Genomic DNA, 144179 nt, shown 5'->3' with positions numbered 1-144179 from the left:
AAGTGTAGAAACACATGCTCAAGTATAAGGCCATCAACACAAGCAAATAAGATGCAAGGAGAGGGGATCACTCCCTCCTCTTTTGGCCCTCAAAACCAACTTTCTACCATTGAAATTTCTCTGAGTTTCATTGGCAGAAATGCCAAACAAAGTGTGTTTCAAAAGCTACCAAAGATGGCTCAAAGGCTTTACAAGCCAAAGAGCAGAGGGGGGGGGGGAACCTCCCCCTAACCAAACAAGGCTCAAACCAACATGTCACAACCTTAAAAAATAGAACTTTTTAGAGGTGAAAACAAACTTCAAAGTAGCATACAAAGATGGTTAAGCTATGAACTAGAACAAAGCTTTAAAGAGGCAAATGCTTACCCTTGAAGTACAACTCTAAAACAGCCAAACTTCTGAGCCAAAACCACTCCAAGGAGCTCAAACAAGGCCTCAAAGATCCTTAACACTAAGGTGAAGGTGTTTGACTAAGGGTTGTAGTGCAAAGGTGAAGAGAAAACACACTTTCAAGCACAAAATATAGAGAGATAGTATTCTAAAGAGAGAGAGAGAATTTTAGCTCAGCCAATTTTTGTAACCCTTTGCATGCATATAGATGAGTTCTATATAGAAGATACAAAAACTCCTTGAAGAGATCCAGCCATCCATGTGGGTGAAGATGGGCTCATCTGTGCAAGCAGCTGTCAAAATATCTACAAAAATATCTTCTGAATACACTGGTGGCCGGCTGGCCATTAGTGGTGGCCGGCAGGGCCTTATTTGTGATCGGCAGGGCCTATCAATGGCCAGCAGGGCAAAGCCCATGGCCGGCAGGCCATCAAGGACATCAACCTGCAAAGACCAACACATGGTCCAAATATGAAACAGAATGGAAACAGGGTTTGGAAAGAGTAAACCTAGCGCGTTCTGTAGTGAAATTTGAGTACTCGACAAGAAATCAAACCTATCACTGGATGTATCTGCAAGAACATCCAAGTCTTGAGAACGGTCAAAAATGGGGTGCCTACAGTTGCCCATCTTTGATAGAACTCGAAAGTCATGAAATGACGGGAGTGAGTGTCAAAGCCCAAAGATGACCCATTTTTGACAAGGCTGAAGACTTTGACAGACATTCAAAATAACAATAAAGATGCGCCCGCAGGCTGGGGCAAAATGCAAATGATATGCCTGATGTAAGAACATAACTTATGATTCTGCAAAGAGGGCTGTAATGAAGCATTTATGCAAAATAAATACAACATTTTAAGCAAACCGACAAGTTACAGCAGTCTCACTCATGAGAAGAGGTAAGCAAATAAATATGCAATGCATGAGAATCATAAGTTGAACCGCATTTCACACAGAAATGATGCAAGAAAATTATGCAATCTTCACTGCGCCTCGCGGGAAAGGCTAAAGCGACTATCGGGAATACCCAAAGTCTCAAACGAAACATCTCTTAGCGTATCACACGCAAGAGGGGAAAGGGAAGCACCTTTTAGCGTATCACACGCGAGAGGGGAAAAAGAAGCACCTCTCAGCGTATCACACGCAAGAGAAGAAAATGAAGCACCTCTCAGCGTATCACTCGCGAGAGAGGAAAAGGAAGCACGTCTCAATGTATCACACGCAAGAGAGGAAAAGGAAGCACCTCTCAGCGTATCACAGGCGAGAGGAAGCATCTACAAGATGTCGGTGTAGACTTCGGGCATACCCGAATGTTTCTAACCAACGAGAGTGTAGTGTAAGCACCGGGCATACCCGAATGCTTCTAACCAAAACAAGGTATTCAAAGGACATGAATGATCTTACCTGGAATCCCTCTGAATGAACCATACATACAATATCACCTGGTTGCACCAACTTCAAATGAACCATAGATACCATATCATGCCTGCATAAGAAGGAAACTTTACAGGTACAACGTAATACAACTGCATATCTCTTGCGAGACGAATGATCGTAACGCAATGTTAAAGGCATGCTCAATGCACAACATGAAAGAAACGAAGTAGAAACATATTCTATGTGAAATAATCGATGACGCATACTCAATGCAACATACGTATTCCATGCAAACATGATAATGCATGTTCTATGCAACAACTCAATGCATGCTCCATGCAACGATAAAATCAATGCACATTCTATGCAACGGCAGAAATGAGTGTGCTAAAGACTACTCAAAGGCAACCTTCAATTCACCTCTTGGAAGAATTGCAACATGTTAAAAAAGGATACACCTTGTTCGTGTTGATGAGCGATGACTGCCGCGCATTGCGAACACAATTCTGAGCTTTGACGGAGGCATTTTGAATCAAACTTTGAATATACCTTGCACTTCTCGGAATCCAAGGACACCAAACAAAGGAAAAGAGGCAGATAAAGCTGATGGAAGCATGCCGGCCATGGAGGGAGGTTGCCGGCCCCCTGCCGGCCATCAGTGGCCACTGCCGGCCACCAATGAGGGGGGTGCTGGCCATCGATGGCAGCTTTGGACAAATTGGTCTTTTGACCCACGGGTCTTTAAGTAGAGATAAATCCATTTCATTTCCTCACAACCCCTTGCACAAAATCCCTCTCCCTTGCTCTCTAGATGCTCTTTCTTTCTAGATCCACACATTCTACGTGTTTTCCAACACCCTAAACAAACTTCATTCGCTAAAACCCTCTAGTTCTCTTCACTTTGAACCGATCAGAATTTGATTTCGACGTTTCTTTCGCCATTTCCACCGTTCTAGGTCAATTCCCCTCGAGTTTCTCCCAAGGTTAGTACATTTTTTCGAGTTTTGACTTTCTTTGACTTTTTCTCTCTCCTAGGTTTTGACTTTTGCAAAGATTTCACCATTTCCTTTATTTTTGCTTCTGTTGCATCTATTTCAGATGGTTGATGATGTACCACATGACGCAGCCGTGCCCAAGGTCGAGCCTGAGCCTTTACCACCGAGCATACGCCCCTTTGATCTGGTGCGGTATCATCCAGAGACTCACCTAGTGCCTACGGTGGGAGGCATTAAAGCCTTCACTGATTTTGTTGAGGATGCACCTGATGACGTCTTACTGAGAGAACTAGCATCTCATCTGTCGGCCATTGTCGTGGAGGTACAAACACTGTTTTCTACAGTATCACCTTTCAACCGTTTGCATTTCTTGCACTATTTTGATCTGACTGTATACCATACATCACTACTTCACATTCAACTGTACTCTCAACTGTGCTTTCAGTACTTGATCTGACTGCATTTCATGCATTACCGTAGGATGGATCCCATTCTTTCAAAGGTTACGACACGACGACCGCTCATGACTAGTATGGCGAGCTCCAAGCTAGGGTTCGCGACATTCTTGATGAGACAGGCTTCGGTCTATTATGCTCTAGTCTGACGCCGGGTTATAGCGAGTCGCCCACTCATAGGGGCTTTGGTGGAGAGGTGGTGGGATACCACCAACTCCTTCCATTTCTCTACTACAAGGGAGATGACGATGACTCCCTACGACTTCGCCATGATCACCGGCTTAGGCGTAGAGGGTGATCCGATCCCTCTCGACCCTAACATGGGAGAGTGGGAGGCAGCATGGACCATACTGCTAAGGGCACACCCACTGACATCGCGAGCTGGCATGGTCAGATATAGCTGGTTCGAGGAGCGGTTTAGAGGAGAGGAGCCTGAGACATTCGAGGAGGCAGAACAGTATGCCAGGGGCTTTCTCATGTTCCTCTTCGGTACCACCTTGTTCTCGAACATGTGGAATACCGTAGGCTTATACCTACTGAGCGCATTAGTAGTACTCCAGCGAGTTCAGTTCTATGACTGGGGCGGAGCCGGCCTCACCACTCTGTATGGATACATGAGCTCAACTTCTCACATGAGTGGGACCTTGATAGGCGGCTACTGGCGGGCCTGGGAGGTACACAACTTAGTTTCCCCTTTTCACTTCACATTTTCTGCTTTAGCATTCCTTGCTTCACATTTGTTCAACACATGTACTTTCTGCTTTGCATTCTCTGTATCTGCTCATGTACTGTATGCTTTCTGCTTTTCATTTTTTGTATTTTCTCATACACTTATTGATCATATTTTCCTTGCAGCTGTGGATGTATGCATACTTCCCGGCTCTTGCTCCAGAGCCTGTAAAGGAGACTCCGATGACGGTCCCATTTTCTCGGGTATACGACGGCCAGCTCCGCCGTAGGACCCGGGAGAACTTCATGTTTTTCCGCTAGTACTTCGACATGGTCGCGGCACACGAGGTAACCCAGAACAAAGGCATTTTGCTATTCAAATCAACTTGATGCACACATTAGCTAATTGGCAGTGATTAATCATCTGTTCATTTTCTCATTTTCAAATCACATGGCAACCATGTGACGCGATACTGTTGGGGCTCGTATTAGAGTATGATACAGCTCGAGTTATCGCCCGCTATTATATTCTTCTCGAGGGCCCAATCTGCCGTGCTTGGTTCTTGAGCGACCATTTCACACGCCAGACTCTAGGACTACCTACCCCGTTTGTACCGACGGCACCTCCGGCATCGATGAGAGAAATGCACAGACTTTTTGCAGACCAGGTGATCTAGTTTATGGTAGGGCTGGAGACGGAGTACTTCCGTACAGAGGGCGATTACGCGACCTTCATCCAGACTCGTCTGATGCCGCCTCTGATCGGCGTTCACGGGGGTGAGGGAGCGAGAGCTCCAGCTATGAGAGAGAGAGGTAGAGGGGCCATAGCGACCAAATCCCGTGGCAGGAGAGACTCTGGGGAGAGGAAGAGAGCAGGATGGCCAGAGCTGCCTACTATACTAACATGCTGGGGATGGCCTGGAGAGACTTATCAGATTCACATTGAGCCCACATCTGCTGGTCACGAGCTTGTCGGAGTTCGAGGCCCGACCCCGGTATGTTCTATACTTTACATTTTGCACATTCAATTCGTTTCGATTATGCTTTGTAGATCACTGACCATCTCAACATATTTGTAGGCATCCATTGAGTACAGCGGACAGGCTCTCGAGCTAGCGGCTTCTCTGATGGGGATGGTTCAGACGAGCATGAACCTGTTCAGTCTCTACAGTATTCCAGTAAGTTCCTTCAGTTTGCACTCCATGCAATGAAAACTTCTGTCACTGCATCAGCATTTCAACTTTTCCACACCACACTGATATGATTCATTATGTCAAAACACTGCATAGATACACTGCTCGCATACACTGCACACGGCATACATACACTGCATTCATACATCATCTGATACACAACACAACTAACATATTCTGACAAATTGCCATTTTCAGATCCCTTTCCAGACCCCAGCTCCACCGGATGCCCCAGCAGGAGCTACAGCAGGACCTTCGGTTCCTCCTCCAGCGGCAGAGAGGAGAGGGAGACAGGCTCAGACACACAGCCGAGGTAGAGCTAGAGGCATCCGCAGCGGGAGTGGCCCTTCAAAGCCCATTTTGGGCGATGATGATGATGAGACGAGCGAGCAGGCTGAGGGAGCGAGTCCATAGTCTGAGCCATCAGAGGGGGGAGACAATGACGTTGGCTCGGATTCGGCCGATAGAGAGGCTGGAGAGGCTGAGAAGGGTTCTGGTTCAGGCTCTGATCTAGCTTCAGACAGCGGTGCCCATGGCGATGATGCTCCAGAGTCTGCTCCGTCGAGGAAGATGATGAAAAGGGCCTCTCAGTCCTGAGCTGGGTGGTGACGATTTAGATGCATTTTTTTTTTTTTTTTGCTTTGTTTTCTTTTTTGCTAGTAGTATTAGTACATTGTATAGCCTTAGGTAGTTTCATTTCCTTAAAACTTGTACTCTTTTGTAAAAAGTGACCATGATGGGAATGAAAACTCAGGTTTTGTTTTAAAAGTGTTGCATTTTATATTCTGAGCATCGCATAACATCGCACAACATGAAAATGAGATTGATCTTTTGAAAACTGCACAGTCAAATTGCATCGTCTTAATCAGGTAGTGAACCAACTAACAACTGAAAACAAAACAACTCAATAGACTTACACATGGCCTTGATAGGCTAATCAATGTAACCACAACTCGATAAGCAAATTACAACAACTCGATAAACAAAACGAAGACGATTACAACTCGATAATCAAAACGAAGACTACTACGCCTTAAAAAAAGCACACCCAAGTCCAAAAGGACCAAAACAATACCCCAAAAGGTACAAATAACAAAACTCCACTGCAGCACATAACTAGATCTTCATAAAGAAGGTCAATGAGCATGAGAGAAAGGCAGCCAGCCATGAAAGATGGCCTGCCGGCCATCACCTCCCTCTGCCGGCCATCAATGTGCCTCTGCCGGCCATTGATGAGCCACTGCCGACCATTAGTGAGGCACTGCCAGCCATCGATGGCAGAACCTCCGAAATGTCACTCCTGGCCTCCACTCACTATCTTATCTTCTACAAAGGTTCTAGCTTCGTGGTTTCTCCATTCTGGCTTTGTTTTTGCCCCAAATGGAGCCATTCTTTGCCCAAAAACTCTCCGATTGGATTGTAACTTTGGATGGCTCGAAAAACTTGAATTTCTGGGGTTTCGGGATAAAAGCACTATTCCCGTTAAGCCGCACTCTGCTGTGTTTTCCATTCCTCCATGCCCCGGCTAGGTGTTGGAACCCCCACTCATGTTTTCGGCTTCGGCGGACAAGAGGTATGCCCCACTTTTGAAGAATTTCAGGCTTTGATGGAATCTCAGCGTGAAGAGAAAATCTTGCCCCAGTCTCATTTCGGCAACATCTAAGCTTTAGGAAGGATGTGCGGGCTTACTTTGCATGATGCTCAATCTCTGATTCGCGACGGGGAGCTTGATATTCCGAGCTTGATTCATCATTTTTCTAACGCCGGCGATCGCGGCGATCATCTTTTGCAAAGTTTTTGGCGACATGCCCTTTGCTTGTGCATGCTATCTTATTTCCTACTTGCCCCCAACTTCGGAGGGTCTAGCGTCCGTTTGATTGAAGTTGCCCAAGACTTGAAAGAGGGCAAGAGCTGCATTGGCATGACGTTAGCCAAGACTCTGATGGGTTTGGATGCTTTCCGTCGTTGGGAGACAACCAGGTTTGCAGGAAGTCCACCACTCTTACAGGTAATGTTTCCCACCCTTCTCACATGTTTATTTCTCACATCACTTGGCCCTTTGGTTCTTTTTTTCGCTCAAAACCCTTTCTCGCTTTTTTTTCTCCACGTACACCTCTCTATTCTTTAATCTCTCTTACTTTTTTCATCCCTTCCCAGATATGGCTCATGGATAAATTGAAAGTAGTGGACTCATGCCCCGCATATTCAGCACGTGGCTATTTCTTTTGCCCACGGCTAGTTGATGCCCCAAATGAAGCATAGTGGTGCGAATGGATGTGCACTCGATCTGCTGTTGACATCGCTTGGCATTGCCCCTGGTTCGATCTACCTGAGATGAGCTACAGCATGTCCCGGCAGCCTGGCATTCAGCTGATGGGCCTGACGCACTGCGTCTTCTACTTTTCATTCCGGTTCCGACGTCAGTTCGGACACGACCAGACCTGCCCAGAAGAGGGAGTGGAATACCCGACTTCATATCCGATCAAAGGTTCACATCTAGCTTGATATTCCACTGCATGGAGGACGAGAGAGCTTCTGGCCCCCCCTTCCAATTTCATTTGCGCCCTTTCTGACGAATGCATAGCTTGGCTTGAAGATGAGGTACAAACTGGGCCTACTTTGGCATCCGAAGCTTCCACAAGCTTTGGGAGGCGGCGCAGGAACACCTGACTATGCCTCAAGTTTATTGCTTTAATCTGAACTTTCAAGTTTTCTTTTGAATGTAACAAAAAGAAACTTCAATTTGTATCAAGAGTGGGAGAGCTCTGTAATGAAATCAATGAAATTGAAGGTTGTGGGTACTGAAAATTTTCTGTTTTGGTCAAAAAATGATCTAAGTTGTAAAAAGATTAATTTGAACAAAATCAACTTTTATTAAAATTTTCCAAAACCATTTTCAATATGGATCACAACTGGACACACCCGAGATCTATCACTGAAATGTACAACCCTGGATCCGATAACTGGAAAGTTGCCCCTTGTCTGAATAGCACTGCACTATAGCTTATAACCAAACTCTTGGATACAGAAAAGACAAAGATGACCAAAGCGATCACATGGACACAGTTGATTTGGAAGTATTTATGGCAGGACTTCAGAATGAAGTTGCCTACGTATCTCGAAGATGGGAATCAAGTCTTATGTAGTTCGGTTCAGGTTCACTCAGGTATTAACACTCTCCTTTTGCGCTCTAACTTTTGCCAATGCCACCCTTACTGGGTTTTCAACCTTGCGAGCTCAGTTTTTCTTATTTCAAATTTTTTTATGCTCTAACTTTTACCTAGGTCGCCCTTTAAGGTTTTCGGCCTAGCGAGCCACTCAAGGGTAGTATTTCCTTAACTTGTTCATGTTGATAGGTTGAGAGAACTCAAGGCCATCTAAATCCATTAGAACGACATCTCCACCTGACCAGATAGATTTGATGATGTAAGGACCAGTCCAATTGGGTCTGAACTTGCCCCTAGGGTCATGGATGGGAGCTCGGTTGTCTTTGAGCACCGAATCCCCTTCTTTCAAATTCCTAGACTTAACTTTCTTGTTGAAAGCCCTAGCAATTCTGCATTGATAACCTTGAATATGGTACAGTGCTTTCAGCCTTCTTTCATCGAACAACATAAGTTCCTCAAACCTACTCTGCTGTCAATCTACTTCTGCTATTTGGCACTCGGCCATCACCCGCAGCGATGGAACTTCAACTTCAATCGGCAGAATAGCCTTCATCCCATAAACCAGAGAATACGGAGTTACCCCAGTAGAAGTGTGAATCGATGTTCTGTAATGCCAAAGAGCAAACGGCAGCTTATCTAGCCAGTCCCTGTAGGTTTCCACCATCTTCTGCAGAATGGCTTAATATTCTTGTTGGCGGCCTCCACTGCTCCATTGGTTTGTGGCCTATAGGTGGATGACTTATGAAAAGCCACGTTGTACTTCTCCAACAAGTCTATCACTTCCTTCTTGAAGTGAGAACCATTATCCGAGATAATCTCATTTGGGATCCCATAGCGACAGATAATGTTGTTCCTAATGAACTTGGCTACATATGACGCTTTTAGCACTGCGTAGGACTGGGCCTCAACCCACTTTGTAAAGTAGTCTATCGCCACCAGGATGTACTCATGCCCGTTCGACCCCTTCGGAGAAACTGCTCTAATAACATCAATCCCCCAGACTGAAAATGGCCACGATGAAGTCATGTTGTACAGCTTCGACGGCGGGATGTTCATGCAATTTGCATGGATCTGGCATTTATGGCATCGCTGAACAAAACTGATACAATCCTCCTCCATAGTTGACCAGTAATAACCTTGTCTGAGAATCTTCTGAGCAAGCATCACTCCACTTGTGTGCACTTCGCACTCCCCTCTATGGATGGCCTCCATCAGGCGCTTCGATTCTTCAGCATCAACACATAGTTTATGCATTCCCAGATGGCCCCGTTTGTACAATTTACCCCCGCAGATGATGAACTGAGCAGCCATTCGTCTAATTGCCCTCTTGTCTTTGGCATTTGCCTCCGGTGTATAAGCTTCCTTTTCCAAGAAGTTCCAGATGTCATGATACCAGGGGTTCTGATCCTGTACTTCGTCTATGGCAGCAATCAGCTCGTAGGCCGACACATACCTCTATTCAATGATGATTGGACGTATCCGGACTCCCAACGGGATGTCTGTCATAGAAGATAGAGTTGATAAAGCGTCTGCAAACCTATTGTTCTCTCTTAAAAGATGGGTGAAGGTTAACTTCTCAAACCTGGGAATTAGAACGTCCAGGGTTTGGTGATAGATTTTCATCATTCTTCCTTAACCTTCCAGTCTCCTTTCGCTTGAGATACAACAAGGTTCGAGTCCCTGATAACGTCCAATCGTTTTGCCCCTAGTTCTAGGGTGGCTTCCAAGCCAGCGATACATGCCTCATACTCTACTTCGTTGTTTGATACCTTGAACTGGAGTTTGAAAGCTAAGGGTATGTGGGAATTGTCGGGCGCTATTAGCAACACCCCTATCCCATACCCGTATTGATTAGATGCTCTGTCAAAGTACATAGTGCAAATTTCTTCTTCAACCTGCAGAATGGCCTCATCTGGAAATAGATACTCTACTGCTTCATCTCACTCCACTGGGTGTTCGGCTAGGAACTCCATTACCGCTCTCCCTTTCACAGACTTGCGAGTCATGTACTTCAAATCAAATTCGGAGAGAAAAAGCAACCAACGGGCTAGCCTACCCGTAAGTGCTGGTTTCTCAAAGAGATATTTGATGGGATCTAATCTCGAAACCAGTATTACAGAGTGAGCTAACAAGTAGTGCCTCAACTTCCTGGTAGCCCATACCAAGGCCAAACAAGCCTTCTCGAGTGGAGTATAGCGGGTCTCATATTCCAGCATCTTCTTGCTTAGGTAGTAGATAGCCTTCTCCAGTTTATCCTCAGACTCCTGTGCAAGCATGCAGCCTATTGTCGTGTTGGTTACTAACAAGTACAATATCAACAGTTTCCCCGGCTCTGGCAGTGACAACATGGGTGGGTTCTGTAGATACTGCTTGATCTATTCGAAAGTAACTTGGCATCGATCATTCCATTGGAATTTCTTTCCTTTCTTCAAGAGACCAAATAGTGGTTCACATGTCAAGGTCAATTTTGCAATAAACCGTCTTATGAATTGCACTTTACCCAGAAAGCCTCGCACTTTCTTTTCAGTCCTTGGTGGTGGCATTTCTAAGATGGCCTCGATTTTGGAAGGATCGACCTCGATGCCCCTTTATGTAATCAAGAACCTAGCATTTTCCTTGCTATAACACCAAAAGTACGTTTCTGAGGATTCAGTCGCAACCGATATTCTCTAATCCGTTGGAAAAACTTCTTCAAGGCGGTGTAGTGGCCTTCTCTTTCCTTGGACTTGACAATCATATCGTCCACGTACACCTGAACCACTTTGTGGATCATATCATGCAACATCATGGTCGCAGCCTGTTGACAAGTAGCCCAGCATTCTTCAAACCGAACGGCATCACCCTATAGCAATAGGTCCCCCACGAGGTGGTGATGGCAGTTTTCTCCCTATCCTCAAGTGCCATCTGTAGACGTCCCCGAACGCTCCCGGGAGGAACGAGCTCCCGTTCCGTTCATTTGGGGTCACTACAGCTCAGGACTCTCAAATTTGTCACGGTTCTAAGTCTGAACCAAAGAGTCCAAATCCGGCAAATCGTTTTGAGAAAAACAGATTTTTCAAAGAAGTGCCAAACATGGACTGCTTTGCCAGACACAGAGTCGCCACCTAAATGTTTTTTTTAATGGGAAATTTAGGAAACCTTGACTCGTTTGCCAAAGGCCACGTGTCCGTCATCACCAAAGTTGCCTCGGCTCGGGAACTTGGGTACGATTAGGGAAGGTCACTTCGTGAGCACCCCCGCTCGCCCGATCAAAGATCGGCCTCTACTAACCATGATATCAATTTTTGAAAACATTGTGTGTTCTTATTCCAGTTATTAGCCTAGGTTACTATGTGATGCACACAGCATATAAGTATAGACTGGGTCGCCCGAATTGGAACAAAACATTTCATGCTTGTTTATTTGAAAGATGGTTTGCTACTCGCAAGTAGGCTAAGACGTGGATTTGCCACCCTCGGGTGGGCTTAGAAGAATATGATTTTGCCACTATCTAGTGGGCTTAAAAAAAAAAAACAAACATTTGATGAATTGTCCCAATCCAAGTAACCCAACCTCCACCCACAGGCATTCAAGGCAGTTATATCACATAAGCACAGAGCCTCATGGTAAGCATGCTGTTCATGGCAACACTCACATGCATGCAAGGATGCTAAAGCATAAAACTCACCGAGTACTCCAAGCCAAAACAGAAGCTCATTAGAAATCATGCATGATCCTAAGTATACAGAAATGCCTAATGCAACACACGCAAAAAGGCAAACTATAGCAGGCTCGGCTATTCTAAACATGGCCTATGGAATGCTACAGCTAACAAGTATTCAACTTTAGAATTGAAATACAATGCAGTTAGTATGATGCGCCGAGCCCGGTGCATGCAATACAGATGAATGAATGCAAGCATGCTATCATACTGTATGCTAATTAAAATATGTCCCAATCTACCCATCATAAGCAGGTAAATAAAAGGGAAGAAAGACGTGGGGTTGGAAGACATACATCACACTCACCCACACTTATTACAATTATACCCTCGCACAGAGGGTCCGAATAAATAATACAGTTCCGAATAAAAGAATAGTACAGTCCAAATAATACAGTCCGAATAATATACAAATTCCTAATTAATTAATCAAATTAACTAAGAAAGCTGTAAAAAACTGGCGTGCAATCCAGGGACTGCCTTGCTCCTGATGAATGATGCATGTCTGGGCTGCCTTGCGCGGAAATCCACTGGGATGCCCCAATTAGCCTCTGTTTACACTTGTTCTTGAAATGCGTGCCAAGCTCCAAAAAGTTGCCGATTCTTCATTTTGCTGCAACAGAGAGCAGGAGAGGGGCATGGCAATGTATTTTCACAGATATATGCATGCCTCGATCCTCGCGCCACCAATCACGCATACCGATGCATGATGGCCGAGGAGCTGAATTGCACAATTCAATGTAGAATGAATGTACATGAAAACACAACAAAACCTAACTCCATCATGGATGATCCGCAGTGTCGGTGACTGGGGAATTGAGATACATTCCGTCACTCGGAGTACGAAATGCACCTCATTTCCCGTGCCCGGGCTAACTCCTATACCGAACACGATGCAATATGCATGATATGCATGAATGCAACTAAGATACAGCCTAGTATGCACAATGCTATGAAAATGAGATGTCTCGAAATGCGCGCACACGGGCACGCAAACCGAGAGAATGACATATGCAATGCAAATGACATGAAAATGTGATATGGGCTTACACTAACATGAGAGAGCCTCAGCCACACTCACATAAGAGGCCGATGGATGAAGATGAAGTGCCTCGAAATGCGTGCACACGGGCACGCAAACCAAGGCAATGGCATATGCAATGCAATATGGCATGGAATGGCATATAGAATGCAACATGGACTTATACTAACATGAGAGAGCCTCAGCCGTACTCACATAAGAGGCCGATGGATGAAGATGAAGTGCCTCGAAATGCGTGCACACGGGCACGCAAACCAAGGCAATGGCATATGCAATGCAATATGGCATGGAATGGCATATAGAACGCAACATGGACTTATACTAACATGAGAGAGCCTCAGCCGTACTCACATAAGAGGTCGATGGATGAAGATGAAGTGCCTCGAAATGCGTGCACACGGGCACGCAAACCAAGGCAATGGCATATGCAATGCAATATGGCATGGAATGGCATATAGAATGCAACATGGGCTTATACTAACATGAGAGAGCCTCAGCCGTACTCACATAAGAGGCCGATGGACGAAAATAAGACAACTCGAAATGCGTGCACGCGTGCACGCAAACCGAGGACCGACCCTCAGGCACCGAAATGCCACTCTAATGAGACATGGCAAAGACATGGAAAATGATATGCAAACATGCAATTTTCAGTAGGAAAATGAGGGGTAAAACAGCCCCGAAACGAGGCGAAATGACACCCGATGCATGGAATCTCTCCCGAAATGCGAATTTTGGCACCCAAAATGGCCTATAGCTATACCAAACATGCACGATATGGATATGCAATGAAGAGACAGTAGCAAGGCGACCCAAAAATAAGAATTTTTCCAGTACAAATCATGGCCAAACAGCAAGCAAAGATAGGGCAATAATGGCATGCAAAAATGGCCCTAAACATGAGATTATGAAGCAACTCACAGCTGCTGACTCCAAATGGGTTAGGGCCCTTCAACAACATTGAATAGGGGCCCAAAATAAGCCACTTTACAGAACTGTAAAAACCTTAAAAACAAACATAGATATGGCTAAGCTCTTATGCAAGAAAAAGGGCCAAAAGGTGGCCAAAGAGGCAAGTGGTATATGCAAAGCCCAAACTGAAAAATTCCCTTCTACAACATTGAAGAGGGACCAAAAATAAGCATATTTACAGAACTGTAAAAAACCCCAAAACAGTATACAAACATGCTAGAAACGCAATGCAAAATGGGGCTCAAAAGAGGCTATAACACAAAGTATACAAAATATTCATCAAACAGACAAAGACCCTTAATGAAACATGTTAAGAATGTCAAAATAAGACTATTTATAGGCCTGTAAAAAGACCAAAAACAGAAGCATGATAGGCTGCCAAAGCATGCAAGAAAATGGCATTCAAGGAGGATATTGAAGCAAGTGCAATATGGAGGGCTCAAACAGGGTTGAGCCCTTAATGAAACAAGAAAATGATCTCAAAAAAATGACCTTTTCAGTTTTGGTCGGAGCTCAAATCAATAAGCATATATGGCTAAGAAATGTTGCAAAAATGAGCTAGAAAAGAGGGAGAATGGACTTACCCTTGAAGGCCAATGCTTTTGTTGCTTCTTGGACCAACTTTGATGACTCTATGCTACTGGAATTCCTCCCCTTGCTTCTGGAATGGAGGGGTGGTGGTAGAGCTTGATGATGATGAAGAAATGAGGTGTAGAACTTGGAAGTTTTTGAGAAAATGAGAGAGATAGAGGGAGAGTTGTATGTAAAGCTTCAAAGCAATTTTCTTCCAACCCCTAAAACCAATACTTGCAGCTGGTTATAAGGACCAAAAGGAGGGGGAGCATGGAAGGAAAGGGTGGGGGAAAAGGACCAAGGCTTTTCCCCACAAAATATCCCCCGGATTGAGATATTTTCTGGGGGAAACAGCTATACAGTTGTAAAGTGTGTGTTGAGAGGATCATGGCCGGCCACCTTTTGGGCTTGCAAGTGGCCGGCCGGCCACCCCCCCTAGCCGGCCGGCTAGGGGTCAAAAGGGTCAACTTGATTTAGTGGCCGGCCACCACAAAAAGGTGGCCTCCCAGGTCTCCTCTTCACAGCCCTGTGGTTCGAATTTGGAAACTCTAAAACATGAGAGAGAACAAGCCATTTTTAAGAGGGGTTCAAAAGGGTCAACTGGAATTTCTGGCCGGCCATGAACTTTTAGGGTCCTCCCATGTATGTACAACACAAATATGTGGTTTGGGGTTGAAGAAAGTGGCCCCAAGGTGTTCAACATTGGCTCGGAAGCGAAAAAAACGGGTGTCGGAGGGCGAAAATGGAATATAACTGGTTGCCAAGATAATTGCTAGCCTCCCACCCTCCAGTGACCTTCCTGGTGATGAAACAGAGGCACCTGCCAAAAATGAACGAAAACCGATGCAAAACGAATGCTCGGGGGCCAAAACACGCAGTTCGGGGTCCCGAAAATGGGCTGCTAAGCACCAAAAGTGGCGTTCGGCCACGAAATGGGTTTCTCAGACCCCAGTGTCCCTCAAAAGGGAGAAAATAAGATGTATGCCAAAATTTAGAGCAAACGGAGACGGTTAAGCGGTCCCAAACCGAGGCATACGGCCAGCGGTCTCGAAAACCGGGAACCGGGCTCCGAAATGGGCAAAATGGCCTACGGCCACCAAATGTAGCCCACGGCCACTGAGAGATGGTCTATGGGACCTCTCCCTCCCCTTAGGAAAAGAAGCAGAGAAAATCGAGTCTGGTTCGCAAACCGAGACAAGGCATAGAAGAGGGTTCGGAAATCCGGAGGCAGGGCTCACGGCCGCGACTCTGAGACTTCTGAACGAACACGATATGTAGTATCACCGAGCACTCAAATGGTGACGTCTAAGTCTTAAGGTCGGTCAAAAATGGGGTGTCTACAGTTGCCCCTCTTTGACAGAACTCGAAAGTCACAAGTGACGGGAGTGAATGTCAAAGCCTAGAGACGACCCATTTTTGACAAAGCCGAAGACTTAGACAAACATACAAAATAACAGAGATGTGCCCGCAGGCACGCCCGCAGCCAGGGGCAAAATGCAAGTGATATGCAGAAATATTTTGAAGATTGGACTTATACGCCACGCGAAGCCGGTTTTGAAAGTTGGACTTATACGCTACGCGAAGCCGGTTTTGAAAGTTAGACTTATACGCTACGCGAAGCCAGTTTGAAAATTGAGGATTCATGCAATGCACTATAATGTAGTGGCTTAAATGCAATGTAATGGCTAAGAGGTAAAGGTACCTCACAGGGGTAATTGGCGATGACTTACCTCATGCTGTTGGGGATCTTTCGCTTCTTCTTGGTTGAACTGCAGGTACTACTTTTCTCCCTGACTATGGTCGCAGCTTTCCCTATTCTCCAACGGGGTGACGGACTAGGTTGGTTCAGTATCCAGAATTGAGGTGCATACACGCTATCTCAACCTATGGGGCTTCCATACAGATTTCAAGCCGAGGACACGCCTCTGGGTATTTAAACCAGACTTTAGTCCCGGAAATCCCGAACCTTTACGTTCTAGGCATCAGCCAATCGAACTCTAGTTTCCACCGTCTCAGTTGGTCTCCTAGTAACTCACCGTAAACACAGGCAGGTGGCTATACCAGACCACCGGAAGTCGTTTGGGCACGACAAACACCAAAGGAATTGCACCTTTAGAGGTTTTAAGGTCTCCTAGACCGGAGGATTTAAGGTCTCCTAGACCAGGGGGTGCACAAGACAGTGCGATGCAGAGTGAATGCGCAAAACAGTGCTAAACAGATGCACAAAATAGTGCGATGCTGAAGGTGTACAAAACAGCACGAGCACGGTGAATGCACAAAACAGTGCGATACAGATAAGGTACGCAAGATAGCGCGATACAATGCACTAATAAGTACAGGCGAGATGCGCAAGATAGCGTGATGGAATGCATGCAAAATCCAAGTAAGGTGCACAAAACAGTGCAGTGCGCAAAATAGCACGAATGATAAACTGCACAAAACAGTGCGATTGAGGTGCGCAAAATAGCACGAATGATAAACTGCACACAGTGCGGTGCGCAAAGTAGCGCGAATGATAAACTGCACAAAACAGTGAGATGCGCAAAATAGCGCGAATGATTTTGAAATGTACTAAACAGTGAGATACGCTAAACAGCGCGATTGAAATGCACTAAACAGTGCAATACGCTAAACAGCGCGATTAAAATGCACTAAACAGTGCAATACGCTAAACAGCACGATTGAAATGCACTAGACAGTGCAATACGCTAAACAGCGCGATTGAAATGCACTAGACAGTGCGATACGCTAAACAGCGCGATTGATTTTGAAATGCACTAAACCGTGCAATATGCTAAACAGCGCGATTGAAATGCACTAAACAGTGCGATACGCTAAACAGCGCGATTGAAATGCACTAAACAGTGCGATACGCTAAACAGCGCGATTGAAATGCACTAAACAGTACGATGCGCTAAACAGCGTGATTGATTTTGAAATGCACAAGACAGTGCGATACGCTAAACAGCGCGATTGAAATGCACTAAGCAGTGCGATACGCTAAACAGCGCGATTGAAATGCACTAAACAGTGCGATACGCTAAACAGCGCGAGTGATTTTGAAATGCACTAGACAGTGCGATACGCTAAACAGCGTGATTGATTTGAAACGCACTAAACAGTGCGATACGCTAAACAGCGTGATTGATTTGAAACGCACTAAACAGCGCGATACGCTAAACAGAGCGAGTGATTTTGAAATGCACTAAACAGTGCGATACGCTAAACAGCGTGATTGATTTGAAATGCACAAGCCAGTGCGATACGCTAAACAGCGCGATTGAAATGTATGTTCTATGCAAATGAGGTGCATTTTCTATGCAAGAAACAGGAGCATATTTTATGCAATTATTGAAAGCAAGCATATTCTATGCATGAAACAAGCAAAGCATATTCTATGCATGAATCAAAAGCAAGCATATTCTATGCATGAATCATAACGATGCGCGGCACGCATGCAACAACAGTGTATATGAGAGTTCACATTCTATGTAGTAGAGGAGCATCAAATATGTACTCTGGTGCCTCTGATTTACCTATTAGAGGACTTTGCAATACACTCAGCTCAAAAAGGGCACACCCTGTTCATATTTGGCGAGAGATAACATCTGCTGCTGCTGCTTCAATTGCCGTTCTGACTTGAAGCATGCTTAAGCTTGGAGTAGAGGCATACTCATTCTTCAAGGCACTGGCAAGGCCTGAAGAGGTACATATGGAATGCAATCTCAGAATTTTCTGAAGGTGAAACACACTCAGATGCTCAAAATTTTCCCTATTGTCTTTTGCTTTGCAGTCCGGAACTTATATAGCTTCAGATGGGTCCTGATTTTGCTATTCTGACATGACCTGGGTTGAACCCTGCAGTTTTATGGAAGAATGAATCTTGTTTTGCACAGATGTGGAGAACGGCACGGCACTCTGAGCACAAAACGATTTTATTTTGGAATTGGTAAATGAGCTCTCGACCGGGTATCGAGCCTACGACTGAACACAGCAAAACGACTGAACAAGGAAATAAAAGGCACACAACCTAGACACATCGAGTAACACTCGAAACGACTTAAAACAAGAATCGAGATAAAACAAAAAGACACGACACTCAGACGTGCACAGGGAGCCTGTTTCACCGAGTAGTGTTTCCCACCCTCTTTCATTTGTGGTTCTCACATCACTCGGCCCTCAAGCTCTGTTTTTCTGAAAAAGCCCTCTTCTCACTTTTCCTCTCATCGCACATCTCTCTATTCTTCAATCTCCCATTTTTCATCCCTCCCCTGGGTGCTTGATGGATAAACAGCAAATTGTGGGCTCATGCCCCTAGCATTCTGCTAGATTCTCTTTCTTCCACTCATAGCTAGTGAATTCCTCCCACGGAAGGGTTGCGCTACAACTGGGTGTGTAGCAAATCTGCAACTAATATCAATTGATGATGCTTTGCTAGGGAGTTTGGACGTGATAAGATCTGTCCAGATGATGGAGTGGAATATCTTGCCCCATTCTAGTTCGTGCTTCGTACTATGCTTGATACCTCGTTGCTTGGAGGATGTGAGAGCTTTCTGCCATTTGTTGTTCCCTTTCTGACAAGTAGAGTGCCCTTTCTGGCAAGTATTTTGACAAAGGGGAAAAGACAGAACACCTGACTCAAATGTGCCCCTAGTTCATCATTTTGACCATTTTTTTTGTTTTTGCTTTCTACTAAAACAGTTTTGACCAACATGAGAGTTAGATTAACGCGCTTGTTCCATTTTCTGATTTAAAATCATGCAAGTTAGGCTATGAGCACTGAGAGTTTTCCTTTTTTGGGTCCAAGAAATGGTCCAGTTTTGAAAAATGGAGTACTTTTCGAGAAGATTAGTCAACCTCAGTAAAAATTCTCAAAAACTATTTTTGCAAACGACCACTGCTCAACGAGCACGGAACCTACTCTTGAAATGCACAATTTCGGATTCGAAGGAAGATTGCCCCTTGCTTGAGGGGAACTGCATGGCAACGGAAAGTTGCCCCTTGTTTGAACGGCACCGCGGCGCATTGAATGGCAACGGAAAGTTGCCCCTTGTTTGAATGGCGCCACGGCGCATTGAATGGCAACGGAAAGTTGCCCCTTGTTTGGATGGCATCGCAGCGCATTGTAGGCAGTCCTCAGAGCGACGAGCATAACCAAACTCTCGGATACAGAGAAAGCGAAGATGATCAAAACCATTACATGGGCACAATCGATTTGGAGTATTTTACAGCTGGACTTCAGAATGAAGTTGCCTACGTATCCCAAAGATGGGAATCAAGCCTCACGTAGTTCGGGGTTAAGGTACACTCGGGTATTAACCTCTCTTTTTTATGCTCTAACTTTTGCCAAGGCGCCCGTTGCGGGTTTTCGACCTTGCGAGCTTCGTTCTTCTTTTCTTTTCAATTCTTTTCATTTCTTTTCTTTTTTGTTTTTTTTTTTTTTTTTTTTTTTTGCATCTTTCTTTTTGTTCTCTTTTTTTCTTTTCTTTTGCATTCTTTGCTTCTTTTTTTGTATTTTTCTCTTGCTCTAACTTTTGCCTGGGTCACCCTTCCGGGTTTTCGGCCCAGCGAGCCTCTCAAGGGTAAAAGTGTAGCTTTGTCCATGTCAAATGGTTTTGAGATCCTGAAGTCATCTGAATCCAGGAGAATGGCTGCTGTTCTAGCTTCGCAGGCTTCTTTTGATGACATCTGATCTTCTTGATCTGACTTTCTTGCCTCTTGTTCGAGGGCTGCTTTGAATCCGGCCACGCAGGCCTCACATTGTAGTTGACCATTGAACGTTCTGAATAGGCCCAAGGTTTGAAAGCAAGGGCTCAAGTTTCGAGGCTGAGAGCGACCCTAAGCTGCACAATCTCAAGAGCGATTCCACACAAGTCTTCGCAAGACCGCGCAAAACATTTTGTTTTTGAAAATTTTTTAAGAAAGCGACAGATCGCTTGCGCTGAAGATAGTGTAGAACCAATCTGGATCAAGCCAGGATCCTTCTCAGTACTCACGCTAATAAGCATGATTTCAATCATTAAGGGCTTAGCACGCCTCTCTTTCTCTCAAATGATCAAATTTTGCAAAACCCGAGGAATTCCTTCCTCTTCGTTTTCTCCGCAGTGTTCAAAAAGTTTTGAAAAACTTAGGTCAATGCAATGATTTTGGGGTACAGAAGAGTAGGCGAAAAGTACTGCCGTTTCATTCAAACTTTCTGGCACAATTGGCACACGGCAGAAGCAAATATGAGAGTGTGGAAATCACTGCTGTTTCATTCAAAATCTGTTGGTACAACTGGCTCCCTGGTAGAAACAGACTTAAAACAAAACGAAAAGGACAGACACAAAACAAAATGGTGATGCCCGAGGTAACACCCCCCCTGGAATCACCCGACTCCTATACAACAGGACTGACTCGATACAACAAGATAGACCCAAAACAAAAGAGACTGACTCAAAACAAAAAGACAGACTCAAAACAAAAACATCAAAACTGACCCAATACCCAAGTCAGAAAGCACAAAAGTTAGCATTCGCAAATGCTCAAAACAGTGCATGCCACACGTCACATCTGGAGGAAACTGAGTGCTGCCCGCAGGTGGTTCATCCCTTGATCACATCACATTATCCCCTACAAGTTCACTGATCAAGTGCCGATAGACTTTGCAGGACCTGGTGCGGGGATGACCCCATTGTCAAATAGATCCTGTACTTCATGGCGAAGACGGAAGCAGGCGTTGGTAGTATGGCCAGTTTGTTGATGGTACGCGCAGTACTGGGTAGTATCATGTGTAGCCGGAAGAGGGTTCGGGAGAGGCCGAAGCTCAAGGGGTTTGAGATGGCCTTGTCCAACAAGGATTTGGAGAGCTTTGGACAAAGGCATATAGAGGGCATGGAAGACCCTCCGACCTCGGGGTTGGTACTTCAAGGCTTGTGGATTTTTACTGGGCGCACCAGCAAAGGGATTGGCAGGCGCTGACTGGGTTTGCTGATCTCTTCTGAGTGGATGATCAGAGCTAGTAGGATCGTCTCTGGTATGATGACCTTTCTCCCGATGTTCCCTTTGATTCGGACCGCTCCCAACTTGAGCAGCGAAAGTGTCATCCACAGCTTTTGCAACAACTGCGAGGACTTGCTCTTTGTTCAGTCCCTCAGCTTTCAAGGCCTCAACGGCCAACAGAAGATGTTCATTGGGATCCATGTCCGTCCTTATCTTGTTCCTCCCACTCACCTTCATTCCGCCAAGGGATTGGCTTTCCTCAAATACAGCCCGTCCCAACATCGGGGAGTCTCTTGACATGAAGTTCCCGGTATGCAGTATGGTCGATGATGGAGCCAATGTCCTGGAGGCCAGATTCGTCACGGTTTTTTGAAGATCTTTAATCATTCCCATCAACTCAGAAGTAGTGGGTTCACGGGTTTGAGATGGTTGAGGTTCAGGTGCACCCATCATGCATAAGTCCATGCTTTCTAGGATAAACACCTCAGGCTTGGGTAGATGGGCCGGGGTGATGTATATGCTGGGGTCAAAGGTGGATGGCAGTATGTGGATGTGATTGAGGTAGGCAGGAGATGTTTGATCATTGGGGTCTGAAGGTGGAGCTATCGTCCGGTTGTCAATGAGATTTTGGACCTCATGACGAAGGCGGTAGCAACGGTCGGTGCCATGACCGCGCTGCTGATGGTACATACAGTACTTGGCAGGGTTATGTCTGGCTGGGAGTGGGTCAGGAAGGGGTTGAGGATCGAGGGGTTTGAGATGCCCTTTTTCCATCAAGGCTTTTAGTGTGCTAGTCAGGCTCATATAGAGGGGGGTGAAAGTTCTACCCTGAGCTCGAGCTGGGCCAGTTGTTTGTAGGCTTGGTTTGGCAAAAGGGTCGGCTGTGGCGACTGTATTGATTTCGGTGGGTTTAGGAATAGCGCTACTACCAGTGTTGGTACTCCCTGAAATCACCTTCCTTGTCAGTTCCCTTGTCCTGGGAATAATCCCGTTGTTGAATGCATTCTCGACTTGAACCCCCAGTTCATGCAAACTTTTGAAAGTGAATAGTGGAGCGACTATCAACTTTTGCAACATATCATGCTCGAGGTTTCGGACCATCATCTGCACTTGATCCCTCTCAGAAGGGCGACGATCTGTCATTTGTGCTGCCTTTGCTCTCCACCTTGCAACGAATTCCACAAAAGGCTCTGTTGGGTTCTGACGAGTTGCTTCAAGCTCTTGGATGGTCATTTCAACTTGGGTATTGTAGGAATACTGATCGACAAAGGCCTCAGCCAATTCTTCCCAGTTTTGCTTCACTGTATCCTCCAATTTGGTATACCAAGTGGCTGCTACACCCGACAGGGTTCTTCCATACAGAGAGAGTTTTTGTGGCTTAGTTAGACCCATCGGCTTCAGGACATCTAAGAAAAGTCGGATATGTACCATTGGATCTCCAGACCCGTCGAAACGGTCGATATATGGCATTTTGAATCTATCCGGGAGCCGCACGGCAGACTCGGTGTACCCATCCTCAATGTCGGGAATGGAATCAAGGCCCTGCACCTTTTTGAATTGCTTCTCAAGGTTTGCAATTTTCACTGTAGTTAGATTGAACTCATCAACATGAAAGGGTTGAGTTCTCTCATTAGGCTGCACCAGGGGTCTGAGCACCTGAGCTTGAGCCAACCCTTCTCGAGGATTCAGACACTGCAGGTCTTCGACTAGCGGAATTGGGTCAAAGTTCGGCTGGGGTCCCAAAGCTGGATGTGAGGTAGATGCCCTAGATGGGCGCTGCGTTTCAATACTGGTCTCAGCCTGCATGGCAGTTCCCTGATTTAGCGCTGCTGTCACGGCCGCAGATTCTTCCGAACCTTGTGCCATCACGGTCTGCTGAGTCTGAACAAAGGTGATGTGACTGACGACTGACGGATTAGATGAACAGATGAGCCCTGACCGGCTTTTCTTTACCTTGCCTCAGCGAAAGAACACTGGTTGCCCTTGAATTGAATTTCTGACCTAACAAAGTCTATCGGCACTAGTCCAATGTACCCGGGGGATATCGAAGCCTTCTGAAGCTATGGTTCCAAGACTACCTAGCAAAAGAGAAAACAGATAGCATCTTAGCCTGATTCCATCTGAACAGATACGAGCATAGTTGAATGAGTGTGCCCTCTACTGAATTCTGTCCCAAAATTCTGCCCCAAATCTGAGTCTGATACCCACAGGTAAAGCTGACTCCCAAATACTGATAGTAATGCCCGCAGGCCTGATGCCCAAATTCGCAAACTGGTGCCCGCAGGCCTGACGCCCAAACTCATACACTGATACATGCATTCCTGTAGAGACGCACTCTAAAGCACATAACAGATAAGTGAGAGCCAAAACACCCCTATGTTGGGGTAGAGTTTCCCTGTCCTATTTTGTCAGGAGCTAGGGTTTCACTATGCACACAGCGGTTTCAAACAACCTATAAACGGGTAAGCAACCTGTCCTAGTTTGGAATGGTCACTATGGATCCGAATATGCACTAGGTCGAATGGTCAAAGAGGGTGCCTCGGTAAAACCGGGGTTTGTGTTCCCATACTGGCAGAGCCCACAACCGGTCAGCCTTATGGTCATGCCTTGACAAGACAAGCCTCCGGCAAACCGTTCAGGAATAGCAGATGGCAAACACGGTGTCCTAGGCACACCAATGCAAATGCAATGCAAAGAAACACACAAGTGTAGTCAAAAACAGATATCAAGAGTTCGAATCAAGTTCTCTAAGTCCCCAGCGGAGTCGCCATAAACTGTAGACGTCCCCGAACGCTCCCGGGAGGAACGAGCTCCCGTTCCGTTCATTTTGGGGTCATTACAGCTCAGGACTCTCAAATTTGTCACGGTTCTAAGTCTGAACCAAAGAGTCCAAATCCGGCAAATCGTTTTGAGAAAAACAGATTTTTGAAAGAAGTGCCAAACATGGACTGCTTTGCCAGATACAGAGTCGCCACCTAAATGTTTTTTTTAATAGGAAATTTAGGAAACCCTGACTCGTTTGCCTAAGGCCACCTGTCCGTCATCACCAAAGTTGCCTCGGCTCGGGAACTTGGGTACGATTGGGGAAGGTCACTTCGTGAGCACCCCCGCTCGCCTGATCAAAGATCGGCCTCTACTAACCATGATATCAATTTTTGAAAACATTGTGTGTTCTTATTCCGGTTATTAGCCTAGGTTACTATGCGATGCACACAGCATATAAGTATAGACTGGGTCGCCCGAATTGGAACAAAACATTTCATGCTTGTTTATTTGAAAGATGGTTTGCTACTCGCAAGTAGGCTAAGACGTGGATTTGCCACCCTCGGGTGGGCTTAGAAGAATATGATTTTGCCACTATCTAGTGGGCTTAAAAAAAAAACAAACATTTGATGAATTGTCCCAATCCAAGTAACCCAACCTCCACCCACAGGCATTCAAGGCAGTTATATCACATAAGCACATAGCCTCATGGTAAGCATGCTGTTCATGGCAACACTCACATGCATGCAAGGATGCTAAAGCATAAAACTCACCGAGTACTCCAAGCCAAAACAGAAGCTCATTAGAAATCATGCATGATTCTAAGTATACAGAAATGCCTAATGCAACACACGCAAAAATGCAAACTATAGCAGGCTCGGCTATTCTAACCATGGCATATGGAATGCTACAGCTAACAAGTATTCAACTTTAGAATTGAAATACAATGCAGTTAGTATGATGCGCCGAGCCCGGTGCATGCAATACAGATGAATGAATGCAAACATGCTATCATACTGTATGCTAATTGAAATATGTCCTAATCTACCCATCATAAGCAGGTAAATAAAATGGAAGAAAGACGTGGGGTTGGAAGACATACATCATACTCACCCACACTTTTTACAATTATACCCTCGCACAGAGGGTCCGAATAAATAATACAGTCCCGAATAAAAGAATAGTACAGTCCAAATAATACAGTCCGAATAATATACAAATGCCTAATTAATTAATCAAATTAACTAAGAAAGCTGTAAAAAACTGGCGTGCAAGTCAGGGACTGCCTTGCTCCAGATGAATGATGCATGTCTGGGCTGCCTTGCGCGGAAATCCACTAGGATACCCCAATTAGCCTCTGTTTACACTTGTTCTTGAAATGCGTGCCAAGCTCCAAAAAGTTGCCGATTCTTCATTTTGTTGCAACAGAGAGCAGGAGAGGGGCATGGCAATGTATTTTCACATATATATGCATGCCTCGATCCTCGCGCCACCAATCACGCATACCGATGCATGATGGCCGAGGAGCTGAATTGCACAATTCAATGTAGAATGAATGTACATGAAAACACAACAAAACCTAACTCCATCATGGATGATCCGGAGTGTCGGTGACTGGGGAATTGAGATACATTCCGTCACTCGGAGTACGAAATGCACTTCATTTCCCGTGCCCGGGCTAACTCCTATACCGAACACGATGCAATATGCATGATATGCATAAATGCAACTAAGATACAGCCTAGTATGCACAATGCTATGAAAATGAGATGTCTCGAAATGCGCGCACACGGGCACGCAAACCGAGAGAATGACATATGCAATGCAAATGACATGAAAATGTGATATGGGCTTACACTAACATGAGAGAGCCTCAGCCACACTCACATAAGAGGCCGATGGATGAAGATGAAGTGCCTCAAAATGCGTGCACACGGGCACGCAAACCAAGGCAATGGCATATGCAATGCAATATGGCATGGAATGGCATATAGAATGCAACATGGACTTATACTAACATGAGAGAGCCTCAGCCGTACTCACATAAGAGGCCGATGGATGAAGATGAAGTGCCTCGAAATGCGTGCACACGGGCACGCAAACCAAGGCAATGGCATATGCAATGCAATATGGCATGGAATGGCATATAGAATGCAACATGGGCTTATACTAACATGAGAGAGCCTCAGCCGTACTCACATAAGAGGCCGATGGATGAAAACAAGACAACTCGAAATGCGTGCACGCGTGCACGCAAACCGAGGACCGACCCTCAGGCACCGAAATGCCACTCTAATGAGACATGGCAAAGACATGGAAAATGATATGCAAACATGAAATTTTCAGTAGGAAAATGAGGGGTAAAACAGCCCCGAAACGAGGCGAAATGACACCCGATGCGTGGAATCTCTCCTGAAATGCGAATTTTGGCACCCGAAATGGCCTATAGCTATACCAAACATGCACGATATGGATATGCAATGAAGAGACAGTAGCAAGGTGGCCCAAAAATAAGCATTTTTCCAGTACAAATCATGGCCAAACAGCAAGCAAAGATAGGGCAATAATGGCATGCAAAAATGGCCCTAAACATGAGATTATGAAGCAACTCACAGCTGCCGACTCCAAATGGGTTAGGGCCCTTCAACAACATTGAAGAGGGGCCCAAAATAAGCCACTTTACAGAACTGTAAAAACCTTAAAAACAAACATAGATATGGCTAAGCTCTTATGCAAGAAAAAGGGCCAAAATGTGGCCAAAGAGGCTAGTGGTATATGCAAAGCCCAAACTGAAAAATTACCTTCTACAACATTGAAGAGGGACCAAAAATAAGCATATTTACAGAACTGTAAAAAACCCCAAAACAGTATACAAACATGCTAGAAACGCAATGCAAAATGGGGCTCAAAAGAGGCTATAACACAAAGTATACAAAATATTCATCAAAAAGCCAAAGACCCTTAATGAAACATGTTAAGAAGGTCAAAATAAGACTATTTATAGGCCTGTAAAAAGACCAAAAATAGAAGCATGATAGGCTGCCAAAGCATGCAAGAAAATGGCATTCAAGGAGGATATTGAAGCAAGTGCAATATGGAGGGCTCAAACAGGGTTGAGCCCTTAATGAAACAAGAAAATGAGCTCAAAAAAATGACCTTTTCAGTTTTGGTCGGAGCTCAAATCAATAAGAATATATGGCTAAGAAATGTTGCAAAAATGAGCTAGAAAAGAGGGAGAATGGACTTACCCTTGAAGGCCAATGCTTTTGTTGCTTCTTGGACCAACTTTGATGACTCTAAGCTGCTGGAATTCCTCCCCTTGCTTCTGGAATGGAGGGGTGGTGGTAGAGCTTGATGATGATGAAGAAATGAGGTGTAGAACTTGGAAGTTTTTGAGAAAATGAGAGAGATAGAGGGAGAGTTGTATGTAAAGCTTCAAAGTAATTTTGTTCCAACCCCTAAAACCAATACTTGCAGCTGGTTATAAGGACCAAAAGGAGGGGGAGCATGGAAGGAAAGGGTGGGGGAAAAGGACCAAGGCTTTCCCCGACAAAATATCCCCCGGATTGAGATATTTTCTGGGGGAAACAGCTATACAGTTGTAAAGTGTGTGTTGAGAGGATCATGGCCGGCCACCTTTTGGGCTTACAAGTGGCCGGCCGGCCACCCCCCCTAGCCGGCCGGCTAGGGGTCAAAAGGGTCAACTTGATTTAGTGGCCGGCCACCACAAAAAGGTGGCCTCCCAGGTCTCCTCTTCACAGCCCTGTGGTTCGAATTTGGAAACTCTAAAACATGAGAGAGAACAAGCCGTTTTTAAGAGGGATTCAAAAGGGTCAACTGGAATTTCTGGCCGGCCATGAACTTTTAGGGTCCTCCCATGTATGTACAACACAAATATGTGGTTTGGGGTTGAAGAAAGTGGCCTCAAGGTGTTCAACATTGGCTCAGAAACGAGAAAAACGGGTGTCGGAGGGCGAAAATGGAATATAACTGGTTGCCAAGATAATTGCTGGCCTCCCACCCTCCAGTGACCTTCCTGGTGATGAAACAGAGGCACCTGCCAAAAATGAACGAAAACCGATGCAAAACGAATGCTCGGGGGCCAAAACACGCAGTTCGGGGTCCCGAAAATGGGCTGCTAAGCACCAAAAGTGGCGTTCGGCCACGAAGTGGGTTTCTCAGACCCTAGTGTCCCTCAAAAGGGAGAAAATAAGATGTATGCCAAAATTTAGAGCAAACGGAGACGATTAAGCGGTCCCGAACCGAGGCACACGGCCAGCGGTCCCGAAAACCGGGAACCGGGCTCCGAAATGGGCAAAATGGCCTACGGCCACCAAATGTAGCCCACGGCCACTGAGAGATGGTCTACGGGACCTCTCCCTCCCCTTAGGAAAAGAAGCAGAGAAAATCAAGTCTGGTTCACAAACCGAGACAAGGCATAGAAGAGTGTTCGGAAATCCAGAGGCAGGGCTCACGGCCGCGACTCTGAGACTTCTGAACGAACACGATATGTAGTATCACCGAGCACTCAAATGGTGACGTCTAAGTCTTAAGGTCGGTCAAAAATGGGGTGTCTACACCATCAAGATCTGGTTGTACCCGGAAAATCCATCCATAAATGAGAGCAGTGCATGCCTACCGGTGAAGTCCACCAATTCGTCGGTATGCGGTAAAGGAAAGTCGTCCTTCGGACTAGCTTTGTTCAGATCCCTAAAATCCACTCATACCCGAATTCTTCCATCCTTCTTCGGTACCGGAACTATGTTGGCCAACCAAGTAGGATACTCAGATCCCTGAAATCCACACATACCCGAATTCTACCATCCTACATCAATCTGCTTGGTGACCGCTTCCTTGATTTTCAGGGCCCAGTCCGGGCGAATTCTCCGAAGCTTTTGCTTAACAGGTCGGGCCTCAAGGTCAATAGGGATCTGGTGCTGTACAATCTCAGGATCAATTCCAAGCATGTCTTCGTAGGACCACGCGAAAACATCTTTGAAATCGTTTAATAAAGCGACTAAGCGCTCGCGTTCCTCCGAAGACAACGTGGACCTGATCTGGACCAGCCGCGGATCTTTTTCAGTACCAACATTAATAGAAGTGATTTCATTAACCAAAGGTTTTACAAACCTCTCCTACTCTTGATCAATCAAATTTTTCAAAACCGAAGGAATTTCTTCTTCGTTGTTTTCATCAAAGTTTTGAAAGTCCTGATTAATGCAATAAACGAACGGCACAAAAAAATACTCAGAAACCACAGCATCATTCTTATTAACATCCAGTTCATCTAATTCTTCGGTTACAACAGACTCAAAGGAAAATGAAAAAGACGACCTTGACAACAGAACGGCATCCGGGTTATCGCTCCCAGGAATACCAGACTCTGACTCAGAAGAACTGGAATCTGATTCTGACTCCACAGACTCTGTGGAATTAGATTCTGGTTCACTACCTAACCCAGAACTGCTAGATAAAATGCCTTCCTCGTTTTGCCAGACGAGGGAGGGTGCAATGGATGCATCTAGAATGCCGAAAGATGGGCCCACAACCGAGTTATCCCCAATCATGGAAACTGAGAAATCATCCCCTGAGCACTCTGGTAAGATCTGAGGATCCGAGAGGAGACAGGCAAGCACTGGTCCCATTTCAAAATCTGTGCCTTCAGACTCATCCTCTTTGCACTGCTCAGCCACAGCCGATGGGTTAGTCTGCTCTTCGACAACTTCATCCCCTGGCAATTGTAAGTCAAAAAAGATCTCAAAACCCAGCAAGCGCCGCTTCTCTGAATTCAGCCATGGCTCCAGAAAGCCGCAAAACTGGAAATCTTCCCCCTCTCGGACGAAGCGTTCGTTCAAGGTCCCTTGGATAGGTCTATGCATTAACTCATAGTGCTTCCCAGCTTGTTTTGCCTTGGCTCTTCCAGCCGTCTCTTTTCTCTTTCTCACCCAATCCTCTTTGGTAGGCGTGTAGCCCAGACCAAAGGTATGGGGATTGTGTGGCACTTCGGCCAATTCAGCGACGCCCTTTCGGCCACTCCTTCCTAGTCCCATCCCGGGCACATGTTGAAGCTTGTTCATAAGGTAAACAGATTGTGCACTGACATATAGCCCCTCATCAACAGCTAGAAGGTCTTGCACTTCCTGAACCTCAGCCAAGGTAAACCCAGACAGGAAGACATCCTCCTCGCCATGTACAATCTCCAAGATTGGCGTAGTAACCTCTGGTAGCGGATGTATTGAAGAGTTCCCGAAAACAATTGCCACCCCTTTCCCGTGGGGGTATTTCAACATCTGGTGTAAGGTAGAAGAGACAGCTCTTACTTGGTGCAGCCACGGCCATCCAAGGAGTAAGTTGAAGGTGACTGGAATATCCAGAACATGAAATTCGATGTCCTATTGGCCCGGGCCAACCTGAGTTTTGACCCGAACTGTCCCCATCACCTCCCGGCTGGTGTTGTCTTAAGTCCGTATCACCTGGGCTGTTGGTGCGAAATCTGCGGGCTTTAACCAGATAGCATATGCCATTCACGACGGACACACATTTATGGCAGATCTCGTATCAACTAGGACAATCGGTATCTACTTTTCCTTACACTCCACAGATATGTAGAGTGGCTTGTTATGCTCAGCGCCCTCAGGCGGTAATTCTTTGTCTGTGAATGTTAAAGTTGGTGAAGCTCCACCTGGGAAAACCAACCCTACCAATTGTTCTGGGGTCGTATCAATTAAAAGCTTAGCCTTGTCCATGGCTGAAAGGACAGCTTGCCTATGCACCCTCGAGGCCATGAGTAGTCCCTAGATGAAGATGTCTGCTTGAATCTTTTTAAGCTGCTTCAATACAGCCTCCACCTCTAACAGTCTTTCCTTCTGCTTCTCAGTTTCCTTGTCTTTCCCGGATGCCTTCGGTTGGTCCAGGTGTGGAGGCTTAAAGTACTGCCCACTCCATGTCATATGGTCGACTTCCTCGGTGGACCACGTATCATCTAGGAGATTCTGTCCCTAGTCCTCATCAATATGGGCCAGACACAAATCATCGTCTTCCCACCTGTAAGGCCCCGGTGTCCGACATCGGGAATGAAGGGGGAGTTCCTGGGCTATAAAAGTAAAAACCTGGACCCTTATATAGCATCGAGGCCTTTTCCCAAGTGGTGAAATCCCTATTAGAACTCCCCAGTTAAGCGTGCTTAGGCTGGAGTAGTTCTAGGATGGGTGACCCACTGGGAAGAACAAATCCGTGCGGGCATGACCCAAAGCGGACAATATCGATGACGTGTAAAGGGTCGGGGCGTTACAAATGGTATCAGAGCCGACTCTCCGGAGTACCGAGTGTGGGCCCCTGGCGTCTCTCGGTGCATGTGGGCGGGCTTGCGAGCTGGCAGGCTACTGCACGGGGACGTGCAGCCTTATGGGGGGTGGATTGTAATGCCCCGGTGTCCGACATCGGGAATGGAGGGGGAGTTCCTGGGCTATAAAAGTAAAAACCTGGACCCTTATATAGCATCGAGGCCTTTTCCCAAGTGGTGAAATCCCTATTAGAACTCCCCAGTTAAGCGTGCTTAGGCTGGAGTAGTTCTAGGATGGGTGACCCACTGGGAAGAACAAATCCGTGCGGGCATGACCCAAAGCGGACAATATCGATGACGTGTAAAGGGTCGGGGCGTTACACCACCACATGTCCTCGGCAACCGATAAACAACTATCTGGTCCCGCTGTAGTTGTTTTCGTGCTCACAGAACATCCTGTCCCCGCAGGGGCCTTGGCTTTTCTAGCCCTCTCATCAGTCTCAATCCTCTCTTGTTCAAACCGCCTCAGCACAGCCTCTTGGTCTGTATCATCTGCACACAAACTGCCCAATTCCCGAGCAAAATTCTTTGTACCAGTGTTCTCTGGCAACTCTTCCTTGTTCTTGACCATTCCAGCTGCTGTAGATGTTCTAGTTTCTGACTGCCTCTGTTTCAGCTGAGATCCCTCATGAATATCAGGCTCATCACTAAGCCACCCCATACTATCTGTTGCTCCATTCAGGTCAAACCAGTTGATGCTCACATCCCTCGGATCCTACTCATCGAAAAATTGCAGACTAGCGATGTCCTCCTCAAGTTTTGCTAAATCATCCAACCCCTGACTTGGTCCATCTTCCCAAACCACATTGACCTCGGTCCCAGTTTGCAACTCTACCATTGGCTTAGCTTGATCTATTGGCACAATATAACCGCATGGGTTGTATGCTTCTTCAATTAAGCTTGCAGAGCCCCAAGCGTTCCCTTTTCTGTCATGGCCACCACCATGGGTTCAGGTTGGGGTATTGACGTGCTCATCATGTATAATTCTGTGCATTCCGGGATGAACAACGCGGGCTTAGGCAGGTGAGAGGGAGTGATGTATATGCTGGGGTCGTATGGGACGACCATGGTTTGAATTAGGTTTACTTGCCTAGGTGGAGGAGGGGGTTGTTGATTATGTGGTGTGAGGGGATTAGTGGTGACATTTGGCTTCTCGGGAGGTGCAATCACCTTGTTCTCAATGAGATCCTGGATCTCATGATGCAGTCTGAAGCAGAGGTCGGTGTCATGACCGTGCTGCTGGTGAAAGGCACAATACTTGGCTGGGTTATGTGAGAGAGGGAGGTTATTTGGTAGTGGGCACGGTTCCAGGGACTTCAAATGCCCCTTTCTTATTAGAACCCCCAAGGCTTTAGACAGGGGCATGTAAAGTGGGGTGAAGGTCCTCTGGCCCCTAGGTGGGTACTTTGCTAGTTATATGGTGGCTCTGGATGTGTCGGTGAAGGGTGTGGCTATTTTTGGGGTGGTGGTGACCATCCCAATGTCAGAAGTTCTTGCGGCTGCACTACTACTTGTAGCTACATTCAAACTGCGTGTAAACGCCCTCTTGGGCTGCTCCTTCTCCTGGTCAATTAGACCTTGTTTCATAGCGTCCTCAATCTGTACCCCAATCTCGTGAAGATCAGCAAAGATGGGAAGGGGTAAGACAATCATCTTCTGCATCAGCTTGGGTTACAGATTCCGTACGACCATTCTTATTTGGTCTTTCTCAGTTGGCCTAGTTGGCATCATGGAGGCCTTAGCCCTCCACCAGGTAACAAAGTCAGAGAAGCCCTCCTTCGGCTCTTGCCTGGTTGCCTCTCGATCATGGGTCGTGACCTCGATTTGAGTATTGTAAGAATATTGAGCGACGAAGGCCTCGGCCATCTCTTCCCAACTTCTTTTCACTGAATCCTCCAATTTGGCATACCAGATGGCCGCAATACCCAACAGGGTCCAACCAAAAAGGGATAGCTTCTGCATTCTAGTCAAGCCCATCGGGCGTAGAATATCTTAAAAGAGCCTCAAATGGACCATAGGATCACCTAAACTGTCGAAGCGGTCAATGTGAGGCATTTTAGATCTGTCCGGCAATGTCACTGCCGAATCTATGTAGCAATCTTCTATGTCTGGGATCGAGTTAACTGCCTGAGCATGCTTGAACAGCTTCTCAAGCTTACTGACTTTCAAGGCTGTCGGATCAACCTCAGATTTGAACGGTGTATCTATTGGGTAGACCAGCGCTTTGGAAGTCTATTGTGGGACTGGCCCTGTCGGAACATTCGTATTCTCTTGGACATTAGCTGTCTCCCCTGGTATTGGAACCATAGGTGGGGGTGGGTGCGAACTAAAAGCTGCTACTTGTGGTTGTTGTTGCTGTTCCTGTTGAAGCTTAGAAATGAGTTCAGCCTGCTGGGCTACAACCTCTATTTGACGAGCGGTCACTTCCGCCTGGCGAGCAGCATCCTGTTGCATGGTCTCAATGGTTTACTGGAGTTGACGCATCATTTCCTCCGTACTGACTGAAAAATGATGATTTGTCTGACTCTGTGTACCCTCTAAGGTAGAAGCATAAAATTGATTTTCACTGAGCACAGGTGACTGACGAACTGGTGAATTATGCCGAACTCTCCTCCGTCTTGTAACCGGGGGGGGTGAAGCAAACACAGGATGTCCTCTCACAAGATCCCCAGTTCGATACAACCTCCTAACTCTGATCCAGAGTGCTTTGGGGGTAACTGCCTCATCGGAAGCAATGATGAACTACTACCTTGCAAAAAGAAAAAATAAAGCAAAAAGAAAGAAACATCAATCAGCAAACAGACAGCAGCTCGACTTAGATAAAAACAACACACAGTTGAAATCATAAGCTGAACAAACTATACTCAAACACTGATTTCTACCCCCAAACATTCTGCCACAAAACTGATATCCTCAAATACTGATGTCCTCAGACTGATACCCAGACTTGCAACTGATACATGCATTTCAGTAGAGACGCACCCTAACAGCACATAGCGAGCAAACGAGAGCCAAAACACCCCTATGGAGGGGGGTAGGGTTTCCCTGTCCTAATTTCGTCAGGAACTAGGGTTTCACTACGCACGAATGCGATTTCAAACAACCTACATTCGGGTTAGCAACCTGTCCTAGTTTGGAATGGTCTCTATGGCTTCTGATATGAGACTAGGTCAATTGGTCAAAAAAGGTGCCTCGGTGGTGATCCCGATCCAAGGTTTGTGTTCCCATCATGGCAGAGTCCGTAACCGATCAGCCTTATGGCACGCTTTTCCAAGCAAGCCTCTAGCAAACCGTTCAAGAATAGCAGATGGCAAACACTGTGACTTAGGCGCACCAATGAAAATGTAATGCAAAGAAACACATAAGTGTAAATAAAACAACATATCATGAGTTCGAGTCAAGTTCTCTAAATCCTCAGCAGAGTTGCCAGAAACTGTAGACCCGACTTTCTCCGTGCGCCCCCTTTTTCGGAGAAGGCGCAAATTGGTCTTACTACAGTTCAGACTTCTGTCACGGTTCTAAATCTAATCTCACAAAGTGCAATGTGAGACTGATAAACACTAAAGAGTCCAATCTGACAAATCATTTTGGAAAATCAAATTTTGAATCAAATAATGCCAAAACTGGACTACTTTTCCAGATTACAGAGTCGCCACCTAAATATTTTATTTTAGAAAATTTAGGAAACCCTGACTCGTGCCAAAGGCCACATGTCCGTCATCACTAAAGTTGCATCGGCTCGGGAACTTGGGTACGAGAGGGAAAGGTCCTAAAATGAGCACCCCCACTCGCCCGATCAAAGGATCAGCCTCTACTAAACATGATATGTTGTTTTATAAACACACATGTTCTTATACCAATTATTAATCTAACTTTACTATGTGACGCACACATACAAGTATAGACTAAACCGCGAGGATTGGAACAATACAATTCATGTTTGTTTTCGAAAATGGTTTGAAAGTGCCACCCTCAAGTGGGCTAAAGCGCGGATTTGCCACCCTCCAGTGGGCTTTAAAACATGATTTGTCACTTCGCAAAGTGGGCTTAAAACTCACATTTGATGAATTGTCCCAATTCAAGCAATAAAGCCTTCACCCACAAGCATTCATGCAGTTTAGCATTTAACCACATAACCTCATGGAAAGCATGCTATCATGGCAACACTTACACTCATGCAAGTATGCTAAAGCGCAAACACTTACAGTGTACTCTGAGCCAAAACAAAAGCTAGTTAGAAATATGCATGATCCTAACTATATAGAATGCCTAATGCAACACATGCAATATGCAATTAAATAGGCTCGGCTATCTAAGATGGCATATGAATGCAACAAGTTTATATACGTATTCAAATAGGTATTGAAATACAATACAGTTTGAATGATGCGCCGAACCCAGTGCATGCAAGACAAATGAATGATGCACGCATGCAAGCATAAGGTATGCTAATTAAAACGTGCCCTAAAACTAACCATAGAAAGCGGTTAAGTAAAAGGGAGAAATAAGTGGGGTTGGGAGGCATGCACACACACACACACGCGTGCACACTTATTACAACATTGCGCCCTCTCGAAGGAGGGTCTGAATGAATAGGCTAAGCTAATCTAAGCTAAGCTAAAGCTAACTAGTCTAATTAAACTAACTAATTAGACTAATTATTACAAACTAACCGAATAACTAGCAAACTACTTACTAATTATTACAACACTTTAACTAATTAACAAATTAACAAATTAAATTACAAAACCAAATAAACATGCAGATGTAAATTAGGCTGCCTCAGCCCTGTTTCGAAGAATTGAACATGCATGTGCTCGGTTGTCGCCTCGAAACACCTTCCGGTTTGCTCTTTGAGAGGCTCTGTTTGCAGGGTGTCTTGAAGAAGTTTCTACTCCACCTTACCAAACCAACTCTGAGGAATCCACCAGTGGCCTGCCGGCCATGAGGAGCTACTGCCGGCCACCTGCTGGCCAAGGGTGTGCACTGTCGGCCAAGGATGAAGCAGTGCCGGCCATCAGTGGGGCACTGCCGGCCACTGGTGTGCTGCATCACCATTCTGCAACAACGCTCAAACCAGAGGAAATGAGAGGGTGTCCCAAGGGTATGTGTGTACTATGCACCTCCTTATCATCTCAAAACATTAAAGGAGTTGCACCATTGGATCCAAGACCATCAATCAAGCATTTTGGATGCATGATGGCCAAAGATCCAACTTGTACACATTCAATAAATGCACAACAAACAAGACTCTAGGACCACTACCTTATCAAGGATGATCAGAGGCAATGGAGATGAAGGGGAGTGGTTCATTTTCATCACTTTGAGTATGAAATGGACCAATCCACCTTGTGTTCAATATAACGTCCGATTGAACACGATGCAATGCAACACAACAATGTTTATCTTAGCATGTTTTACTTGATTCAATTCTTGTTTACACATTTTAAATTACCAAACCATTCATTAATTGAGTTGTCCAAATGTGAAAGTCCTCTAATGAAAGGAAGGTCAATCAAAAGAATGGTTTAAAGCATGGGAGAGACCATGCCTTTGACTAGGAGGAACCTCCAAAAGAGGGTTAAAGTCATTTAAGTATAAGCCTCAATCCCAAGCATTAAACACAACCTCAAGCCTAACCAATCCTCAAAACAAATCAAAAGTGAAGAAATGAGGGAGATGGAAGACATTTCAGTGCTGATATGGCGTAAAAAACAAGACTCTACCATGCAAATAACTCATGTATAACATATTAAAAGACTTAAGCATTAAAACTAGTGAAGAGCTTTGCACTAGAACCATGCAATATTAAACTCAAATGGTCAAACCAGCTCTGGACAGAGCTCAAACATGTAAAAATAATGGCCTACACATGCTGAGATAGAAGCTCAAAAGACTAAGAGAACATGCACACATGGTAGCCCATAAGCAAGGCACAATACACCACCCTCAAAAGCAATGAAGAAGTGAAGTATGTGAGAGTATGGCAGAAGTATATGCTCTGAAATCACATGCTAAATGATGCCATATCATGCAAACATCACAAGCAAAGCATGCTAGAGACCTTGAAACTCAAAGCTAGTCAAGGCCATTTACACTATAGCTATACAAAGAAAGTCTCAAGGGACCAAGACCACTCTAAATAGAGCTAAAGCATGCCAAAACATGAGCAAAAACATGCCGGAATGGAGCCAACACATGCTAGGATAATAGGCTAACACATTAAGCAAGTTAAGCTAGTAAGCATGATTACTCTACAAGTATAAGAAGCAAGCAAGAGGTGCTCCAACCAGCCAAAATCAGAGTTAAAGCATGTCACAACAAAGCCAAAAACATGCTTGAACTAAGTCATAAAAGTGTAGAAACACATGCTCAAGTATAAGGCCATCAACACAAGCAAATAAGATGCAAGGAGAGGGGATCACTCCCTCCTCTTTTGGCCCTCAAAACCAACTTTCTACCACTGAAATTTCTCTGAGTTTTAGTGGTAGAAAGGCCAAACAAAGTGTGTTTCAAAAGCTACCAAAGATGGCTCAAAGGCTTTACAAGCCAAAAAGCAGGGGGGAACCTCCCCCTAACCAAACAAGGCTCAAACCAACATGTTACAACTTAAAAAATAGAACTTTTTAGAGGTGAAAACCAACTTCAAAGTAGCATACAAAGATGGCTAAGCTATAAACTAGAACAAAGCTTTAAAGAGGCAAATGCTTACCCTTGAAGCACAACTCTAAAATAGCCAAACTTCTGAGCCAAAACCACTCCAAGGAGCTCAAACAAGGCCTCCAAGATCCTCAACACTAAGGTGAAGAGAAAACACACTTTCAAGCACAAAATATAGAGAGAGAGTATTCTAGAGAGAGAGAGAGAGAGAGAGAATTTTAGCTCAGCCAATTTTTGTAACCCTTTGCATGCATATAGATGAGTTATATATATAGAAGATACAAAAGCTCCTTGAAGAGATCCAGCCATCCACATGGGTGAAGATGGGCTCATCTGTGCAAACAGCTGTCAAAATATCTACAAAAATATCTTTTGAATACACTAGTGGCCGGCTGACCATCAGTGGTGGTCGACAGGGCCTCATTTGTGGCCGGTAGGGCAAAGCCCATGGTCGGCAGTGCCCCACCATGGCCGGCAGGCCATCAAGGACATCAACCTGCAAAGACCAATACATGGTCCAAATATGAGACAGAATGGAAACAGGGTTTGGAAAGAGTAAACCTGGAGCACTCTGTAGTGAAATTCGAGTACTCAACGAGCAAACAAACTTGTCACCGAATGTACCTGCAAAAAAATCTAAGTCTTGAGAACGGTCAAAAATGGGGTGTCTACACATGGTTCTGTTATGTGCAAGCATCCATGCTGCGCTGAGACCAGTGTTGAGGATGTAGGCACTTAGCCTATATTAGGCGTCATTTGGCTATGCCCACTTCTTTTCTATATATAATGTAGTTTGATTTCGCATCTCCATACCTTTTATGGTATTTATGTGGTAAACACTGCTTATGGTTTGATTATATTATTACAATGCACTACATATCATTTGTATTATTACATTACATTGTGCATATCATTTGCATTCTGTCCCTAAACTACGCTGGTTTGATTCTTTGCAATGGGATACGTAGGCAACCCTCGGGTTCAACCAACTGTATCTGCATTTTGTTTGTTTGCCCATGTCTTATGACCTTGTCAAAATAAGTCATCTTTGGGCTTTGACATTCACTCACGTCATTTCATGACTTTGAGCTTTGTCAAAGAGGGGCAACTGTAGACACCCCATTTTTGACTGCTCTTAAGACTTGGGCGCCTCAGATTGATCACTCGATGATGAAAGTTATGATGTACAAACATTCGATTTCTTCAACAAGAAGAGCGTCTAAATCCTAACCTTACACCCCATTTTGGACCAAAACTATTTTAGACCTTAAAACCCTCTTTTTTCAAAATATTTTTGCAAATATTTCTACGATGTTCCGTGGCTTGTATTTCGTTGAAAAAGTTACACTTTTTGGTAAACTGAGTAAGGACAAAGTGGAGATAAATGGAAGAGAGGTGAAATCTTTGAAACATCTTTAAAAATATCTTATCTATAGGTTTGGAGTTAAAGAATATAGGAAGGAAGGGAAGAAAACTAGTTGGGGAAATGATTGAGCATGAAACCGTTAAAAGAGAACTGAGCAACCTTCACTAAATCAAGCCTATCTCTTTTTACACTTAGACTTTAGTTGTGAGGCCACACCATTGGAAAGTGGACTTACAAGGCTTCAATTTGGACTCAAGAATATCCTAAACCTGAGTCCGGATGAGGGAGATATGGTCGTTTGAAGTTAGGCATCAATCTGGTTAAGATAGAAATGAGTAATCTTCACTAAAATAGGAATATCTCTTTTCACACTTAGAATTTAGATGTGAGGCTACCTTCATTGGAAAGTAGACTTCTGGGGATTCAATTTAGACTCAAGAATGACCTAAACCTGAGTCCGGATGAAGGAGATATGCCCGTTTGAAATCAGAGCTGGAAGTAGATTTTTGTGGCCGGCAACCCACTATTTGTGGACAGCCATCCACTATTAGTGGTCACTACTTCTGGCCTGTCGGCCACTTGTGTAAAACCCAAATATTTTGTGCCAGCTATCCCCCAAAAGCTCTAGCTATTCCTATACAAATATTTTTGACTTGAGAGGCTGTTTTACTATATATACAAGGCCTTTCCTCATGTTTTTAGTTTACAAAAAATTCCAAAAGCTCCAAAACTGGAATACCCAAACACTTCCTAAACTAATATTGGAGCTCACCTTGCTGAGATTATTAAGTTCAAATTTCAACCCTTGAGAGTGTAACCTTTGTGGTTTGTGAACGAAAGAGTTGCCTTGCTTCAAGAGGAGGAAACCAACATTGATGGCCTGCAGGCCACTTTTACTGGCCGACAAGCCACTTTTATTGGATGGCAGGCTACCATTAGTGGCCGGCTGGCCACTACTTCTAGGCTTCCGGCCACTTTTGTCAACCAGGTAGTGCATTGTTTCAGCAAAGCAGAGCAAAGGCTAAGGTTCAAAAACAATGCAGAGACATTCTCGGGGAGGAGCAAATCAGGTGCATGCATAAGGCATTCCTCACTCCATGGGGCCCGTTAGATTTTGTAATTGTAATTAATTATTATGTTGTAATTATTTAATTAGCTAGAGTAGCTAATTAACTTGGTGTTGTAATTAATTAATTAGATTACTTAATTAGTATGTTCTAATTATTTAATTAGCTAGAGTAGTTAGTTAAATTTTGTGTTGTAATAATTAGTTAAATAGTTTATCTAGTTTATTCATTCGGACCCTAAGGCAAATTGTAATAAGAGTGTATGTCTTCCAACCCCACGTCTTTCTCCCTTTTATTTACTTGCTTATAATGGATAGTTTAGAACATCAAGTTTATTTTAGCATTTCCATGTTTGCATCCATTTGTCTTGCATGCATCGAGGCTCGGTTCATCATTCTAACAAGCATTGTCATTTATTACTTCGTTGAATGTGTGTTTAAACTGCATGCTATCAAATTGATTCATATGTCATATTAGAAGCCGAGTCTATTAATTGCATCTTGCATGTGTTGCATTAGTCATCAATCATACTGCATTAATTAGGAGCATGTTGTAGACTCGACTTTCTTCGCGCGCCCCCTTTCGAAGAGGCACGAATTGGTCTCCTACAGTTCGGACACCTCTCACGGTTCTAAATCTAATCTCACAAAGTGCAATGTGAGACTGATAAACACCAAAGAGTCTAATCCGGCAAATCATTTTGGAAAATCAGATTTGAATCAAATAATGCCAAAATTGGACTGCTTTGCCAGATTACAGAGTCGCCACCTAAATATTTTGTTTTGAAAAATTTACTAAACCCTGACTCGTGCCAAGGGCCACGTGTCCGTCATCACCAAAGTTGCCTCAGTTTGGGAACTTGGGTACGAGAGGGGAAGGTCCTGAAATGAGCACCCCCGCTTGCCTGATCAAAGGATCGACCTCTACTAAGCATGATATGTTGTTTTATAAACACACGTGTTCTTATACCAATTATTAATCTAACTTTACTATGTGACGCACACATACAAGTATAGACTAAACCGCGAGGATTGGAACAATACAATTCATGTTTGTTTTCGAAAATGGTTTGAAAGTGCCACTCGCAAGTGGCTAAAGCACAGATTTGCCACCCTTAAGTGGGCTCAAAACACCATTTGCCACTTCACAAAGTGGGCTTTAAAAAACTCACATTCATCGAATTGTTCCAATTCAAGTAATAAAACCTTCATCCACAGGCATTCATTCAGTTTAGCACTTAAGTAAATAGCTTCATGGCAAGCATGCTATCATGGCAACACTCACACTCATGCAAGTATGCTAAAGCGTAAAGACTTACAGTGTACTCCGAGCCAAAAAAAAAGCTAGTTAGAAATAATGCATGATTCCTAACTATGCTAAGATGCATAATGCAACACATACAATGATGCGACTAAATAGACTCGGCTACCTAATCATGGAATTTGCAACACTTTAATAACATGCTTTTAAGCGCGTATTCAAATTAGTGTATTGAAATTGCGATAAAATTCGAATGATGAGCCGAGCCCGGTGCATGCAAGACAAGTGAATGATGCAAACATGCAAAGCATAAGGTATGCTAATCGAAACATGTCCCTAAACTAACCATCGAAAGCAGTTAAGTAAAAGGGAGAAAGACGTGGGGTTGGAAGACATGCATACACGCACGCACACTTATTACAACATTGTGCCTTCTCGAAGGAGGGTCCGAATAAATGAGCTGAGCTACTCTAAGCTAAGCTAATTAAACTAATTAGACTAATTATTACAAAACAGCTAATTAACTGTTCTGAGCTAATTAATTATTACAACACAAATGAGTTCAAATAACTAGCTATTCTAAGCTAATTAAAATATTACACAACGAATTAAATAACTAACTACGCTAAGTTAGTTAAAGAAATTTAAATAAAGCCATAGAGTGGCCTCGCGGGCGAGGGAGGCATGCATGCTCGGTTGGCTTCCTCCCGAAAATCCATCACTTTGCCGTCGGTTGCCTCTATTTTCCCTTGCCTTAACCTTTGAACATTGAACTAACTTCCAGACTACTTTTGCCTCAAAACAGGAACATTTTGGCAGAAAAATGGACTGGTGGCCGGTCGGCCACAAAAGGTGGTTGCCGCCACCTCAACTGGCCGACCGGCTAGTGAAAGTGGTCGGTCGGCTACCTCAAGTGGCCAGTCAGCCACCTGCCTTTCCAGACTTCTATTTTTGCTACAACAGAGAACAACAAAGGCACAACAATGAATTTGTAAGGAAATGTGTGTACTACCACCCTCCTCATCATTTCTTAAGCTCAAAGGAGTGTGGCACTTGGCTCTCAAGCCATCAATCAAGCATTTTCATGCATGATGGCCAAAGAATCAAGCTTGTACAAGCTTAATGAATGCGCACATAAGACTCAAATGGCCATCACCCTATCATGCATGATCATGGGTGATGATGACCAAGAAACGCGACACGTTTCATCACTTTGAGTATGAAACATGTCACATTTCTTGTGTTTGGATTAACGTCCGATCCAAACACATGCAATGCAACACATATATGCTTATCTTGGTCATGTTTTACTTTGCTCATTTTGTTTACACATTTTACATTACCGATTAATCCTTTAATCAATTAAGTCCTTTAATCAATTAAGTCCAATGTGATTGTCCTCTAATGAGAGAGGGGTCAACTAAAAGAATGGTTTAAGGCATGAGAGAGATCATACCTTTGGCTAGGAGGAACCCTCATAAGAGGGTTAAAGCCATTTGAGCACAAACTCCATCAAGCTTAAACACAATCATAAGGCTAAGCAACCCTCAAAACAAATGTAAAAATGAAGAAATAAGGGAGGTTGCAAAATTTCAATGTTGGAATGGCATGTTAAAGACCTTAAAGCATGCAAGCAACACATGCACAACATGTTGAAAGCCAAAAACATCAAAGCTAGTGAAGAGCATTATTCAAGAGGCATGCAATACTAAGCTTAAATGACCAAACAAGTAGCCAAAACATGCTGAAATTTAGTCAAGAAAGGCAAGAAAAACATGCTCGCATGTTGGCTCACAAACAAGGCACAAAACACAACTCTCAAAAGTAATGAAAGAGTGAAGTGTGTGAGAGTGTGACAAGGCTATCTGCACTGAAATCACATACTAAATGATGCCAAAACATGCAATCATCACGTGCACAACATATTAGAGGCCTTAAAACTCAAAGCTAGTAAAGGCCTTTGCACTATAGCTATGCATAACAAGTCTCATATGACCAAGACCACTCAAAATAGAGTTAAAGCATGCTAAATCAGTGGTAAAAACATGTTGGAATCAAACTAACACAAGCTAGAATGATAGGCTAAATCATCAAGTATGCTAGACTAGTGAGCATGATTGCACTACAAGTACAAAAAGCAAGCAAGAGGTGTTCCAACCAACCAAAAACAAAGTTGAAGCATGTCAAAACAAAGCCAAAAATATGATTAAACTAAGCTACAAAAAGGTAGAAAAGCATGCTCAAATGTTAGGCCATCTACACATGCAAACAAGATACAAGGAGGAGAGGTCACCCCCTCCTATTTGGGACCTCAAAACCAACTTTTTGCCACTGAAATTCTCCTGGAATTCAGTGGTTAAAAGGCCAAGAAAAGGGTATTTCAAAAGCTTTGAAAGATGGCTCAAAAGGCTTTACAAGCCAAAAAGCAAAATGAGGAAACCACCCTCTAACCAAACAAGACTCAAACCATCATTTTAAACCCTTAAAAATAGAGTTTTTTAGAGGTTAAAAACCAGCCTTAAAATAGCATGCAAAGGTGGCCAAACAATGAAATAAAGCAAGGCTTTAAAGAGATAAGTTCTTACCCTTGAAGCATAGTAACAAAACAGGAGCAAATCTGAGCCAAAACCAAGCTTAAGACCCCCAAACCAAGCTTCAAGGACCCTCAGCTCCAAGGTCAAGATGTTTGGCTAAGGGGTTGTATGCAAATATGTGAAGAAAACTCACTTTCAAGCACTATATATATATATATATAGAGAGAGAGAGAGAGAGAGAGAGAGAGAGAGAGAGAATTCTAGAGAAAGAGTAAGATTTTGCTCACAAAAATTCTGAACCCTCAAAATAGGGGAGGGACCTCCCCTTATATAGAAAATCAAGCAAAAAGCTTGGTTCCATCCCTCTACATGTATGGAGGATGCATTCAGTGATCAACAACTGGCATAGCTGGCACATAAAATATCTGAAAAAGGAGAAAATTGGCCGTTGGCCATTTTAGGTGGCCGACCAACCACCTCGCCTAGCTGACCGACCACTTCAAGTGGCCTACAAGGGAGAAAAGTGGCCGGCAAGGCCCTTCCCCCCTCCAGGCAAGAGGCACCAAGGTTTGGCCCAAAAACATGGCCAAAACACAGAGGGTTTAGAGGCTCAAAGACAAGACGCTCAGCTGAGACTTTCGGGCGCTCAAAACGAGCACAAACATGCGCAATCATCGAGTGCACAGACGATGACGTCAAAGTCTTGAGGTCGGTTAAAAATGGGGTGCCTACACATGCATGTTTTCTAATAATTTGGCTTGTTTTGGTTTGTCTCACAGTACTAGGTGAGCATTTTATTGCTTTAGCATAGTGCATGAGTGTGATTGTTGCCATGTGAAGCATGATACCATGAGGCTAATTGCTTAATTGCTATGCTTACTTGAATGCTTGTGGATGAAAGCTAATTGCTTGAATTGGGATAATTTGAGCAATGTGCATGTGATATCACTTTTTCAAGTGGTACATATTCAAACATTTTTTGAAACAAACATGAATCGAAATGTTCCAATTTTTGCAAATTAGTCTATACTTGTGTGCATCACATAGTAATGCTAGTCTAATAATTAGAATAAGAGCATATAATGTAAATACGATTCACATCATGATTAGTAGAGGCCGATCTTTGATCGGGCAAGCGGGGGTGCTCAATTCATGGCCTTCTCCTCTCGTACCTAAGTTCCTGAGCTGGGACAACTTGGGAACTTTGGTGATGACGGATAAGTGGCCTTTAGCACGAGTCTTGGGTTTCCTTGATTTTCTAAAAAATATTTAGGTGGCAACTCTGTATCTGGCAAAGTAGTCCATTTTTGACATTTTGATTCAAAATCGATTTTCCAAAAGACTTGCTGGATTTGGACTCTTTTGTGTTTATCTATTTCATATTTCACTTGTGGAATCAGATTCAAAACTACAAGAGTTCGAACTGTGGGGCTAGTCATATCTGAAAGGAGCACGAAAAGTCGAGCTACACTATTGTAGACACCCCATTTTTGACCGACCTTAAGACGCAGACGTCATCGATTGAGTGCGCGATGGTCGCACATGGTTGTGCTCGTTTCGAGTTTCCGGAGTTTTCAGCTAAGTGCCTTGCCTCCGGGCCTCTAAACTCTTTGTGTTTTGGCTCGGTTTGTGAACCAAACCTTGTCTTCCCTTCCCTGGAGGGAGAGAGAGGTCTGTAGACCACTTTTCCCTCTTGTAGGCTAGTTTCCAGTTTCCGGAGCCTTCAACCGAGCGCCTTGTCTTGCTTTCCTTTTGTTTTGGTTTTGAACCTAACCTTGTTTTCGCTTGCCTAGAGGGACACTGAGGTCTTGGAGACCACTTTTTGTGGTCATAGACCACTTTTCCCTCTTGGAGACTAGTTTCCGGTTTCCTAAGCCTTCAGTCGTGCGCCTTGTCTCGGGACCGCTTAATGTTCTCCTCTTGGCTTGCTTTTTGAACCATGCCTTGTTGCCTTGGTCTAGAGGGACACAGAGGTTTAGGAGACCACTTTTGTGGTCATAGACCATTTTTCCCTCATAGACCACTTTTGGTGCCCGTAGACTAGTTTTCAAGGCTTCCGGCTGCGCCCTTTGTCCTTCAGACTTTCGTCTTTCATCCTTCTTAGTTTGTTTTTGGCACAAACCTTGTTTTCCTTGCTTGGAGGGTGGAATGAGGGTTGGAGACCAATTTCTCTCCCTGAAAACCACTTTTCTTCCCTGCCAGCCAGTTTTCTGGTCAGCCAACTGGTCTTAGTGGCCTTTGGACCACCAAAAGTGGTCGGCCACCATGCCACCACCTTGCTTTTGGTGTGCAGACCACCCCTCCCCCTAGCCAACCACTTTTCTTTTTGGGAGAGCACTTTCACTGGTCGGCCGACCAATGCACGTAGCTAGCTTTTCTTTTCTACAGAGTTTGTGGATGCCAGTTGTGCCAGCTGGAGAGCACAGATTGCATCCTCCATACACGTGTATGGAGGGATTTAACCAAGCTTCTAGCTTCTCCAAGAAGCTTGAAGCTTAGAGTTCTATAAGAGGGAGGCTCTCTCTCCCTTTTCCAGGTTCAGAAAAATTTCTTTGGAGCTATACATATATCTCCCTCTCTATATTCCTCTCTCTCTATATTTGTGCCTTAAAGTGTGTTGTTTCTTCACTTTTGCACCACAACCACACACCACCATCTCTGAGCTAAGATTCTTGGAGGTGGTATTTGGGTCATAAAAGCTGGTTTTGGGCTGAAGAAGGTGCTGTTGTTGCAGTGCTTCAAGGGTAATCCCTTTTCCTCTCTTTTAAGCTTTGCTTTGGTTACTCTTTGAGCCATCTTTGCATGCTTTTTGGGCTTAGCTTTCAACTATAAAAAGCTTTATTTTCCAGTGTTTGAAATGCTTGATTAAGGTCTCTTTAATGTTGGGGTTGGTCCACCCCCTTTTGTGCCTTATTTTGCTTTGTTTTGAGCCATGTCTTTAAGCCTTTGAGATCATCTTCTCTTGGCCTTTTAACCACTGAAATCCAGCGGATTTTCAGTGGTAGAAATGTGGTTTTGAGGCCTGAAATGAGAGGGGGTGGTCCCCTCTCCTCTTGTCTTGTTTGTATGCATGGAGGTCCTATTAAATGAGCATGTGTTTACACTCCTTTATGGCTTTGTTTAAGCTTGTTTTTGTGACTTTTTGGACCAGATATGACTCTGGTTTGGTTGTCTCTTGAGTGCTTCATACACTTGTAGTGTAATTCTACATTGTTAGCCTAACATGCTCTATACTTTGGACCATCATTCTAGCCTATTTTGACTACACTCCAGCATGATTTTATCCATGTTTTGCCATGCTTAAGCTCTATTTTAAGTGTTTTGGGTCATGCATGCCTTGCTTTGTATAGCCATGGTGCAATCTTGCTCATTAGCTTTGAGTTTCAAAACCCCTAGCATGCTTGGAATGTGATGTTTGCATGATCTAGCCTCAGTTCTCACATGATTTCAGAGCACATTCCACTGCCATACTCTCACATTTTTCACTCCTTCAATGTGTTTGAAAGTTGTGTCTTCATGCCTTATTTGTGAGCCAATATGCATGCATGTTTGCCTAAGCTCTTGAGCTCCATTTCAGCATGTTCTTGACCCTTAACTTGGCATGGTTAAGCTCTATCCAGAGCTGGTTTAGTGGTTTAAGCTTAGTATTGCATGCTCCTTATGTATTGCTCTTAACTAGCCTTATGCTCTAGGCCTTTGAGCATGCCTCATTTGTGTTGTTTGGATGATTTGGCATCATTTAACACTTCATTTCAAAGCACGTAGCATTTTCATATTCTCATGCATGTCACTCTTTAATCGCGTCTAAGAGTTGTGCCTTTACGCCTTGCTTGCGAGCCATGAGTTGAATGTGCATTCCATGCTTTTTGTGCCTAGGTTTTGTTGAGTTTTGGCCACTGTTTTGAAGTATCTTAGGTCTGTCCATGTTTGGTTTGGCCATTTGAGCATTGTCTTACATGCTTCATGTATGATGCACTCCATTTGCCTTGAGGCCTTAGCTTTCAACTTTGCCATGCATGCATCGTTTGCATGATAGAATCTTGAGCATGCCATTCTAGCACTCATGGAAGAGCATTTTGTTTGCATGTTTTTATGTACTATTGCATGTTGTTACCTTGCATTGTGGTTGCATGTTGTATTGCATTGTGTTTGTATGCTCATGTTGCATTAGCATTGTTCGCATGCCATTAGCATTGATAGGTTGAGCATATTGCATGCATTGTATTGTGTTTGGACTAGGCCTTGATCCAAACTCAAGAAACGAGGGACGTTTCATACTTGAAGTGATGAAACGTGCCTCAATTCTCGGTCGCCGACCCTCTTGATCATGCATGATAGAGGTTAAAGCTCTTATGTGTTACTTGTGCATTCATTTACATTGAATTGTGCAATCTTGGCTTCTCGGCCATCGTGCATTACGATGCTCGGTTGGTGGCCCGAGAGTCAAAAACAGCACTCCCTTGAGCTCATGAAATGATAGTGAGAGAGGTTGTGTACACATTTCTTGAAAATACACTACCATGCCCCTTCTTGTTCTCTGTTGCAGCAAACTGGAAGTGTGGCAGAATAAGTGGTCGGCAGGCCAGTAAAAGTGGCTGGCCGACCACTTTTTCTGCTCTGCAGCAAAGGTAAGTGGTCTACAGATGGTCTACACCACCAACAACTGGTCGGCCACCCTCCTGGAGGTCCCCATGATGGAATAGAAGCTATCTGGAAGCTTGTACAGTGTTCTGAGAACAAATGCAAACAGAGGCAAGTTGGGGCATCGCGATGGATTTCCGAACGAGGCGACCGAGCATGCATGCACTTCTCGCCCTGAGAACCTTTTCTTAATTCTTTACTTAGCTTCTTTGCTTAGTTAACTAGTTTGATGGTTTTGTACTTAATTAGGTAATGCGTTTAGCTATTCATTTGTTTTGTAATAATTAGTTAACTAGGATTAGTTAATTAGTTTCGTTTTGTAATAATTAGTTTAATTAGCTTAGAATTAGCTAGTTAGCTTGTTATTCGGACCCTCCGTCGAGAGGGCACAACTGTTGTAATAAGTGTGCGTGTGTGTGATGCATGTCTTCTAACCCCCATTTCTTTCTCCCTTTTATTTATCAGCTTTCGATGATTAGTTTTAGGGCATGTTTCAATTAGAATCCTTATGTTCGCATGTTTGCATTATTCATCTGTCTTGCATGCACCGGGCTCGGCGCAGCATGCTAACTGCATTGTATTCCAATACCAATTTGAATACATGTTATCTAGTCGCATTCACATGACATCTTAGAATAGCCGAGCCTACCTTAGTCGCATTTTTGCATGTGTTGCATTAGGCATTCTTAACATAGCTAGGATCATGCATTGATTACTAACTAGCTTCTTTTTTGGCTCGGAGTACCAGGTAAGTGTTTATGCTTTAGCACCCTTGCATGCGTGTAAGTGTTGCCATGTTTAGCATGCTTTCCATGAGGCTATGTGCTTAACTGCTATAAATACTTGAATGCCTATGGATGAAGGTTGGATTGCTTGAATTGGAATAATTCATCAAAATGCGAGTTTTAAGCCCATTTATGAGTGGCAAAATCATGTTGTTTCCTAAGCCCACTTGAGGGTGGCAAAATCCGCGTCTTAGCCTACTTGCGAGTAGCACTTTCAAACAATTTTCAAACAAACAAACATGAGATGCTTTGTTCCAATTTGAGTGATTTAGTCTATACTTGCATGTTGTGTGCATCACATAATAAGCTATCTAATAAACTGGAATAAGAACGCATGTGTTTTCAAAAACAACATATCATGTTAGTAGAGGCCGATCCTTTGATCAGGCGAGCGGGGGTGCTCATTGCATGACCTTCCCCTCTCGTACCCAAGTTCCCGAGCTGAGGCAACTTTGGTGATGATAGACACATGGCCTTAGGCACGAGTCAGGGTTTCCTAAATTTTCCAAAACAAAATATTTAGGTGGCGACTCTGAAATCTAGCAAAGCAGTGCATGTTTGGCACTTCTTGATAAAAATCAGTTTTCCAAAACGATTTGCCGGATATGGACTCTTTGGTGATTTATCAGTTTCACATTGCACTTTGTAAGATTAGATTCAGAACCGTGACATGAGTCCGAACTGTAGTAGCTAAGAACGACAATTCGCGCCCCCGCGCGCGGAGTGGAGTTTCGGGCAGTCTACAACTATCCAGTAAAAGTGCCGGCCACTGATGTTCGTTCTATCCTGCAGCAACAGAGGACAAAAAGAACACAAACCAAAGTATTCTTAGGAGATGTTTGTCCACCCTACCTCTCCTTATCAACAAACAGGTCAAAGGAGGGGTAAGCTTGATTCGCAAGTCATCAATAAACGCAATTTCATTGTGTGATGACTTATGAATCAAAGGATGCAATTCAATAAATAGTAAGGAAAGACCAACAAAAACCTCCTCCCTATCATGGATTGATCAAGGGAAGTGGTTGACCTTGGAAACTTGAACCATTTCATCACTAACAAGTATGAAATGACCCAAGTTTTCATGTGTTCAATTAATGTCCGATTGAACACCAAATTATTTTGTTATCTTGGTCCATCTTAATCCCAATTTTATTACTTCATTTTAATTACCTTCCATTCCTTAATCAATTGAATCCAATAATGAGCTTTAAGTTCTCTAATGGAGAGAAGTACCAAACCAAATGTTGTTTTAGGCATGAGAGAGATGTTATGCCGTTGGTAATGAAACTCCAAAGAGATTAAACCATTAAGCACAGCAACCTCAATCTCAAGCTTAAACAAACAATTGGTTTTACACCACTTTCAAAGCAAAGGAAAAACCAAGAAATGGGGGAGGTTGCAGAGATGCTTAGAGGTGAACACAAGTATAGAAAGCAAGAAATAAATACTATCAACTCAAATAGGTTGGTAGTTAAGGCCTAAACCACCAAGCTTATGAGGACCATTACGCTACAAGCATACTATACAAAGCATAAATGAAGCTAACTCATAAAAATAAAAATAAAAAGGGTCCTAAAATAGTCCTAAAACAATCCAAAAAAGTGCTGAAATTAAGACAACTATAACAACTAGCTAAAATATTGAGGAATTAAAACTAGCACACAAGCAAAAGGAGAGGAGGCTAACCCCTCATCTTTTGGGACTTTAAAACAGGATTTTTGCCTCAGAAAATCAGTGGTAAAAAATTCAAAAAAAGTTGATGAGAAGGTGGGAAACACAAGGGCAAAGGCCTTAAAAGCAAGGTTCCAAGAAGGGTTGTCAATCCCTCTACCTTTGATGGCCTTAAACCATGAGTTTTATCCCAAAAATACAGGTTATAAACAACTCAAAAACAACAAGAAAAGATAGAAAACAAGTAGTGTAGAGATGGTACAAAAACACTAGAATGTATACCTCTTGAAGAAGAATAATTCCTTGAATTCCCAAACCGCTATTTCACACTCTCAAGAGCCTCAAGAGCTAAAATTCAAGCCCAAATCACCTCAGCAAGGAACTCTCTAGGTTTGGTTTAGAATGTTTGAGCAAAGGCTATGTAAGTTGCGAGAGAGAGAGAGAGAGAGAGAGAGAGAGAGAGAGAGTTATAGAGAGAGAGAATTTTTTCAAAATTTTGCTCTTCCAAAAATATTTTCTCACTCCTAAATTTTTCTAACATCGCAAACCAAAGAGAGGGTCATCTATATATAGAAATATATGAGAGACCCTCGAAAATATCCTTACAAACACAGCTAGAATGGTGCATGCATCTGTAGGGACAGTGGCAGAAAATATCTGGTTTTTAGCACTAGTGGCCGGCCGGCCACTACATTAGTGAGCGGCATGCCACAATAGTGGATGGCAAGTCCCTGTACGCACAGACCTGAAAAAAACACTGTTTTGGTTCAAAACAAGGCACAAAGTTTGTCGATTCGAAATTGAGGTTTCCTCCTAAGGCAATCGAGCATTGGACAAACGTACATATTCATCATTGAGCGATCAATCATGGCACCCAAGTCTTAAGGGCCGTAAAAAATGGGATGTCTATAATTGCCTCTCTTTGACAAAGCTCGAAGTCATAACTTGATATGAGTGAATATCAAAGCCTGAAGACAACCCATTTTGACAAGCCGTAAGACTCAGGCAAACAATCAAAACATAAATAAAATTGGTTGAGCTCGCAAGCTGCCTATGTATCCCTTTGTAGGAAATCAAACCAACGTAGTTCTGGGGTAGGATGCAAATGATATGTGCGAAAAATACTTTGAAAGCTGGACTCACACGCTTCACGAAGCTGGCTATTTTGAAAACTCATGATCATGCAAGATAATGCACTAAGCAATAACAAGAAGTCCAAACACGTTTCACGTGGGAAGAACTAAAAATGCACACTTTAACCACGCCAAAGCCATGAGAAGAGGGGAGAAAAACCGCTCAGGGACATGTTTCACACGTCCTGAGATACTCTAATCACACTAAAATCGTGAGAAGAGAATAAAAAAAATCGCTCAGGGTCACGTTTCACGCGTCCTGAGATACTCTAATCACGCTGAAATCGTGAGAAGATGAGAGAAAACCACTCACGGCCACGTTTCACGCTTCACGCTTCTTGAGATAAAGGCAAAAAGTATGAGATTGTACAATAAATACACAATGTAGTGAAAGTGTGCGATAGATGCACGAGGTGAACAGGTGCGATAGATGCACCTAGTGAACAAGTGCGATAGATGTACAAAGTGAACAAGTGCGATAAATGCACAAAGTGAACAAGTGCGCTAGATGCACAAAGCGAACATGTGCAATAGATGCACAAAGCGAACAACTGCGATAGATGCACAAAGTGAACAAGTGCGATAGATGCATAAAGTGAACAAGATTACAAATCAATACAGTGACAACGCATGTTCCATACAAGATAGACAACCGACGTATGATGTTAATTGAAAGCATGTTCTATGCAAGAAACAAGAGCATATTTTATGCAAAAATTGAAAGCATATTCTATGCATGAATCATGAACGATACAGGGCACGTGTGCAATATAAGTGTATGTAAAAATGCATATTCTATGCAACAGAAGAGAACAAATATGTAGTTTGACAGAACGAACAAAAGTGATGTTCGGCGACAACCTTCGACTTCCCCCTCGGAGACTTTGCAACATGCTCAAAAAGGATACACCCTGTTCATATTGGCAAGTGGAGAATGGTCACGCGCCAGAACACAATAAGTATTGGGAACGACACAATCGAAACACAGTTTCGAGCTCCTCAAAAACCAATCTGGACCTAAAAGAGAACCTCTCATACACTACTAAGGAAAAAGAGGAACAAAACAGCACTGGCTGGCCACAAATGAAGGTTGTCGGCCACTAGTAGTGGGTTCCCGGATTCATTATTTTACCTCGAGTCTTCATATACACATCACCTACCTCATTTCCTCACACACCCAAGTTCGAAAACACTCTTCCTCTCTCTCTAGGTGCTTTCTCTCTCTAGATTTGTGCTTTATACTCATTTTCCAACGCCCTATGCAAACTTTATTTGTAAACCCTCTTTGATCCTCTACATTTTGAACCGATCAGATTTTTTTTTCATTGATCTTTTTGAATTTTCATCACTTCGGGCTTGTTTCCCTCAAGTTTCTTTCAGGTTTTGCGAACTTTCCCGAGTTTTGACTTTTTCTCCCATTTTCTCTCTCCTCGGGTTGGCTTTTTCAAGTTTTCCCTATTTTTCTTCATTTTCTTCACTTTTTCACCAGTTTCCACCCACTTTTTAGATGGCAAACGATATTCCTCAAACCGAGGCCCTTCTAGAGGTTCCACCTGCACTTTCACCCCCTGTTGAGGTCAAGGAGTCAATGGTCACTGAGACCGGCGAGGCAGCAGAGGGCATTGCGGTTGACTTTGAGGCAGAGTTCGCTCCACGACTCGAGCCTGAGCCACTACCACTGAGGATACGGCCCTTTGATCCGGTCACTTATCATCCTCACATGCATATGCTGGCGACTGGAGGCATGATGCGTTTTGACGATTTTGCTGGTGGCATGCTAGAGGACATTTTGCTGAGAGAGCCATACTCCCACCTTTCTTACGACACTTTCGAGGTACAAACTTTACTTTCATGCTTTCTTTCCTTTCATTTAACTATATTTCTTACACTACCTTTCATCTGAATGCTCTTTATCATTGTCTTTCATTTGATTCCACTCTTTCTTTGCCATAGAGAGACTCCCGTTCTTACTGGGGTTACAGGGTTGTGACAGCCAGAGATTGGTATTATGAGCTCCCTCCCGAGGTCCACGACCTTGTTGATGAGACCGGTTTTGACTTATTCTGCACCGAACTCTCACAACATATGGCGAGCCGTGCTCTACTCGGAGCGTTGGTGGAGAAGTGGTGGGACACCACCAACTCTTTCCACCTCTCTTTTGCTGGGAATATGACAATGACTCCCTATGGCTTCTCTATCATCACAGGCTAAGGAATAGGGGGTGATCCAATCCCCTTTGACATGGATATGAATGACTGGGAGGTGGCTTGGATCCACCTAGTTGGAGTGCGCCCACCTCTATACAGGCCAGTGATGGCGAGATATAGTTGGTTCTCTGAGCACTTCCATAGAAGTGAGCCCGAGACATTGGAGGAGGTAAAGTAGTACGTTTGGGGCTTCTTGATATTCCTACTCGGTACTACCTTGTGTACGAACAGGTGGAACACCGTGGGTTTGTACTTACTGAGCGCCCTCGTGACTTTCCTTGAGTCCGGTTCTACGACTAGGGTGGAGCTAGCCTCGCCACACTCTACGACTATATGAGTTCCACTTCCCGCATGAGAAGAGAGCGGGTCAGAGGCTACTAGAGAGCCTAGGAGGTATGCACCACACCTTTCTTCTTTTGCATGTTCTGTTGACTATTGAAACATTGTGCTTTCTGTTTTGCACTTTCTATTTCATATCTGTTCACAACTTATGCTTTTTGCTTTGCCCTTTCTATTTCATATTGGTTCACAACTTGTGTTTTCTTCTTTGCACTTTCTATTTCATATCTATTTACACTTGTGCTTTTTGCTTTGCACTTTCAGTTTTATATCTGTTCATGCATCGTTCATAACACTGCTGACCTTTTCTTGCAGTTATGGGTTTACGCCTATTTCCCAGATTTGGCTCTAGAGCTAGTGGATGAGACCCCCCCGGATGAGACCCCCCCGGGTCGTGCCTTACTCACAGCGATATAACGACCGGTGCTGGCACCGAAGTTGAGACGATATGACATTCACCTTCTACCGCCGATACTTTGATACGGTGGTTGCCGACGAGGTAACCCAAAATTCACAGTCATTTTTGCTTTACTACTGTTCTGATTCATATTTCGACATCTGATGGCAACTAACAATGTGTACATTCTTTGTTTGCAGATCATGTGGCAGTTGTGGGCGACGATGCCAGTTGGAGTAAGGGACCAGTATGCCGGGGCTTGGGCCACGTCTCGATTCCGGATTTTACCAGAGGGTCTAGTTTGTCGGTCCTAGTTCTTGGGTGAGCGTTTCATTCGCCAGACTCTAGGCTAACTCGTCCCAACCGTTTCTATGCCACCTCCAGCCTCCATGAGGATAGTCGATAGTCTCCCAGCTGGGGCTATTATCCATTTTATGGTGGGGCTGGATGCCGACTACTTCAGAGCGGAGGGCGATTATGCGGCATTTATCCAGACTCATGTCACGCCCCCTCTGACGGGCGTTCGCGCAGGCAATGCAGCAGGTGCTCCCTTGGTGGGTAAAGCTGCCTAGGAGACCGAGGCCGATGTTGGGGGGGCCCTCCCGTTATGCAAGTTGCTGGTTGGCTAATGATTTCCACTACGCTTGCATGTTGGCGGTCGACCGGGTCATCCTATTAAATCCTGATAGAGCCACCTGAGGCAGGGCATGGGTATGTTAGAGCCCGTGGCGCACTTTAGGTATGGACCAGACTTTACAACTTGCAACTAAACTCTCCCTTTCTAGATATTAATTCTTCTTAATACTGATCATTTAAATGCACTTGCCGGCACCGACTGAGTACACAAAGGGCCTGCTCCAGCTAGTTGCTTCTCCGATTGGTATGGTGCAGAGGAGAGAGACGTTGCTTGATCTCTATGGTATCCATGTTTTTTCTTTCTATTTTCCATATACATTTCACTGCTACCTCACACTGTTGTGCACCACAATATCACATTCCCACTAGTACATTGATACACATACCGTAACATTCACACCACCCCACACTGCATTGATTCACTGCACTGACACACTGTATTCATACTGTACCTTTTGCACTCATTTCACATATATACACTGTATTTGATATGTCGACAATTGTTATCTAGATCCCATTTGTACCGAGGACACCAGCACCAGCGGCAGGAAGGAGAGGTAGACCGACCACAGCACTCGGCCGAGATGAGCGCCGAGATCGAGATAGAGGCAGGAGAGCTCAGAACCAGAGCAGCGAGTCTGAGCTCGTATTAAGCGGGGATGATACCGAGACCCGCGACTCTGAGGAGGCAGTGAGCTGACATTCTGAGTCATTTGAGAGCAGGGGTGATGATGTTGGCTTAGGGTTAGGGAGTAGAGATGATGCTGAGGCTAGCTCTGAGGTAGGGAGCAGAGATCATAAGACCGGCTCTGGCTCAGAGTCTGATTTGGATAGCAGTGTTGACGGACGGAGACAATGCCCCTGAGTCCCCTCCGAGGAAGAGCACGAAGAGGGTCTCTCGAGCTTGAGATGACTAGCGCCAATTTTTGTTCTTTTTGCTTAGTTTCTTTTATTTTGGTAGTTCATCACATGTATAGCTTCAGATAAGCTTTTACTTTCGCTTTTGAAAACTTGTACTCTCATTTGTAAAAACCATGATCGGGAGAAAACCCTGTAGTTTTATGAAAAGAGTTTTTTTTTTTTTTTTTTTTTTTTTACATCATGAGCACCACATTTGCATAGAATGAAAATGGAGTTGAATTTGAAACCAAAAATAAAAACTTGTATTGGCATGATGTTCTTAATCAGGTAATGAGTCAACCAAAGGCCAAAATACAAAATGCAACTCGATAAACGAAGCAAAAACAGCCCAAACACAGATATGCATACTTACTAAAACCAAAAGACTCAAAACAAGACCTCAAAACACAAAGACCAAGACAAAACCAGGCTGCCAAGATTGCCAGACCCACAAGCAGACAGTAGGCCAGAAAAAGTGAACGGTCAGCCATTAAAAGTGGGCGGTCGGCCACTTGTGATGAATCCACCAGACAACTGACAGTTGGCTTCCACTCACAGCCCTATCTTTTACAAAAGGTCTTTCTTCGTGATTTCTTTACCAGAACCTCATTTTTGCTGTTGTTTCTTTCACAAATGGATATATTCCTTACCAAGAAGCTCACGGATTGGATAGCCACTTTAGACGGCATGGAAAAAGTAAATTTCTGAGGTTTCAGTATACATGCTCTTTTTTCGTTAAGCTATACTCCACTTTGATTTCCGTTCCTCCATGCCTCGGCCTGATGCTGGGACCCAATTACGCATGTATTTTGCTTCTGAACACAAGAAATGTGCCCGACTCTTCAGGAATTTCGAGCATTGATGAAAACTCGGTGTGATGAGGAAATCATGTCTTAGCCCTATTTTAGCCACGACCAGGCTTTGGGATGGATGTGTGGGCTTACTTTGCATGAAGCTCGATCTTTAGCCCATGACGGAGAGCTAGATATACCCAGCTTGATTCATTGATTTTCTAACATAAGTGATAGAGGCGACCCTCTCTGGCGAGGTTTTCAGCAACATGCCCTCTGTTTTTTTTTTTTTATTAACAAAAAGAAACTTTATTGATGATTAAGCTAAAGGTTACAAAGATCAATCATCAAAAAAAAGGAAGGTGCAAAGGGCATCAAAGCGAGACTCAAAAGATCCCAACTAGGTGCAAAGGGCATGTTGTTCTTTTTTGGTTGTTTGATTGGTTGCTCGCCAATCCTAGTCTGTGTGCTGGGATATGATAGGACTTTCTCTTGGGTGTTTGATTGGTTGCTCTTGGTGGGCAACATGCCCTCTATTTATGTATGCTTGAGCATTTCCTTCTTGCCCCTAGTTATGGCGGAACCAGCATCCGGTTGATCAAAGTGGCCTAATGTCTGAAAGAATGTATGAGTTGCATCGGTTTAACACTGACTGAGACCCTGATGGGCTTAGACACTTTTCATCAGCGGGAGACCACCAGATTTGCGGGGAGTCCACTACTTCTTCAAGTATTGTTTCCCACAATTTCTGATATATGCCTCGCATATCACTCGGCACTCATGCTCTATTTTTTCTCAAAGCCCTTTCTTTACTTTTTCTCTCCACACACATCTCTCTATTCTCTATTCTCTCTTATTTTTCATCCTTTCCCAAGTATGGCTCATGGATAAGCTGAAGGTGGTGGACCCTTGCCCCGAGTATTCAGCTCGAGCTTATTTCTTCCTCCAGCGACTAATGGATTTTCCCAATGAAGGATGGTGGTGAAACTGGATGTGCAGCAAGTTTGCAACTGACATAGCTTGGCGTTGCCTCTGGCTTAATCTGACTGAGATGAGCTACAGCATGACTCGGCAGCCTAGTGTACAGTTGATTGGCCTCACACACTACGTGTTCTACTTTCCCTTCCTGTTCAAAATCTAGTTTAGACATGATCAAACCTGCCCAGAGAAAGGGGTAGAATATCCGACTTCATTCCCGATTCGCACTTCACACTTGGCTAGGTACCTTGCTGCCTGGAGGACAAGAAAGCTTCTGGCCCTTGCCCCTAGTTTCGGTTATGCTCTTTCTAGCGAGTGCTTGGCTTGGCTCGAGGATGAGGCACAAGTCGGGCCAACTTTGGCTACAAAAGCTTTCACAAGCACGAGCAGAGGACGCAGGAGCACCTGACTCGTCTATGCCCCTAGTTTATTGTTTTGACCTTTCTTTTCAAATTTTATGATGTAAAAGCAACTTTGATTTGCATCAGAGAGTTGGACAATGTACTTTATGTTGAAATCAATAGAATTAAGGTTGTGAGAACTAAAATTTTTCCTTTTGGTCCCAAAAATGGTCTAAGTTATAAAATTAAAATTTTGAGAAAAATCAACTTTTATTAAAACTTTCCAAAATCATTTTTGAAAATGATCATTGCTTGACACGCATAGAATCAATCCTCAAGATGTTCAAACCCAAATCGGCAAATCATAACTACCCCTGATTGAATACCACTATTGCTCTGCATCGTAACCATCTTTTCTTCCCAAAATAAAGATCATAACCGAACTAACGGATGATGAATAGAGATGACCTGATCAAAAAAACAGACAGGACAGTTGAGTTGGAGATAGTTATGGCCGAACCTCAGGATGAAGTTGCCAACATATCCCAACGATAGGAATCAGGCCGTACGTAGTTCAGGTTCAGGTTCACTCGAGTATTAACTCTCTCCTTTTGCACTCTAACTTTTGCCAAAGTCACCCTTTAGGGTTTTCAAACTTGTGAGCTCAATTTTTCTTTATTTCTAATTTTTCATGCTCTAACTTTTGCCTAGGTTGCCTTTTCGGGTTTTCAGCCTAGCGAGCCTCTCAAGGGTAGTATTTCTTCAACTTGTCTATATTGATTGGTTGTGAAAATTCCAAACCATCTAAGTCAATGAGAATAATCGCCCCTCCTGACTGGATAGCTTTGATGATGTAAGGTCCAGTCCAATTGGGTCTGAACTTGCCCCTAGAGTCATGGATGGGAGCTCGGTTGTCTTTCAGTACCATATCTCCCTCCTTGAGATTTCTGGACTTAACTTTCTCGTTAAAAGCCCTGGCAATTCTGCGTTGGTAGCCCTGAACATGATACAATGCCTTTAGCATCCTCTCATCAAACAACATTAACTTCTTAAATCTGCTCTGTTGCCAATCTTCCTCCACTATCTAACACTAGGCCATAACTCGTAGCGATGACACTTTAATTTCAATTGGCAAAACGACTTCCATCCCATAGACAAGAGAATAAGGGGTTGCCCCTGTAGATGTCCGGATTGAGGTTCTGTAGCCCCAAAGTGCAAATGGTAGTTTATCTGGCCAGTCCCTATAGGTTTCAACCATCTTCTGCAAGATGTTTTTGATATTCTTATTGGCAGTTTCAACTGCTCCATTGGTTTGTGGCCTATATGTTTATGACTTATGAAAAGCCACATTGTATTTCTCCAACAAGTCTATCATCTCTTTCTTGAAATGGGAGCCGTTATCTGATATGATCTCGTTCAGAACTTCGTACAGGCAGATGATATTGTTTCTGATAAATTTGGCCACATGTGATGCCTTCAACACTACATAGGACTGAGCTTTCACCCACTTTGTAAAATAATTAATAACCACCAAGATATATTTATGTCTATTTGACCCTTTTGGCAAGACAACACCGATAACGTCGATTCCTCAAACTGAGAAAGGCCATGGCGAAGTCATGTTGTAGAGCTTTGATGGCGGGATATTCATGCAATTGTCATGGATTTGACATTTGTCGCATCTCCACACAAAACCAATAAAATCCTCCTCCATGGTGGACTGATAATAGCCTTGCCTGAGAATCTTCCGAGCTAGCATCACACAGTTCATATGCGCCTCGCATTCTCCGCCGTGGATAGCCTCCATACCCCTTTACCTTTGATGGCCTTAAACCATGAGTTTCATCGAAAAAATACAGGTTATAAACAACTCAAAAACAATAAGAAAAGTTAGAAAACAAGTAGTGTAGAGATGGTACAAAAGCACTAGAATGTATACCTTTTGAAGAGGAATAATTCCTTGAATTCCCAAACCACTATTGCACACTCTTAAGAGCCTCAAGAGCTAAAATTCAAGCCCAAATCACCTTAGCAAGGAACTCTCTAGGTTTGGTTTAGAGTGTTTGAGCAAAGGCTATGTAATTTGCAAATGAGAGAGAGAGTTGTAGAGAGAGAGAATTTTTTCAAAATATTGCTCTTCCAAAAATATTTTCTCACTCCTAAATTTTTCTAACCTCACAAACCAAAGAGAGGGTCATCTATATATAGAAATATATGAGAGACCCTCGAAAATATCCTTACAAACACAGCTGGAATGGTGCATGCATCTGTAGGGACAGCTGGCAGAAAATATCTAGTTTTTTGCACTAGTGGCCGGCAGGCCACATTAGTGGGTGGCATGCCACAATAGTGGACGGCAGGTCCTTGGAGGCACAGACCTGAAAAAAAACACTGTTGCACAAGGTTTGTCGATTCAAAATTGAGACTGTACATATTCATCATTGAGTGATCAATCAGTGGCATCCAAGTCTTAAGGGCCGTCAAAAATGGGGTGTCTACAATACTTATTTCTATAAATTATTTCAGCGGGACATTGCCGAAAGATCTTGGAAAACTTCCGGGTCTTACAACGATAGGTGTTTCTCAAAATCAGTTGTAGGATGACCTCACTTTTATTTCGTCTTTAACGAATTGCACCAGTTTACAAATTATTGATGCGGGTGACAATTTTTCAGAGGTTTATTGCCTGACTCCATAGCTAATCTATCCTCATATCTTAGCTGGATGAATTTGCAGATTAATCAAATACATGGAAGCATTCCTTCGAGCATCGGGAACCTCCTCAACCTCACTCAATTATCTATGGTAGCAAATAATCTTGCTGGCCCTATTCCATCCTCCATTGGTAAACTTCATAATCTACAATCTCTGTTATTAACCAAGAACAAATTCACAGAACTTCCATCTTTGCTTGGTAATTTGACTTCATTGATTACTCTCGACTTGGGAGAAAACAACATCTATGGAAACATACCTCCAAGTTTGGGAAATTGTCATAGCTTGTTGGAATTACACCTTTTTAAAAACAATTTCAATGGTTCAATACCCCCTGAAATTATGAGTCTTTCCTCCATTTCAACATTCCCCATGTTAGATCACAATGCACTAACCGATTATCTTCCATCAGAAGTCGGGTCTTTGAAAAATCTTGGGTACATGGATGTATCCTATAATAGATTATCAGGACCCATACCAAACATGTTGAGCAATTGTTTTAGTTTGGAATGGCTTCACAAGGAGGCCAACTCATTTGAATGAGAGATACCTCAAAGTTTGAGCATGCTAGGGGGTTTAAGATTATTGGATCTTTCACGCAATAATTTGTCAGGACTGATCCCAAGTTTTCTAGGTGAGCTTCAACTAGATATGTTGAATTTGTCTTTTAATATGATACATGGACCAGTTCCCATACAGGGAGTGTTTCGAAATTCAAGTGCAATTTCAATTGTTGGAAATAATGATCTATATGGAGGTACTGCAAAATTAGACCTTCCTCCTTGTCCATCCTGCAACCCCCAGTAAGAATAAGCTTTCTCACAGGATAAAAGTGATCCTACTGGTGGTTGGTATTGTGATATTTTTATCTTTGTTAGTTAGCTTCTTTATATTTCTTCAATGGCGTCGTGCTTCAAAAAAGAAGACCTCTAGCACGCCATCAATCAAAGATCAATTTTTGAGGGTTTCTTGTGCAGAGCTTCTCAAAGCCACCAATGGATTCTTAGAGGCTAATCTAATTGGTGTTGGGAGCTATGCTTTAGTTTACAAAGGGAATCTTGATCACGTTCAGATGCTTGTTGTAGTGAAAGTGCTCAATTTTTAGACCAGAGGAGCTTCTAAGAGTTTCATGTCAGAATGCAAGGCACTAAGAGACGTAAGGCACCGAAATCTATTGAAAATTTTGAGCGTTTGTTCCGGTGTAGGTTTCCATGGTAATGAATTCAAAGCTCTAGTATATAAATTTATGGCCAATGGAAACTTAGACAATTGGTTGCATCAAGCCAGAGTTGGAGACCATGAGCAACTAGAAAAACCTAGAAATCTTAAACTAATCCAGAAGCTAGACATTTCCACTGGTATTGCCTCTGCACTTGAGTATCCTCATTGTGGTTGTGAGTCGGCAATTATTCATGGTGATCTAAAGCCAAGTAATGTTCTTTTGGATGATGAGATAGCAACCCTTATTGGAGATTTTGGGTTAGAGAAAATTATTTCTACCGTTTCTAGTGATGAGGAACAAGATCAAAGCAATTCAATTGCCATTAGGGGAACCATAGGCTATGTTGCTCTAGGTACAAAATCTTTTCAATTTCCTTGGAGTAGAAAAACTGAACTTGCAATAGGAAACACAATAATATATACTCACATCTATACTATTATATATGTGAACAACTTACTTTAGTCTCTTGAAGCTTACTCTCTCCTTTTGCCAAGTAGATTTTTTTATATCAAAAAAGGAAAAAAAAATTATAAAGTAAAGTGCACAGGGGTTTGGAAAGCAATACCCTTACCACTTGATCAACAAAACAAAACATTACATATATTTTTAATTCAAAATCAAAATTTATATTTTACAAATTTAATAACACACCCATCGGGTGGGCTTACACCCCTAGTATGCATATATATACACCTTGCATGGTAGAATAATTTCAAGATAAACAGCCATACAAAAAACCATTCACTCTGTTTGTTTCCAGTTTTCAGAATTCATTTTTCAGAAAATTTTACTTGATCATTTTCTGTAAAAATTTTTAATATTTGAAGCAATTTTTTTTAAAAAAAATTTTAGACACACCTAACATAAATACACTTAGAAAGTATAATATTTGTGAAAAAAAATCTTTAAAAAAATTCATTAAATACCAAAAATACAAAAAAAAAATGAAAATTCAATACATTTTTCATATTTTTGTGTATTTATTTATTTATTCACAAATAATTTATTATATAGATACATCTAAGTAAGATACTTCTAAAAAAGTTTTTTTTAAAAAAAAAATTTTGCTTAAAATTTAAAAAATATTCACTAAAAACAAAAAAACACACAAAAAACAAAAAATTCAATTTTCAAAAAACTAAAACCAAACACAATGATTGGTTTCTACAAAATAGTGGGCTCCTACATATTTTTAAGCATTGTTTTTATACAGATTCCGTGCCATTTTTGAATGCTCCAAATGTGTGCTTCCACCTCCAGAAACCGAGATTGCCATTCAGTTTCAAGTTTACTTTGTTTAATGTGGCCATGCTTGAACTTGACTATGGAATACCTGAGTTAAACCTCTATGCTGCCTCTATCTTCTCCTTTTCTTTTTTTCTTCTTTTTTTTCCTTTTTTTTTTTAACTCTTCGTTCTGTAACGCTATAGTGTGAAATTTTACTCCGATCAAAATAGTTTGTGGTATGGTATCTAAAGAATTAATATACTAGTTTGCAAACAAGGCATTTTACAAAATCTTACTCAATGCTTCAAAACTTGAATGGTTGATTCCGATAAAAATTTCCATCGAAGACTCATTTTTGTTTGCTTCAAGAAAATTACAATGATCTATGTAGGTTCTAAACAATAATCTCGCTCAGTCACTCGCACACATAAACAAAAATATTGTTATTGAGAGATGAAATTAAGGCCATCATACCCATTTTCTATTGGGAGTAAAACTATGTCAACAAACTATAGACTCACTTTTCACACTAACATTAGAAACAAATTGCAGAGTATGGCATGGGTGACTTGGCTTCCACGCTAGGGGATGTATATAGTATTGGGATTCTTTTACTGGAGATGTTTACAAATAAGAGACCAACTGACGATTTGTTTAAGGATCATCTAAATTTTCATAACTTCAATAAAAATGCTTTGCCTGATCAAGTGATGGAGATTGTGGATCCCTGCATTCTATTGGAGCATAACAGAATAAGTTAGATGAAAGACTGCATAGTTTCCATTTTGAGAATTGGGATTGCATGTTCAATGGAATCACCAACAAATCGAATGGAAATGGGGAGTGTTATTAGCGAATTGCATAAGATCAAAAATACATACATGAATGAAGGGTTGAACCAAGACTAGGAAGTTGGAAGAGATTTTGCAACATAAAAGGCAAAGGTGTGTATCATATCCTCTTGACCCATGTATATCAAGACAAATGTTATACACAAATAGATTTTTTACTTGATTTTCTTACCACTAGATACAAAACATTGAGTTCCACGTAAATTTATTTATATTATGAACCCCACTAAATTTGTGACTCGTGGTAAGAAAATCTAATGAGAAATTCATTTATGTATAGCATTACTCTAACAAAATGCATCTTTCCCTCTTTTGAAATATCTCAATTTCATTTTCTCATTTTTCTTTTCTTTTTGATTGGCTCTCATTTTCATTTCTTTCTTCTTCTTCTTCTTTTTGTAATTTCTTTAATTATTTTTTGAAAGTTTTGTTTTGTGGTAAGTGGACTAAAGCATGTTTATTCTTTTGCTGATCAAGGTTACGTCCAAGGTCCTCAATTATCATTTTGTTGGTGATGGTGGCTTTGTGTTATTGTTGCCTCATTGATGAGTGTTCATATGATCATTCATCATCTTCATCAACTTTATTCTATCGCTTGAATAAATAATTGTCATTTTTTTCCTTTGTTTAGATTGTATTATATAAAAAATGTGTTTATGTGAGATATTTCCAACTAAGATTGTGCGCTAGAATTACCATTTATCCCTTTTAAAATTATCAGTTTGTTGTACCTTTTCCTTTGAATTGCATGTGCATATAGTTCCTGCTCTTTAGTCATTGTTAAATTGTTGTTCAAAATTGACGTTTATTTTCCGTGTGTTTCTGCAGAAAGTGTTATCTATAGAAAATGTTTTACTATATTTGGTTGTGACTTTGAAATTGATAGGTTCGAAGAGAGATAAAATTGATTTGTCTGGATCTTTGTTTGTGTTTGGGGATAAAAGATTGTTTTCTTAGATTGTGGGAAGGTGGTTGTAGACAGAGTGAGCACAAAGGGGAATCCTACCTTATATATCTGTAGATTCAATTGAGCTTAGCAACACTTGCAATACCTTTCTCCACCATTTTCAACACTACCAACGCCCTCGAATTCCAAATTCCTTGAACCTTCACCATAATCTGCTACGTCAGCACTAAAAATCCCTTATCCGAAGCAGCCTGATGCAAGGCCGAGCGAGACACAATTCTTAAACCCTAGAGAGACAAAGTTGTTGCTAATACTTGCTGTTAAACCCTAGAGCGAGGGAAAAGTAAATAAATAAATAAATAAAATGACATAATTTTATATTTTTTTTAATCATAACTAAAAAATAATAATTTATAATCAAACATCATACGAGAGATAATCAAAGATCTCATCAGTTATAACTAAAATAATGTTATAATTAAAGAAGAAAATTATTTATAACTAGAAAAGAAAATGACATAACTAAGAGTGCGTATAATACAACTCTTTGAATGGTGTATAGTAAAATTTTCTAAATAAAATGGACAATTACAAGATATTGTAACATTACACCAATTTATGCATATATTGGGTGATCATATTTGGGAAATGGGGTGGTTGCACTGATGTGCAGCCATCCGGGCCCATTTCAGGTCCGTTTCAATGATTCGAACTATTCATATTTAGAATATATTGAGTAAAACATGTCTTTAAAAAATCAAGTCAATCGGGCATCGTTAACCATTTTATCGAATTGCATATCTATAAAAATAAATGACAATTGTGATTTAAAGTATAAAAATGAATACAAATGTGAGGAAATGAAAGGGTTAGCGATATCTCATTAATTTGATTTTTTTGCAGGTAAGTTCTATCCAATTTACTCTAAAATATGAATCGTTTGTATTATCAAAACGGGCTCCGAAATTAGCCCATATTGCCCTCCACAATAGTGGTTGCCATACCCCGACACAATAGCCACCCATCTCCTCACATTTGTGGGTTTGATTATCATAAATGTCATAATTTAGAATTTTTTTGGTAACACAATTAATAAGTTGGCCTTGTTTGGGATGTAACTTTTTAACTAAAATAGCTTAATAAAGATTAAAAAAATGCTAAAATATTCAATAAGACAAAATGTCACATCCAAATCATAATTATTTATTTTTCTCTCTTACAACCATCAAATCAATTAAAAAAATTAAAAATCATCCTAAACACAACTTTTTTTAGACAAGCTAAAATAACCAAATAGTCAAAAAGTCAAGCTAAAAAAGCGTATCCTAAACAAGAGTTACTCATTTCTATCACATCATCTATCTAATTTTCTTCATGTCTTTTTGTAATAAGCAAAACAATCAACTCATAAGTCGTATCCAAAACAACTCTTAATCTTAAAAAAGTCATAACTAAGGGGAAAAAAAGAAGAAGTAATAATCAAATACTATTTAAAGTATAACCAAAAGGTTTTTCGATCATAATCAACATAATATTATAATTAATATCACAAATGAGTCATAACTAACACAACAATAGATTATAATCACATAGTACAAAGATCGTAACTAAAAGGTGTACCATAGAATTTCTTGTATATGTTCTCACAGATGTTTGACGCTCGAATAATTATTCAATAGCCCAAAACACCAATAACTATGTGTCATTACTTGTATGATACTTCAAATCAATTAGTTAGCTCAAAATTTTACAACGGCATTGATAGAGAGGTCTAGAAATGAGCTCTAAAACCAGCTCTTATGAGCTGGCAATGAAGGGAAAAAAAAAAAAAAGTCAAAACATCACATCATGAGGTGGGACCCACCTGTTAGAGCTCCCTTAGAGCTCCTAATTTAGAGCTTTTAAACGTTTTTGATTTTATAAATAAGACATAATGATTTTTTTTTTTTGTTAAATAGTTGAGATATAATATATAAGGGGTGAACCATTAGTTTAATGGTAAATTCTTGGCCTAATAACCTTGGGATTATTAGTTCAAATCACACGACAATCACTTTGTGCACTATGCGGCCAAATGTTAGGTGTGTACCTAATTTTTTTCTCCCAAACATATATTATTGTTCAAATCATGCGATAACCACTTTGTGCACTATGCGACCAATGGTTAGATGTGCACCTAATTTTTTCCTTCCCAAACATAAATTAATGTGAACTAATTGGACGTTATTTTAGAATTGAGATATAACAGATGACTGACTTGATATGGATTATAGTTTCTTATTTGTCAAGAGCAGCACGTAAGTTACGTTTTACGATATTTGAGGACCATGTATGAATTTTCTTTTGCAATTATGATTCTAATTGTGATATTGAGATACGTAGCAATATCAATTGAAAAATAAAAAATGTTATAGGTCTCAAATTTTTTACTAAATAATTGATCAAATGTTTCACATGGGTGTAAGATTCATATGTGTGGGTCTCACACCCACATTTAGTAAAAAATTTGATAAAACTTTTATAATTCCTAACATTTTTCTATTGAGAGTAGCAGCCAATATATCAAAATGGGGTGCGATGATCATAAAATTTTAAAAATCATTAATGAAATGTAACAGTCCATAGAGGAATGTAGCAATCGCCATAATAGTTACTCTATGATACGTGACAGAAACCAGCTGATACACTCATCAAATTTGATCTCTCCACAATATTAGGTTGTATGTGACCCAAATGCGGAAAAAGCCATTGCAAATTGATCATTGGTCTATTTTGTGAAGTTTTTTTTTAACGTAAAATTTGATAACCGAAAAGTAGAAATTAAAAATATCATATTCTCTAGCTTCTAAAAGTAATCAGTTTTATTTTTTTATTATTTTTTATTTTTTCAAGTTATTTTTACCAATTAAACTCTAAGGAGAAACTGTGCCAAATAATCTGACACAAATTATTAAATTAAAATAAGTTATAACCTTGTAGAAAATGTGGCAAACAGCCCCATTATGATGCCTAATGTCGGATTTTTAAATCCATACTTATAGTTAGACTACCATTAATAAAAATGGAATTTTTTTTAAATCTCTGATATTAAGATTTTATAAGATAAATTATATACAATATTTTTATAATAGTTCAGGTCTCTCAACATTGTCACAGAGAAAAATAGACTTAGAGAAATTTTGCTCAATTTAGAGAAATTTTGCCTCAAGTAAGAGAAATTTCAAAGTAGCGTTTGGTAGAGTTTTAGAAATATGATTTGAGAATAGAGGTGTATTTTGAGTTTGTGAGTTTTGGAATTATGATTTGAGTATAGAAAATTTGTTTGGTTAGAGTTTTGAAAGGAGTTTTGAATTGAGTTTTGAGTTGAGTACTGAATTGAGTTTTGAATGTTTGACGTGACACGTGAAATAAGAAAATTTGTTTGGTTATGAGTTTTGAAAAGAGTTTTGAATTGAGTTTTGAGTTGAGTAAGGAGTTTTGAATTGAGTTTTGAGTTGAGTACTGAATTGAGTTTTGAATGTTTGATGTGACACGTGAAATAAGAAAATTTGTTTGGTTATGAGTTTTGAAAAGAGTTTTCAAAACTTAATTCAAAACGTTATAATTTATAACTGAACACACAATTCAAAACTCTATTGAAAATTCTGTTCAAAACTTATAACCAAACTCTTTTTAAAATTCAATTCAAAAAAATAATTATTAAAAAAATAAAGTTGGAATTATTTTTTAAAATATTTTTGATTTAAAATATAAAAAAGATTAAGTTATTTATGTTAAAAAAAAAAGGTCAAAAACAAAATTCCCATTTTTTCCCCCAAATAATAGGTGCCAATTGCCAAAAATAAAAAAAATACATTGTTCCGGTCAACCGGCTAGACGTCCGGGTAGATCCAAAATGCGCTTTTCAAAATTCAAAATAAAAAAAAAAAACTCTTTCTCCAAACAAAAGCTGAAATGAGTTTTGAAATGTTATTGTAGAATTAATTTTAAATAACTTTAACCAAATAATGCATTGAAAATAGCTCTGTAATCATATTTCCAGAGCTGCTCCCAACACAACTCAAATTTCTCTGTCAAATCAAAGAAATTTCTTTAAATTTGTCGAAATTTTTCTGAGTCAAATTTTCTCTATGAAAATGTTAAGGGAACTTAGCTAATAAAAAAAATATCTTAAACCTGTCCTACTATAAAAAATTAAAGAAAAATATTTTACTAATTTTTCTCAATAAAAATAAGATAAATGTGAGTGGGCCTCAGCTGACCCGAGCCTAAGATTGGCCGGGCCAAATTTACATCTTATAGAATAACTAAGGCAATATTAAGGCCAATGAGGCACAATGATATTAAACCATTGGTTTGCCTAATTGATCATTGGAAAATGTTATGAATTTTAAATAAATTATCAAATTTTTTATCAAATCTTTTACATGAATGTAAGATCTACACAAATCACATGTGTGGGTCCCACCAATATAAAAGGTTTAATAGAAAATTTGATAATTTATTTGGAATCCTAGCATAACCCTCGATCGTCTTTTCCTTACTTAATTTTGTCTTTAATAAATCTTTAAATTTTTTTTTAAAAGTTTCTCTAGATTAAGTTTTGAAAGACGAATTAAAAAATTAAATTTTTTTAAAAATTCAAAAAAACAATTTAAAAAAAAGGTCAAATTAAGTTTTTTTATTATTTTATTTTCAATTTTTTGAATTTATTTACATAAAATGGACTAAAAAATAAAATTTTAACAAAAAAATACTAAAAATAAAAAGGAAACAATTTTTTAGGTATTCCCAATCGCGGTTGACCTCGTTGCATTGTGGATAATGTCAAGGATATCAAATTTTTTATTAAATAAATAATTAAATTTTCTAATCAAATTTTGATAATTTATATTGCATTTTCCTTGCGTTGGAGTAGGCTTTCATCACACGCGTCTCCTCTCTATGTTTTCAGGAATGTTTGAAAAGATAATTAAAAATTGGCTTCTTAATTCTAATTTTTATGTCTGAAATAAGTTCTAAAAAAAAATAAAAAAATTGGCCTTTACTTCTAAACCATCATCGTTTTCGAGATTGTCAGGCTTTATTTCTATCCACAACCTAACATTGGGAAGCCTATGAGGGCAAGAACAAGTTCGTGGCAGTCGAATTTGATACCAGAAGAATCGATTCACTCTTTGATTGGATTGGACATCGAAAGCCTCTCAGCAGAAATCCAAACAAAAGTGTCAGAATTTGGAAACAAAACATGGCGTGAAACAATGGCCACACCGGTGATACATCTTTTGCCGCATTGTTTCCTTTTGTTATTTTTTGTGTTGTTGCTTTTCTATCTTTTTAGTATGCAATCGATGGGTGTTACTAGTTGTAACTGTCACTGTTTGGATGTTGGATTGGATAAATGCATGAAACTTTGCTTAATGGGTATTTTTACACAATGGTCATTGACTGTTTTCAATGGTTATTGGGGGGTTTTGACTTAAAGACTACTATAGAAGCAATGGTGGTGAAATGGACCTTTATGATTATGATATGATTTATTTTGTTTCTCACTCCCGACCATTTTTATTGCAATATTATTGTTGCAACTTGGGGACTACTTAACTATTTGTTTGTTCATATTAGATTGGAACATCAAACAATAGTTACTGTTTTTCCGTACTCACTAAATTAAGTTAGTTTTTTTTTTTTTTTTTTCCCCCTCACCCTTTTGAGTTTCAGGGTAGTTTTTGGGAAAGATCTGTTGTAGCAAGGAAAAACTACAGATTGACAAGGCTAGAACAGTATATGAATTATGAGACATCCTTTCATGAGGTAAACTGTAGATAAACTTGCTTATTTTTGCTTAGTTTATATGTTTATAGTTAATGAATTAGAAATTATTATTCTTTGATGCTGATTATGTTGATTCTATTTGTCTACTTATTTAATTTTTTCAAGTAATGCAAACAAATGGAAATAGGTAAGAACGCAGGTGCTTTCCAAAAGACAAGGTTGGTGAAGTCAAGAATCCTCCATATTCCAAGTTTGTGGTATTGTGAATAGTGTTTTTTATTTCTATAATTTGTAAATTTTCTCCCCTAGTGGATTTAAAGGAAAGAAGGTTGCTGTATAATGCTTAGTTTTGAGCTGTTGTTGCCATGAATTAGAGGTCATACCATACATGGTCACCGTGGATCACATTTGGGTTGGAATTTGAAGGGGAGGTCAGATGGTTGCAGTAGTGAGACTGGTGGCAGTCGTGGAGGTGGAGGAGATAGGGGTTTGTGAGGGGATCACAATTGTTGTTGTGGACCAAGAGATGCTGGTCATGGAAAACAAGTGGTAAGCTTAGGGATGACTAGGGGAGGATAGTGGTAGCTGCTGCTGGTGGAGAAATGGGCCAGCGAGCCTTTTCATGTGGCTGATTTAATATACTGTTTATTACTTTTGTTTGTGCGATGTGTTTTCTTTTTTTTATTTTTATTTTGAAGGCAAGGTGACCCTCCTTTTTTGCTTTTAAATAAATTTCATTAACATGTTCTTCCTTTCATGTTGTCTTCGCCCATGTAGACCAGTTTATTTTATGAGAAAAGAAGATTTGTTGCCTACTCTGCATTTCTCTGGCTTAAGGTTTGTTTTTTTGGCTTCTTAGACATGGGATTCTGCTTTCTAGGTATATATCTTTTAAACATGTTCTTCATTTCACATCCTCTTCTCTTGTGCAGATCCCTTCATTGCATAAACAAGAGAAGTCTGCTCTGCATTTCTCTGGTTGAAGGTATATTTGTTGTAATTGTTTGTTTTGTTAGCTTGCTCATTTAGTATGTAGCAGAAAAATAATTAAACAAAATTTTTATTTATTTATATTAAAGGAAAGAATTTGGAGGCTTTAAATTAGATTTTTTTGGGCTTTACCCAGTCAACTGGTCTGCATGGCTGCACATATAAATGTAAAATTTTCCCACAATTGGACTTTCGTCTTTATGGGCATTTTGTCCTTGAAAAAAGTGAAAATCCTTTGTATCCATCATGCTTTTTCTCATACAATCATTTTGCTGTGTTCATTATGTCTGAAGCATAACAGTTGAGGCAGTTGTCTCTTTGAAATGCTGTTCATCTTTTTTGTTGGTAACAAAATAAAGGCCAAATGTTTATTTGTCAGTGTGTTTTCGCTTCGTTTGGTGTTTGTCATGTTGAGCATGGAGCTGTCTATGGATTGTGCTCATATGTAATTAATAATAACATTTTATTTGTTCTGGCTCTAATTTATGTGCAGCAGGTTTCTTTTTTCTTTATTAACTAAATGATTTGATATACATACAAGTACATGTAAAAATACTTTTAGTTCTGTGTCTGAGTAGACTACATGAGTATATGCGTGCATAGTGTTCATAATTAGAATTGATGTGTGTTGGCACATAAATTTCAACTAAATTTATGACACGTATAGAGCCTATGATAGGAAGGTTGTAGGTAATCACTTCCTAAAAAAAGATCAACATGATCCGTTGAAGTACATAAATAAAACGACGTTGTATCTCAACGATGTTATTCAAGATGCTCAAGTGACATGTGGAGCCTATGAAAGATGACACCTGTAGAGCTTACAGCAAGGACACCACAGAGGATGAAACTCCAAAGATCAATCCGGTTAATCAAATATACGATTAATCAGATAGCGCTATTATTCAAAATTCAAATGGCGCTATCATTCAATTTGAAATTCAAATTAAAGATGAAGCATTCCTATCACCTGATGGCCCTCCATAAATATGAGGACCATCACACAAGACGGGAGATCAGAAAATTAGAAGTGAAAAGATCAGAGAGAGAGAGAAAGAAATTGAGAGCTAAAGAAGTCGTTACAAGAAAGAAGAAGAGAAGCTTAGAGAACTCAAGAGCCTACGCTAATGGCGATGAATAGGTAAAGGGTTCCAAACCCAAGAATTGTATTTTGTATTCGAGGGTTCAAAACACATAACAATTTCAATAAAATATTTATTTTTCTTAAATTGTCTTTTGTTGTTTATTTTGTTCTTCATTAATCGGAGGTTTCATTTGTATAAAATGTGTAATTAACGATCTGAAATACAGATCGGAAATAGGAACCTGCTATTCAAATAATCAACACTGTTTAGTCCAAAAACTAAACAGTGGACATTTGTAACATAAAATTTTGAAATGTGTTAAAACACTTCATGTTTTAAAATTTGTGTCTACAATGTGATTTCAGTTTCCTACTCAGTAACACACATGCTACGGAAGAGGATGAACTCCTTGAAATGTGTGTTTGGCTATAATTAGGATTTATTAAAAGCAGCATCATGCTGTCATACAAATCCATTAATTAGATGTTCTCTTCTCCCAAACCATTGCCACTTACTTTGACTATGATAATTACTATAGTTGTCCATTCGGTTAACGAGCTACTACAACAGTGAGTGGTGTTCGTATAATGGAAATTCTCTAAGTTTGTAAAGATTTGGAGTGCCAAGCACTTTGTTCTTCATATCTTCAAATATAGACCAACAAGCAATCATAGTTTGCATTGACTCCCTCTATTTCAGAAAATTTACACATGTATGTAGATGTTTCATACTTGGCAACCTTTGATGATTTTGTACATGACTTTATTCCAAATTTCTTGTTCGTGTAATTAGAGTTATAAATTTTCCGTTAAAGATTAGGCATAAATTTGTTTAATTGTTTGATTCAAGAACAAATGCAGTTGGTTTTGTTGTATATTAATTCAAATCTTTTAATAGTTGTCGAAGCTCTTTGAGTACCTTTGTTAACCTTAAATCTTTGGATGATTTTTTTTTTTTTTTTTTTTTTTTTTTGTGTATATAAATTATCACTTCCTAATCACCACTAGCACCTACAATTGTGCAATGCACGATGGGTCAACAATACTAGTTGGATCAGAATGTTTCAGATTAGAAAAAGCGACCTCTCTTTCTGGTAGGCTCCATTGAGCCTAACTTCCTCTCATAAATTTCTTTGCAATCAAAATTGTAGTCTTAGTTTCTAATTAACCTCCTCATATTTTGTTTCGTTTTTCGACATTTTTTTGTTTTGTTTTGTTTTAATTGATAGTATTGAAATTTATATAGGTATCTTTCTTCTATTTTTTTTTTTAATTATATGACATATGAATTCTTGCAAATTTATAGGTGATGGTTTTCTAATTTGGTACAATGCGAACTGTAGCAAATTTATTAGTGTCAGTTTTAAATTTGATTACGTAGTAATTTTTTATTTTTTCTTGATTTTTGTAATTCTTTATTTTTTCTTGATTTTTGTAATTCTTAGGCCTCGTTTGGGAACAGGCTTTTTTAGTAACTTTTTTGACTTTTTGACTAAAATATGATGTAAAAAAAAACTAGTATGGTGGTGTTTGGGAACTTGGTTCCCAAATTTTTTTCTCATTTTTTCCACTAAAAGACAAAAGTTTTGCAAAACCAAAAAAAACACATCCAAACAAAATATCACATCCAACCCCATAATCATTTCACTTTTTCTCTCACAAACATCACATCCAACCACAAAAAAACCCAACTATCTTCCTAAACACTAAAATTTTTTTATCCAATAATATCTTACAACTAAAAAAACCTACGTAAAAACCTACTTCCCAAACACCCACTATGTTTAGGATGACTTTTTGGCTTTTTACAAAAAGATGTGCAAAAAGTAGAGAGAAAAGGGAATCTTTGACTTTTTGGTATAGATTGTTGGCTTTTTTATTTTTTTAGTAACTTTTGACTTTTTGGCCAAAAAAGCCACTTGCCAAACGAGGCCTTATTCTTGTTTTACAAATTTTGTTTAGTATTTTTCTTGATTATTTTGTAAATTTTCTTAAATAGTTTGGTATTCTTTTGATAAAGTGCTTGATTTTTCTGTCTTTTGGTTTGTTTGTTAGGGCATCTTGAGAAAAGAATTTGTAACTTTTGGTTGTCAAATGCTTGAGATTAGTTAAAACGGACCTCACTGTCTCCATTGAGACTAAGTTTCTCTCTAAGATTTCTTTGCAATCAAAATTATAATCTTAGTTTCTAATTAAATTTTTCATATTTTGTTTCGTATTTCGATATTTTTTGTTTTAATTGATAGTATTGAAATATATATAGGTGCATTTTTTTTCAATTTCTCTTTTGCCTTAATCAAATGAAGTGTTGCAAAAATATCAGTGATGGCTTTTAAGTTGATTACTGGGTAATTTTGTATATTCTTATTGATTTTAGTAGTTCTTATTACTTTCTCACAATTTTTTTGTTTAATATTTTCTTTATTATTTCATAAAATTTTGAAAATAGTTTGGTTTTCTTTTGGTAAATGTATTATTTATTGCTTGATTTTCCTTTGTCTTTTGGTTTGTTTGTTTGCTAGGAAATCGTAAGAGAAGAGTTCTTAACTTTTGAATTTCAATGCTACACTTACCACCTTTTTATGCCACTTTTACTGTACCATCCCATGTGTCAGCACGCCATTGGTGTAATGGGCCCTTCCACTCATGTCTATCTCCAATGTAGGTGCTAACACATAAGGTGGTACACTAAAGGTGGTATGAAAAAGGTTTTAAGGGTGGCAGCATTACTCTTAAATTTTCTTTATTATTTCATAAATTTTTTTAAATAGTTTTGTTTTCTTTTGATAAATATATTATTTATTGTTTGATTTTTCTTTGTCTTTTGGTTTGTTTGTTTGCTAGGATATCTTTACAAAAGAATTTGCAAGTTTTGGATCTCAATGCTTGAGATTAGTAAAAACGACTTCTCTTTCTCGTAGTCTCCATTGAGACTATGTTTTTTTTTTTTCTAAGATTTCTTTGTAATCAAAATTATAACCTTAGTTTCTAATTAAATTTTGCACATTTTGTTGTGTTTCGATATTTTTTGTTTTGTTTTAAATGATAGTATTAAAATTTATATTGGTGCATTTTTCTTACTCTTTTTCCTTAATTATATGATAAATGAAATGCTGCAAATTTATCAGTGACTTTTTAATTTGATTACTTGGTAATTGTGTGTATTCTTATTGATTTTTGTAGTTCTAATTGCTGTCTCACAATTTTTTGTTTAGTATTTTCTTTATTATTTCATATTTTTTTAATTGTTTGGTTTTCAATATTTTTTCTATTAATTGAGTGTTTTGAAATTTATATAGGTGCATCTCTTATAATTTCTCTTTTTCTTTAATTATATATGACAAATGAACTCTGACAAATTTGTGACTGCTTCTAATTTGATTACTTGGTAATTTATCACTTCGTGGCTTGCCTCAAACCAATGCATCCTGCAAATACTCTAAGTCTTCTGATAGGCTTGTTCTTCATGTGCTGATTTTTACATTTGTATTACATTTGTACCTTTTCAAGCCTGGACTTCATTAGCATGTTCTGTAACTTTTGAACCTTATTGTTGTTAGTTATATAATGATGCATATTTACTCATGCAGACAAGCATTATTTAACTATGTTTTCTTTATTGAAGCACTATTTTGGTGTTTCTGTTACTTACATTTCTATAATATTTTTAATGTTGGACTCTTAACTGTTTTCTTTGCATAACTTTTCTAATAATCACATAGTTGTAACAATGTTTAGTTAAGGGATGTGAATTGATAACGGCCCATAGCTGAGGGGGTAAAGTGTAGTTTCCCAATAAATTATGGTTTTTAAATAATTTTATTGTTGGTGGGGTTTAGACCCTCATCTCTCTTTATGAAGGTAGTATCTTACGAATTAGACGGTATTCTCACTTTTATACTAAGAGGCACGGACACGGACACGCGGGCATGTAATTTTCAAAAAATGCAGGACACCACACGCTAGGGACACGTTCAAAACATATATTTTTAAATATTTAATATATATTTTATGTCAAATATTTAACTTTATTAAATTTATCAATCTTAGGCATGCTATTTTAGTAAAAAAATAGCTCTCAACATGTACCTAACGTGTCCCTAGTGTGTCCTTAACATGTCCCTAGCGTGTTGTCAGCATGTCCATAGCATGTCCTAGTGTCTTAGCGTGTCCGACGCGTGTCCGTGTCCGACGTGTGTCGGATACCTATATGCGACCTCTTGAGAGGTGTTGGTGCTTCATAGCTTTTAGAGAACTGTAAGTTGTGCCAAAATATTTTTTCCCCCATATAAAATTGTCTAACATCATTTTTTATTATGCTAACTCATATTTCCTACATGAATAGTTTAGAATAAAAAAATAAAGAAAGAAAAGAAAATGAGAAAATGAAATTATGATTCAATTTGATTCACAATTCGCACAATTAGGATTTTGTTTCGTGATACGATTCTTGAATTGACAACTATGATACAATACAACAGGGACTACTGATGCATTTATTGAAGCAAGAATAGCTAGCATCAATGTTATCAATGGAATCTTGGTTATTTGTCTGTTCTCTGATTATCAATCTTCAGCTGGTCTTAATTTTTCATGCTTTGAATCACGTGGGAGAAAGGCAAGGGGAGTCATGCGATTCTCTTTTCAAGTCAAATGGGCAGTCATGTGTTTCAAGCAAACTGTCAGTGCTTAATCAAAGTGAAATGTAAGCTTTATCTTTCATGCATTTTTCTGTCCTAATTTTTTTTTTTTTTTTTTTTTTTTGGGGGGGGGGGGGGGGGGTATGCAGATTTTATAGCTGACAATGCTAATTGTTCTTTATGGCTATGATATTTATTCTAGCTTCTTGGGTTGGATCTACACTAACTAAACTGAGCAACTTGTGTGAAACATACTTATGTTTGTTTTTATATTGTGAATTAGATTACATTTTGAATTTATTTACCTATTCTAAGATAATTAAATGGAGATTGTTGTATAATTGCCATATGTACGCCATTTCTTTGTTTCTCTTTTGTGAAATACAAAATATTTAAGGGGATATAAAAGTCCTTATGGAAAGGAAAATATTCTATCTGTTTAACATTCTAGATGACTTCTCTCTGTATTATTTAGATGGATTCACTATTTATGCATTTGTGGGATCCTTTTGGCAATTATTTTGAAATGACATTTTAGTTCTGTTGTCGTTTGTGATGATTTCTTAATCTCTCCTTACGAGCTTATGTTTTCCTTCACTTCGTGTTTTATTTTGTTCTGTTTTGCCTTCTATTATTTGTTGTCGCCGTCTTCTTCTTTTTTAAATCTTTCCTTGGGTACAATTTGGTACAAATGGTGGCTTCATCTTATTGTTGCCTCATTGATGAGTGTTCATGTGACCATTCATCATTTTCATCAGCAATCACTCATCTATAGCCTGAATATGTAACTGTCAATTTTTCTTCTTTGATTAGATTTTATTATTTCAAAAATGTGTTCATGTGGGATGTCTACAACCAAGATTGTGTGCCTAGGATTGACATTTATCCCTTTTAAAATTATCATTTTGTTGTACATTTTCCTTGGAATTGCATGTCCATATAGTTCCTGCTTGAAGGTTGAATGAAGTCCACAGGTGAGCAGTGTACCATAACCCCGATCTTTGACCTATGCATATTTCATACCATATTAGACCTTTCCCACTTCTAAAGATCCAAATTTCATGAAGAACACAAGATTTACGTAGTTTATCCCAAAATGTAGGATTATATCCACAATTACTTTCAAAGTTGCAAGAGATTACCTGAGATAGTCATCTTTTCTCCTACTTTTAAATATATTGAAATTAGGGCAACATGTCACAATTGTGAAATGCAACAAATACTCTTACTTAAAAATGCAGTCGAGTTGTTAGTGTTCAGTATTTATCAAGATCCACACTAGTTCCAATATTTTCAAAAGTTGAAAATATTTTCTACCCTAATAAGTTTGTTTTCCATAAAAAATGGAAAAGCGACACCCAATTAATTTTTATTAAATGAGTGTGTGAGAGTAGTTAGATTAGATATATATACCCAAATTATGGTTTTCTGTTGACATTTATTTTCTATCGGGCCAAACATCAAAAAATGAATATATATATATATATATACGGTAACAAAGACACGAACAATTGGGGCTGAATCTTCTGTCCCAATATTGTGTCCCGTCTCTGAGTGCCGTTCCTCTTATACTGCCACGTCTCTCTCTCTCTCTCTCTCTCTCTCTCTCTCTCTCTCTCTCTCTCTCTCTCTCTCCAATGGATCACATGACTGGTTCATCTCAGATCTGGATACCGGCGACCTCACATCGTCACCGTCGATTGCTTCCTGCCTGATGCAGGATGTGGTATTCAGACTATTGTCGCTTCTCTGAAACTTGTTCACCTGTTGAAATGACCTTGTAAAAAGAGTATTAGATTGTCAAAAAAAATTCCTGCTACATCTCATTGATGAGTTTTATGTTGTGGATTTTCATCATTGCCTTTGTAGAAGTAGTCCTCAGAAATTCGTTCACCTATCAAGCCTTGCACAGAATTTGACATCAAAACTATTATTGAACCAGATCTCTGAAATTGCACCGAACATTGTGCGAGAGTGATAGATATGTAGTCATATATATCTATATTTAGATTCAATACTCCAATCAAGTTTTCCTCTTTTCTTTTTATTCTATTCGTAAACCCCCTGTTTACTCACAAACATAAATTGCTAATTTTATTTATTGAGTTTGATTTGTTATATTTGAAAATTTTGAATTATTGTTTCAGAATTCTTGTGCGGCTGAACTTTGTGTTTGGTGATTGTTGAGGGAGAGAGCGACTTAACAGAGTTAGGAATTAGTTTTAGTGATGGACACGTAAGCACAAAAGTAAGGGGACAGGGAGTTGGGACACACAACTGGGACAGATGATCGAGTCCAGATCCTCTTCTTGAATTTCTCTACTTGGCTCCCTACTTAGTAGGCTATTGGGTTCATTTTTGGGTTTAATTTCGATAATCTAAACAGTTTACATTTTAAAATTTGTCGAATATGTCTTACTTTTATAAAAAAAATTAAGTTGATCAAATATCGAAAATTACGTGTTCGGATTATCGAACGAAAAATCGTTTATTAAATTTTTTTTAATAAATGATACTCCCTCCGTCTCAAAATAATGGTCCATTTTGAGAAATCTAACTTTTTTTGGTAGTACAATTATTGCATTTGAAAAAAGTTGATTTTCCAAAATTATCCTTTTGATAGTACATTTTTTGCGAATATCAATGTCATAATTGTACTTTTTATATTGTTTATTAATTTAAAAGAATGACAAAATAGGAAATTTACATTATTTTTGTACTTGATTTTGGAAGAGGGACTAATATTTTGGGATAATAAAAAATAGAATAAGGGACTAATATTTTGGGACGATTATTCTTTGTTTTGACTATATTATATATCAACAATATGTTCGTGTGAGATGTTCCAACTAAGATTGGTTGTTGGAGAATATACCATTGTGACACTTTTGTATTTATTAACCTCCTATTTCGTTAGCAGTCCTTATTTAAGATTTTATTATGTTTGACTATATTATATGTCAACAATGTGTTCATGCGAGATGGTCCAACTAAGATTGTGTGGTGGTTGGAGAATATATATCATTTTGACACTTTTATATTTACTAACCTCCTATTTTGTTGGCAATCCTTATTTAAGATTTTATTACGAGTATATATGGTGTGTCAAAATATTTGTAAAAGTCAAAATTTAGTATTAGACTTGTCTCACATCCTCTTCATAAGCCATCCAAGCTTGATCTAAATACTTTAAAGGTTACTAAGTCATTCATTATCAATTGATTTTGAGTTAGATGTTTTAACATAATATCAAAATTAAATCTTAAGTTATCTCTAGTGGTTTAAGTCTCTGATCAAGTCTAGTTTTTCACCTCTTATTTCTCAATCACTTCCACATCATCTTCACAAGTTACTCAAACTTGATCTAAATATTTAGAAGCTATTTCACTCATTTTCAATTAATTTTGAGTTAAATGCTTGAAGATTTAGAAAGCCGTCATCAAAACCCATTTCTAATGCAAAATATAGTTTTAGAAATTATGATAACCAACTGGACAAATTTTATGTCTTACAAGGAGAGGTTAGTGATATTCTACATATATTTATTGATGATACTGGTCTTTCCGTACCCACACAAAAAAATAAAAAAATAAAAATAAAGATACCAGTCTTTCTTGGGCCACTCTGAACATTAATTTCTGTCCTTTTGCCGTCTTTTGACCTTTACCCAAGTCTTCGATCTTGATATGGGTTCATTTTGGTCATTAATTTTTAAGGCTTCATGTGTTTCAATGTAAAATATTCTATAAAAAAAAAATGTTTTTCTTGTAAATTAATTTTATATATAAAAAAAATTAAGTTTTATTTGTTGGCATTTGATTGACATTTGAAATAAAAACATTTTATTATTTAAAAGAGAAATTTAAATTTAATAAAGTGTCATTTATGACTTTTTAGCAAATTAAAATATTTATTTGAAAAGACTAAATGTGTTAGAAAGGTAGTGAACAAGAGTCAACTTTGTAAAAATTGATTTAGGAAAGTTTAAATGGTAAGTTATTTTTGAGAAAATAATGCAAACATATTTTTTTTTTAAAAATGTTTTACTTGATTTTGTTCAACCAAATAACGGAAAATGAGTAAAATATTTTTGCGTCAATAAACGGAGCCTTAGTGTCTTTTAATGGATTATTGGGAAAATTATTTTAAAAATTAGGATTGGTCCCTTATAATAAAATAAATTTTTTAATTTTATCAATTTAAATTTTAATATTTTAATACTCTTTTTTCATCAATTTTACTGAAAGAAAATAAGCAAATCGTATAAATTGAAAACAAATCAAAATATTGGGATTTAAATTGATAACATTAAAAATTTAGAGTTTATTTTGTTATAATGGTCAAATTTTTTTAATAATTTCTTTTAAATTATTTATATAAAAATTCAAGTTAATGTTGAGTATAATCAAACATTCAATCCTACCTTATAAACTAACTTGATGAAATAATCCATTCATCTATTACAACAAAAATCATGTCGAAGTGGCTTACCGTGCTCTGCACTGCCCTTGTGTGGTGTTGCTATTTCTGCAGTATCCCTGCTGCCACTTCTACGGCAAATAATGAGACAGATAGAGTTGCATTGCTCGCCTTCAAGGCTGCAATTGTTGAAGACCCATTTGGTGCCCTCTCTTCCTGGAATCATTCACTCCACTTCTGTCTCTGGAACGGCATTTTGTGTAGTCGCCGACATCCTGATAGAGTTATTGGGCTAAACCTAGCGTCCCAAGGCCTGGTTGGATTGCTCTCACCTCATATAGGAAACCTCTCCTTTCTCAAAAGTATCATTCTTCACAACAATAGCTTCCACGGCCCAATCCCACAGGAGATGGGTCGCTTGTTTCGGCTACAAACAATAGAATTCAGCTACAATTTGTTGGGCGGTGGAATACCCAACAACCTTTCTCGCTGCTCAAGACTTGAATGGCTCAACTTCACCCACAACAACCTAACCGGAAACATTCCCGCCGAGTTTGGCTATTTATCAAGGCTTCGAACATTAGCCTTGAATACAAACAAGCTTTCAGGTACAATCCCTCCTTTCATTGGAAACCTCTCATCTCTTTCCATTCTCTCTTTAGGGGAATGTAATTTGCATGGGAAGATTCCGGCGGAAATTGCTAGGCTTCAAGGCCTGATAGGTGTCTGGTTAAGGTGGAATAACCTATTTGGCAAGGTTCCATCTGGCCTTTACAATATCTCCAACATCATTTTGTTGTCAGTAAGTTTTAACCAACTTGAAGGAAATATTCCTCCTGATATAGGCTCCACACTTCCTAATCTTAAGTTTCTTTATTTTTCGAGAAATTTGTTTACTGGAACACTTCCTACTTCACTGTCAAACGCTTCAGAACTTGAAGATATATTCTTCGGTGCAAACGATTTCAGCGGAACAATGCCGAGAGATATTGGAAAACTTCTGGGTCTTCGAAGGATAGTTGTTTATCAAAATCAGTTGCAGGATGACCTCACTTTTATTTCGTCTCTAACAAATTGCACCAGTCTAAAAGCTATTATTGCACGTAACAATCTTTTTAGAGGATCATTGCCTGACTCCATAGCTAATCTCTCCACGTATCTTGGCTGGATAGATATGAGGTTTAATCAAATACATGGAAGCATTCCTTCGGGCATCGGGAACCTCCTCAACCTCACTCTCTTATCTATGGCACTAAACAATCTTGTTGGCCCTATTCCTTCCTCCATCGGCGGACTTCATAAGCTGCAAGTTCTGATGCTAGACCGGAACAAATTCACGGAAGTTCCATCTTCGATTGGTAATTTGACTTCGTTGATTACTCTCAACTTGGGAGAAAACAACATCCATGGAGGCATACCTCCCACTTTGGGCAATTGTCATAGCTTGTTGGAATTAGACCTTTATAAAAATAATTTCAATGGTTCAATACCCCTTGAAATTATGAGTCTCTCCTCCATTTCAACATCCCTCACGTTAGATCACAATGCACTAACCGGTTTTCTTCCATCAGAAATCGGGTTTTTGAAAAACCTTGCAAACATGGATGTGTCCTATAATAAATTATCAGGACCCATACCAAACACTCTAAGCAATTGTTTGAGTCTGGAATGGCTTCACTTGGAGGCTAATTCATTCGAGGGAGAGATACCCCAAAGTTTAAGATTGATAAGGGGTTTAAGAGTATTGGATCTTTCGCATAACAATTTGTCGGGGCTGATCCCAAGTTATCTAGGTGAGCTTCAACTAGATATGTTGAATTTGTCTTTTAATATGCTACATGGACAAGTTCCCATACAAGGAGTGTTTCAAAATTCAAGTGCAATTTCAATTGTTGGAAATAATGAGCTATGTGGAGGTATTGCAAAATTAGACCTTCCTCCTTGTCCCTCATTCAAATCAAGCAAGAATAAGCTTTCTCACAGGACGAAAATGATTCTACTGGTGGTTGGTCTTGTGATATTTTTATCTTTGTTTGTTAGCTTCTTCATATTTCTTCAACGGCATCATTTTTCAAAAAAGAAGGCCTCTTCCACTCCATCAATCAAACATCAATTTTTGAGGGTTTCTTATGCAGAGCTTCTCAAAGCCACCAATGGATTCTCAGAAGCTAATTTAATTGGTGTTGGGAGCTATGCTTCAGTTTTCAAAGGGATTCTTGATCAAGTTCAGATGGTTGTGGCAGTGAAAGTGCTCAATCTTCAGACCAGAGGAGCTTCTAAGAGCTTCATGTCAGAATGCAAGGCACTAAGAGCCATAAGGCACCGAAATCTATTGAAAATTTTGACCATTTGTTCCAGTGTGGATTTCCATGGTAATGAATTCAAAGCTCTGGTATATGAATTTATGGCCAATGGAAACTTGGGCAATTGGTTGCATCAAGTCGGAGTTGGAGACCATGAGCAGCTAGAAGAACGTAGAAATCTTAAACTAATCCAAAGGCTAGACATTTCTACTGATATTGCCTCTGCATTACAATATCTTCATTGTGGTTGTGAGTCGACAATTATTCATGGTGATCTAAAGCCAAGTAATGTTCTTTTGGATGATGAGATGATGGCTCATATTGGAGATTTTGGGTTAGCAAAAATTATTTCTACTGTTTCAAGTGATGTGGCACAAGTTCAAAGCAATTCAGTTGCGATAAGGGGAACCATAGGCTATGTTGCTCCAGGTACGAAATCTTTTCAATTTCCTCGGAGTAGAAAAACAGAAAAACAGAACTTGCAATAGGAAAAGTAATAATATATATACACACACTTGCATATATATACACCTTGCATGGTAGAGTAATTTCAGCATAAACAACCATACAAAGAACCATGGCTTTCTACAAAATAGTGGTCTCCTACATATTTGTAAGCATTGCTTTTATACAGATTCCGTGCCATTTTTGAATGCTCCAAATGAGTGCTTCCACCTCCTCACTATTAAGAAACCAAGTGCTAAGTTTATTTTTGTTAATGTGGGCATGCTTAATCTCAGTGTAAATATTGCCATTCAATTTCAAGTTTACTTTGTTTAATGTGGCCATGCTTGAACTTGGCTGTAGAATACCTTAGTTAAACCTCTATGCTGCCTTTGTTTTTTATTTTTTTTAACTCTTCCTTCTGTAATTCTAGTATGAAATTTTACTCTAATCAAAATAGTCCTGGTATCTAAAGAAGTAATACACCAGTTTGCAAACAAAACATTTTCCAAAATCTTACTCAATGCTTGGAAACTTGTATAGTTGATTCTGACAGAACTGTCCATCCAAGACTTATTTTTGTTTGCCTCAATAACATTACAATTTACTATGTCGTTTTGAACAATAAACTTGCTCAGTCACTTGCACACAAACAAAAATATTGAAGTAATCCAGAAGCTGTTAACTAATGTAAGGGGAACCATAGGCTAGGCTATGTTGCTCCAGGTACAAAATCTTTTCAATTTCCTTGGAGTAGAAAAACTAAACTTGCAATAGGAAAAGTAACAATATATACTCACACATACCCATATATATATACTACAAGAATTTACACTTTCAGCGACAAAATTTTTAGTCGCCAAAAGTCTTTAGCGACTGAATATTTTGGTCACAAGAGTAGTCGCTGAAGCATTGCCGGGAAGATAATTGGGGACTAAAATTATTTTAGTCGCCAAAAGTAATGCAATGCCGACTATTTTTTTCATCGCCAAAAGTATTGAAAAAAAAATTAAATATAACCTTTTTAGCAACTAAAAATATTTTTCGTGAAAAACGTTGCTTATATTTAGCTACTAAAGATTTAGTCGCCAAAATTTTTTTTGGTTTCTCCTATTATTTTTGTAGTTACTACATATATTAGTCGCGTGTTTTAGCTACTAAACGTTAAATCGCCTAAAGTGTCACAGTTTTTGCTACTAAAATTGTAGTCGGCAAAAGTGTTTTTCTTGTTCATCAAAATTTTTTTGGCTACAAAATATTTTAGTCGCCAAATGTTAGATTGTTTTTGGCTACTAACATCTTAGTTGCCTAAAGTCTGGTTTTCTTTTTGCCTACCAATTTTTTAGTCGCTAAAAGGATGACTTTTTGGGCTCCTAAGCTTTTAGTAGCTAAATAGTTTGTGTTTTGCCTACTAAATATTTAGTTGGCAAATGTTTTTTTGTTTTTTCGGCTACAAAATATTTTAGTCGCCAAATGGAAATTATGTTTTCTATTTTAGTCGTCTAATGTCTGCTTTTTGTCGGCACTACTAAGCTTTGTAGTCGCCATAATTGTTTTCCAAAATTTGTTATTAAGTTTTAGCTACTAACATTTTAATCACTAAAATATGTACTTCCCATTTGAGTACGAATTGTTTAGTCGCCAAAAAAATGATCTTATGTTTTATCAGAAAATTGCAATTTATCCACAACCGGTCTATATTCTGTGCAACCTGTAGTATGTATATAAACAAAACAACACATATTTTATCAATCATTCTCCAATATAAAATTATCAATCATTCCACAATCCATATTACTTCCAACCATCCAAAATTGAATAACTTTAAATGTATATACTTCATACAAACCAACTATTGTCCAAACTAAAATTATAATTCCATACAAAATCCAACCCTCCATATACAAAAAATCTATTTAGTACCATGCAATATGGCCATTTGGCTTGATACAAATTACAATCGTAAACTGTACCACGACAAAAGGTAATCTATATGCCACGCTAGCAACTATCAGTTGGATTACAAAAGTTATATGTATCAATAATGCTAAACTACACAAAAGCAGAGGAACACATAAACAAAAATGTTTACTATCCACAAGTTCACGCCAAAAGCCATCTACAAAAAATAAAAAAACAATTGCACCCATTACAAAATATTAATTGATTCAGACATAGGAAAAAGATTGTAATAATATGCATTTAAGGTAGAACAATCTATAAAAACCTTTTTTTGAAATACAATCATATGTATGTATCATGAAAGATTTATTCCAAACCTGATTTCAATTTACAAGAAATACAATTTTTAAGAGCATACCTCTTCATAAAATAAATTTTTATGAGTACAATGCTTTGGTTGTAAATTTATTTTAACTCTTCTTCATTCTCATTTTCCTAATCAAAGTAAAATGAATGAGTAATCTACGGGGTTATCTCCATAACCATATCATGCTTTCTTAATACGTTTACCACCCAAATGACCACCATATATGATGAAACAATGGCATCATTTGCAATGAAAAAGTTGAACATTTATTAGATGTTAACTCTCCCTATTTCGATTAAGTTCTAGGCGTTTACGGCTCTAACTCCAACCTACGTGTGATAATGACATTCCGACAGTTGTCACAGGTCCTATATGTCATGGGGAATCTGGTCGTGACATCCCTATGGTGGTTTCGAGGCTGTTTTGTATTTTCACTCTCTTAACGCCCTTTTTTTGTTATGTTTAATGCGTTTTCAACTCTAACTCCCAACCTACACGTGCTAATTGCATTATGTCTGTTTTCACAAGTCCTATTTGTCACGGGAAGGTGTCCGTGACATCCGTACGGTGATTCGGGGGCTGTTTCGCATTTTCACCCCCTTAACGCCATTTTTCGGTTAAGTTTAATACGTTTTCAGCTCTAACACCCAGCCTACATGTACTAATTACATTCCGTCTATTATCACAGGTCCTATTTGTCACGGGGAAGGTGTCCGCAACATCCGTACAGTGGTTCTGGGGCTGTTTCGCTTTTTCAATCCCTTAACGCCCTTTTCGGTTAAGTTTAATGTGGTTTCGGCTCTAACCCCCAACTTACAGGTGCTAATTATATTTCGTCTATTGTCGCAGGTCCTATTAGTCACGGGGAAGGTGTCCGTGACATCCGTACGGTGGTTCGAGAACTGTTTTGCATTTTCGCCCCCCTTAATGCTTTTTTTCGGTTAAGGTTAATGCGTTTTCGGCTCTAACTCCCAACCTACACGTGCTAATTACATTCTTTCTATTGTCACAGGTCCTATTTGTCACAGGGAAGGTGTCCTTGACATCCGTACGGTGATTTGGGGGTTGTTTCACATTTTCACTTACTTAACGCCCTTTTTCGGTTAAGTTTAATGCGTTTTCAACTCTAACTCTCAACCTACACGTGCTAATTACATTCCGTCTATTGTCACAGGTCCTATTTGTCACGAGAAAGGTGTATATGACATCCGTATGGTGGTTCCAGGGCTGTTTCGTTATTTCAATCCCTTAACGCCCTTTTTCGGTTAAGTTTAATGCGTTTTCAGCTCTAACTCCCAACCTACAAGTGATAATTACATTCTGTTTGTTGTCACAGGTCCTATTTGTCATGGGGAAGGTGTCTGTGACATCCGTACGGTGGTTCCAGGGTTGTTTCACTTTTTCGATCCCTTAACACCCTTTTCCAATTAAGTTTAATGCGTTTTCGGCTCTAACTCCCAACCTGCACATGCTAATTACATTCCGTCTGTTGTCACCGGTCTTATTAGTCACGGGGAATGTGTCCGTAACATCCATACAGTGGTTCGAGGGTTGTTTCGCATTTTCACCCCTTAACGCCCTTTTTCGGTTAAGGTTAATGCGTTTTCGGCTCTAACTCCCAACCTACACGTTCTAATTACATTCTGTCTATTGTCACAGGTCTTATTTGTCATGGGAAAGGTGGCGGTGACATCCGCACGGTGGTTCAGGGAATGTTTCTCATTTTCGGCCCCTTAACACCCCTTTTTCGGTTAAGTTTAATGCGTTTTCAGCTCTAACTCCCAACCTACACGTGCTAATTACATTCCATCTGTTGTCACATGTCCTATATGCTATGGGAAAGGTGGTCATAACATCCGTATGGTGGTTCCGAGGCTGTTTTGTTTATTCGCTTCTTTAACGCCCTTTTTTTATTAAGTTTAATGCATTTTCGGCTCTAACTCCCAACCTACACGTGCGAATTACATTTCGTCTATTGTCACGGGTCCTATTAGTCATGGGGAAGCTGGCTGTGACATCCATACGGTTGTTTGGGGGCTATTTTGCATTTTTGCCACCCGAACACCCTTTTCTAATTACGTGTAAGGCGTTTTCGACTCTAACTCCCAACCTACATGTGCTAATTACGTCCAGTTTGTCCCCAGGGGTCCTATTTGTCATGAGGAAGCTGCCCGTAACATCCGTACAGTGGTTCGAGGCCTATTTGGCTTTTTTGCCCCCTAATGGCTCGTTTTTGCCTTTTTTCTCACATTTTTGTTTACAATTCTTTAACTGTACATCCTATTGACGCACCTCTTGTTCTCACAAGTTTGTTTAATGTACAGCGAGGTGCCGATGATGGTCTTTGGGTAGATCGGTAGCTGTTTTGCATTTATGCCCCTCAGGGGCTCGTTTTTGCCTCTTAGGGGCTCGTTTTTGCCTTTTTTCTCACATTTTTTCTCTAATTCTTTAATTGTGCGTCCTATCAATGCACCACTTGCTCTCACAAATTTGATTAATCTAGAGTGAGATGTTCATGATGCTCTTCAAGTAGATTGGCAGATGTTTTTCATCTAATATTTCTTTTGCTTCTTTCAGTAAAAAAATTTATACACATTCTAATCCAAAAAGACATGTGAATAGTTAAAAACGGATCAATAAGTTCAATATTCCCACCAAACAGTAAATGGAGTCCCAAGAATGTGTCCACTAGACAGGAAAGCTAATTGAACCCGTAATCTCTTCACAAATCTCAACATAAATTCTGCAGCATGTGCTCACTGAGTTCAATGACATTGCATGTAACGCCCCAATTTCTAGCCCAAATGATAATAGAACAATCATGGCTCTTTCAAGGAAAACCGAATATAAATCTCCAAACTTACATTACATGATACAATAGTTCTTCATGCAACAATACATTAATCCAACAACAAGTAAATAAACAAATAAATACCCCCAAGGGGTTTACAAGTTTTCAAGGCTTGAGCCTGGTTACACAAAACGGTTATTCAAACCCACACAAGCACAACCCTTGGCTTACACACAGAGTCACAGCAAAATGAGAGTCTCGTACTCTCAGCACACATTTCCTCGCCTCTAGTTAAGCAGCATCACCACATCTTTTCTTGCACAAAAATCTCGTAGGGTGAGCATAAAGCCCAGTAGGAAATCCTTAACAAAGTATATACATTTTATACAAGTCTTAAGAGACAAAATGCACATGCCATGCTATGCACTTTGAAAGAAAATCACATCTTCATCTTTGAAAACCATCATGCTCAATGATGTCATGCAATTTCAATTCTTCAAAACTTAACAATTCATTTCAAGCGCGGTAAATACGACTCCGGTAATCCCTAGGTTGGTGTCTGCAAGTAGACTACACAAGTACTATCAATTTGTCATTTTTACCAGCATTGACTAGAAGGCTCGACACCTATAATCTATCATTTTTACCAGTATTAACTGGAAGGCTCGACATCTATTCAATTTCATCTACACCACCTGTCAAGATTTACCACCGTATTTATCCCAAAACCAATTTATAGAAACTTGTTTCTCAACATTTTTTTCTCAATGTAAGTTTTCGAATCAACTTTCAAAGTTTAATGTAGTCAAATGAATTGATATGCCAATAACATAAGATGAATATAAATACTTTTATTCTAATTCATCATCCAAGGAATAACACAATTCCCTATTCTCAAGTATCCTTAACAATTAGTCATTTCAAGACTATTTTAACGTTTTGAACAATAATTTTCAAAATAAACAACAATTCTCATATTTCCTGAAATTCATCATTTATATAAATATAAATAAGAAATTTTCCAAACATCCATTTATTTTGACACACAAAATATAACAATATCATTTATGAATTTTCAGTCTCTTTAAAAAAAAAATCTCCAAATTCTAGGTTTTCTCACCAAAACTATACAACTCAAATCTTTTGAAAGAAAACTTTCCAAAATTATCTTTTCTTCAATCAACGAAGATCAAAACCCATAAGATCATTTTAAAAGAACAAGAGACAAACCCACTTTCATAATCACTCAACTTCTTGAATTGACAATCAACTTTCAAAGCTATTGAATGATGATTTTGAAAATCATCTAGATCTTGCAGAAATATATATATAACTCTAAGAAAATCCCTAGCTCAAGTTTTGAAGAAGAAATAAGATGAAACCCCCAAAATCAACGGTGTCCAAACTCGATCTTCACGGCACATAACGAAGCCCTCGAGAAGCTAACCAACTTTGATGAAGAACTTAGGTCTAAATCCCAAAGGATTTGAAGAAATCAAAGATCTAGTGAGGTTTTTGGTAGGGAATGTAGAAAGAAGGGAGAGGGAATGTTTTTAGAGAGAGAGATATATATAAAAGTGATTCAACTTCAGCCCAAAGAGAGAAGAAAAGGGAAAAAATTTCGGATCTCACCAACCCACCGCTCCTCACTCCCGTACCTGCCTTTTTAGCAGTGTGCAAGCTGCTCTCCCCTGAAATCTGCACGTGCGGCTTGCTCTCCCACTTGAGCGGAAAAGAAACTTCTTGACCCCCGCCAGGGCGCTGCCCTTGGACCCGTCAAGGGGTGCTGCCTCCTGGACCCCCTCGAGCTAACCGGGTAGCTCGACCCCCGACATACTCAGCGAAGTGGCAAAACTAGGATCGCTACATTGCACAAGAGGCACATACATAAATCATTTATCAAAAATCAATTCAAAACACACTCCACACAATACTAAGATCGAATTAAATGATGGGATTAAAGGAACAACTTGCATTAATCCAATTCAACTCCATTTTATTGTTTGTAAAACGTCACGAAAAGAACTACTCAAAGGTTCTTCGACGGAACATAAACTGTTCATATTCCCATATGCCTACATATGAAACACAACAACAAAGAAGAGCTAACAGGATTATTACATACCAGAACCACACCCAACAGAGCCCAGCACATCTCCAAAGAGACACCTTGTAGCATACAAAAGTCCCTGCACCAGAGGAATTGTAACAATTGAACTACAATCCATAGAGTGATCCCTATTTCCTTACTCTTGTACAGAATGATAAAACATGTTAACTACCAAACTCTCATGTTGACACCAAGCAAATGGCAGATTAAGTTAGTTAATCTACGTTAGTTACAAGATCATAATGTGATTCCCATTTACTTAGTTACAAGATCATATTGTGATTCCCTTTTACCTTGAGTGAGATGGGGCAAATAACCCCAAGTACAAGCAGATGTAAAGTAAGATTGTCCTATTTTCAACCATCTATCTTTTCTGCCTACTTTTGTCATTTTCAAATTCATTATGTCCTTTTAACCTATTCCACCCCCAACCTACTCTTTTTGGCAAAATTCTCTTTAATTCCCCTGTAATTTTTGTCTTGAGCACTCTATGCCATGAAATTTAAATAAATGCAAAACACTCGTGGTTTTGGCAGAGCAAACTTACCATTTCGAAGTTCTCCAACCAAAATAATTGTTGTTTGGGTGCCACAAAGTGACATTTTTGGTGACTAAATTTTTTTAGTCTCCAAAAGTAGTCGCCAAAGGTGCAAATTCTTGTAGTGACTATGTGTTATAAAGGATACAACTAACACATCACAATCTCTCATGCTTTATCCTACGTGGTTTTCCACTAGTTATTTTACACCACCTATATGAGGGAACAAGATTTCACAAATAACATCACTGATGAAAGTTAGAACACCCATTGACATGGCCAGGTAAGGTCAAATAACTTTTGAATTTTAATCACTTACAGAAGGCACAATTAGGATTTTAATGATTTTTGAATGATTTCAGTTTCAAAGAAGAACACTGACAACTAATTTTGATTAGCTATGTGCACTAAAGTTTGCCTAAACACTAGTAAAAGTTGATTCGCTTCAAGTTGAAGGCACCCGGGGGGAGGGGGGGCTGTTCTGGGCAAGAACAAGGTCAGCTGACATCTACAAATTACTACACAAATTTAAAATTCAAACACAATATAAACAACAAGATGACGGGACTTATTTACTAATTATTATACTTGCACCAAAGATTCTACTACAAAAAAAATCCAAATTAAATGTGTGCCTCTTGCTTTTTCTCCATCACCAACCTCCCAATCTAACACCAAAAGCCAACAATTCCCAACCCCCTTCATTCCAAATATCTATCTACCCAAATTCAACCTCACAACAATCACTTTTCTACTGCCCCTTAATTCCAAGAGTGAATCCCTTAGCTATACTGTGCTCAAAACTATTTAAGGCTCCGTTTGGATAGATGTGGATTTGAAATACATGGATTTTGACATTAATTATTCAAGAAGAATTACTCAAATTTAGTTTTGACATTAATCGTAATTTAAGATCTAAAGTAGAATAATGTAAATTATGTTTTCTAACTGTAAATTTTCCTTTGTCTCTAATTCTTTATTTTGTTTACACACACACACAAACACAAACTAACTGTTCAAATTAAAATATAATCTGCTTGCCATTCACAATAGCCAAACCAAATGCTTCTAAGGTAAAGAAAGATTTTTACACATCTCAACAATTAAACAGAACTCTACAACTTCTGACTCTAATTCATTTTCTTTTGTACAAGATTTTACTAGATTAATAAACAAAATTATAATATTTTCAAAATAGGTAAGATGATTCACTTACCTCATCTTCGCTTATAAGATCTAGTTTCCTCCTCAGGTACTTTTGGATAAAAGAAACAGGTACATTCCCATCCCTATTACAGAACAAATGCACGAATTTCTTCAGCCAATTAGTGTCCAACCTCGGTAACAAAAGCAACCCATTAAAGTTCTTAAATAGATAATTTTTGTAAAAGTACTGGCAGAAACACTAGTTCCTAAGAAGAGAACCAAATTCATATGCTTGAGCGGTCCCATCCCAGTTGAAATCAAATTCTATCTTGACGGGAACGAGGTTCAAACAAGATTTTGACTCTGAACCACATAATTGGGGTTTTAGAGCTGCAATATTGCCCCGGTAAAAGTTTCCTGCAACCAATGGCTTAATATATACATGTGTGTGTGTATATATATATACAGTAGCTAAAATTTACCTTTGATGATGAAATTGTCAATGCCACTTGAAGGAGAGGATTCTGATGATGAAATTGTCAACCTCAAAATTTGGATTTTCTTATGAAAGAACTAGAGATTGTTTACATTTTCTAGGAAAATATGGTGGAAAAAAATAATTATTTAAATTAAATACCATACCTTTCCCATAGCAGCACCAAAAAGTGTAATGGAAAATGATTTGGGCTGTAGTCTACGAGTCTTGTGGAAAATCATTTTTGACACTCAAATTTTTTCCATATCATTCCAAATCATTTCCAACAAAATTTACCAGAAGCTGTTGCAGTAAAAATCAATCAAATACAACCAGTGTTTCAGAATAGAACCCTATACACACACACCACACACACACACCACACATATACACACACACACACATACATATATATATATATTCTTGATTTCATTAATTAATCCAGCCGAAAGGGGGTCATAGAGAGGGAAATAAGGGGTTTTGCAGAGGGGTTTGGGAAGAGGGTTTCACCTGGTGGTAAGGGAGTTGCAGAGAGAGGGAAAGGAAGGGAAAGAAGAGATAGATTGAGAAGGATACATACAATGATGAAGAAAAGAGCTACAAGCAAAGATGTGAATGAGGGAGGAGCCGCCGATCGAGCTTCCGTGGGTGATGGATCTTAGGCAATGGTGACCAACAAGGAGGTGAAATAGAGAAACGGGGACAGAGAGAGACACAGAGAGAGAGACCGAGGTCAATAAACCCAGAGACAGAGAGAGAAAGACAGACCGAGAGTGAGTGAGAAAGAGACAGACCGAGAGTAAGAGAGAACCTAGGAGGATGCAGCGGTGGTCATTGTGATTTGCGGCGGCGGCAGTGGTGGTGGTGGTCTACACTGAGGTGAGGTTGGGTGAGGTTTGGTGCTGACAGAATCTAAGTGTGAGAGAGAGCACCAGATGTGTAAAAATAAACAGGCGCTAACATTTATTTATTTCCCTCTAAAATTTCATTCAATCTTTAGTGAAAAAACTACGAATTTGTCGGCAAATAGTGGGGTTTTAACGGCGACCAAACCATTAGTCGCCAAAAGTGAATATTGGTCGACTAAGTTCCTGGTAGCCAAAGACTAACAGTAAATATGTCTGTTTTGGGTTGGAAACAAAATACATATATAATTAATAACAATTCGCTAATTACTTTTTAATCCCTCAAAAATTTGAAATCGTCCTCCAAATATTTTAGTTTTTTAGTGACTAAAATATTATTTTGTCGCTGAAAATATACTTTTGGTCGCCAAAGATAAAAAATAATTCTTTTCTTTTCATTCGGCTACTAAACAATTTTAGTAGCTAAAACTAACTATACGGCTACTAAAATATTATTTTGTCGCTGAAAATATACTTTTCGCAGTTTGGTCGTCAAATATAAAAAATAAATTTTTTTTTTTTCATTCGGCTACTAAACAATTTTAATAGCCAAAACTAGCTATATGGCTACTAAAATTTTTTTAGTCGCCAATTGTGATATTTTTAGCGACTAAATTTTTTTTAGTCGCCAATAATCAATATTCCTCGACTAAAAAAAATTAGTAGCTAAATATTTGACTTTTGCCGACTAATATTATTTTTGGCTGCCAATTCCACAATTTTTGGCAACTAAATTTTTTTTAGTTGCCAAAAGTGATCGCCAAAAGTGCATTTTGTTGTAGTGTATATACACCTTGCATGGTAGTATAATTTTAGGATAAACAACCATACAAAAAACCATTTCTTTCTACAAAATAGTGGGCTCCTACATAATTTTAAGCATTGTTTTTATACAGATTCCATGCCAATTTTGAATGCTCCAAATGTGTGCTTCCACCTCCTCACTATTAAGAAACCAAGATTGCCACTCAGTTTCAAGTTTACTTTGTTTAATGTGGCCATGATTGAACTTGGCTATGGAATGCCTGAGTTAAACCTCTATGCTGCCTCTGTCTTCTCCTTTTTTTTTTTTTTTTTTTTTAACCTCTTCGATCTATAACATTATAGTATGAAATTTTACTCCGATCAAAATAGTCTGTGGTATGGTATCTAAAGAATTAATATACTAGTTTGCAAACAAGCCATTTTCCAAAATCTTACTCAATGCTTTAAAACTTGAATAGTTGATTCTGATGGAAATTTCCATCGAAGCCTCATTTTTGTTTGCTTCAAGAAAATTACAATTATCTATGTAGCTTACACAGTCACTCGCACATATAAACAAAAATATTGTTATTGAGAGATAAAATTAAGGCCATCATACCACATTTTCTATTGGGATTAAAACTATATCAACAAACTATAGACTCACTTCTGTTCAAAAAAAAAAAAAAAACTATAGACTCACTTTTCACACTAACATTAGAAACAATATGCAGAGTATGGCATGGGTGACCTGGCTTCCACACTAGGGGATGTATATAGCTTTGGGATTCTTTTATTGGAGATATTTACAGGTAAGAAACCAACTGACGAAATGTTTAAGGATCATCTAAATCTTCATAACTTCGTTAAAAATGCTTTGCCTGATCGAGTGATGGAGATTGTGGATCCCTTTATTCTATTGGAGCATAACAGAAGAAGTTGGATTAAAGACTGCATAGTTTCCATTTTGAGAATTGGGATTGTATGTTCAATGGAATCACCAACAAATCGAATGGAAATGGGGAGTGTTATTAGCCAATTGCGTGAGATCAAAAATACATACATGAATGAAGGGTTGAACCAAGACTAGGAAGTTGGAAGAGATTTTACAACATAAAAGGCAAAGGTGTGTACCATATCTTCTTGACCCATGCATATCAAAATGAAAAATGTTATACGCAAACAGATTTTTTACTTGATTTTCTTACCACTAGATACAAAAACATTGAGTTCCATGTAAATTTATTTATATTATGAGCCCTACTAAATTTGTGACTTGTTGTAAGAAAATCTGATGAGAAATTCATTTATGTATAGCATTACTCTAACAAATTGCATCTTTCCCTCTTTTGAAATATCTCAATTTCATTTTCTCATTTTTCTTTTCTTTTTGATTGGCTCTCATTTTCATTTCCTTCTTCTTCTTCTTTTTTGTAATTCCTTTAATTTTTTTTTTTTTTTGAATGTTTTGTTTTGTAGCAAGTGGACCAAAGCATGTTTAATCTTTTGCTGATCAAGGTTACGTCCAAGGTCCTCAATTATCATTTTGTTGGTGATGGTGGCTTTGTGCTATTGTTGCCTCATTGATGAGTGTTCACATGATCGTTCATCATCTTCATCAGCTTTATTCTAGCACTTGAATAAATAATTGTCACTTTTTTCATTTGTTTAGATTGTATTATATAAAAAATGTGTTTATGTGAGATATTTCCAACTAAGATTGTGTGCTAGAATTACCATTTATCCTTTTTTAAAATTATCAGTTTGTTGTATCTTTTCCTTTGAATTGCATGTGCATATAGTTCCTGCTCTTTAGTCATTGTCAAATTGTTGTTCAAAATTGACGTTTATGTTCCGTTTGTTTTTGCAGAAAGTGTTATCTATAGAAAATGTTTTACTATATTTGGTTGTGACTTTGAAATTGATAGGTTAGAAGAGAGATCAAATTGATTTGTTTGGATCTTTGTTTGTGTTTGGGGATAAAAGATTGTTTTCTTAGATTGTGGGAAGGTGGTTATAGACAAAGTGAGCACAAAAGGGAATACTACCTTATATCTCTGTAGATTCAATTGAGCTCAGCCACACCTGCAATATCTTTCTCCACCATTTTCAACACCACCAACACCCTCCAATTCCAAATTCCTCGAACGTTCACCATAATCTGCTGCGTCTGCCACCGGAATCCCTTATCCGAAGTAGCCTGATGCGAGGCCGAGTGAGACACAGTTCTTAAACCCTAGAGAGACAAAGTTGTTGTAATACTTGTTGTTAAACCATAAAGAGAGGGAAAAGTAAATAAATAAATAAATAAAATGATATAATTTTATATTTTTTTGAATCCTAACTAAAAAATAATAATTTATAATCAAACATCATACGAGAGATAATTAAAAATCTCATCAGTCATAACTAAAATATTGTCATAATTAAATTAAAAAAATTAATTATAACTAAAAAAAATGACATAACTAAGAGGGCGTGTAATACACCTCTTTAAATGGTGCGTGTAGTAAAATTTTCCAAACAAATGGACAATTACAAGATATTGTAACATTACACCAATTTATGTATATGTTGGGTAATCACATTTGGGAAATGGGGTGTGAAAAATCTGAAATCCCCGAGATATTGATTTATGATTATATATCAATTTTAACTAGTAAATAGTAATTCCAATCAAAGACAAATCGACATAACGATTTTACGTAGAAAAACCACAATTGGAACGCCTCCAATTGTGATAAAAAACCATAGGCAAAAGCCATAAAACAATCCACTAAGAATACATAAAGGAATTATACAAGTGTACTCTCAATTATCTAGGGAATCCAAGCCCAAATCGAATCGACCCCTATGTGCCTCTTCTAGTCCCGTCTTCACCTCAGAATTGTCTTGTCCAACATTGAATCCACAGCACCGATATCGAATCCACGATGATGAGCCACTTCAGAATACACCAAAGCTTCAGACCCAAATTCCACGGAATCCACCAAAGAACATCTCTTTTCTGTATTGAATAAATAAAACAACCCCCTTTGATATAATCTACTCAATTCATGATATAAACTCTTACAGATATCAAAAGAAACAAGCAAAGAAACTCCAAATAAAAACTCTAATACCTAAGAAAAAGATCTGGAAGCCGTACCCTAGAAACTGAATTAATCGCAAATTTATAGAAAACAGAATTGCGATCTCCGCAGAACATGGATCTACGCTTGAGCGCAGGAAGTGCCGTTTGAGCACAAAAACACAACTCTTAGTACTTTTGCAGACAGTTCAAACTTCTGGAACCAAAGATTCTTCGCTCGATCCCTAACATAGTCAGCGAAGTGGCAAACATGATAGGATTAAGATCTCACACTCCTCTGCAAGGCACAATTCGGGTTGGATTCGCATCTAAATACTCATAGCCTCACTGAAATAAAAGAACAAATAAAATTACAACTGAAAGGAGTTTTGTCAAATGGGCTTGCCAATAACAAAAACCTAACAGGGTGGTTGCACTGATGTGCGGTGGGCCCATTTCAAGTTCATTTTAATGATTCAAATTATTCATATTTAGAATATATCAAGTAAAACATGTCTATAAAAAAATCAAGTCAATTGGACATCATTAACTATTTTATCGAATTGCATATCTATAAAAATAAATGACAATTGTGATTTAAAGTATAAAATGAATACAAATGTAAGGAAATGAAAGGGTTAACGGTATCTCATTAACTTGATTTTTTTACAAGTAAGTTCTATCCAATTTACTCTAAAATATGAATCGTTTGGATTATCGAAACAAGCTCCAAAATTAGCCCATATTGCCCCCACAATAATGGTTGCTATGTGTAGACACCCTATTTTTGACCGCCCTTAAAACTTGGGTGCCACTGATTGATCACTCAATGATGAATGTGTACGTTTGTCAAATGCTTGATTTCCTCAGTAGGAAACCTCAGTTTCACTTACAAACCTTGTGTTTTGTTTTGGATCAAAACAATAGTTTTTCAAGCCTGTTTACCCAAGGACCTGCAAACCCACTAGTGTGGCCTGCCGCCCACTTGTGCAAATTTTCAAATCTTTTTGTCAATTGTACCAGCTATCTCCACAGGTGCATGCACTGCACCAGCTATGTCTGTATAGATATTTCCGAGATAGTCTCATATATTTCTATATTTAGATAACTCCCTCTCATTTTTTTGGGGTGAGAAAAATTGGAAAAGCAAAAGGTTTTGGAAATTATTTCTCTCTCTCTCTTGCAATTTACATAACCTTTGCCTAGACACTCTAAACCAAATCTTGAGGGTTCCTTGCTGAGGTGCTTAAGCTTGCATTTTAGCACCTGAGAGTGTGAATTTGGTGGTTTGTAATTCAAAGGGTCATTCCTCTTCAAGAGGTATAAATCCTAGCTCTTTTGTACCATCTTTTTCCTATCTTTTATTGTTGTTTTTGAGTTGTTTATTACCTGTATTTTTGGGCTAAAACTTGTGGTTTAAAGCCATTAAAGGCACAGGGGTGGATCACCCTTCTTTGTACCTTGTTTCATAGGCTTTTACCCTTTTGTTTCCCACCTTTTCATTATCTTTTTTTTTTTTAGCTTTTTACCACTGAATTTCAGAGTTTTTCAGAGGCTAAAAATCATATTTTGAAGTCCCAAAAATGGAGGTGGTAGCCTCCCCTCCTTGTGTTTGTTTACTAGCTTAATTGCTCCATGTTTTTCGCTTATTGTTTTAGTTGTTTTTACTATAATTCTAGCACTTTTGAGCTAATTTAGGACTGTTTTTTATGTGTTAGTTTCATTTATGCTTTGTATTGCATGCTTGTAGTGTAATAGTCCTCATAGGTTTGATGGTTTAGGCTTTAGCCAACAACCTATTTGAGTTGATAGCATTTATTTTATATTTTTCATACTTGTGATCATCTTTAATCATCTTTGCACCTCTCTTATTTCTTGGCTCCTTTTGTTACCTTGAAAGTTGTTTCAAACCAATTACTTGTTTAAGCTTGAGATAGAGGTTTTGTGCTTAATGGTTTAATCCCTTTAGGGGTTCATTACCAATGGCATGACATCTCTCTCATGTCCAAAACAACCCTTTGTTTGATGCTTCTTTCCATTAGTGGACTTAAAACTCATTATTGGAATTAATGAACTAATGAATGAAAAGGTAATGTAAAAGAGGGTTAATAAAAGTGGGTTTAAAAGAGGTAACAAGATAATAATTTGGTGTTCAAGCGGACGTTAATTGAACACATGGAGACTTGAGTCATTTCATACTTGTTAGTGATGAAATGGTTCAAGTTTCCATGGTCAACACTTCTCTTGATCGAATCATGATAGGGAGGAGGTTTGTGAGTCTTTTATTGTCCATTTATTAAAATTGTATCCCTTGGTTCATAAGTCATCACGCAATGAAGTTACGTCGATTGATGGCTTGCGAATCGAGCTTATCACTCCTTTGAGCTGTTTAATGATAAGGAGGGGTAGAGTGTACAAACATTCCATGAGGATGCACTGTTTGCGCTTTGTTTGCTCTCTGTTACAGCAAGAAAGAACCAACATTAGTGGCCAGCCGGCTAGCCACTACTTCTGGGCTGCCGGCCACTTTTGTCAACCAGGAAGTGTACTATTTTAGTAGAGCAGAGCAAAGCAAAAGTTGAGGTAGAAAGGCATTGTAATTTTCTAACTGTATAACAGAGGCATTTCGGTAACAAAACGGAGAGCATTTTGGGTAAAAATCCACATCCATGCATGAACCATCCCTCGATTCTCGGGATCCGTTGAGATAAATGTTGTACTATTAGTAGGTTGTACTTAAAGTTGTGAACTTTTAACTAACATAGTTAAATTAGTTAGAGTAGCTAGTTATGTGTTGTAATTATTTAATTAGCTAGAATAGTTAATTAATTTGTAGTGTTGTAATAATTAGCCAGTATAGTGAGTTATTTTATTTGGTTTGTAATAGTTAGTTTATTAGGTAATTAATTAGTTAGGCTATTTATTCGGACCTTCCTACGTGAGGGCAAACTTGTAATAATGTGTATGTCTTCCAACCCTACGTCTTTCTCCCTTTTATTTATTTGCTTACGATGGATAGCTTAGAACATCATGTTTCTTTTAGCATTTCCCATGTTTGCATATTCATTTGTCTTGCATGAATCAAGGCTCGGTTCATCATTCTAACGAGTATTGTCATTTATTACTTCGTTGAATACGCGTTTAAACCGCATGCTATCAAATTGATTAACATGTCATAATTACTAGCTGAACCTATTAATTGCATATTGCATGTGTTGCATTAGGCATCTTTCATTAGTTATGATCATGCATTTTTCTAATTAGTTTCTCTTTTGGCTCGCCTCGGGAATTGGAGTAAGCTTTTATTGCTTTAGCATATCGCATGCGTGTGATTGTTGTCATGTCAAGCATGATTACCATGAGGCTAATTGCTTAAATGATAAACTGTTTGAATTCCTGTGGATGAAGGCTAATTGCTTAAACTGGAGTAGTTTGACCAAAGTACATATGAGTTCACTTTTTCAAATGGCACATTCAAAACAATTTTCAAAAACAAACTGAAAATCGAAGTGTTCCAATTTTTCCAAATTAGTCTATACTTATGTGCAACAAATAGTAAAGTTAGCCTAATAATCGGAACAAGAGTATATAAGGTAAATAAGAATCACATCATGATTAGTAGAGGCCGAACTTCGACCGGGCGAGTGGGGTGCTCAATTCATGACATTCCCCTCTCGTACCTAAGTTCTTGAGCCGAGACACTCTTGTTGATGACGGATAAGTGGCCTTTGACATGAGTCCTGGGTTTCCTAAATTTCTCAAAAATATTTAGGTGGCGACTCTGTATCTGGTAATATAGTCCATTTTTGACATTTTGATTCAAAATCGATTTTTCAAAAGATTTGTCAGATTTGGACTCATTAGTGTTTATCTATTTCACATTGCACTTGTAAAATCAGATTTAGAACCACGGAAGTTCAAACTGTGGGGTTAGTCGTCTCCAAAAGGAGCACGAAAAGTCGAGCCACTCTATGCCCCCGCACAATAGCCACCCATCTCCTCACATTTGTGGGTTAGATTATCATAAATGTCATAATTTAGAACTCTTTTGGTAACACCATAAATAAGTTGGCTTTGTTTGGGATGTACCTTTTTGACTAAAATAGTCAATAAAGATAAAAATAAAAAAAATGCTAAAATAGTTAATAAGACAAATTGCCACACCATAATTCTTTTATTTTTCTCTTACAACCATCAAATCAATTACAAAAAAAAATATTAAAAATCATCCTAAACACAACTTTTTTTAGACAAGCTAAAATAGCCAAATAGTCAAAGAGTTAAGCTAAAAAAGCCCATCTTAAACGAGGATTACTTATTTTTATCGCATCATCTATCTAATTTGCTTCATGTCTTTTTGTAATAAGTAAAAAAATGAACTCATAAGTTGTATCCAAAACAGCCCTTAATCTTATAAAAGTCATAACTAAGGATAAAAAAATAATGAGTAATAATCGAATAAATAATACTATATGCACAAATTAGTGTACTAACTAGTGTATTAATTGATGATGTGACATAATTTAAGAGATTTTGAGATTTGTAATGTGATTAATGAGTGGGGTCAATAATAATATCATAACTAGTGTTGCTACACTAGTTAGTACACTAATTGGTGTATATAGCACCACCGTAATCAAATACTACTTAGAGTATAACCAAAGAGTTCTTCGATCATAATCAAAATAATGTCATAATTAATATCTCAATGAGTCATAACTAACACAACAATAGATTATAATCGGGCAAATTACTTGGAAGTCCTATTTAAAAGAGGATAAGTCTATTTAGTCCCACAATCTTTTGAATACTTTGAAAAGTCCACTACGTATTTTTCTTCTTCATTCTTCTCTGTGTATTTGTTTTTCTTTACCTCTTTCTCTTTATGATTTCCGGTGATCGGCAACCATGCCTTATTTCTTTTCTTTCTTTTTCTAATATATAGTCACTGTTGACCGACGACCATCATTGCTTGGCGTTCACTGGCAACCACCGACCATCGACTTCTTACTTCACCCCCACTGACGGCAAAAGAGACGAGTTTTCGGCGAAGAAAATGATATACTCAGATAAGCATTTTGATGGCCAGTAACTGAAGTTACCTACGGCCAATTCTTGAACAAATTACTAAACGCGAGCGCAAAAATAATATTTAAGTAAGGATACCAAAATAATCATTGGAGCTTCTATTTAATTAAATTGTCAGAGTTAAACTATGTCTACAAGTGTTTTGTGCCTACCCCACGTGCTGGCCTTGACATGTCACTTGAAAATGGCAAGCAACTATAAGCACATGGCTGAGTGAGAAATATTATACTAAGAGCATAATGGCATAAAATTCACCATGGATAATTATGGGGCTAAACAGAGCTTGATATTAAAATACAGAATATATAATACGGAAATTATTTGACATATAATACAGAAATTACGTAAATAATTATAACTACGGTACAAAACAGAACAGGGGTCACCGAAGTGACAATCAGAACAGAGGTCAATGGGTCCATGACAAATAGAAGACTACAAAATAGCCAAACAGGAGTAAATGGTTATTTAAGTTCCTCAAAGTATGGGACTCCCGTGTGGTACTTATAAAATAATTACTCAAAACACATTTTCATAAACAGTTATATCCATGGGTTTTTCTTATTATATAAAATAAGGTTCATAAAATAAATAATATAATTAAAATATAATTACATAAAATAAATTATGATAACTCAAAATATTCGTAAAACATATTATGGTGACTCAAGATATAACATAACTCACCTTAAAATTAATTCCAACTTTTACCTTTCGCTCACTGCGATCCACTAAATATTCCGAACTAAACTCAAAGTTATATATAAAACAAAACAATTAGGGAGAGAGAGAGAGAGACTAGAGTGGTTGGAATTGGTGATGATGATTTGCACACCGACACATCTATATATATGTTGAGAAAGACGTGGGCCGCAAGATAGTGTGGTGGGTACGCAAGTTTGTTGTATAAAAAATGTTGTATTTTTAGTATATTTTGGTTCAGGAAAAATATAGAGAAAAATATAATAAAAATATCATAATACTCAAAAAATAATATTGAATAATAATATAAAGTTAAAATTATTTATAATTAAATAATACTAATATAAAATTTAAGGGATAATTTAAATTTTCGGGTTGTTATAGTAAAATCTACATGAAATCCGATTAGATCTAAACCAAAAATAGTTGCCGGAATACAATATTATCTCTATATCTGTTTCTTTCCTTTGATTTCTCAATTTTTATAGCTTTTTTCTGCTACATACTTCTATTTTCCTGTTTTAATGGAGAAAATTTTTAAATTCTGAACAAGTTGTTTATAAGTTTTAGTTACAGGTGGTGAAAATTGTAAAATTTTACAGTTTTAGTTTTTTTGGTACTGAAATGAATTATACTTTAAAATTGTAAAATTTTACAGTTTCATAACATTCTTTAGAATTGTAAAATTTTACAGTTTCATAACATATTTTCCAGTTTGATTAACAAGGATAAATGCTTAATAGAATCATACTTTGAAACTGTAACATTTTACAGTTTCAAAGCTTACTTTTCAGTTTGATCAACATTGGAGATTATTTGCTTAAACCCTATAAAAATTAAAAAAATATATATACTTTTTTCCATTGTCGTTTGTTGTTGTTAAGGGTTTTTTTTTTTTATTATCACATTTTGCTATATTTTTTCACTATAATTTCTCCATTTATTCTTTTTTTTACGGCAATATTTTGTACATTCCGGTGAGTATTTGATGATGTTCTTGACGTTCAACAAATATTCTGGACATTCCGGCGACTTCTAGTGACGTTCAGAATACTCCAGCGACACTTGGGCAAACTTCCGACAATACTTCGGCGATTTCTTGGTGATGTTGAACATTTCGGCGAGTCTCTGATAACCGTTTGACAAAAATTTGACAGTGGTGGGATGTAGCAATGTTTTTAAAGTTATAAAAAAAAAAAAATTTTGGTAACAATTAAAAATATGTAAGACTAATTAGTACAAATGTTTTGTTTTAAGACTAAATGAATTTTAAATTTTGTGTATGAAACTTACTGATAAGTGCCTTATTATAATCAAATAGCACAAAGATCGTAACCAAAAGGTGTACTATAGAATTTCCTGTACATGTTCTCACAGTTGTTTGGCACTTGGATAATTATTCAATAGTCCAAAACACCATTAACTATGCGTCATTACTTATACTCCCTCCGTCCCAAAATAATGGTCTCTTTTAGGGAATCCAACTTTTTTTGGTAGTACAATTATTACATTTGAAAGAAGTTGATTTTCCAAAATTATCCTTTTGATAGTACATTTTTTGGGAATATCAATGCATAATTATACTTTTTATGTTGTTTATTAATTTAAAAAAGGGTAAAATAGGAAATTTATATTATTTTTGTACTTGATTTTTGAAGAGGAACTAATATTTTGGAACAATTAAAAATGGAATAAGGGACTAATATTTTGGGACGGAGGGAGTATAATGCTTCAAATCAATCACTTAGCTCAAAACTTTACAAATAAGACATAATTACTATGTTTGGTTCCATTTTTTTATAAACAGTTTTACGAAAATTCTACTTTCTTATTTTTCGTATTTTTTTATTTTTACTGAATTTTTTTAATATTTTATGCAATTTTTTTATTTTTTAGACACACCTAACATAAATACACCTAAAAAGTAAAAAAATTGTAAAAAAAATCTTTTAAACATTCACTAAATACCATAAATACAAAAAAATACAAGAATTCAGTATATTTTTTTGTATTTTTATGTATTTCTTAATTTTTTAAAATATTTTTTCACATTTTTTTTAATTTTTAGATACATCTAAGTAAGGTATATCTAAAAAAGTAAAAAAAATGTTTAAAATTTTAAAAATATTCACGAAAAACAAAAAAACACGAAAATAAAAAAACTCAGTTTTCAAAAAACTTAATTCGGAAAACTCAAACCAAACATACTGAATGATTTTTTCTTTTTTTTTAAATAGTTGAGATATATAATAGATAAGGGATGATCATTGGTTTAATAGTAAAATAATAATCTTGAGATTATGAGTTCAAATCACACGACAATCACTTTGTGCACTATGCGGCCAAAGGTTAGATGTGTACCTAATTTTTTTCCTCCCAAACATAAATTATTGTGTACAACTTGGATGTTATTTTAGAATTGAAATATAACAGATGACTCACTTAATATAGATTATAGTTTCTTATTTGTCAATAGTAGCATGTAAGTTACGTTTTACGCTATTTTAGGACCATCTATGTGTTTTGCAATTATGATTCTAATTGTGATATCGAGATAAGTAACAATATCAATTGAAAAATATCACTATTGAGAGGAGCAATGCTAGATACCTTAAAAATTTTATAATTTTTTTTTATCAATACCAAATAATCTGATATAAATTCTCAAATTAAAATAAGTTATAATCACCTTGTAGAAAATGTGGCAAACAGTCCCATTATGACGCGTAATGTCAGATTTTTAAATCCGTACTTATAGTTAGACTATCATTAATAAAAATGGGAATTTTTTTTTTAAATTCATGATATTAAGATTTTATAAGATAAATGACATACAATATTTTCATAGTAGTTAAGGTCTCTTAACATTCTCACAGAGAAAAACAGACTTAGAGAGATTTTGTCGGACTTAGATAAATTTCAAATTTCTCTGTGAAATCAAAGAAACTTCTCTGAATCGGACAAAAAATTTTTAATCGAATTTTTTATGTGAAAATATTGAGGGACATTAGTTAATAAAAAAATATTTTAAACTACTCCTACTACGCAAAGTTAGAGAGAGATATTTTATTAATTTTTCTTAATAAAAATAAGATAAATGTGAGAAGGCCTTAGCCGGCCCGAGCCTAAGATTGGTCTGGTCAAATTTACATCACATAGAATAACTAGGCAATATTAAGGTCCGTGGGGCACAATGATCTTAAACCATATTTGTGCTTAATTGATCTAATTGATCGTTTTTTTCTTCTTATTTTTCTCTTTAAGAAATCTTTAAAAAAAAATTTAAAAGTTTTTTTAGATTAAAGTTTTAAGAGACGAATTAAAAAATAAAAAACTTTTAAAAAATTCAAAAAAAAAAACAAAAACAAAAATATTTAAAAAAAGGTCAATTTAAAAGTTTTTTTTTTTTTTTTTAATTTTTTGAATTTATTTACATAAAATGGACTGAAAAAATAAAAATTTTAACAAAAAAATCACTAAAAATAAGCATAAAAACAAAAAATCACTAAAAATAAAAAATATTAAAAGAAACGATTTTTTAGGTATTCCCAAACACATTTGCTCTCATCACGTTGTAGTAGCTTTCATCACACGAGTCTCCTCTCTCTGTTTTCAGTCTCCAAAACTTCACTCTTTTCGGCGATTCTCATCTCTCGTTTTCGAGATTGTCCGGCTTTATTTGTATCGACAGCCTAACATTGGGAAGCCAGGAGGGCAAGAACAAGTTCGTGGCAGTCGAATTGGATACCCGAAGAATCGATTCACTCTTCGATTGGATTGGGCATCGAAAGCCTCTTAGCAGAAATCCAAACAGAGTGTCAGAATTTGGAAACAAAACATGGCGTCAAACAATGGCCACACCGGTGATACATCTTTTGCCGTATTGTTTCCTTTTGTTATTTTTTGTGTTGCTGCTTTTTGATCTTTTTAGTATGCAATCGGTGGGTGTTACTAGTTGTAACTGTCACTGTTTGGATGTTGGATTGGATATGCATGAAGCTTTGCTTAATGGGTATTTTTACACAATGGTCATTGACTGTTTTCAATGGTTATTGGGGGGTTTTGACTTAAAATCTACCATAGAAGCGATGGTGGTGAAGAAATGGACCTTTATGATTATGATATGATTTGTTTTGTTTCTCACTCCTGACCATTTTTATTGCAATATTATTGTTGCAACTTGGGGACTACTTAACTATTTGTTTGTTCATATTAGATTGGAACATGAATTAATAGTTACTGTTTTTCCGTACTCACTAAATTAAGTTTTTTTTTTTTTTTTTTTTTTCCATCACCCTTTTGAGTTTCAGGGTAGTTTTTGGGAAAGATCTGTTGTAACAAGAAAAAACCACAGATTGACAAGGCTAGAACAGTATATGAATTATGAGAACATCCTTTCATGACGCAGACTGTAGATAAACTTGCTTATTTTTGCTTAGTTTATATGTTCATAGTTAATGAATTAGAAATTATTATTCTTTGATGATGATTATGTTGATTCTATTTGTTTACTTATTTAATTTTTTCAAGTAATGCAAACAAATCGAAATAGGTAAGAACGCGGGTTTTTTCCAAAAGACAAGGTTGGTTCCAGGTTTGTGGTATTGTGGATAGTGTTTTTTATTTCTATAATTTGTAAATTTTCTCCCCTAGTGGATTTAAAGGAAAGAAGGTTGCTCTATAATGCTTAGTTTTGAGCTATTGTTGCCATGAATTAGAGGTCATACCATACGTGGTCACTGTGGATCACATTTAGGTTGGAATTTGAAGGGGAGGTCAGATGGTTGCAGTAGTGAGACTGGTGGCAGTCGTGGTGGTGGAGGAGATAGGGGTTCGTGAGGGGATCACAATTGTTGTTGTGGACCAAGAGATGGTGGTCATGGAAAACAAGTGGTAAGCTTAGGGATGACTAAGAGATGGTGGTCATGGAAAACAAGTGGTAAGCTTAGGGATGACTGGGGCGGGGGGGTGAGAAATGGGTCAGCGAGCCTTTTCATGTGGCTGATTTAATATACTGTTTATTACTTTTGTTTTGTGCGATTTGTTTTCTTTTTTTCTTTTGAAGGCATGGTGACCCTCCTTTTCTGCTTTTAAATAAATTTCATTAACATGTTCTTCCTTTCATGTTGTCGTCTCTTATGTAGACCAGTTTATTGTATGAGAAAAGAAGATTTGTTGCCTACTCTGCATTTCTCGGGCTAAAGGTTTGTTTTTTTGGCTTCTTAGACATGAGATTCTGCTTTCTAGATATATATCTTTTAAACATGTTCTTCATTTCACATCCTCTTCTCTTGTGCAGATCACTCCATCGCATAAACAGGAGAAGTCTGCTCTGCATTTCTCTGGTTGAAGGTATATTTGTTGTGATTGTTTGTTTTGTTAGCTTGCTCGTTTAGTATGTAGCCTGGTTATACGTTCATAGAAAAATAATTAAACAAAATTTTTATTTATTTATATTAAAGGAAAGAATATGGAGGTTTTAAATTAGATTTTTTTGGGCTTTACCCAGTAAACTGGTCTGCATGGCTGCACATATAAATGTAAAATTTTCCTACAATTGGACTTTCGTCTCTATGGGCATTTTGTCCTTGAAAAAAGTGAAAATCCTTTGTATCCATCATGCCTTTCTCATACAATCATTTTGCTGTGTTCATTATGTCTGAAGCGTAACAGTTGAGGCAGTTATCTCTTTGAAATGCTGTTCATCTTTTTTGTTGGTAACAAAATAAAGGCCAAATGTTTATTTGCCAGTGTGTTTTCGCTTCATTTGGTGTTTGTCATGTTGAGCATGGAGCTGTCTATGGGTTGCGCTCATATGTAATTAATAATAACATTGTATTTGTTCTGGCTCTAATTCATGTGCAGCAGGTTTCTTTTTTCTTTATTAACTAATTGATTTGATATACATACAAGTACATGTAAAAATACTTTTAGTTCTGTGTCTGAGTAGACTACATGAGTACATGCATGCATAGTGTTCATAATTAGAATTGATGTGATTTCAGTTTCCTACTCAGTAACACACGTGCTGCAGAAGAGGATGAAGTCCTTGAAATGTGTGTTTGGCTATAATTAGGATTTATTAAAAGCAGCGTCATGCTGTCATACAAATCCATTAATTAGATGTTCTCTTCTCCCAAACCATTGCCACTTACTTTGACTATGATAATTGCTATAGGTATCCATTCGGTTAACGAGCTACTACAACAGTGAGTGGTGTTCGTATAATGGAAATTCTCTAAAGTTGTAATGATTTGGAGTGCCAAGCACTTTGTTCTTCATATCTTCACATATAGACCAACAAGCAATCATAGTTTACATTGACTCCCTCTATTTCAGAAAATTTACACATGTATGTAGATGCTTCATACTTGGCAGCCTTTGATGATTTTGTACATGACTTGATTCCAAATTTCTTGTTCGTGTAATTAGAGTTACAAATTTTCCTTAAAAGATTATGCATAAATTTGTTTAATTGTTTGATTCAAGAACAAATAAAGACTATGTAGTTGGTTTTGTTGTATATTAATTCAAATCTTTTAATAGTTGTTGAAGCTCCTTGAGTACCTTTGTTAACCTTAAATCTTTGGATGATTTTTTTTTTTTTTTTTTTTTTTTTTGTTGTGTGTGTATGTATATAAATTATCACTTCCTAATCACCACTGGCACCTACAATTGTGCAATGCACGATGGGTCAACAATACTTGTTGGATCTGAATGTTTTAGATTAGAAAAAGCGGCCTCTCTTTCTGGTAGGCTCCATTGAGCGTAGCTTCCTCTCATAAATTTCTTTGCAATCAAAATTAGTCTTAGTTTCTAATTAACCTCCCCATATTTTGTTTCGTTTTTTGACATTTTTTTTTTGTTTTAATTGATAGTACTGAAATTTATATAGGTATCTTTCTTCCATTTTTAAAAAAAAAATTATATGACATATGAATTGTTGCAAATTTATAGGTGATGGTTTTCTAATTTGGCACAATACGAACTGTAGCAAATTTATTCAGCTTGTTTGGTTCCATTTTTCCAAAAACACTTTTCAGAAAATTCTACTTTCTTATTTTGCCATATTTTTTTGTTTTTACTGAATTTTTTTAATATTTTAAGCAATTTTTTTACTTTTTAGACACACCTAACATGAATACACCTAAAAAGTAAAAAAATTGTAAAACAAATCTTTTAAAAATTCATTAAATACCAAAAATACAAAAAAATACAAGAATTCAGTACATTTTTTTTTGTATTTTTATGTATTTATTAATTTTTTAAAATATTTTTTCACAATTTTTTACTTTTTAGATACATCTAAGTAAGGTGCATCTAAAAAAGTAAAAAAAATGTTTAAAAATTTAAAAATATTCACTAAAAACAAAAAAAACACGAAAACTAAAAAACTTAGTTTTCAAAAAACTTAATCCAGAAAACTCAAACCAAACACACTGATTAGTGTCAGTTTTAAGTTTGATTACTTAGTAATTTTTTATTTTTTCTTGATTTTCGTAATTCTTTGGTTGCGGTTGGTAGAGTTTTGTAAATATGATTTGAGAATATGAGTTGTATTTTGAATTTGTGAGTTTTGAAATTATGATTTGAGTGTAGAAAATTTGTTTGGTGAATGAGTTTTGAAAAGAGTTTTTGAATTGAGTGATGTGACATAATTTTTATACAAAAGTTTACAACTCATAACCAAACACAATCCAAAATTCTATTCAAAACTCATAAAAATTTAAAAAAAAAATGAAAATATTTTTTATTTAACATATAAAAAATAACAAGTGCAAAAAAAAAAAAAAAAAAAAAAAATCAAGAACACTGTTCCGGTCAACTGGCCGGACGTCCGGGTACACGATTTTTCAAACGCGGGTGTGGAAATGGGTTTTGAAAACCATAAACAAACGTGAAGTTAGAATATGTGGGTAGAAAACTATTTCCAAAATCGTTCCAAACAGAGCCTTTATTTTTTCTTGATTTTTGTAATTCTTATTCTTGTTTTACAAATTTTGTTTAGTATTTTTCTTGATTATTTTGTAAATTTTCTTAAATAGTTTGGTATTCTTTTGATAAAGTGCCTGATTTTTCTATCTTCTGGTTTTTTTGTTGGGACATCTTGAGAAAAGAATTTGTAACTTTTGGTTCTCAAATGCTTGAGATTAGTTAAAACGGACCTCGCTGTCTCCATTGAGACTAAGTTTCTCTCTAAGATTTCTTTGCAATCAAAATTATAATCTTAGTTTCTAATTAAATTTCTCATATTTTGTTTCGTATTTCGATATTTTTTGTTTTAGTTGATAGTATTGAAATTTATATAGGTGCATTTTTTTTTCAATTTCTCTTTTTCCTTAATCAAATGAAATGTTGCAAATATATCAATGATGGCTTTTAATTTGATTACTGGGTAATTTTGTATATTTTTATTGATTTTCGTAGTTCTTATTACTTTCTCAAAATTTTTTTGTTTAATATTTTTACTATTTCATAAAATTTTGAAAATAGTTTGGTTTTCTTTTGGTAAATGTATTGTTTATTGCTTGATTTTCCTTTGTCTTTTGGTTTGTTTGTTTGCCAGGAAATCGTAAGAGAAGAGTTCATAACTTTTGAATCTCAATTCTACACTTACCACCTGTTTATACCACTTTTATTGTACCATCTCATGTGTCAGCACGTCATTGGTGTAATGGGCCCTGCCACTCTTGTCTATCTCCAATGTAGGTGCTAACACATAAGGTGGTACACTAAAAGTGGTATAAAAAAGGTTTTAAGGGTGGCAGCATTACTCTTAAAATTTTCTTTATTATTTCATAAATTTTTCAAATAGTTTTGTTTTCTTTTGATAAATATGTTATTTATTGTTTGATTTTTCTTTGTCTTTTGGTTTGTTCGTTTGCTAGGATATCTTTACAAAAGAATTTGGAAGTTTTGGATCTCAATACTTGAGATTAGTAAAAACGACTTCTCTTTCTCGTAGTCTCCATTGAGACTATGTTTTTTTTTCTAAGATTTCTTTGTAATCAAAATTATAACCTTAGTTTCTAATTAAATTTCGCACATTTTGTTGTGTTTCGATATTTTTTTTGTTTCTTTTAAATGATAGTATTAAAATTTATATTGGTGCATTTTTCTTACTCTTTTTCCTTAATTATATGATAAATGAACTGCTGCAAATTTATCAGTGACTTTTTAATTTGATTACTTGGTAATTATGTGTATTCTTATTGATTTTCGTAGTTCTAATTGCTGTCTCAAAATTTTTTGTTTAGTATTTTCTTTATTATTTCATAATTTTTTAATTGTTTGGTTTTCAATATTTTTTCCTATTAATTGAGTGTTTTGAAATTTATATAGGTGCATCTCTTATAATTTCTCTTTTTCTTTAATTATATATGACAAATGAACTCTGTCAAATTTGTAAGTGACTGTTTCTAATTTGATTACTTGGTAATTTATCACTTCGTGGCTTGCCTCAAACCAATGCATCTTGCAAATACCCTAAGTCTTCTGATAGGCTTGTTCTTCATTTGCTGATTTTTACATTTGTATTACATTTGTACCTTTTCAAGCCTGGACTTCATTAGCATGTGCAGTCTAACTTTTGAACCTTATTGTTGTTAGTTATATAATAATGCATATTTACTCATGCAGACAAGCATTATGTAACTATGTTTTCTTTATTGAAACATTATTTTGGTGTTTCTGTTACTTACATTTCTATAATATTTTTAATGTTGGACTCTTGACTGTTTTCTTTGCATAACTTTTCTAATAATCACATAGTTGTAACAATGTTTAGTTAAGGGATGCGATGTGATAACGGCCCATAGCTGAGGGGGTAAAGTGTAGTTTCCCAATAAATTATGGTTTTTAAATAATTTTATTGTTGGTGGGGTTTAGACCCTCATCTCTTGTTATGAAGGTAGTATCTTACGAATTAGATGGTATTCTCACTTTTATACTAAGAAGCACGGACACGGATATAGACACGGACACAGACACGCGGGCATGTAATTTTCAAAAAATGCAGGACACCACACGTTAGGGATACGTTCAAAAGATATATTTTTATTATACTTATATTTTTAAATGTTTAATATGTATTTTATGTCAAATATTTAAGTTTATTAAATTTATGAATCTTAGGTATGTTATTTCAGTAAAAAAATAGCTCTCAACGTGTACATAACGTGTCCCTAGTGTGTCCTCAACATGTCCCTAGCGTGTCGTCAGCATGTCTATAGCTTGTCCTAGTGTCTCAGCGTGTCCAGAGCGTGTCCGTGTCCGACACGTGTCGGATACCTATACGCGACCTCTTGAGAGGTGTTCATGCTTCATAGCTTTTATAGAACTGTAAGTTGTGCCAACATATTTTTTCCCCTATATAAAATTGTCTAACATCATTTTTTATTATGCTAACTCATATTTGCTACATGAATAGATTAGAATAAAAAAAGAAAGAAAGAAAAGCAAATGAGAAAATGGAATTATTATGATTCTTGATTCAATTTGATTCACAATTCGCACAATTAGGATTTTGATTCGTGATACGATTCTTGAATTGACAACTATGATACAATACAACAGGGACTACTGATGCACTTATTGAAGCAAGAATAGCTAGCATCAATGTTATCAATGGAATCTTGGTTATTTGTCTGTTCTCTGATTATTACATTTCCAATCTTCAGCTGGTCTTAATTTTTCACGCTTTGAATCACGTGGGAGAAAGGCAAGGGGAGTCATGCGATTCTCTTTTCAAGTCAAATGGGCAGTCGTGTTTCAAGCAAACTGTCAGCGCTTAATCAAAGTGAAATGTAAGCTTTATCTTTCATGCATTTTTCTGTCGTAATACATATATACATATTTTTTTGGGTATGAATATGCAGATTTCATAGCTGACAATGCTAATTGTTCTTTATGGCTATGATATTTATTCTAGCTTCTTGGGTTGGATCTACACTAACTAAACTGAGCAACTTGTGTGAAACATACATATGTTTGTTTTATATTGTGAGTTAGATTACATTTTGAATTTATTTATCTATTCTAAGATAATCAAATGAAAATTGTTGTATAATTGCCATATGTACGCCATTTCTTTGTTTTTATTTGTTTGACTCTTGCGAAAGACAAAATATTTAAAGGGATATAGAAGTCCTCATGGAAAGGAAAATATTCCATCTGTTTAACATTCTAGATGACTTCTCTTTGTATTATTTAGATGGATTCACTATTTATGCATTTGTGGGATCCTTTCTGCAATTATTTTGAAATAACATTTCAGTTCTGTTGTCGTTTGTGACGATTTCTTAATCTCTCCTTATGAGCTTATGTTTTCCTTCACTTCGTGTTTTATTTTGTTCTGTTTTGCCTTTGGTATTATTTGTCGTCATCGTCTTCTTTTTTAAATCTTTACTTGGGTACAATTTGGTACAAATGGTGGCTTCATCTTATTGTTGCCTCATTGATGAGTGTTTATGCGACCATTCATCATTTTCATCAGCAATCACTCATCTATAGCCTGAATACGTAACTGTCAATTTTTCTTCTTTGATTAGATTTTATTATTTAAAAAATGTGTTCATGTGGGATGTCTACAACCAAGATTGTGTGCCTAGGATTAACATTTATCCCTTTTAAAATTATGATTTTGTTGTTTATTTTCCTTGGAATTGCATGTCCATGTAGTTCCTGCTTGAAGGTTGAACTAGGACTGACAACCCCAGCCTAAGCGAATGAAGTCCACGGGTGAGCATTGTACCATACTCCCCATCTTTGACTTATGCATGTTTCATACCATATTAGACCTTTCCCGCTTCTAGAGATCTAAATTTCATGAAGAACACAAAATTTACGTAGTTTATTCCAAAATGTAGGATTATATCCACAACTACTTTCAAAGTTGCAAGAGATTACCTGAGATAGTCATCTTTTCTCCAACTTTTAAATATATAGAAATTAGGGCAACATGTCACAATTGTGAAATGCAACAAATACTCTTACTTCAAAATTCAGTTCGAGTTGTTAGTGTTCAGTATTTATCAAGATCCACACTAGTTCCAATATTTTCAAAAGTTGAAAATATTTTCTACCCTAATAAGTTTGTTTTCCATAAAAAATGGAAAAGCAGCACCCAATTAATTTTTATTAAATGAGTGTTTGAGAGTAGTTAGATTAGATATATACCTAGATTACGGTTTTCTATTGATATTTATTTTCTATCGTGCCAAACATCAAAAAATGAATATATATACATATATATGTGTATATATATTTTAGAAACTACAGTAAGAAAGACACGTACAATTGGGGCTGGATCTTCTGTCCCAATATTGTGTCCCATCTCTGAGTGCCGTTCCTCTTATACTGCCACGTGTCTCTCTCTCTCTCTCTCCAATGGATCACATGACTGATTCATCTCAGATCTGGATACCGGCAACCTCACATCGTCACCGTCGATTGCTTCCTGCCTGATGCAGGATGTGGTACTCAGACTACTGTCGCTTCTCTGAAACTTGTTCACCTGCTGAAACGAGCTTGTAAAAAGAGTATTAGATTGTCAAAAAAAATTTCTGCTAGATCTCATTGATGAGTTTTATGTTGTGGATTTTCATCATTGCCTTTGTAAAAGTAGTCCTCTGAAATTCGTTCACCTATCAAGCCTTGCACAGAATTTGACACCAAAACTATTATTGAACCAGATCTCTAAAATTGCACCGAACATTGTGCGAGAGTGATAGATATGTAGCCATATATATGTATATTTAGATACAATACTCCAATCAAGTCTTCCTCTTTTCTTTTTATCCTATTCGTAAACCCCCTGTTTACTCACAAACATAAATTGCTAATTTTATTTATTCAGTTTGATTTGTTATATTTGAAAATTTTGGATTATTGTTACAGAATTCTTGTGCGGCTGAAATTTGTGTTTGGTGATTGTTATCTAATTTATCTATGTAAAGAGGATTAGATGATGACAAAGAAGATGACTTGATTCGGGTTACAAAGAATGGACTATCATGACTCGATAGAGAGAGAAGGATAGGAGAGACTTAACAGAGTTAGGAATTAGTTTTAGTGATGGATACGTGTAAGCACAGAAGTAAGGGGACAGGGAGTTGGGACACACAACTGGGACAGACGATCGAGTCCAGATCCTCTCCTTGAATTTCTCTACTTGGCTCCCTACTTAGTAGGCGGGTCCGCTTTTGGGTTTAGTTTCGATAATTCGAACCGTTAACATTTTAATAAACGATATTTATCATTTGTTGTGACTATATTATATATCATCAATGTGTTCATGTGAGATGTTCCAACTAAGATTGTGTGGTTGGAGAATATACCATTGTGACACTTTTGTATTTATTAACCTCTTATTTTGTTAGCAGTCCTTATTTAAGATTTTATTATGTTTGACTATATTATATATCAACAATGTGCTCATGTAACATGGTCCAACTAAGATTGTGTGGTGGTTGGAGAATATACACCATTGTGACACTTTTGTATTTACTTACCTCCTATTTTGTTGGTAGTCCTTATTTAAGATTTTATTACGAGTATGTATGGTGTGTCAAAATATTTGTGAAAGTCAAAATTTAGTATTGGACTTGTCTCACATCCTCTTCATAAGCCACCCAAGCTTGATCTAAATAGTTTAAAGGCTACTAAATCATTCATTATCAATTGATTTTGAGTGAGATGTTTTAACATAATATCAAAATTAAATTTTAAGTTGTCTCTAGTGGTTTAAGTCTCTGATCGAGTCTAGTTTTTCACCTCTTATTTCTCAATCACTTCCACATCATCTTCACAAGTTAGTCAAACTTGATCTAAATATCTAGAAGCTATTTCACTCATTTTCAATTGATTTTGAGTTAAATGCTTGAAGATTTAGAAAGCCATCATCAAAACCCATTTCTAATGCAAAATATGTTTTTAGAAATTATGATAACCAACTGGACGAATTTTTATGTCTTACACGGAGAGGTTAGTGATATTCTACATATATTTATTGATGATATTGGTAGGTGTGTAACTTTGGCGGGCTCAACTTGAGCAATTCGAATCCAGCTTGAATTTTTTTAGGGCTTTGATAAGATATTTTCAAATTCGGTATAGGTTTGGAAAAAAATTCAGAAGTCCGAATTAAATTTGGACGAGCTTGGGTAAAGACGTCAAACAACCCGAGCAATCCAAAGCCCGAATTATACATATATAGATATATAAAAATATTAAATATATAAAAATTATTAGTCATTATATGATATTAAAGTAGTTTAAATTATTAAATCATATTGAATATGTATTATATATACAAATAACATAAAATCTTACTCTTTTTTATTTTTATTTTTTATTTTCACTCATAAATTGTAAAGACTATTATAGCGACATCTTTTGTATATTATATAAATTATTTATTTTGATGGTATTAATGATTTTCTATATATAAAAAATTTGTAAATAGAGTCAAATTTTATTAATTTAATAATGTAGTTGCAAAAAAATAAAAATAAAAATAAAATTGAAATTTATTTACAATTTAGGCAACTCAGGCAATATGAGTTTAACTCGGGTCAGGCTTGGACAAACAATCTCGGATAACAATTTGAGCCTGGACGGGTCTGAGCAGATCTCAGCAAAACTTGGACTGGGCTGGGACAACCTCCCAACCCGATCGAATCCGTCCGAGTTACACCCCTAAATGCTGGTCTTTCCGTACCCACATAAAAAAAAAAACAATAATAATAAATAATAAATAAAAATAAAGATACCGGTCTTTCTTGGGCCACTCTGAACATTAATTTCCATCATTTTGCCGTCTTTTGACCTTTACCCAAGTCTTCCAATGGCGGGTTTCGAAATGCGTTTATTTTGGTCATTAATTTTTAGGTTCCATGTGTTTCAATATAAAATATTTTATACAAAAAAATATTTTTCCTGTAAATTAATTTTATATAAAAAAATATTTTTATGTTATTTGTTGGCATTTTTTTTTTGTGTTGGCATTTGATTGACATTTGAAATAAAAACATTTTATTGCTTAAAAGAGAAATTTAAATTCAATAAAGTGTCATTTGTAACTTTTTAACGAGTTAAAATATTTATTTGAAAAGACTAAAAATGTGTTAGAAAGGTAGTGAATAAGAGTCAATTTTTGACTTAGGAAAGTTTAAATGGTAAGTTATTTTTGAGAAAAATAATGCAAACATATTTTCCTTAAAAAAATGTTTTACTTGATTTTTGTTCAACCAAATAACGGAAAATGAGTAAAATATTTTTGTGTCAACAAACGGAGCCTTAGTGTCTTTTAATGGATTATTAGGAAAATTATTTTAAAAAAATAGGATTGGTCCCTTATAATAAAATAAAATTTTAATTTTATCAATTTAAATTTTAATCTTTTAATACTCTTTTTTCACCAATTTTACTGAACGAAAATAAGCAAATTGTATAAATTGAAAACAAATAAAAATATCGGGGTTTAAATTGACAACATTAAAAACTTAGAGTTTATTTTGTTATAAAGGTCAATTTTTTTTAATAATTTCTTTTAAATTATTTATATAAAAATTCAAGTTGATCAAATTGATCATAATTCAAATAATGTTGGGCATAATCAAACATTCCATCCTATTGCCCTCCTGTAACCTTCAACCCCAGTTTTTTAGTGTTTCTGTATCAACAAACTTTTTTCCTTTAACGGTTCTGTAACAACCCTCACTTCAACTTAGTCATACTTGCATACATTTATGTATGATTTTGTTTTGTTATGTGCATTTGCAAACCCTGTCTTGTTTTGCTTGAGTGTTGCTGCATGCTTTGTTCTTGCCTGGTGTGTTGCCGAGGTCATCTTAAGCCTAGTCACCTTCGAACCCTTTTTCACTTAGAACTATCTTAGAACGCCTTCGGTTGACCTCCATCTTCACCCTGGCATATTGGCCAAGATGTCACCATCTAGGCCGAGGTGCGCGTCGCCTAGGCCGAGATGTGCATCATCTAGGCCGAGATGTTATTATCTAGGCGTTCTAGATCCTTGATCCTTGCACTTAGTGATTTTGTTCCTAGAATGGTATGACCTAGACCGAGGTGTGGCATATCTAGGCCAAGGTGTGGCACAGCTTAGTCAAGTGTTGTCCTTCCAAGCCGATGTCGTTGTCACCCTACTTGCCGAAGTTTTACCCTTAGCCGAGATCATCACTTGCCGGAGTGCTCTTGCCGTCTAGCTTGTCGAACACACTTTGTCATGGTCTTGTCTTGTCAGTCAGTCACCTTTTCGGGTAGAGCCAACCAGCCGATGCCACGTGTCCCAGCAGAGGGATTAAGTCAGTGACTGTCGAGAGAAACATATCATTTTGTATCAAATCTTGCCTTTTAGAGAGAGAGACGATAGGAAGAAGGAGGTGAGGCCTTTGAGTAAGAGAGTGAACTTCCAAGCTTGATCGTTGGAGTTTGAACCGTTAGATTCGAGTTTTGAGGTTAGAATCTTAACTTACTCTTGTTGTTCTTATTGATCATCTAGCTGCATTGCACGATCAAACCTGTTCTGCACGTCATGCATTGATTTAAAGTTGGTTTTAGAAAGAGAAAATTATTTTCATGTGTTCCTGAAGAAAAGCCTCGTTTGATCTGAAAGTTTGCATTAAGGTTCATGTTTTGTGTTTGTTTTCATAAGATCTTCGAGTATGGGTACCCAGGTCCATGATTTCGGATTCTTAGCATGAAATCTCAGATTTTGTAATAGCAAGTTTTAATCTTTGCATTCATCTTCCTCATGTTCATGTTCTTCAGTTCGCTATGTTCTTCAAGAGAGGGAAACCCAGATTTTCCCGACTTCATTTCCTTGAATGTGGCCATCGAGGCCACACCTCGGCAAGGAGGTGTGGGACCTCGGCCTAGACCTGGTAGTTGCCCAGCATGTTTTCCAGAGATAAGAATCTGTGTTTTGATTTGATTTGATTTAGTTTTTGAAGAATGCCGAGGTCATTTGCATGCATGCAAGACTTGTTTGAGAAGTGCATTCAATAGACTTTGCCATGTGTTTGTAGGACTGGGACTTGCCTTGACCCCGACGTTTGAAGAACTATATGAGTGGTATTTCTAATAAAGCTATGTTATCAATGTTTTGATGAGCTTTGCTTTGCTTTGTTTTGAAAAGTATTTATTAAGCATGAATGATTGTCCCTATTTTGTATATCAAGCATTATCTTGTTTTGATGACATTCTCGGGAAGTCCTTAGTGCCAGGGGACTATAATGCAATTGCACATCTTGTTTTGAAAGTCCTTAGTGCCAGGGGACTATAATGCAACTGCACATCTTGTTTTGAAAGTCCCTTGTGCTGGAGGACTCTAAACTTTCGCAGTACTCTCGTGTTAGGGGGCTACGGGCCTTTGTAACATAGGTCCTTTGTGCTAGAGGACTCTAAACTTTGGTAGCACCCTTGTTTGAGATATCTCCCTTGCTTTGTCTTGTTTTGCCACAGACGGTTTACCGCATGGGTTTGTTTGTCCGGGATGTCATCATTTGTAATATGTTGATGCTAGTAAGCATCCCTTGAAGCTTTAAAGATTTGCTAGATGGACGAGGTCCATCCCTTGTTATATAAAGTTTTGATATGTATCGTTTTGAAAAGACTTCGGCTATTATTCATGCAAACCCTTTATTATTTATATCATTCACTGAGTATCCAAGCTCACCCTCTCTATATATATGTAGGTGATGAGCAAGAAGGCGATGACGCCTAGATGTGATTCGCGAGCTTGGTTTGGATTTTTGTTATGTCGGCTTGACTTGTATTTACGTCGACAGTCTTGAAAATTATGCTTCTCGGCTTGTAATACTTGTATTTTGCACACGTCGGCCTGAGAAGCCTCTTGATCAAGATGTAATAAGTACTTTACCTCATTTGTACTAAGTTGTAACCCATGTGTAGATGTTTGCCATTTCATTTGACTTACGGACAGCTCTTATGGGCTAATCTGATTTGTATGTATTGCTTCCGTACTTGTGAGCTCCATATATTTATACTCTATTGTGTGTGGATTTTGGAAATTGGCCTTCGGTAATCTCGGATTACTGGCCATCACGGCACCATCCTACTAGGGGCGGTTTGGGGTCATGACAGGTTCACATTTTAAGAAGATACAATAATATTAAATAATAAAATTTATTTTAAAAAAAAACCCAGGAAATTTCATATTATACTATTATATACTACCTTGATGAAATAATCAATTCATCCATTACAAAAAAAATCATGTCAAAGTGGCTTACTGTGCTCTGCACTGCCCTTGTGTGGTGTTGCTATTTCTGCAGTATCCCTGCTGCCACTTCTACGGCAAATAATGAGACAGATAGAGTTGCATTGCTCGCCTTCAAGGCTGCAATTGTTGAAGACCCATTTGGTGCCCTTTCTTCCTGGAATCATTCACTCCACTACTGCCACTGGAACGGCATTTTGTGTAGTCGTCTGCATCCTGATGGAGTTATTGGGCTAACTCTAATGTCCCAAGGCCTGGTTGGATCACTCTCACCTCATATAGGAAACCTCTCCTTCCTCAAAAGTATTGTTCTTCAAAACAATAGCTTCCACGGCCCAATCCCACAAGAGATGGGTCGCTTGTTTCGGTACAAAAATTAGAATTCAGCAACAATTCGTTTGGCGGAGGAATACCCAACAACCTTTCTCGCTGCTCAAAACTTGAATGGCTGAACTTGGTCGACAACAACCTAACCGGAATCATCCCAGCCGAGTTGGGCTCTTTGTCAAGGCTTGGGACTTTAGCCTTGAGTAAAAACAAGCTTTCGGGATTCATCCCTCCTTTCATCGGAAACCTCTCATCTCTTCCCATTCTCTCTATAGGGGAATGTAATTTGCATGGGAAGATTCCGGTGGAAATTGCTAGGCTTCAAGGCCTGATACGTGTCTGGTTAAGGGGGAATAACCTATCTGGTAAGTTTCCATCTGGCCTTTACAATATCTCCACCATCATTTTGTTATCACCAAGTGTTAACCTACTTGAAGGAAATTTTCCTCCTGATGTAGGCTCCACACTTCCAAATCTCAAGTTTCTTTATTTTTCGCAAAATTTGTTTATTGTAACACTTCCTACTTCACTGTCAAACGCTTCAGAACTTGAAGATATATTTTTCCCTGCAAATGATTTCAGTGGGACAATGCCAAGAGATCTTGGAAGATTTATGGGTCTTCGATGGATAGGTGCTTTCCAAAATCAGTTGCAGGATGACCTCACTTTTATTTTATCTCTAACAAATTGCACCAGTTTACAATTTATTGGTGCGGGTTACAATCTTTTTAGAGGTTCATTGCCTGACTCCATAGCTAATCTCTCCACATATCTTAGCTGGATAGATTTGAGGTTTAATCAAATACATGGAAGCATTCCTTCAAGCATTGGGAACCTCCTCAACCTCACTGTCTTATCTATGGCAGTGAACAATCTTGTTGGCCCTATTCCATCCTCCATCGGCAAACTTCATAAGCTGTGTACTCTGTTCTTAGACCAGAACAAATTCACAGAACTTCCATCTTCAATTGGTAATTTGACTTCGTTGATTACTCTCAACTTGGGAGAAAACAATATCCATGGAAGCATACCTCCGACTTTGGGCAATTGTCATAGCTTGCTGGAATTAGACCTTTATAAAAATAATTTCAATGGTTCAATACCCCCTGAATTTATGAGTCTCTCCTCCATTTCAAAATCCCTCATGTTAGATCACAATGCACTAACCGGTTCTCTTCCTTCAAAAATCAGGTCCTTGAAAAACCTTGCAAACATGGATGTGTCCTATAATAAATTATCAGGACCCATTCCGAAGACTCAAAGCAATTGTTTGAGTCTGGACTGGCTTCACTTGGAGGCTAATTCATTTGAGGGAGAGATACCTCAAAGTTTAAGATTGATGAGGGGTTTAAGAGTGTTGGATCTTTCGCACAACAATTTGTCAGGCGTACGTGATCCCAAGTTATCTAGGTGAGCTTCAACTAGATATGTTAAATTTGTCTTTTAATATGCTACATGAACTGGTTCCAATACAAGGAGTGTTTCAAAATGGGAGTACAATTTCAATTGTTGGAAATAATGAGCTATGTAGAGGTATTACAAAATTAGACCTTCCTCCTTATCCATCCTCCAAATCAAGAAAGAATAAGCTATCTCACAGGATGAAAGTAATCCTAGTGGTGGTTGGTCTTGTGATATTTTTATCTTTGTTTGTTAGTTTCTTTATATTTCTTCAACGACATCATGTTTCAAAAAAGAAGACCTCTAGCATGCCATCAATCAAACAACAATTTTTGAGGGTTTCTTATGCAGAGCTTCTCAAAGCCACCAATTGATTCTCAGAGGCTAATTTAATTGGTGTTGGGAGCTATGCTTCAGTTTACAAAGGGATTCTTGATCACGTTCAGATGATTGTTGCAGTGAAAGTGCTCAATCTTCAGACTAGAGGAGCTTCTAAGAGCTTCATATCAGAATGCAAGGCACTAAGAGCCATAAGACACTGAAATCTATTGAAAATTTTGTGCGTTTGTTCCAGTGTGGATTTCCATGGTAATGAATTCAAAGCTCTAGTATATGAATTTATGGCCAATGGAAACTTGGGCAATTGGTTGCATCAAGTCGGAGTTGGAGACCATGAGCAACTAGAAGAACCTAGAAATCTTAAACTAATCCAGAAGCTGGGCATTTCCATTGATATTGCCTCTGCACTTGAGTATCTTCATTGTGGTTGTGAGTCAACAATTATCCACGGTGATCTAAAACCAAGCAATGTTCTTTTGGATGATGAGATGACAGCCCATATTGGAGATTTCGGATTAGTGAAAATTATTTCTATTGTTTCAAGTGATGTGGCACAAGATCAAAGCAATTCAGTTGCAATAAGGGAAACCATCGGTTATGTTGCTCCAGGTACAAAATCTTTTTTATTTCCTTGGAGTAGAAAAAATTAGCTTGCAATAGGAAAAGAAATATATATATACACACACATACTTATGTATACACCTTGCATGGTAGAATAATTTCAGCATAAACAACCATACAAAAAACCATGGCTTCCTACAAAATAGTGGGCACCTATAACGATTTTTTTTATACATGTTCTATGTCATTTCTGAATGCTCCCAATGTGTGCTTCCACCTCCTCACTGTTAGCAAACTTGAGTTAATCTTCTATGCCTCCTCTGTTTTCTTTCTTCTTTTTTATTTTTTATTTTATTTTATTTTATTTTATTTTATTTATTTTTTTTTTTGCAGAAAAAAGGAAAAAGAAAAAGAAAATCTTCTTTATGTAATTCTAGTATGAAAGTTCGGTCTTATCAAAATAGTCCATGGTATCTACCAGTGGAAAGAATTATTTTAACATTTTGCAACCAAAATCTTATTCAATTCTTGGAAGCTTGTATAGTTGATTTTGATATACCTTTCCAATGCAAGACTGATATCTGTTTGCATTCAATGAAAAATATAATTAAACTATGTCATTCTTAACAATGATCTCACTCAGTCACATGCACGCACCAACCAGAAAACTTGAAATTAAGGCCATTATACAACATTAAAACTACCTTAAAAAAATTATTAAATACATTTTTTATTGGGATTACAATTATGTCAACTAACTAGATTGACTTTCACACTAACATTAGAAACATTTTGCAGAGTATGGCATGGGTGACATGGCTTCCACCCTAGGGGATGTATACAGTTTTTGGATTATTTTATTGGGGATGTTTACAAGTCAGAAACCAACTGACGATATGTTTAACGATCATCTAAATCTACATAACTTCATTAAGAATGCTTTGCTTGAACGAGTGATGGAGATTATAGATCCCTACATCGTATTGGAGCATAAAACAAGAAGGTGAATTAAAGACTGCATGGTTTCCATTCTAAGAATTGGGATTGCATGTTCAATGGAATCACCAAGAGATCGACTGGAAATGGGGCGTGCTATTAGCGAATTGCATGAGATCAAAAATACTTACATGAATGAAGGTTGAACCAAGACTGGAAAATAGGAATAGATTTTGCAATGTGAAAACCTGAAGGTGGGTATCATACCTGCTTGAGCTATGCATATGCATATCAAAATGGAAAATGCTATATAGAAATGGATTTTTATTACTAGATGCAAAAACATAGATTCCATGTATTTTTATTAACGTAGACTCCATTAACTTTGTGTCTAGTGGTAACAAAATTTAATGAAAATTTTGTTTATATATACCATTACTCTACCAGAGTACTTCGTCTCCTCAATTCCCCCGTCTTTTTTTTTTTGACACAAACCCCAATAGGTCCTACCTTTGGGACTGATTACCCATTAGGTCTTATTGATAAATTTATCAAGTGATAAATTTATCAGTCTCTCTTGTTTTTATGAATAAATTTACAGTAATAAATTTATCAGTCAAAATCTATAGGTAAATATGTTTAGTTAATAGGACTTATTGGTATGTGCTTTTTTTTTTTCCTGAGTAAGTGAAGTAAAGCATGTTTTTTCTTTTGCTGCTCAAGGTTACTTCCAAGGTCCTCCAATAATGGTTTCCTCTACAAGACTACAAGTGGTGGCTTTAGTATCTTCATCAGCAATTTAATCTATATTTAATAGAACGCTTGAATAAAAAACTGTCACTTTTCTCCTTTGGTTAGATTGTATTATACAAAAATGTGTTCATGTGGAATGTCCCCAACTAGGATTGTATGACTAGAATTACTGTCTGTATCCCTTTAAAATTATCATTTTGTTGCTTGTCTTTTTCTTGAAATTGCATGTCTTAAATGGTTCTTACTCTTTAGTCATTGTTAAATTGTTGTTGAAAATTAACATTTGGAGATCAACCTTCTTTGCTTCTTTAATATTCGAGTACTTACTCTATCTAAGGTTCTTCAGCCATCCAAAAATAAAATAAGAACATGGATAATTTACACTTTCCACCCTTCAAGTTTTACCTTAATTTTATTTTCGTTCATCAACTTTTAATTGTAACAATTAAACTCTTAGATTTCAATCCGAGTTTTAGCATAGTTTTTCCGTCATCCCATTGTTTAAAATTTGAGTGAAAATTGAAATACGAATAGCCAAGGTGGAATTTGAGTCAAAGTTATAGATTTAATGTCTAATTTTTCTTTTTCATATTTGTTTTCTTTAATGCCCTAAAAATGTACTTACGTGACCAATGCTTGTGCATTTTTTGCCTTTTTTTTTTAAACTATGAATGATGGAAGAATTACATTGAAACAATGGTTGAAGTTTAAAATCTTAATTAGTAAGTAAAAGATAAAAGACTAAAATGAATTTTGAATGATAATTTGAAAGATGAAAAATATAATTTACCCAAATAAATCAATTTAAGGGCACAATAATATCTAAGTCAGCAAGCATAATATAAATTTAAGTCCCAAATCCCACCAACCATAAAATTATTCAAAAAGCATTATATAATCTCACGTGATATTGAAGAAATAGTTCTAAAAACCCTATATAGAATATAATAAGAAAAAATTAGATAATTTTTTTTTATTTTATTTTAAAACTTCAAGGACTTTTCTTAGGTGTGCCTTGCATATGGTATGCAAGGCATTTACACCTTTTCTATTTTGCATTTACACCTTATATGTATTGGGTTATACGACATTTTTCGAAAGTTTACACATTGGTGACCTGCTAAACAGGTCCTTTGCAGGTAAATTAATTGAATAATATAATATATTAATAATTTCATAAAAGGTGTAAGGTATAAACTTTCAGGAAAATGTGTAAACCTTCAGAAAATGGTGCAAGTGTTTTGACGAAAAGGTATAAACTTTCAGAAATGGGTGTAAACTTTCACAAAATGGTGTAAGATATAAACTTTCAGGAAAAGGTGTAAACCTTCAGAAAATGGTGCAAGTGTTTTGACGAAAAGGTATAAACTTTCAGAAATGGGTGTAAACTTTTACAAAATGGTGTAAGTATTTTGACGAAAAGGTATAAGTTTAGAATTTTTTTTAGAAAAGGTGTAATGTTTCAGAAAAAGTGTAAAATTTAGTTTAGTGTAAATTTTATCAACAAATAACAGTTTAGTAGCTAAAGGTTTGAAATTTTATTACCATCGGCCCCCCTCTTCTCTGTTTCCCACCGACACTTTCTCTGTTCTCTCTCACACACACAGAGAATAGTCACCACCAATCCTAACCCCTGCTGACCACCCAAGCGTTGGTGGCCTCCGGTGCTCACTGCTGTCTGACATCGCCACCTCCATGGTGACCGCTACGGCCACCGCTACTGCTGCTGCCGCAAATCAAAGGTTTTTTTTTCTCTCGCTATCGATCTTGGTCTCTCTCTGTCGATATCGGCCTATTCTCCGTCGATGTCGGTCTCTCTCTGTCGATCTATGTCTATTTCGGTCTGTCTCCAGCGATCTTGGTTTGTCTGTGTCCATGTCGGTCTCTTCTCTGTCGATCTCTGTCGATTTCAGTCCCTCTCTGTCGATCTCAGTCTGGTTGTCTCTGTCGATCACTGTCCATCTAGGTCTCTATGTCTGTCAATCTCAGTCTATCTCTCTCTCTCTGTCTATCCTTTGCTCTATATTAAAAACGGTTCTCTTTTACATTGACATACTTGGTTGCATTTGGACTTGGAGTCACTATTCTAAGCCCTCCCAAACTCGTCTTCTCTGAAACGGACTTCTACTGAGAGAAAGACCAAGCCCTCCGAAACGCCATTCTCTCTCACATTGCCATTATTTGAACAAGACAAATACAGTTTGATTGGATTTTAGGAACTTACACGTTTTGTGAAAAAACGGAACTTACACATTTTGCGAAGTTACTTACATCTTTTATGAAAACACTTACACTATTTGTGGAAGGTTACACATTTGTGAAATAATTTATTTTGTAAAATTTACACATTTTCGTTGAAATACTTACACATTTTGTGAGAAGTTACTACTTTTGTAAAGAATGTTATTAAAAAAATTTACACTCTTTATTGGAACTTACACATTTTCTGAGAACAGAACTTACATTTTTTGTCAAATAACTTACATCTTGTGTGAAAAAATTTACACACCTATGGAAAATATGTTTTCATAAAGTTTACACCTTTTGTTAAAAACTTACATGTTTTCTGAAAGTTTACACCTTTTAGTGGAAATAATTACACCTTTATGAGAAGTTACTCTGTTTGTGAAACATTTTTTTTTCAAAAAATATACACCTTTTATTAGAACTTACACCTTTTGTGACATAACTTACATCTTTTCTGAAAATGTTTACACCTTTTATGAAAATCTGAAATATATTATTGTAGACACCCCATTTTTGACCGACCTTAAGACTCAGACGTCACCGATTGAGCGCTTGGTGATGTTGCATTTTGTGCTCGTTCGGAAGTTTCAGAGTCTTAGCTGCGAGCCTTGCCTCCGGACTTCCGGACTCTTTTGTACTTTGCCTCGATTTTCAAACCAGGCCCTATTTTCTCTATTTTCTCTTCCCGAAGGGAGGGAGAGGTCTCGTAGATCTTCTCTCAGTGGCCGTAGGCTACGTTTCGTGGTCGTAGGCTATTTTGCCCGTTTGGAGTCCGGTTTTCGGTTTTTCGGAGCCGTTGGCCGTGTACCTCGGTTCAGGACTGCTGAACCATCTCTGTTTGCTCCGGTCTTTGGCATACTTCTTATTTGCTCCCTTTTGAGGGACACTGTGGTCCGAGAGACCGACTTCGTGGTCGAACACCACTCTCGGTGCCTAACAGCCCATTTTCGGGGCCCCGAACTGCGCGTTTCGGCCCCCGAACCCTCATTTTGCATTAGTTTTGGTTCATTTTTGGCAAGGACCTCTGTTTCATTGGTAAGAAGGCCATAGAGGGGTGGGAGGCCAGTAATTGTTCTGTCAGCCAACTTTATCCCTTCATTGTCCTCCGTCGCCCGATTTTCCTCACTTCAAAGCCAATATTGAACACCCTTGGGCCATTTTCTTGAACCCTAAACCCCATATTTGTGATGTACACATCTGGGAGGCCACCAATATTTGGTGGCCTGCCAGTAATTGTTGTTGACCCTTTTGAACCCCTTTGAAAAGTGGGTTGTTCTCTCTCCTGGTTCACTTTTTTTCAGTGTTTAACCACAGAGTTGTGTTGTGCACACATCAGAGGCCCTCTTTCTGTGGTGGCCGGCCATTAATCACACTTGACCGTTTTGACCCTTGGCCGGCCGGCCATGGGAAGTAGCCGGCCGGCCACCTGCAACCTAGATAACTGGCCGGCCAGTTTCCTTACATCATCTACAGTGCAAATATGCATATGTTTTCCCCCCAGATTCTGTATCCGGGGGGCTGCATTTTGGAGGGAAACTTGGTTGGTTTTCCCTACATTTTTTCCCCCCATTTTCCCCCTCTTTTTGCCTATATAACAGGAGCTCCAGCTCTGTTATTAGGGTTAGAAAATTCCCCCCTAAGCCCTTGCCTTGTATCTCTCTTCCTCTATACTCCCAAGCTCAAAACCTTCAAGTCCAACACCCTTCTCTACACCACCACCTAGCACCATACCTCCAACCTACATTGCAGCCACTTGAAGCCGATTTCTAGAGCTAAGGAGGCATCTTTTCTCAAGCCAAGAAGTGTTGAAGTTTGGTCTACAAGGGTGAGCAACACTTCCCCTCTTTTTAAGCTTATTTTTGCATCCTATCTAAGCCATTCTTGCTTGCTGTTTTGGGCTCCGACCCTAACTGGAACTAGGCTTATTTTGAGCCATTCTTCATGTTTGTTTAAGGGCCTCACACTGTTTGAGGCCTCCTTGTTGCACTTGCTTCATTATCCCTCTTGTATGCCTATTCCTTGTGTAGTATTTTTGGCTTACGTGTAGACTGTTTTGAGGCATGTCATAAACTGTAAAGTTGCTTATTTTGATCCCTTATTCAACATTGTTGAAGGACTCATCACTATTTGTGGCCTCCATTTGCCACTTGCCTTTATATCTCTCTTTTGGCCATATTTTTGCATGATTTATTAGCCTCTTTTTCTTCTGTTTTTGGACTCTGGTCCGAACTTAAAATGACCTTATTTTGACCCCCTCTTCATGTTTCATTAAGGATCTTTCATGGTTTGAGGCATCCTTTATACACTTTGTGTTATATCTCTCTTTTTGACCTCATTTTGCATAGTATATTAGGCTTGCAAGCATACTGTTTTGGGTCCGGCCATCAACTGTAAAGTGAAATATTCTTGGCGCCTCTTCAACATTGTTGAAGGGCCCCTTTGTGTTTGAGGCCAGCAACCGCCACTTGCTCCTTTGCCCCTCTTTTGGCCCATTTCTTGCATGAGAGCTTAGCCATACCTGTACTGGTTTTTGTGGTTTTCCATAAACTGAAAAAGGTCATATTTTGGGCCCCTATTAAACATTGTTGAAGGGCCCTAATCCGTTTGAGGTCTGCAACTGTGACTCGCTTCTTTATCTCATATTTAGGGCCATTTTTGCATGCTAGTTTTGCCCTATTTTTGTTTGCTGTTTGGCCTTGCTTAAAACTATAAACATTCTTTTTGTGGGGCTGCCTTGAATCTTTATTCACGTGTCATAAGCAAATAATGCATGCTTGATATAGCTACAAGTCATTTCATGTGCTTAATCTTGCATTTCGGGACCATTTCATACATCGGGTGCTATATTATCATGATTCGGGGCTGTTTCGGGTCGCATTTTAGCGCTGTAATTTGCATGTTTGCATATCATATTCCATGCCTTGCCATGTCTTGTTAGAGTGGCATTTTGTGCCTTAGGGCCGGTCCTCGGTTTGCGTGCATGTGTGCACGTATTCCGAGTTGTCTCATTATCATCTTATGGCCTCTTATGTGAGTGTGGCTGAGGTCCACTCATGTTGGTGTAAGTCCATTATGCATTGTGTATGCCATTTCATTTCATAGCATTGCGTATGCTAGATTGTATGTTAGCGCATTGTGTATGCCATGTTACCTCGTGCATCGTGTATGCCATTTCATAGCATTGTGCATGCTAGGTTGTATATTAGTTGCATTCATGCATATCATACATATTGCATCGTGCTTGGGATAGGGGTTAGCCCGAGCACGGGAAACGAGGTATGTTTCGTACTCCGAGTGACGGAACATGTCTCAATTCCTCAGTCACCGACACTCTAGATTATCCATGATGGAGTTAGGTTTTAGTTGAGTTTTCATATGCATTCATTCTATATTGAGTTGCATAATTCGACTCCTCGGCCATCATGTATCGATATGCGTGATTGGTGGCACGAGGATCAAGGCATGCATACATCTGTGAAAATACATTGCTATGACCCTCTCCTGCTCTCTGTTGCAGCAAATCAAGAATCGGCAGTCTTTCGGAGCTTGGCGCGCTTTCCAAGAATCATTGCAAAACAGAGGCTAATTAGGGCATCGCAGTGGATTTCCGTGCCAAGCAACCCGAGCATGCATCATTCATCATCCGGAGCGGAGTCGAGGCAGTCCCTAGCTTGCATGCTAGTTTACAGTTCTTAGTTAAATTTGTAACTTAATTAGGATTTTGTAATTATTTGGACTGTAATATTTATTCGGGACTGTATTATTCTTTCGGACCCTTTGCTCGAGGGCAATACTGTAATAAGTGTGCGTGTGTGTGATGTATGTCTTCCAACCCCACGTCTTTCTTCCTTTTATTTACCTGCTTATGATGGTTAGATTAGGGCATATTTCAATTAGCATACAGTATGATAGCATGTTTGCATTCATTCATCGATTTTGCATGCACCGGGCTCGGCGCATCATACTAACTGCATTGTATTTTCAATTCCAAGTTGAGTACTTGTTAGCTGTAGCATTTCATATGCCATGTTTAGAATAGCCGAGCCTGCTATAGTTGCATTTTTGCATGTGTTGCATTAGGCATTTCTGTATAATTAGGATCATGCATGGATTTCTAATTGGTTTCTGTTTTGGCTTGGAGTACTCGGTGAGTTTTTATGCTTTAGCATCCTTGCATGCGTGTGAGTGACTGTCATGAATAGCATGCTTACCATGAGGCTATATGCTTATGTGATATAACTGCTTGAATGCCTATGGGTGAAGGTTATTTGGATTGGAACAAATCATCAACTGTGAGTTTTAAGCCCACTAGATAGTGGCAAAACCATCTTTTCTTAAGCCCACCTGAGGGTGGCAAAATCTGCATTTTAAGCCTACTTGCGAGTAGCAAACCATCTTTCAAAAACAAACACGAAATGTTTTGTTCCAATTCAGGCGACCCGGTCTATACTTGTATGCTGTGCACATCACATAGTAAATCTAGGCTAATAACCGGAATAAGAACACACAATGTTTTCAAAACTTGATATCATGGTTAGTAGAGGCCGATCTTTGATCGGGCGAGCGGGGGTGCTCACGAAGTGACCTTCCCCAATCGTACCCAAGTTCCCGAGCCGAGGCAACTTTGGTGATGACGGACACGTGGCCTTAGGCAAACGAGTCAGGGTTTGCTAAATTTCCCCCAAAATAAAATATTTAGGTGGCGACTCTGTATCTGGCAAAGCAGTCCATGTTTGGCACTTCTTTTCTAAAAATCTATTTTCTCAAAATGATTTGCCGGATTTGGACTCTTTGGTTCAGACTTAGAACCGTGACAATTTGAGAGTCCTGAGCTGTAGTAACCCCAATATCGAACAGAACGGGACTCACCCTCTCGGGGCGTTCGGGGGACGTCTACAGTTTCTGGGGACTCTACTGAGGATTTAGAGAACTTGACTCGAACTCATGATATCTGTTTTTGACTACACTTGTGTGTTTTTTTGCGTTGCATTTGCATTGGTGCGCCTAGGACACCGTGTTTGCCATCTGCTATTCCTAAACGGTTTGCCGGAAGCTTGTCTTGTCAAGGCATGGCCATAAGGCTGACCGGTTGTGGGTTCTGCCAGTATGGGAACACAAACCCCGGTTTTACCGGGGCACCCCTTTTGACCATTCGACCTAGTGCATATTCGGATCCGTTGTGACCATTCCAAGCTAGGACAGGTTGCTTACCCGATCATAGGTTGTTTGAAACCGCTGCGTGCGTAGTGAAACCCTAGCTCCTGACAAAATAGGACAGGGAAACCCTACCCCAACATAGGGGTGTTTTGGCTCTCACTTATCTATTATGTGCTTTTAGAGTGCGTCTCTATAGGAATGCACGTATCAGTCTACAAGTTTGGGCATCAGGCCTGCGGGCACCAATTCAGCACTTTGGGATTCAGTTCACCTGAGGGTATCAGTTCACCAGCAAAATTTTGGGCAGAATTCAGTAGAGAGCACACATTCAACTATGCTCATATCTGTTCAGGTGAAATCAGGCTGAGATATTGCATGTTTTCTCTTTTGCTAGGAGGTAGTCTTGGAACCATAGCTTCAGAAGGCTCCGATATCCCCCGAGGTTCATCGGACTTGTGCTAATAGACTTTGTCGGGTCAGAGATTCAGTTCAAGGACAAATTAGTGTTCCTCCGCCAGAGGCAGGGTAAAAGGGGGCCAGTTAGGCACATATCACCGGTTCAGTAGTTACCAGATCAGTGGCCCTTATCCACCCCACCAGTGAATAGCCAGGCTGAGGCCTTAGTTTTTATCAGTTTTTAATCACCCCACCAGTCGGTCAGCAAGATTAGTAGAATACTGCCAGGATGGAAGAAATGATGAGCTAGCTCCAAGAGAGCATGAAACAACTGCAGGAGGACGTTGCCCGCCAAGCAGAGTTCTCTAAACAACAGGCCACAGTCATGGCTCAGTAGGCCGAGCTAATCACTAGACTGCAACAACAAAATGCAGCATCGGCCTCACATCAAATTCCTCCTCCACCAGGGGTCCCGTTACCCGAACAAGCACCAACTGTGCAGAATGCCCTGCCAAACACTCAGAACGCCTTACCCGATGTCCAGAACATCCAAGAGGACACAGACCTTCCAACGGGGCTAGCTCCGCCCCCGCTTCCACCTCAACTGTCCAAGACCCATACACCCAACCACCCGGACTCTCCCTTCGAGTTCGAGATAGACCATACAGCTCTGAAGCTGAGCAAGCTTGAGAAGCTTTTCAAGAAATCACAAGGAGTAAAGGCTATTCCGGATATCGAGGACGGATATACCGATGTGGCCGCAACATTGCCAGATAGATTCAAGATGCCGCAGATTGATCGTTTCGACGGATCCGGGGATCCCATGGTCCACCTCCGGTTATTCTCAGATATACTGCGGCCAATGGGCCTAACTCGACCACAAAAGCTTTCGCTGTTCGGCCGAACCCTGTCGGGTGTGGCCGCTATCTGGTATGCAAAATTAGAAGATGAGGTAAAACGAAACTGGGATGAGATGGTCGAGGCCTTCGTTGCGCAGTACTCCTATAACACGCAAATCGAGGTCACAACCCGTGATCTTAAGACAACAAGGCAAGAGCCTAAGGAGAGTTTTTCTAATTTCGTAGCCCGCTGGAGGGCCAAGGCTTCAATGATGACCCTTAGACCCACTGACAAAGATCAAATTCGGATGATTGTGCGCAATCTCCAGCCCAAGCTTATGCAGAAAATGATCGTTCTCCCCTTCCCCACCTTTTCCGATCTGCATGAGATGGGGGTACGGATTGAGGACGCTATGAAGCAGGGCCTTCTTGACCAGGAGAAAGAGCAGCCCAGGAGGGCATTTTCCCACAGTTCGAATGCGACCACCAATGGTGATGCAGCTGCAAGATCTTCGGATGTGGGCATGGTTACCACCACTGTATCAAAAACAGCTACCCCATTCACCGGTGCGTCCAGAAGTAGCTCACAAGGAACCAAATACCCGCCTCGAGTCAAGAGGGTTTTTACCCCACTTCATATGCCTTTGTCAAAGGCTCTAGAGGTCTTAATCCGGAAAGGGCATCTGAAACCGTTAGAACAACGCCCCCTACCTGATCCTATCCCTGCAAAACATGATCAGACTAAGTACTGCGCCTACCATCAACAAACCGGTCATGACATCGACAGTTGCTTTCGTCTGCGCCATGATGTACAAGATCTGTTTGACAACGGGGTCATTGCCGCACCAGGTCCTGCAAAGTCTATCGGCACTTGATTAGTGAACTTGTGGGGGGATAATATGATCTGATCAGAGGTTGAACCAGCTGCGGATGGCACTCGATTTACTCCAGACGTGGGAATGGCATGCACTGTTCTGAGCAATATACAAATACCAGTTTTTGTGCTTTCTGACTTGGGTATTGGGTCAGTCTTGTTGTGTCGTACAGAGTCAGTCTTTTCTTACTGAGTCAGTTGGGTCTGTCTTGTTGTACCGAGTCAGTCCTGTTTTGTTAGAGTCAGGTGATTCCGGGGGTGTTACCTCGAGCATCACTTTTTTGTTTTGTGTTTGTCTTTTTTCTTTCTTTTGAGTCTGTTTCTGTCTTGGAGCCAGTAATATCAACAGATTTGAATGAACAACAGTGATTTTCGCATTCTTGTGTTCGCTTCTACCTTGTGCCAGTTGTGCCAGAAGTTCTGAATGAAACGACAGTGCTTTTCACCTGCTTTTCTATGCTTTGAAAATCATTGCATCGACCTAAGTTTTTCAAAACCCTTTGAACACTATGGTGAAAACGAAGAGGAAGGAATTCCTCGGGTTTGGCAAAAATTTGATCATTTGAGAGAAGGAGAAGCATGCTAAGCCTTTAATGATCGAGATCATGCTTGTTAATGTGAGTACTAAGAAGGATCCTAGCTTGATCCAGATTGGTCCCACACTGTCTTCAGCGCGAGCGACTAGTCGTTTTCTTAAAAGATTTCAAAAAAATGTTTTGCGCGGTCCTGCGAAGACCTGTGTGGAATCGCTCTTGAGATTGTGCGGCCTAGGATCGCTCTCAGCCTCAAGACTCGACCCCTCATTGTCAAAACTTGGACTTAAGTTCAGAAATGGTCAATGGTCAACTACAACGTGAGGCCTGTGTGGCCAGATTCAAAGCAGCCCTCGAACAAGAGGCCAGGAAAGTCAGATCAAAAAGATCAGAAGATCAGAAGAAACTTGCAAAGCTAGAACAGAAGTACCCCTCGAACTAGGGACAAAGATATCAGACATGCTCGAAGAGCTGAAGATGAGTCCTCCTGTAAATAAACAGCCACTCTCCTGGATATGGATGACTTCGAAACCCTATAACCATTTGGCATGGACCAAGCTACACTTTTACCTTTGAGAGGCTCGCTGGGCCGAAAACCCGGAAGGGCGACCCAGGCAAAAGTTAGGGCAAGGAAAAGAAAAAAAAAGAACAAAAAAGAGAAAAGAACGAAAGAACAAAAAAGAAAGATGCAAAGAAAAGAACAAAAAAAGAAAATCAAAAAAGAAATGAAAAGAAAAGAAAAGAACACAAAAATTGAAAAGAAGAAAAACAAAGCTCGCAAGGTCGAAAACCCGCAACGGGCGCCTTGGCAAAAGGTAAAGCGCAAAAAGGAGAGGTTAATACTCGAGTGTACCTTAACCCCGAACTACGTAAGGCTTGATTCCCATGTTTGGGATACGTAGGCAACCTCATTTTGAAGTCCAGCCATAAACACTTCCAAATCGACTGTGTCCATGCGATGGTTCTGGTCATCTTTGTCTTCTCTGTATCTGAGAGTCTGGTTGTGTTCGTTGCTCTGAGGACTGACTACAATGCGCTGCGGTGCTATCCAAACAAGGGCCAACTTTCCGTTGCCATTCAAAATGCCGCAGTGTCATTTCAAACAAGGGGCAATTTTCCATTGCTATGGATCCGAGGTTGTGCATCTCAAGAGTAGGTTCCGTGCTCGTTGAGCAGTGGTCGTTTGCAAAAATAGTTTTTGAGAATTTTTACTGAGGTTGACTAATCTTCTCGAAAAGTACTCCATTTTTCAAAACTGGACCATTTCTTGGACCCAAAAAAGGAAAACTCTCAGTGCTCATAGCCTAACTTGCATGATTTTAAATCAGAAAATCGAACAAGCGCGTTAATCTAACTCTCATGTTGGTCAAAACTGTTTTAGTAGAAAGCAAAAACAAAAAATGGTCAAAATGATGAACTAGGGGCACAGTTGAGTCAGGTGTTCTGTCTTTTCCCCTTTGTCAAAATACTTGCCAGAAAGGGCACTCTACTTGTCGGAAAGGGCACCGTATTCACTAGAAAAGGGCCCAACAAAGGGCAGAAAGCTCTCACATCCTCCAAGCAACGAGGTATCAAGCAAAGTGTGAAGCACGAACTAGAATGGGGCAAGATATTCCAATTCCTCATCTGGACAGGTCTAAACACGTCCAAACTCCCCGACAGAGCATCATCAACCGATGTTAGCTGCAGATTTGCTACACATCCTGTTATAGCACAACCTCTCTGAGAGAGGAACTCATTAGCTGCGCGCAGGAAAAGAAGAATCTAGCAGAATGCTAGGGGCACGAGCCCACAGTTTGTTGTTCATCCATCAACCACCCAGGGGAGGGATGAAAAATGAGAGATTGAAGAATAGAGAGATGTGAGATGAGAGAAAAAGTGAGAAAAGGGCTTTCTCAGAAAAATAGAGCTTGAGGGCCGAGTGATGTGAGGATCACAGATGAGAGAGGGTGGGGAACAATACCCGATGAAACAGGCTCCCTGTGCACGTCTATGTGTCGTGTCCTTTGTTTTGTTTGCCTCGATTCTTGCTTTAAGTCGTTCCGAGCGTGTCTCGATGTGTTTAGATTGTTTTACTTTGTTTTTCCTTTGTCGAGTGGTGTTTAGGTTGTGTGCCTTTTATTTCTGTGTTGAGTTGTCTTGCTATGTTCAGTTGTAGGCTCGATACCCGGTCAAAAGCTCATTTATCAATTCAAAAATAAAATCGTTTTGCGCTCCGAGTGCCGTGCCGTTCTCCACATCTGTGCAAAACAAGATTCGTTCTTTCATAAAACCGCAGGGTTCAACCCAGGTCACGTTAGAACAGTAAAACCAGGACCTATCTAAAGCTATATGAGTTCCAAACTGCAAAGCAAAAGCAAAAGAGGAAAATGTCGGGTATCTGAGTTTGTTTCGACTTCAGTAAAGTTCCAGGACTACATTCCGTGTGTACCTCTTCAGGTCTTGCCAATGCTCCGAAGTATGAGTGTGCCTCTACCTCAAGCTCAAGATCAAGTCTGCTTCAAGCCAAGATGGCAATCAGAAGTGCTCTCCTTGAGGACCGTTTCATGCCAGGGACATCTTGGCCGTGTTTGCAATGAGTTCCTACGAGACCAGCTGCGACGGTGGAAACTAGAGTTCGAATGGCTGATGCCTAGAACACAAAGGTTCGGGATTTCCGAGACTAAAGTCTGGTTTAAATACCTAGAGGCGTGTCCTCGGCTTGAAATCTGTATGGAAGCCCCATAGGTTGAGATAGCGTGTATGCACCTCAATTCTGGATACCGAACCAACCTAGTCTGTCACCCCGTTGGAGAATAGGGAAAGTTGTGAATATGATCAGGAAGAAAGGCAACGTCCGAAGTGTTCTACATGAAAAACCCTTGTCAGTATTTCAGAGCCTTTGTACTATAAGTTGAAGGTAAGTGTTCGAAGAGCACAGGGGAAGATCCCCATCGGAGCAGAGCGGTTCACCGCCACTCACCTCATGAGGTGCTTTCTAAAGCGCCGCTATGCTTGTTTATTGCTTTCCTTAAGCATCATGCATTGTATCGCATTGTACCTATCAAGTTTCTTTCTCATTCATACACGATATTGTATGTACGGTTCATTCAAAGAAGTTCTGTTTAAGATCATTTATTTAGTGTATCTATCACACCTCAGCTTGTGTATCTATCACACACATTCTCATTTTCTGTATCTATCACACACATTCTCATTTAGTGTATCGATCACACCTCATTTTCTCATCTATCACACATATTCTCATTTTCTGTATCACATTTCACACTTCACTTCATTTCTTTAGGGTATCTATCACACTTTATTCGTTTGCTTAGTGTATCAATCACACTTCATTTATTTAGTGTATCAATCACGCTCTCTTCACTTAGTGTATCAATCACACTTCTTTCACTTTTGTGTATCTATTACACGCATTCTCATTTTGTGTATCTACCATGCGCATATTCACTTTTGTGTATCTATCACATACATTCTCGTTTAGTGTATCGATCACACTTCATTCATTTAGTATATCAATCATACTCGGTTCAGTTCACTAAGTGCATCTATCACACTTCGTGTTCACATTTAGTATATCAATCATACTCTGTTCACATAGTGCATCTATCACACTTTGTGTTCATTTTTAGTATATCAATCATACTCTGCTCACATTGTGCATCTATCACACTTTGTGTTCATTTTCAGTGTATCCATCACACTCCGTTCACATAGTGCATCTATCACACTTTGTGTTCATTTTTAGTATATCAATCATACTTTGTTCACATAGTGCATCTATCACACTTTGTGTTCATTTTCAGTGTATCCATCACACTCCGTTCACTAAGTGCATCTATTACACTTCGTGTTCACATTTAGTATATCAATCATACTCTGTTCACATTATGCATCTATCACACTTTGTGTTCATTTTCAGTGTATCCATCACACTCCGTTCACATAGTGCATCTATCACACTTTGTGTTCATTTTTAGTATATCAATCATACTCTGCTCACATTGTGCATCTGTCACACTTTGTGCTCATTTTCAGTGTATCCATCACACTCCGTACACTAAGTGCATCTATCACACTTCGTGTTCACATTTAGTATACCAATCATACTCTGTTCACATAGTGCATTTATCACACTTTGTGTTCATTTTCAGTGTATCCATCACACTCGTTCACTAAGTGCATCTATCACACTTCGTGTTCACATTTAGTATATCAATCATACTCTGCTCACATTGTGCATCTATCACACTTCGTGTTCACTTTTAGTGTACCAATCACACTTTGTTCACATAGTGCATCTATCACGCTTTGTGTCTACCTTCAGTGTATCAATCATACTTTGCTTCACTTAGTGTATCAATCACACTTTATTCATATAGTGTATTCAGCACACCCTCTTCCACTTCTGTGTATCTATCGCACATGCTCGCTAAGATTGCGTAATCTTCTTTTATCCTTTCTGCATGAAATATAGTTGTTGCTTTGCATTCTTGCTTAAAACTGTTGCATCTATTTGCGAATACTTGCTTCATTACAGCTTGCTGCATTTACACGATCATTGAGTTACCTTCGGCTTCTTGCATTGTCAGTTGCATTTTGCCCCTGCCTGCGGGCATGCCTGCGGGCACATTTGTTTGTTTGTCCAAGTCTTCGGCCTTGTCAAAAATGGGTCGTCTCTGGGCTTTGACATTCACTCCCGTCACTTATGACTTTCGAGTTCTGTCAAAGAGGGGCAACTGTAGACACTCCATTTTTGACTGACCTTAAGACTCAGACGTCACCGATTGAGCGCTTGGTGATGTTGCATTTTGTGCTCGTTCGGAAGTTTTAGAGTCTTAGCTGCGAGCCTTGCTTCTGGACTTCCGGACTCTTTTGTACTTTGCCTCGATTTTCGAACCAGGCCCTATTTTCTCTATTTTCTCTTCCCGAAGGGAGGGAGAGGTCTCGTAGATCTTCTCTCAGTGGCCGTAGGCTACGTTTCGTGGTCGTAGGCTATTTTGCCCGTTTGGAGTCCGGTTTCCGGTTTTTCGAAGCCGTTGGCCGTGTGCCTCGGTTCGGGACCGCTGAACCATCTCCGTTTGCTTCGGTCTTTGGCATACTTCTTATTTGCTCCCTTTTGAGAGACACTGTGGTCTGAGAGACCAACTTCGTGGTCGAACACCACTCCTGGTGCCTAACAGCCCATTTTTGGGGCCCCGAACTGCGCGTTTCGGCCCCCGAACCCTCATTTTGCATTAGTTTTGGTTCATTTTTGGCAGGGACCTCTGTTTCATTGGTAAGAAGGCCGTAGAGGGGTGGGAGGCCAGTAATTGTTCTGTCAGCCAACTTTATCCCTTCATCGCCCTCCGTCGCCCGATTTTCCTCACTTTAAAGCCAATGTTGAACACCCTTGGGCCATTTTCTTGAACCCTAAACCCCATATTTGTGATGTACACATCTAGGAGGCCACCAATATTTGGTGGCCGGCCAGTAATTGTTGTTGACCCTTTTGAACCCCTTTGAAAAGTGGGTTGTTCTCTCTCCTGGTTCACTTTTTTCAGTGTTTAACCACAGGGTTGTGTTGTGCACACATCAGAGGCCCTCTTTCTATGGTGGCCGGCCATTAATCACACTTGACCCTTTTGACCCTTGGCCGGCCGGCCATGGGAATTAGCCGGCCGGCCACCTGCAACCTAGATAACTGGTCGGCCAGTTTCCTTACATCATCTACAGTGCAAATATGCATCTGTTTTCCCCCCAGATTCTGTATCCGGGGGGCTGCATTTTGGAGGGAAACTTGGTTGGTTTTCCCTACATTTTTTCCCCCCATTTTCC

General features: G+C 38.8%; 2 protein-coding genes, 1 long non-coding RNA gene and 1 pseudogene across 3 annotated transcripts; all 4 read left to right on the top strand.

Annotated features, from left to right (window-relative positions):
* Positions 1-63286: 63286 nt before the first annotated feature.
* LOC145793592 (putative LRR receptor-like serine/threonine-protein kinase At3g47570 pseudogene) lies at positions 63287-65250 on the top strand (annotated as a pseudogene).
* Positions 65251-71353: 6103 nt separating this feature from the next.
* Positions 71354-78845, top strand: LOC145792396 (uncharacterized). The gene is made up of 5 exons (XM_082873124.1): positions 71354-71520; positions 71969-72061; positions 72800-72859; positions 72955-73007; positions 78578-78845. Exons 2-5 carry the CDS (start codon positions 72042-72044, stop codon positions 78787-78789), a joined length of 345 nt encoding a protein of 114 aa, XP_082729250.1. The 5' UTR covers positions 71354-71520; positions 71969-72041; the 3' UTR covers positions 78790-78845.
* Positions 78846-83206: 4361 nt separating this feature from the next.
* Positions 83207-98210, top strand: LOC114264515 (putative receptor-like protein kinase At3g47110). Its single transcript, XM_082873123.1, has 2 exons — positions 83207-85887; positions 97615-98210. The coding sequence occupies exons 1-2, from the start codon at positions 83211-83213 to the stop codon at positions 97968-97970; spliced, it is 3033 nt and encodes a 1010-aa protein (XP_082729249.1). The 5' UTR covers positions 83207-83210; the 3' UTR covers positions 97971-98210.
* Positions 98211-109261: 11051 nt separating this feature from the next.
* LOC145792395 (uncharacterized) lies at positions 109262-118575 on the top strand. The gene is made up of 4 exons (XR_014331793.1): positions 109262-109603; positions 110885-110944; positions 111040-111092; positions 116420-118575. It is a non-coding gene; the product is annotated as an uncharacterized LOC145792395 (long non-coding RNA).
* The last annotated feature ends 25604 nt before the right edge of the window (positions 118576-144179 follow it).

This window comes from Camellia sinensis, chromosome 6, assembly GCF_055761805.1.
Source record: "Camellia sinensis isolate YWXY chromosome 6, ASM5576180v1, whole genome shotgun sequence".
Taxonomy (NCBI): Eukaryota; Viridiplantae; Streptophyta; class Magnoliopsida; order Ericales; family Theaceae; genus Camellia; species Camellia sinensis.
The sequence above is the reverse complement of the archived record's forward strand: the minus strand, read 5'-3'. Positions and strand labels throughout refer to the sequence as shown.

Bases quoted from the DNA above. Each gene is read 5' to 3' on its own strand.
- LOC145792396 (XM_082873124.1), top strand. From the start codon at position 72,042: ATGAGACATCCTTTCATGAG. The intron at 72,062-72,799 runs GTAAACTGTAGA...TCGCCCATGTAG, and splicing joins ATGAGACATCCTTTCATGAG to ACCAGTTTATTTTATGAGAA. The intron at 72,860-72,954 runs GTTTGTTTTTTT...TCTCTTGTGCAG, and splicing joins CTGCATTTCTCTGGCTTAAG to ATCCCTTCATTGCATAAACA.
- LOC114264515 (XM_082873123.1), top strand. From the start codon at position 83,211: ATGTCGAAGTGGCTTACCGTGCTCTGCACTGCCCTTGTGTGGTGTTGC. The intron at 85,888-97,614 runs GTACGAAATCTT...AACAATATGCAG, and splicing joins CATAGGCTATGTTGCTCCAG to AGTATGGCATGGGTGACCTG.